General features: G+C 40.7%; 1 protein-coding gene and 1 long non-coding RNA gene across 3 annotated transcripts; one reads left to right on the plus strand and one right to left on the minus strand.

Moving 5' to 3' along the window:
- Positions 1-10793: 10793 nt before the first annotated feature.
- RSPO3 (R-spondin 3) lies at positions 10794-69899 on the minus strand. 2 transcript variants are annotated; one of them, XM_085217363.1, is made up of 6 exons: positions 69760-69899; positions 69476-69569; positions 35224-35415; positions 33707-33853; positions 31211-31408; positions 10794-11853 (listed from the first exon to the last, which is right to left on the minus strand). In XM_085217363.1, exons 2-6 carry the CDS (start codon positions 69492-69494, stop codon positions 11660-11662), a joined length of 750 nt encoding a protein of 249 aa, XP_085073489.1. In that variant the 5' UTR covers positions 69495-69569; positions 69760-69899; the 3' UTR covers positions 10794-11659. The 2 variants fall into 2 exon arrangements, with proteins under 2 accessions (XP_085073489.1, XP_085073488.1); XM_085217362.1 differs by lacking the exon at positions 69476-69569 and having other exon boundaries at positions 69760-69895.
- On the plus strand, positions 69566-78504 carry LOC146544993 (uncharacterized). The gene is made up of 2 exons (XR_014881406.1): positions 69566-69701; positions 72523-78504. It is a non-coding gene; the product is annotated as an uncharacterized LOC146544993 (long non-coding RNA).
- The last annotated feature ends 65675 nt before the right edge of the window (positions 78505-144179 follow it).

Raw genomic sequence — 144179 nt, forward strand, 5'->3', positions numbered from 1 at the left:
TATCCAGCATTCCTGACCAATGACTTACTTATTCTTGTAGTCAGAAGACAGAGCTTTCTATATTGAAAAATAGTTGATACCACTTTAATTACAGCTTAGGTACAGTGCAGGCTTTGTGCTTTTTAACCACCCACTGATAGTAACTGAACTGCAGGTGGACCTGCATTTCCTAATGTATGAAATTGCTCCTAGGATTCTGTAAGACACATGAGAAAATTGCAAGGAATTCTTACTTATCCCTGAGCAAGTGTTCCTCGCCTGAATAAAACTTCTAAGTCTTTCTAAAAGCTTCATTCTTAAGATCTTATATTAAGGTGGCCCCCTAATGGTGTATGAGAATCTCAGCTTAAGGTGCCCAGCTGACTTTCAAATACTTACTTTTAATTACCAGGCTTTTCTTTTCCCAGGAATTAATCTTGAAAATGCAAGTCTCACAGTTAACGTGCTTAAGAAATTATCTTATATTGACATTTCTATCTTGTATAACAAAGCAAAACAAATCAAAACAAGAAAATGATTTCTCAAGGAATTTCCACTAACTTAGGAATACTTGATTGTTCTTCTCCTTCCCTCTAAGGACCAAGCAAGCACAGTACGTCTAGACTTCAGTAACGCGTTAGACATTTCAAATGTAGGGTCATAGGAAACAGAATGTGAAAAAAACTACAGATGAGAGATGGTAATTACATCATTTGATGCACTACTGAAGCTCAGAAAATGCCAATAAGGCAAAGGAACCCCTGTAGAGTAGGATATGTGCTTGTACTTCAGATCATCTGCAGAGCTATCACCAAAAGCTGCTCCAAAAAAGTTTTGTCTGGATAGAGAATGGAGAGTGGCTCAATACTCACTATTCATTAACAATAATGCAAGCTATTTCATTAACATTGAAGAAGAATGCAAGTTACTACAGATCCCATTAGGAAATGAGTTGAGCATCAGTGTGGAGAAGATGATACAGAAATAATGTGGTATATTACAAACATATAGAAATGGACCATGCCTGCAGTCCAAGAGATCAGGCTGGGCTCTTGGGATTCATTTCAGGGATGACTAGGGGAGATTAATACATGTAAATGTTCCCTCTCAGGCTTTAAAGATGTCTAAAACTGTAACGGCATCTCATCTTTTTTTAGAGGAGTGTGATTGAAAACCCAATCCTTCCCAGTCCTTCTGTCTCTGATCCTAACGCGCATACATGTGCATATGGGTCTTCCAAGGCATGCAGTCAGCAGCATGAATTAACTATCCTACATATGGTCAATACATACATAGGGATAGTGGGCTGGTGGGTAGAAATGTGATTTAGAAAACTGTAACAAGAATCTTGAAAAATGAGATGTTTATTGCACGCTTGGAACTGCCAAAGTCACTCTCCAGTAGAAGGGAGAGGCCGGAAAAGCAGTAATATCTCAGGTACTGTTAATGAATAGCGTAGCAGCAGGACATCTGACATGGAGTCCGTCACAAAAAGTGGCAGAACCATACACATCTGCCACTGTTCAAGAAATCTGCTTTAAAAGCAGAGTGAGTGAATGCTCCTTGCCCAGGAGCATTGAAAAACCTGATGTTCTTCCACCAGCTTGTAGAATAGTAACAGTGGGGAGAAACAGATGGTAGGATGACCACTGTTTAGGACATTGCTTTTCCAATAAGTAGCAGTCATGCAGTGATATTCATCAGTGTCATGTAGAGGCAGTTTACCCATTTTTAATCCTCTCCAGCTCTATGATACTATAAACCCTGTTCCAAAGGATAGAATTATTAGTAGCTGCATGACAGATTTGCTGTTATTTACTCACTGGAGGCTTATTTTAATAACAAAATGTCACTGAGGTAAACTTCTCTTTATCATTTTAAATTACACTTTTGCTGTAAGATGTTTTTCAAAGTTTGCACCATTGTTCAACTTTGACATCAGATTAAAACAACATTAAAGTTATCATAAAAAAAGAAATACCCTTGAACAGGCTGTTAGCTGTGAAATTTCATTCATCTTTCCTTTTTCCTAGAAGCTTATTTTAGGGAAGTATGAAGTACATTGATAGTATTTATAAGGAACGAGTCATTCAAAAAAACATGTATTTTGTGCTGTAGTATGGGCTAGAAAGAATGGGGTTTTGTGTATGTCCTGTTCTTTAGACATACACACACACACAAAAAAAAAAACAAACCAAACCAAAACAAAAAAAACCATAAGCATTTCTTTCATCTCTTTCTCTGGAAGAATACCTGTCTCACTAGTGCAAGGTGGTGGTTGCTATACAGGTTGTCCCAAACATCTGTAGAACTTTATTAACCAGCTCAGCAATAGGTATGCTGGCTACGAATCAGTAGAGATTATTTCATGCATATATTAAAGAATGACAGTATATTTTACAGCCTCTTACTCATCCTCCTGTTCCCATATCTGCCTTAATTTGTCTTTTCTCTAGTACTCTCTTATAGATGCATCAAAACTTAAATAAATAGAAATCTGGTAGTTTCATTCTGGGAGCATTTTTCCTTGTCCTATATTCTCATTATACAATGGGGAAACAAGAAAAAAAATAGCTATGGCTCGATGAATGTTGTTCACATCGCTCTTTTGAAGTTGACAGACCAGCTCACAACTCTTCTCCCTTCCTTTTCTGTTTTATTGAGTCCTATTTTTGTGGTGCCTGCAAATGTTCTTCTGCTTCCACAGTACTTATTACTGAGAAAGTTGTGGTGGAAATTTCATCCAAGAGAGGATTTTTAGTCTACTTCCCTGTCCCCAGACTCAGACTCCTTCATTAAAAGGGAGTCTGGTATTGAAACTGTTTTAACTTTACTTCCCAGCCTTCATAAGATGAAGTAAAATAAGTATGTGAGAGATGTGAAGAGAGTGAAAAAGTCTGAAGAGTGTCGGAGGTCAAATACAAAGAGAGCACTGCCATTTGACCAGCAGATGTGCCTGTAACCAAGAGAGAAGAAGGAAGGGATTGGCGGTAGTGTAGAAGAAGAACAGGGAAGAAGAAGGGGGCACTTAGTAGGAAAGTGGAGAGGACACAAGGAAGAGATAAAACTAGAGGTGAATGTGATACCACTCTGTGTAACTACAATGACTTGAGCTTCCAAAATTCAGTTGGAGACAGGGAAATCTGAAGGTGTGTACAGGCAGCTGAAGGAAAGCCAGTCAGAAAGGAGAATGGTTAAAGACTCTGGGATTCAATGTGAGCCAGAAGTGTGTGCTTGCAGCCCAAAAGGCCAACCATATCCTGGGTTGCATCAAGAAAAGTGTGACCAGCAGGTTGAGGGAGATGATTCTGCCAGTCTATTCTGCTTTCATGAGACCCCACCTGGAATACTGTGTCCAGTTCTGGCGCTCCCAAAATAAGAAGGACATGAAGTTGCTGGAGGAGGTCCAGAGGAGGACCATGATGATCAGAGGGCTGGAGCACCTCCTCTATGAGGATAGGCTGAAAGAGCTGGGGCTCTTCAGCCTGGAGAAGAGAAGGTCCTGAGGAGACCTTATAGTGGCCTTCCAGTACCTGAAGGGGGCCTGCAGGAAAGATGGAGAGTGACTTTTTATAAGGGCAAGTAGTGACAGGATGAGGGGAGATGGTTTTAAACTGGAGGAGGGTAGATTTAGACTAGATATTAGGAAGAAATTATTTTCTATGAGGGCAGTGAGACATAGGAACAGGTTGCCCAAGGAAGTTGTAAACACCCCCTCCCTGGAAGCATTGAAGGCCAACCTGGATGGGACTCTGAGCAACCTGATCTAGTGGGTGGTGTCCCTGCCTATAGCGGGGGATTGGAACTACATGATCTTAAAAGTCTCTTCCAACCCAAACCATTCTATGAGTCAATGGTTCTATAGGGTGTATTGAATTAAACGTAATTTAGCTCACAGCTGTGTGCACAGTGCAATTGCAGGCTTGTGAGTGTATCAGGAAGACAAGGCGGAAAGTTCTGTACTTATTATTAACCTTCCCATGAACAGACCAGATTGGGCATGGTAATGCTGAGTTGGAAATTGGAGCCACAAGACATTGAAATACATTTTAGGCAACTCCTAGGAAATACTTAGTACATTCTAAAAAGGAGTACCAAATGGCCAATTTTGAAAATCCTTAAAGGTCTGTTTTCTTGCGCATCATCATTCTCAGACAGATTTATATCTAAAAAGATGGTTAGTAAATGTTACCCAATCAAGATGCTCTTCCAACTAGACTTCTAAAGAGACCTTTCTTTTAAGAAATTGAATGACCATTTTGATTGTGAGGGTTTGATATGGATATTAATATATTGAGATACTCTATAGAACAGTATGAACAAACATTTTAAACCAGAAATTTATATGCCAAACAAATCAGTGTGTACTCTTGCTTATTACTGGCAAATGTAATTAGCATTCTGGAGCAGAAAGAGCAAACCTTAACCCACCAGGAATATTGCAGCTAAGTAGGAAAGAAAGATGTAAGTGACAGATAGGTTATTGGAATGGCGAACAAACATACTTACTTAACGTCTATTTAGGTGATAACAATTTATCACAAAATTATAGGAAATATCTAATCCACCTTTAACAAAAGGTTGAGTGAGAGAGTAAATTGGGACTGTGTAATTGCTATGTACACTTGAATCATAGAATCATAGAGTCGTAGAATGGCTTAAATTGGAAGGTACATTAAAGACCATCTAGTTCCTACCCCCCTGCCATGGATCCACTAGATCAGGCTACTCAAGGACCCATCCAACCCAGCCTTGATTAACTCCAGAGATGGACATCCACAGCTTCTCTATTTAATTACCTCACCACCCTCCGAATAAAAAACTTTCATCCTAACATCATGGAATCGCAGAATGGCCAGGGTTGGAAGGGACCTCAAGGATCATGAATCTCCAACACCCCTGCCACATGCAGGGCCAACAACCTCCACATTTAATACTAGACCAGGCTGCCCAGGGCCCCATCCAATCTGGCCTTGAACACCTCCAGGGACAGGGCATCTATAACCTCTCTGGGCAGCCTGTTCCAGCACCTCACCATTCTCTCTGTAAAGAATTTACCCCTGACATCCAGCCTAAATCTCCCCTCCCTCAACTTAAAACCATTTCTCCTTGTCCTGCAGTTATCAACCCTTTCAAAGAGTTGATTCCCCTCCTGTTTGTAGGCTCCCTTTAGGTATTGAAAGGCTGCAATGAGGTCACCCCTCAGCCTTCTTTTCTCCAGGCTGAACCAGAACTGATCATAGCTGACGCCTAGGGAACAGAATGGATCATGCATACAATCATACTTATCAACTGGAGTACTTGAATAATGTTAACACATATGATCTTTGCATTTTAGAACTCTTAATCATAGAAGTAGTTTTTTTTATAGAGCCTTCCCTGGGAGCATGGTTTGTCCTGTTGAGAGCATCACAGTACTTCTGCACATTCCAACTTCAATTCTTCGCTATTGTAACAGGAATCAGTTCTGTAGGTCTTAAAGCTAATGAAAACCTTATTGTGAACATCTAAGCTAAATCTCCAATTTTTTAGTTTGAAGCCATTCCTTCTTGTTCTGTCACTATCAGATTATGTAAAAAGTTAGTCTCCCTTATTAGCTCCCCTCAAGTACTGGTAGGCCACGTAGATTCATAGATCCTAGATTTATTAAGGCTGGAAAGGACCTCCAAGATCATCTAGTCCAAATATCAGTTCATCTAGTTCAAACATCTGGTCCACAATGAGGACTCCCCAGAGCCTCCTCTTCTCCAAGCTGAACAAGACCAACTCTCTCAATCTTTTTTCATAGGAAATGTGCTCCAGCCCTTTGATCTCTGTGGCTCTCCTCTGGACCTGTGCCAACAGCTCCACATCTTTCTTGTGCTAGAGACTGCAGGCCTGGATGCAGTACTCCAGATGGGTCCTTATAAGGGCAGAGTAGATGGGGATGGTGATCTGCCCTCTGCTGGCCACTCTTCTTTTGATGCAGCCCAGGATACAGTTGGCACACTGCTGGCTTATTGCCTACCAGCTCCCTCCTTAGTGTTGCTCTCAATGAGTTCTTCTCCTAGTCTGTACACATATCTGGGACTTCCCAGAGCAACAGCTTGCACTTGGCCTTGTTGAGCTGCATTAGGTTCTCATAGGCCCACTTTTTGAGCATGTCTATGTGCCTCTGGATGGCATCCCTTCCTTCTGTTGTGTCAACTGTACCACTCAGCTTGGTATTATCAGCAGACTTGCTGAGGATACACTCAGTTCCACTGCCTATATCATTGATCAAGATGTTGAAGAGCACCAGTCCCGAGATGGGCCCCTGGGAAACACGACTTGTGACGAGCCTTCACCTGGACATAGAGTCCTTGACCACAACCCTATAGCTATGACTATTCAACCAATTCTTTATCCACCTATGTATGGGATCTGTTGAGTCATGGCCTGAATCACTGATTGATCATTTGAGGCAAGCACTGAGTCAGCCCTGGGAGCACAGGTGAAAGCAATTCATCTGTGTGATCAGAAGGGGTGGAGCCTGGCTGCACCTCTCTTAGACCCCATTTAAGGGCTGACTGGCACTGGGGAAGGCACTCTTTCTGGTCTCTCCTCTATGGAGTCTTTTTGTGAACCTAAATCTTCGGCTACAGGTGAACATTCCTTCCCTGTTTGTTTCTTTTCCTATTTTCACTCTGATAATCTTTTCAGCTGTAACACCAACTGTAACAACCTAATAGTTCAGCCTTCAAATCCATGTCTCTCCAGTTTAGAGATAACAATGTGTGGGACCATCTCAAAGTCCTGCACAAGTCCAGGTAAACTCCTTTGTCCACAGATGTCACCACTGTCATAGAAGGCTACCAGATTGGTCAGGATTGTTCTGCCTTTAGTGAAGCCATCCTGGTTATCTCGGATCACCTCTTCATCTCGCATGTGCCTCAACATCTCTTCCAAGAGGATCTACTTCATTATCTTTCCAGGTACAGAGGTGAGGCTCACCAGCCTGTAGTTCCCTGGGTCGGTCTTTCTTCCTTTCTTGAATGTGAGAGGGATATTTTCCTTTTTCCAGTCACCAGAGACTTCACCTAACAGCCACAATATTTCAAATATGATGGAGAGCAGCTTGGTAACCACATCAACCAGTTTCTTCTGAATGCTGGGATGTGTGTCATCTGGCCCCATAGACTCATATGCATTCAGAGGTGATGTTGGACTTGCTCCAAGTTTACAGGGGGAGAGATATTGGTCCCCTGACCAATAGGAGTCAGAAGTTCAAGGATGTGAGAGGCACAGGAAGCCTGACTGCTATTGAAGGCTGGAGCAAAGAATTCATTGAACTCAGCCTTTGCCTTGTTTGTTGAAGTCAATTCTCACTTCTCCCCCTTCAGAGGGGGTATACTTGCTGTGTAAGAGTGTGAGATCTTTAATGTATGAGCACTGTGCTAAGACAACAAAGTAGTAGATCTGAGCTGAAAATCTGACACTTCCACCCAAGACCTTGCTGTTGGATCTAAGCTAATCTGAAACTGCAGTTTTAACAGCTACTTGCAAAATTTTACTGTAAAAAGTAATTCCTGTAATAAGCTATTATGTCATGCTATGCAGATTTATTGCTAGAATTGATGTAAATTCACACAAACCATAAAAACCAGTGCTGACCCTGAAAATAACAATGCATAGCAATTGAATACAAAAGACATTGTGCGTTCATGCTGCATCATAAAGTTGAGCCTTCAATAAGTTTCAGAGCCTAAAACCACAGAAACAAAAAAAGGAAATGACAGTGACTCATGAGGTCAATAGAGGGATACTTCTGAATTAATAACAATATTCATATGCTGCTTTCCCATCAGTGTTACAACCACAAATATCCGGAGTCAGATGGTAGAGGATATGACACAAGACTTTCATTGTGAGGGCTGGTTGGTCCCATCCTGCTGATAGGTCCTTCTGCTACAGCAAAACCCAGCTAAGTGGAGGATCTCTCATTCAGCATTGATTAGCCTGATAGTTCTGCTGTGGAGGTGGCTCAGAATAAAGATGCTGCAAAAATTCCATTGAAGTGTTCAACAGTACAGAGCTCAAATTGTTTCTCATATCTTACCACTAGACTCCCTTATTCAGGACTATACTAACATGCAGCCAGGTGAGAGAACTAGGTATAGCTTGGTGAGATCTGGAGCATGGACTGTAACTGTTGTTTTTTTGATATTTTCTGTCCTTTTTTTTTTTTTTTTTTTTTTGCTACTGTTTATAATACCCTGAGTTGCTTTAATGACATAATAGCACCTCATTTATGTTTTTAGTTTTTAGGGTTTTTTTTTCCTATTGATTGTAACTAATATTAGGTATTTTATTCCAGAACAGTTCTTTAAAAGCTAGCATACAGTGAATTTGGCCAACAGTTTGGCCAACTGAGAGAGTGGTTTTCAATCTATTCACAATCCTTCTGTGGGAATTACTTATAGTTGGAGATGTTAATATATCAAAATCTTAAGATTTTGAGCACTTTTCAACCAGGAAATAATTGTATGTTTCACACAAATTTAGTCACAGCCATTTGTAGGACTTAGCCCTTCTCCAGCGGCTTCCAATGACTCCCCTCTCCCTTAGCTCTTACTCAGTTTGCATGTAAGCTCATTGACTGCTGATTTTACGTACTTATTGCTTGATGGACAAGAAGTATCATTATGATATATTTGGCCTACAATGTTTTGTATTATTCCTCAGTTTCTTGGGAGTAGTTCACGTACAATCAGTGTAGTCTTCATTAGGTGCCAGGACTGGAGAAACTTTTAGTTGCCCAGATGAGTTGGACATACTTTTTAGTGCTTCACTATGGCTACAGGAAATATTATCAAACATTATCCTGTGTGGGAGTGAACAACATGACAGCAGCTTTCTTGATCATTTCCAGGAAAAGTTGTATCATGTTTTTTCAGGTACTCCTGCTATAAATTATTACAAGCACAAGCCAGATTCCTTTTACACTTTTATCCTGGCTGAAATGTTATAGTATTCCAAGCCCTGTTCTTGGTAAGACAAACCATCTTTGTCAATAGCACTTGTGTAAGAAGGGAGAGACACACCAGAGTTTGTAATAAAGGTTTATATGGCAGTATATGACAAAGCTCACATTTGTCTTAACTTCTTTTCCTTTCACTCTCTTTTTTCCTTCAATCTGTTGCTCTTAATACTGCTTTTCCAGTCTTCCATCTGTCTTTGCCAGATAAATGGCATTTTTTCATTGACTCCAAATGATGTAACAGAGTAACTGAGATCAGTGACATTCTTGGTTTAGCTCCCTTATTTTGCTTTTTCCTCTACTTAACTCTCCTCAAATTATTTGTATAGGTTTTGTTCATACCTTTATTGAAAACCATTCGTCCATCTGAAGTCCCCATGTCATCTAACTACCATATTTAATTACAGCAGGAAAAAGACATCATCCTGCTGAACATTTTTAAGAGTTGCAGACAAAGCTTTCTTGGGTTCAAGTTATCCATGTTGTCCAGCAAGTGGTCTTGTTTGATGGATCCAGCTAGGAATAGTTTACCTGGCCATCAGCCTGTTCCTGGAAGAAGTAAATTGAGTAGTAAATTCTTCCTGAGAAACTTAATATTCTACCAGCACCCCAGGCAGATTGGTAATTGCAGCTGCCAAAGAGGGTTTGAAACACTGAATGCTTCTTCCTGCTGTTATGTCAACCCCTCTCAGAACAAATTTGCTGCCTGCAACTCAGCCTCCCGTGGCAATATCTGAGTCTGGCAGAAGCAGGATTTGCCTTTTCCTCTCTCTGCCTCCCTTCAGCGTTCTCTGGTTACTCAGTGCTGAGCACAGCTCCTGTGCCCTCCTGTGCTTCTCTGACACCAACTTCTCCTCAGCTGATGCTACTGAGAGAATGGGAAAATGCAAGTGCAGGAAGATTGCTGCTGCTAGGGTCAGCAGTATGAGATGGAGACTAGCTCACTGTGAAGGAAGATGTAGGTAAGTTACTTGATGGAGCCGGGAACTTGCAGGGAGCTACCTCCACTCAGGTTTCCCAATGTTAGGTGCCTCTCACAGGCATTCAGTGTGCCCCACTTTTCTCTCACCCTTACAGACATAATTGTACGTTATGCACTGTCAGCCTTTAGAACCAGCCAGCAAATATATAATATGAAAGCAGCCTGGGTCCAGTCACACAAAGTTTTGACTAGTTTTCATGAAAGATACAGCCAAGCTGTGAGAGCCTTCAACACCCTTGTTATCAAACTACTACGTCTATACGTGTATATTTAAGAGACAAAGTTCTTATAAAACGAAATGTATGAAACAGTACTGCATCACTGGCTGAATAATTAGTATTTTCTTCCAAAAGTCACTGAAGAGTCAAAATCATTGGAGAACTGGCAAGGAAGCCTTGCCTGCTGCATTTTCTAGACCACAGGGCACACTACGCAGGCTATTACTCCTGTGAAAAATACCCCACATATGCAACTAAGCAAATGTGATCAGTTGGCTCCTCAGTGTTTTTCTGTAAAGAATAAATCCATTTCTAAGCAGAGACAGCATGTAGCACAGCCTGTGCCTTGTTTGAGTGTCACCCTAGCAGGAATATTACCAAGGAGTTTTGCTTGCCCCGTGAGCAATGGACATTTTCACTTCTTCTGTGTCAGATAGAAGAACTGGGACAAGAATTTAAGTAAAATTAGATAAAAGTTGACAAATCCTATTCATCAATATGCTTGAAGTTGTGGTTATACTGTGCACGTTGTGGCTGAAGTTTTCTTTTTCTCTATGTGAAGCTACTAAATTTTTCCCTCCCCCAGCAGCAAAGGAGACAGCATCGCTGTGAGAAATACAGTTACATGGTCTATTTCTCTGTTTTTTATTAACTCAACATTGTCTCCTACAAATACGATTTGTCATTCACCAGAAGATTTGAAATGTAGACTTAAGTTACACATAGGTATAAAAAGCATAAAACAGCACACATTGTACCACTGTTTAGACCAGAAAACATTCTGTTGTCTCACAGATAAGAGTGCTACTCAAGCTCAGCACCATCACTTTCTGCCTCAGGGATTCAGTCTTCAAAGCTGCAGATGTTTCTGCTTCTCTTCCTTCAGCTTTTGAAGCCTTGCAGGCTTTCCCCTGTGGTCCCTCATCCACATTTGGAGCACGGACCAGGGAAGCACAGGCAATAGCACTCTGCTCCACCAGAGGTTATAAAAACCTTGGTTCCTCCTGGCTCTTCAGAAATGTTTTCCTCCTTCTCGTAATAGTTATGTACAATATATGAAGGGATACGATTTGCGTCTTTGATTTAGACATATCTCTTGCCTCATACTTAAACAATAACTTGAAAAATATTTTACAAAGAAAAAGAACGTTGTTCATCTGAATGTCGTTCATTATTATATTGCTATATTTTATACCCTATTATTAATATATACAAAATTTCTTAATTGCCTTTTACAGATGCACGGAAGCATATAATATAACAGTTCTAAAGTATCCCATTATTAGACTTTTTCTTGGCTCATCTCAATCTCTTTAATAAACTATGTTTGCTTGGAGAATATAGGAAGTATTTGGAATGTTGTTTAAAGTTTAATAGTAACTGGTAGCATTGTCCATTTGCGGCCTGAATGGTTGGAACACCTATCAGGGCGATCTGGTAGAGATAGCAGCATCATAAGACTTAAACAATCATGGAAGGCTGTTAATGTGCAGTGTCGACGGGTGCCAGGTTCTGCTCTTTACTGGGGGCTTTTCGTTTCTTCGGCTGCGTTTTGTTGTTGTTTTCCCTCTGCTCTCGGTTTTGTCTTCGGGCTGCTCGCCCTTTGCTTTCCTGTTTTGACTCCTTACTTTCGTCTTTGTTGGACTTTTTTCTTTTTTCCTCCCTATTTTTTTTCCCTGAAATAAAAATGATGACACATTAGAAGACTTGCTAGGCTGCAATTTCTGACTCCCCTGCTTTGCCACAGCCTATAAAACTTGCCCTGGATTAGCACCTCCCATTAGGAGCTGGGCACTAGTACCAGTGTCCGGGAGTGTCCAACTCTTCATCAACCTACTAAATTAGTACACTGGACTAGTACCTCCCATCAGCCTGGCTCTAAACAAAGAGCTGAAAGTTCCCTGGAGACAATCAGTGTTTTAGAACCAATATAAACATACTTCTCTCTCCCCCAGCCAAGGGCACAGCTCCATGTACTCCACCAAAACACAAATGGGAACTTCTGTGGGCTTTTTTACTGAGAGACTGGTGTGGAGCTGGAATGGGTTGCCCAGAAAGATTGTGGATGTCTCGTTCCTGGAGGTGTTTAAGGCCAGGTTGGATGGGGTCCCTGGGCAGTCTTACATGGTACCTGATGTAGCGGCTGACAACCCTGCCTGTGGCAGGGAAGCTGGAACTTGATCCTTGAGTCCCTTCCAACCCAAGCCATTCTATGATTCATTCTATGCTTCTAAGCCAGGTAACACTAACTATTGACTGATATAACTTTATAGATCTTATAATCTTATAGTACTGCAAATGATCTATCATTTTATTCTATGTCAAAAACACTTCTTGTTTTTAAATATCAGCAGATATAACCCAGACTTTCCTACACAGATACTGGGGGAGTTACAAAAACTTGACAGTAGCTCCTGTGGTTGAGAATGCTGAATACTCAGAACTTTGCCCATGCTGAATATTGAGAACCATTCCCATCCCAAAATCAGAGCTGGGATTTTTTGGCACTCCTGCGGTCTCTGCAGGAGTAAGACACAGTGGGGAAGTAGGTGCAGTACAGTGGCTTCACTGAAAACTGATAACCATCCAAGGTCAGGCAGAGTAGAGGCACTCAACCATCCAAGATAGGTTGGAAAAAGGGAAAGAGGTTCAGAGGTGATGAAGAAAAGGCAGAAAGCAAAGAGCAAGGCTAAGATGTGAAGATATGCTGTACCCTCTTCTTACTGTGTAGCTATGTAGTCTAATTTTGCAGCTTTGCTGTTCCTGACCAACACTGAGATAGGAGAGCAAGGGAAATTCTAGTTAACATTTATTGAGTCAACCCAATAAGAGACAAACATCTGAATTGTTCATCTATTGCTTTATATGCAACAGTTTTTTAGTAACTAATCAGAGATGACCCCACATATGTGCAGAATCCCTCTCTGAATTTGACAGTGCCACCTAAGATATGACAGAACGAGCATGGCAGGCCTGCAGAATGGGTGTGCCAGGCTCAGGGTGTGCTAGCCATCCCTGGAAGAGTTCCAGTCAGAATGAGCATGCATCATACCCAGCTGTAACACTGTCTCTTAATAATGGATAAATTACAGTATGGCATTTCATTCCAGTGGTTCGTAAATATTGTTGACCCAAGTTGAAATGTTTTTTTGAATGGAAACTGTCCGGGTAGTCAGCATTTGACATTGTTCACTAAGTGACTAGCCAAAGCAGCTTCAGCTGTGACTTCTTAGCCACAATTTAAGCATGTTGGAAAAATATTTAATAGCTTCCCTTTGTGTCATGGACCAAAATGTATGTATTTTTATATACATGTGTGAATATACTAAGAATACACATGGCTACACATCTGCAAGTTCCGAGGAAGACCTAACATGAAGCTAGAGACTCATCTAGGCATGATTTTACTGTTTCTGTTTTAATCATACTGATATTTTATTATATAATATGAGGAAAATTGATTTATGTAAAGTATTTAAAATTCAGTGCTACTTCTCTTCTACTCAGAGTCCGTTGTGCAATTTTTTAATTTTTTTTAAATATTTTATTTTATTTTTATGGTTTTATACCAACATCTCCATATTGCAGCTGTTTGTGAATGCAACTGTCTTCTAGATCTGATCTGTTCTGGTAATGCAATAAAGCACTGAAAGGTGACCTTTGCCCAAACTGGTTGTTTAGTTCCTTTCACTAGTATTTTTAGAAATGGGAGTTTTCATGTCAGTATAATATTACTTCATTTTATCCTGTCAGTTTGGGCCCAAAGGAAGATTCTACAAGCAGATTAATTTTGTTATGCCATCTGCTGGCACTGGGGTGTAGCAAGAGACAAATTCCTGTATGCACCTCTCTCCTTGCCCACATACATGTTATCTTCTTCCCAGAGATTTGTTCCTGATTCTTTTCTACAGCACGCTGAACTGGACTCCTGAAATGGTAGAGATTGTTAGGAAATCCGGGCATTTGGCTAAATGAAAAGTGCAAAAATGATACGGGCTACTCAATTTACACGTTTGTCCACATAATTCTTTGCATTTGGAGAAGACAAGGCAAAGGCAGGAATAAAGCTGAAACTCACCAATGAAACAGACACAATGCAAGAATATCAACTAGGCAAAAAATATTCTGGGGAAAAGTCACAGTCTCCCCGCGAGGGAGCTGCAGGGCCGGAGGCGGCCGCGAGGAGGCGCTGTGGTGCCGCGCACGGCCCCTCCGCCAACGGACTCGGAAGCCGGGCCCGGGCTGGTCCTTCTCACCCTCCGGGTGCCTGGGGAAGTCAGCAAGCCGAACTTTCCCTCCCGCCTCTTTTATTTGCTATTGCAACGCCTTTTTTTTTTTTTTTTTTTTTTTTTAATTTACACTGTGTATGCGATGCTTTTTTTTTTTTTTTTTTTTTTTTTTTTTCAGTATGCCAGGAAGAGGATGTAAAAAAAGGCACTGTGTTGGAATTATTGCCATTTCCCGTGGGTTACGGAATTCTTTCATAGTGATGCACTGACACTACATCATTTCTTTCTTTTTATGTATTCAAAAAGGCCTTCCAAAACATGATTTTAAAAAAAAAAAAAAAAAAAAAAGGAAAAGAAAAGAGTACAAGTCTATTGAAATAGGAGGTAGTCAAACATTTCCAAGCAAATGTTTTGCTCATGAAAAAGTGAATTCATGAGAGTCAAATGGCTCCGTGAAATAATTGGCATAAAAACAGCTCTTCTTTCAAACGGAAACTTTACATAACCAACTGTACTGGAGTAAATTGTCTGTTCTGTCAGTTTTCTTGTAGATAGGAGATGCTTTGCTACTTCTAATAGTGACAGCTTTGTATATTGAAACAAGCCTACAGACATGCTGTAATGCTGAGAAGTGCAGTAGTTCAAATTAAATGCAGATGGTGAAATTAATTCAGAGACCGATATAATTACATGTCAAATCAGTTTAAAGGTGCTGACTTCTTGTTAATCTAATTTATAGCCTACAGTCTCAGAAATCCTCCCATCTGCATTTATATACTCCATGCTGGAATACATCTATAAATGTGCAAATTAGGCTGTTTCAGAGAAGTCCTTGCATTGTCACACCAAATGTGGAGTTTCCACTAGATCTATAGCTGTATCTTATGGTGCAATAAGAGCAGGAGTTGATTATGGGTTAGGAAAACTCATGATTTAGAAGATACTAAATCATTGCTGATATGGAATAACCACTGCAGGTTCCAGATTTTGTCTTCTTTAGTCTTATGCTTAGTCTTACACTATTATGTTTTGTTGCAATTACCACAGGGAACTCAAAGCAGTGTATTTGTTCACTTCTCCTTTCCGTAGGCAGACAAACCCAAACCACCATAGGAATAAGTGCAAGCTGATTGTGCAAACTGCGTTGCTCCAGTGGGGGTTGTCACAGGAGAGGTATCATGGAAATCCCAGAGGGGTGGGGATGTTATCCACTGGGGATGATCATATTTCTTTGGGAGACATCACTCCTATGAAGAAATTCATCCTGGGAGAGCAGAATGGGCAAGACAAGAAACAGAACTGTGTCTGCTGGGATTGCAGGCACATACGTAATGAGCTCCTGTCTGGAAGGGTTCTGGTACTTCCACTGTGCATGTCACCACGGACCACAAACCCTCCCCACTACACTGTAATCAGCTGAAGAGCTATAATAAGAGACCACAAGCCACAGCTGCAACGTGCCACAATGTTCTTTCACACTCCTCACAGCCTCAGCTGACCCCTCGGTGCTCCCGTGTAGAGGCAAAATCTGAGGTCTAAGTGCCCCCACTCCATGACCACACTCCTTCCCTATTCTTATCTTTCTCAGAGACATTTGTTAGCCTTGTTAGGGGTGTTACCCCTTCCTCACTACTCTACCTGGACAACAACATGACAACCTGGAAGAAGCTGTGCCAAGTGAAGATACCAGTAAGGGAAGCATTCGCCAGGCTCTTACATCACTTTGTACAGTTCTGTAATCCAGTCATGTCATATTGTGCAAATGGATCACTCTCATTTCCATGAAAAGTGACACATTTTTTTCTGGAACACAAACCATGGCATGTACTCACACTATTTGCTGAGATAACAAGCCTCCAAAGCCACAACTGCCCAGTGAGGCAGAGGACATTGTCCTTTCATTCACAAGCCATTAGCGACTGATTCATCTGGTAAGACTCTATGAAGTTTAAACAGCATAACTTTCTTATCAGTGATTATTTATTTCCTAGTTATATTGGCCTAGTTTTATAGTCACCAGATCTGCAGGTGACCAGAATAGTGAGGGTCACCTATGTCAGAATTACCTACTTACTACCAGGCTCAGTGCGTTTCATCTCCTTAATTGTTCCTCTTGAAGATTAAACAATTGCTGAAGCAACGTTGGGTAAAAAATTAATAGGAGCGAAGGTCCAAAGGCACTTAAGAAGCAATTCATTTGGCCATATATACATTATACTGCTGCTGAGCTGTATAAGAACAGCCTACCGGGCCTTCACATACCACTCCAGACACGTACAGATCTTCAGTATCCACCTTTCTGTGTGGTAGTCTTAGATACATCAAGATACCTCAAATGATATTGACATCTGGCTGAACAGCTGCACAAGAGGACTTGTGGCTAACTTATTTCTCTGTCTCCTCTAGAGAATAGAAATACTTCTCTAGTTGCAGATGGAAGGTGATATTAGAGCCTGAGAGCTACAATAGTCTTTCAGGAGATTTAGGGTTCTTGATCTTCACTAAATCTGAAAATAGGATCTGGACTACTAAACTGAATTCACTTGAAAAATATTCTTACTAATCTCATGCGTACTTGCGTGTCCTTGCAAGGAAAGGACAACTCTGAGTCGGGCATGTAGGAATGAGAACATTGTGACTAAATACAGGAATAGGTCAGACCTGTTCGACACCAGTTTCAAAAAGTAGGCAGACAGGAAAGAAAGGATTCTGAGCATGTGAATGATGCCGAGGCAGAAGATATCAGAATTTGCTGCTGTAACAGTTGAAGAGTGAATTATATCCCATTTAGGTATATGGGAAATAGTTTCTTCCATGGGTTGCTTGAGAAATAACACAATTACACTCACAAGCTCACAAGCAAGGCTTATGGAAAGTCCCTCACATAACTGGCTCCTGACAACCTCTTAGCAATAGAAATGGGTTGGAGCTCTTTCTTGTGCCGTAGAAAAGACATGGCCACTGCCTGAAAATCAAGAATATCCTCCAGTTAAAGAAGCAACCAGAGGAGGAAGATTTCTGTAATGAGTTCTGTTTGCTGTTTATGGAAGCATTTATTGCTGTCTGTTCAAAACAGAGCCTGTAGGCATCTATTTCCTTTGCACTTCTCTGTTGGGACTCAGGGAATTTGTTAGCAGCCTTGTTTTAATCAACACTAATGTTGTACTAACAACGGCAATTTTTTAATTACATAACAGTTTTCATCTTATAAGATCCCACAGCTTATAAAAGTTCAACACTGTTTCCAAAGAATGGAAACACGTGGCTATTTAGTTGAGCAAAGAACACTCCAATTGTTTAGGATGAGAAGTGACCTACACCATGCTGGTATTTAGGAATGCAGTGTTCTCCCTCTGACCTTCATGCTGAGCTGGCATTGAGATTTTTGAGAGTTACTTCTGAGTGGAATTAAGTTTTTATAGCTCTTTAAAATTTACAAAATGGTAGATGAGTGTCCAAATCCCCTGTATAATTCTCTTTCAAGACTAATGCAATCAGATGACAATGGAAAGGCTGCAGATAGTTGTGATTGGTACCAGAAAACCCTACTCTGTTGTAGCTGTAGGATACTGAAAGAAATCTATAGTAGCTTGTATTCCTTAAAGACACCAATAAGCCATGCCCTCCCACTAGCCCACATTGAGATAATAAATATAGACTTTTTTAGAGACTTACTTCAGCTGGTGAAGGCTTTTGAGCAAACCAGAAATAAAAATGTGATGCTGCATTATGTCAGAGTTGCATGTTTAGTCTGCCTCTCTAGAAATAATCAAGAAAAGTTATACATGATAAGAGACAGATGCTTGTGCCTCAGCAGACATTTGAACTCTTTCTAGTACAATAGTAAAAAGGAGAAAATATCCAAATAATTTTTTTTCTTCAGTATTCAAATTTCTACTTGGAGTTTTTTGAAGAGAGGGATAAACAAGGGAGGCCTTTTTCTTTGGCTTTCCTTATATCATTATATTTTCTTATATCACTGCATTAATGTAACCTGTCAGTTCAGGAGACAGTCATATAATCCAATATTTGGATGCATCCATACACAGTCAATGCAGAATGCTTTTTTCCCTACATGAACACAGTTTGATATTGGGCTATGCTGGTGATCCCAACGTGGATTTGCTAATACTGTTTCTAACACCAGGACCTGCCTCACTCAGTACTGGACCTTCATTCAGTGTCATCATTGTGTGTATGCATGCAAACACAAACGTGTGAGCACAGTACATGTCTTTAGAGATATAAAAACATAACTCCATCACTTTGAAGCGTGGGTAAAGCACAGCAGTGCCAGGTAGGTAGGCTTCAAAGGGCAGTTCTCCTTCTCAAGGCTGGTGGCTTTCCATCACCTGTCCTGTGCCAGGTGTCGTTTTGGAGCAGTATCTGAATGCAGTTCTTTAATTATCCAATGTCCCAGGAAGGTGAAAGAAGATGGAGAGTCAACAGGATGTAACACTGGCCCTGCTTTGCATGGTTCACTTGTCCCATCTCCTCCCTATTCCATTTGTTTGCTTTCCCACCTGTGGTGATGCCTGTGCTGACAGGTGGATGGGAACCTGTGCACACTTTGCAGTAATCCTGGCCAGCATGACTGATTGATCAGCCAGTGAGCAGTAGCTCACATACACATGAGAGGCGGCTCCTGATGGATCCACTCAGCACAATCATCAGCCCAGAGCCAGGATGCCATTACTTGAATATGCCAGAGGCTTGGTTTTGCCTCTGTTGTACTTGCTTAAACACACTGAGGTCACCAAGGTTGTTTTCTGGTATAAATGAACAAATAATTTGCTTTCAAGGGTACTTTTCACAAGCAAGGTGTTGAAAAATGACCATTTCTTTCTGTTTCATGTCTCTAGTATTTCTGTTGGCCAAAACATTGATCTTCTCCTCTCTAGGAAGTGCTAGTATTTCCAAACACATTTTCATCCCAATTAAAATGGCAGGTCAGGTTTCTAAATTTCGCTCAGATCAGCGAATCCAAAAGACCCCTTTCAACAACAGTGACATGACATTTCACTTTGGCCATTTCCATTTGGTTCTATGAGGTTTTCTCACCTATTCGAAGAATGCCTGGCACATCAACAAGCAAAAAGCAGCTTGAGGAGAAGGGCCAGCCCAGCAGACAAGCTGAGAGAATACTGGGCAGAAACCTAACACAAAGGCAAAGTTGTTTCAAAACCTGCCTGCTTTCTCCTGGGTCCTCACTGAAATCATATGATGAGTTCCATAATTTGGCATTTTCCATTGCTTTGGAAAATTCAAATGCATTAAAAACAAAACCCGGAGATTTCTGAGGGGGTCATGGAGGACATGCATGAAAAAAAAAAAAAGTAAAAACTGAATGCAGTTATTTTAATATTTCCCGTAAACCCTCAGTTTGAAACGTGTCACAGATAGAAGAAATTGTCCATGTAAATTTTATCCAGGCTCTCTAGTCTTTCCTTGTTTTTTCCAAGAATGTGATAAGTTTATTCTTTTTAAATCCTTCTGAGAATGAACACTGGATCTAAAGCTGTTTGTAGTAACACAGGCTTTGCACACTGAAGTTAGCAGCCGGTTTTATGAGTAGCTTCAAGTGGAATGTGAAGAATGAGTATTGCATGTGATGATGCATCACTGGACTTCATTTTATTTAGTATACTTTATAAACTGACCACCATCCCATTTAGATGAGGAAAAAATGAGGTTAGATAGCTCAAAGGTTAGAGGAGATGAAGCCCCCAATGGGAAGAGAAAGCAGCCTCTCATGGCACAGAGCACCAGGCTGTGCTAAGGAATGTCTGCAACTCCTTAGCCACCTCCCCAGGAGATCTGCTCCAAGTTCCTGCCAGCAGGAGATAATGGCAGCCCAACAGAACTTGCTGCAAGCATGTGTTATTTTTTCTCTTTTGTGCTCAGGGGATGAATTAGGAGTGCTACAGCACTGCTGGTAAAATTGTAATAATCTTAGGCATTGCACTTGTGAGTGTGCCTGTGGGGTGTGTGCAGTCTGTAAATAGGGCCAGTTATAAGAGCCATATTGCAGGGCTGCAAAAAGGTTCTACGGAACCAGAAGTGAAAGCAGCACGAGTGACATTTCTTCTAGTATGATGTATGGCAAGAACTCAGGACCTTCTCTGGACTCTGAAAACAGAGAATCTGGGGACCAGCAAAGGTCTCTCCTTCTAACCACCTTTTGCTTCCTTCTGAGGAAGATCTTATACACAAATCAACTATTATGCTCATGCCTGTCTTTAAAACCAATTAATTAAACACTTTCCTGCCTCCTTTAAGAGTTTTCAGATTAGTGAAAAATGATATAATTCACTGTTTCTAAAATCTGACCGTCTCCTCCTTTTGCTAGAAACTCCTTAAGCACTCTTCTTATAATACCGAAGACCAACTCTGTAGCCACTAAAATCAAAAATATTTTGCAAGGCTCTGGTATGGCATACTCTGAAACATTTTATAGACTGTCATATGGATGTGTAGAATTCTCAGGGGCAAAGAAACAGTAAACATTTGGTGCCCACATACAGTACAGTAAGATAGTAATGAAGTAGAACACGCCACACAAAGAATCCAGAGCTCCCACTCCAACCTTAGCCATAAATTCTCAGCAATTACTTACTGCTTTTCATGTACTTTTGAAAATGTTACCCAGGATTCTTGTATGTCACAGGAAGTTATTTTTTGTACTCTGAAAGAGTGCATTGCTTTCAGCTAGAAAACAGAAGTTCCATCAACTTTAAACCCGAATAAGCCCTACAGCATTCGGAGGGATTCACAGAGATTCTTCAATCTCCATATTGCATCTTCCACAGTGTCAGATTTAAACTTCAGTAATTCACCCATTATAGCTTTAGTCTGCTTTAAAAGCACTGGGGAAAAAATATATATGTATAACAAATAAAATAGGCTGTGGCTGGGATTGCGATCCTTCATCTTCATGGTGGACTTTTATCTATATAGTGGAGTCTTTATGACATTCTCATGTTCCACAACTATAGAACGGAGATAATGGTTCCTTAATTATGGTTAATGCTTTGACAGCTACAGATGAAAGCCATTACTAGTGCGAGTTAAAGCCAATGAAATGGATGAAAAGACTCATCCTTACTTTTACAGTTAACGGTTTAAGGAACTGAACAACAGGCTTCAATCAGTCAGAGAGCTCAGGTCCTTTATGGAGTATTGTTTCCTTGCTCATGCTTAAAGGTAGCAGGGTTCAGATCACCTACTGGTATTCCCTCCCACCACCCACATCCACACAAGAAATAAAGTCAGTTCCTCTGCATTTAAACAAAATCCTTCTGGTTTAGCAATGCACATTTCTACTTAAGCAATAAACATCTGTCGTCTGCCATTCATTAATATTAATTATAAATGGTCACTAGCTCATGGGATCCAAGTCCACCAGCTGAGATTTTTCCAACTGTGACCTTGCAAGGGTTTGTATAAAAAGTGTTCAGAAGGGTCCTTCCAAGCCTGAAGCCAACAGTAAGTGCAGTTTGCAGAGTATAGCATTTATATCATGCACTTAGAACAAGAGCAGTCAGAAAGGGATATGGAGAGTGGGGGAGGGAGGAAAGGAGAGAATACAGGGGCTAAAACAGGGCTACTTTAAACACTTAAGTGTTTTAGACCTTTCTGTAGGCTAATGACAGAGAGAGGCATCGTTCATAATGAGACTGGGCCATCCACTAAACATTACTGTAAATGAAAGGTTGCGTGAATTAAAGGTTGTTCATCTCATGTTTCAGGAATGTAGTTGTGTTTCATGTCTGAAGTCTGTTTTCCTTTTAAACGGAGTTCTTCAGATGACAAATGAGAGAGGGAATTTCAGACAGCAAATGGGAAGAAGTAAATACATGCTTAAGAACAAAGCAGAGACATAACGGTAGTTGTAAATCTTTATGCTAGGGCTACTGTTTGCTATAGATATTGGGGAGGATTAGATTAGATTCAAAATTCAAAAAATTTCATCACTGGGTCATTTTGCTTGTAAATCCCAGAAAAATCCCCAGAGTTAATAATTACATACTAGCCTGCAGATGTTTAGCTTGTGGACCCCTGATTTATTCTTTTTACAGCCATTTCTTGTTTCAAGGAACTAAACATTGAATTTTTCGGAAATGGCTTCCTATTTTTTCATTAAAAACATGGCCACCAAAATTTTAAATGACAAATGTCTTTTTTTCTTCTCATTAATTTCTTGCCACTTAAAAATTACTTTAACAAACACAAGTGAAAATATTTGTTTGTATCTGTCCTTAGAATTAACTTTTTTTTTCTTTTTTTTTTTAAAGCTAAACATACAGCAATATTCCCCTGATGGACCACATCTTTGTCTACTATCAAATTTTACATAGTTTCATTGGCAGAGTGGTGGTAGCTTTCATTTCTAGTGAATTAGTGTGACGAGAGAGTGGTGAGGTGCTGGAACAGGCTGCCCAGAGAAGTTATGGATGCTATTTCCCTGCAGGTGTTCAAGGCCAGGCCCCTGGACAGCCTGCTGTAGTATTAGATATGGAAGTTAGCAGCCTTGCCTGTGGCAGGGGGGTTGGAGTTTGATGATCCTTGAGGTCCCTTCCAACTCAAGTCATTCTGTGATTCTATGATTCTAAGTCCACTGAACTATATAAACAGGAATATGCTGGTGAGTGCCAAGAGGAGCATGGCAGATATACCAGCAAGAGACTAAACAAAATGGAAGAAAAATCTGTTTCAATGCCCTCATTCAGGCCCAAATGAAAATCTAAGCTTGGTAAAGACAGAAGGATACTTTACATTGAATGTGTCAATAGAAAGTGACACTTGAAATAGTGCTGTGCAAATGTGCAGCATGTCTTCTGTCTGTCTTACAGAAGGCAATAGGCATGAAAAAAATTTATGGAAATGTTGTGGTAATTTTAGAAATGTAGGGAAGCTTATCAAAGCATTATCTAGTTCTTTTCTGGACTCTGTGGCTGGACTGCTATTCTTAGACTGTTTCTGATGGATGTTTGTCTAACCTCCTTAAAAATCTTCCATGATGGAGATTCCCACAACCTCTTTCCTGATCTTTACAGTCTCTGATAACAACACTGGATGTTATCTCATTGGGAACAATACAAAGCTCCTTTGGCTCTTTATAATGAAAAGCTATGGCAGCAAATGTTTTCTTCGTCAGAGTTAAGGGGCTGGAAGAGACCTGGGAAGTGGCAGCCTAAACAGACCAAAGGCTACAACAGGTGTCAGAGCTAGGAGGGAGCATATGCTGAGAGAGACGAAGAGGCTGGAGATGCAGAGACCTGGGTGGGAAAAAGCAAACAGAGCTGCTTGGGTGGGAAGAACAGGCAAATATTCAGTAAGATGAGGAGAAACAGCAGCCAAAAAGTGCTTGTTTTCACTTTGTTACAAAGGAAAGTTGAAAAATCGTTTCTTTACAGCTAGATCCAAAGTACCCTGAAGTCAATGGGATTTCAATGGGTCTTGGACAATGCCCTTTAAAAGAATTAGGCAGTTAATACAGTAGTGAATGAGTGCCATTGGTCTCCACAATTTGCTGTGCTATAACAGCATTGCTATACATGGAAGTGTTCCACAGCTCAGGATTTAGCTGATTTAACAGTGCTCTGTGTGTCACCATTAAAACTTGAAACACCCACTGCCAGATTTACTCTGTTGCTCACATACACCAAATATTTTGCATTCTTGGACTAAATTTGATGGATGTACTACCAAACTGCTTTCTTGCATTTGTTCTTCTTTCCAGGTCATACAGGCAAAAATTGAGTTTTAGATCTCCAGATGACAAGGACCAAGTGGGCCCTGCAGCCACTTCCCTTCATCTTTACTCTGTGGTAATGTTGCCCAAGGACAAGAAAACAGCTTGCTCTGGTCTGCTGGGGAGTAGAGAAAAGAAACGTATCAAGATATTTGGCCATGGCACACAGCCTGCAAGAGGCTGATTTCCTTTTCCAGCTGCGACAAATAAGTCCCACTGCTCCTTACAATGCTAGAAGTTAGGGCAAGGACTTTGGAAGTACCAGCTGTGAGAAGTGGAGAAAAAGGATAAATGAGGACATGCAGGCAGACTAAGGAAAGAGGGTAGGGTAAGAGAAAAAGATATTCTGTTCTTTTGCATGTGATCTCTGCCCTGCAGCTGGGAGAATACAGTAGCCACGGTTTCCTATTTTCCTCTCCATGGAAAACAGTAAAGTGATGCCACCAGATACGAAGGTGCTGTGGATTAGTACAGTACAGCAGTGCAATGAAGGAAGGCCCTTTTGTGTCTGCACTGCATAACTGCTAGTTTGGTTTCGGTCTCTGACCTTCACCAGCTCCCTTTCTCTCCCCACCAGCCAAATCAGGAGAATAGGCCCAGATAGTCTGGATGCAAACCAAAAGATGGTCCTTGGCCTTGTGGCCAAGGAGAGTGCATCTTTGCATGCTTTTCCTTAGCAGTATAGACATAGCTGTGGATTTCACCTTCCCAGACAATTCTGTTCAAGAGGGAAGATACTAGAAAGATGTTTGAAATTTGGTGCTGAATGGATGGGCACTTTGGAAGGGCGGAGGGAGAGGAACTGGTGATGTTGTGTTTTTCCTACAGAGCTCAGACATCTAAAGGATGTTTGCAGGCCACTTCTGGAGCAGAGAGAACCTCCAGAAGGGAAGACTGGAAAGGGAAAAAGAGATGATTTCTATTCCTTATTTGGTTCAGTGATCTAGGGAGAAGTGCTCCCATGTCATCCACATTTTATTATAAGAATGAAGTCAGCTTTTTTTTCGGAATTACTTACTGCACAGGAAGTGCTGACCACCCACTTCTTTCTCTGCTTTGCGATGACTGCCACACTGTATAGCACTGTATGTGCAAAGACTTGCAGCAAGTTCATGTTGCCTGCTTGCACAGTGTGTATGTCTGTCAGAACTGGGAGATACGGTGAGAATTTGCTATTCACCCTAACACAAAGTAAGCACACTTGTAGCAAAATGCTACATTACTAGTAATTAGTTTGGATTTTAAGGTCTTAGTTTGCAGGTAGTTACATAATACGACATTCAAAAATGACTAACTTCAATTATATTTTGAAAGTGCTTTGACTAAAGTTTAAAATAGGCTTTCCCTGCCTTTCCAGCCCTTGAATTCTTGAGCTGTACATACTTGCTTACTAGCTATTTTGGATTCACAAATCTCTCTGACTCATATTGATCCTCTTTTTCCCTTCTTAACCATTCTCCCCCAAGATCTCTTTTCTAAATGGTGACCATTTGTGCAGGCCAGCGGTGGTGGGCAGCCTTGTGCTTTCCGTGTCCTGCCTTGCTCAAGGTATTTCCAGAAAGGCATTTCCCTTGATGTTGCAACTAAGGAATTCCCAGTTGCAACAGTCCTTGTATTGGGGGCTGGAAATGTGTTAAAGTTAAAGAGTCAAAACCCCTGCGAGGAAAGGAAATGAGAGGTCCTCTTGGCAGAAACAAACAGAAAATAAACAATCGAACTCAATTCCTCAATTATAGTAAGTCAGGCTCGCAAAGGCCAGAGTTATGACCCACTGGCGTATGCAGAATGTAAACACGGGGATGCAGTAATTAGCTTTGTGTTCATCTTGAAGCTTCAGAAGTCCTGTGACCCACCACGGAGTAAGGTCATTAACCACAACCACACGAGTGACCTTCACACAGGACACCCCATCTCTCACAGTTAGTCTAGAGAACAGTGCACTTGTGATGGCTGTCTGGCTCACATGCGCCAATCCTTTTGATTTAAATACCACCAAGCTATACATAGGGGAGAGGATCTGACTTTCAGGATGAGCTGTGATAGAAATATCTTATTTTCCCATGTAGTTATGCTTAAGAACTTAGCAGGTAAGATCCACATCATTCACCCTGGACTGTCCTTAGCAGTCATTGAGAAAAGGGAGCTCCCTCTGGAGAAAAAAATCATTTTGCTCTTTTCAGAATCCATCTAATTGCACATGAATCCCTCTCCCCAAGAGCAGTATCCCAGTATCACACCTTTAATATGATACTTCAAGGACCTTCTTAGACATAGGCAACTAATTTTTAGCAGAGACTCAGTGATGACTCCCATCTTGTCATGCCCTTTATGAATTCTCAGAAGGCAAAACTCTTGTTGTAAACATCAAGTGCACATCAACTTCAAATTGTCCAGCATGAAAAAAAAATTCTACAAAATGAGTGAGCAACTACTTGAGAGTCCAGAATTTTCAGGAGGAAATTGATATTACTACAGGAACAAACACATTGCTGTGGCACATATTTGTGTAAGTGGGTACAAAGGAGTTTCCTTGTATTGTAGAGATTACAAAACCTTGATTTTATGGACCATGGTTCAAAACTCGTGCAAAGTATGAAACTCTACTAATGGCTTCCTTCCCTACTCTACTTCTATGTACACCTTAAAACTGTAATACAACTTACACACTTTCTCTTGTTTTAATAGAGGCTCTCTTTCTCTTTCTCTGTGCTGCCTGGGACACCTTATCTGGCCATTAATAAAACCAATGCACCTTGAAAAGACATTAAGTGAAGATTTTGTTGCTATTGTTAGAGATGCTAAAGGAGCCTTCTGTGCTCCTTTGTTACATGAATCCATGTGGCATCAGAGTGTATACATCAGGGTGGGTAACTCAATGAGTTTAAGTTAACTGAATACAAGTAGTTTATTGTGTAATACCAGGGTTGCTCCAAAAGTAATGCCTCCTATGTTACTATGTTGATCCATTACATCAGAAGCAGATGCTGGTGCTATGACAGTAAAAGCTGAACCTTCCCAACAATATTCTGTTACGTTTTGTTGCTATGTGACAGATAGCAGCAGAAGGGCAATCTGACAGAATGGTGTCTGTCCTGGAAATGTGTATGAAGCAAAGGTGTCGAATTGAATTCCTCTGTGCAGAAAAAATGGCACCCACTGACATTTACTGATGCTTGCTGAATGTTTCTGGAGACTAAACGGTAAATGTGAACACAGTGAGGCAGTGGGTGATGTGTTTCAGCAGTGGCAACAGTGACATTAAAGACAAGCCATGTTCTGGATGGTCATGCACAGCTGTCAGACCATGAAATGAAGGATGTCTTTATCCACAAATAGTTGGTTTACAACAGGAAACTGCATACAGAGCTGAAGATCAGCAACTTTGTGTTGGAAATGATGCTGGCAATGCTGGAATATCACAAAGTTTACACAAGGTGGATCCCTTGAATTCTCACACAGGAACAGAAAGAACAACATAAGCAAGTTTGTCAGGATCTATTGAATCAATATGAAGCTGATCCAGTTTCTTGAATCGCATCATTACCATTCATGAGATGTGGTATCACCACCATAAGCTGGAGTCAAAATGACAGTACATGAAGTGACGACATATGAATTTCCCATTAAAGAAAAATCTCAAGATGCAGCCCTAAAGGAGTAAAGTGATGAGCACTGTCTTTTAGGATATGAAAGTAATGATCCTTCCAGATTTCCTAAAACTGGACAAACCATCAACTCTGACCACTGCATCACAACACTGACTAAGTTGAAGACTCGAGCTTTGAGTCAGACCAGAGAAGAAGACAACCTTCCTCTTGCAACAGTATAATGCCAGGCCCCAAGCCAGTTTGCTTTGGAGCATATTGTCAATCTTGGTTGGACTGTCCTATCACACCCACAGTATAGTACAGATTTGACTCCTTCTGAATTCCATCTGCTTGGACCAATGAAAGATGGACTGTGTGGGTAGCATTTTCCTAGCAATGACACCATCACAGCATCTGTGAAACAGTGGGTCACCTCTGCTGATACAGATTTTTACAAGTGCAGCGTGCAGGCTCTTGTTCATCGCTGCAAAAATGCATAGCTAACGGTGGTAATAATGCTGAAAATTAGTTTTTTGTAGCTGTCATGGTTTTATGAGAGAATTTGATAACATTGATAATACTAAGAGAATTTGTTCTATGAAGTAGTGCTATTGTGCTCGTTGTATTGGTTGCAGTTATCATAGAAATAAATAGGAAGCATTACTTTCACTGTGACCTATGTATTTTAACCTTGTTAGTATGAAGTTACATTGTTTTCAGCTGAAGTAAAATCTTGGCAAATGCCCTGGGGTTTTTAGCTAACAGGTAGTTTTGCATATTTAAGGTAGTTTTGCATATTTAATAGATGCCTGATAGGACTCCTTCTGCATACCATAGTCATCTGAAGACATGCACTCAAAACTCTAGCATCTTCTCCCAGTAAAACTCAATTTACTAGACAGAGAGAGAGAAAAAAAAAAAGAGTTATACTGGATCACACCAGCTTTAATGGCATACTAGCAGATGGAAACAAAAAGCCATCTTCATTTGTCTTATCTTGTTCTGTGTAACTGTTCCAGAAACATGCACTTGCCTCTCTGAGATAGCAGCAACTGAAATGACTAACATCCTGTCTCTGATTTCAACTTCTTGAGCAAAGTCACTGAGGGATCTGTGACGAGCATACCCCGTCATGATGTGGTCTTTGCCCTTACTCCCTCGGCCACAGACATATAATCAACATGGAAATGGCAAAGACGGACTGAACTAACTTTGTCTGCTAACTTGTCTGATTGCAGATGACACATAGCAGCACTGTTGGTTCTTGCTAGGTCTGCTGCTAGACTTAGTTGATGCTGTGGAAGCTAGTCTCCAAAGCAATCCCCAAGTGGCAGTGTGGAGTTGTACAATGCAAAATAGCATTTTCAATATTTCTTAACAGTAAGTCCAAATGTATTTACTTTCCCTTTCCTGTCCAAAAGAGTTTTTGTTGTTAACTCCCTCTCATCTCATTGACTGGACTAGCTATCATAAGAACAGAGCTTGCTTTGGCTTTTGATACAAGCACTCTCTTGTTTGAAGGGGAACAGAAATTTCTCTTGGAGAAATAGACAGTGGCAGTAAGGAAGATAAGTTGCCTGGAGATTAACTTGGAAAGCCTCATTTCCCTATCCCAGTAGGAACATAAGGAAACTCTGAGCCTAATCCATCCCTTCAAGGTATTTTAACCTAATGTTTCATGTGTGAATTTCCTCAGTTTTATTAAGGATTACCTTTTATTTCATTTTAAATAAACTCATCTTTCTTTGAAGGTGTACAAAAATGAATTGGACAGATATTTGTGGGTAATATTACAGAGGATTGTACAGCGATGTCTTTCAGAACATTAAAAAAGTACTCTCAGCCATACACATGCAAATCCCAAAGGCGTAAGCAGTATTGGAACATAGTTGTTGGAACATAGGTTACATCTGACTGCATTTAGTTCAAAGTATGAAAGTGTCTACTGAGTGTGAAACAGACTAGAATATACTCTGTGACTTGCTCAAAAGAGAAGAATAATGGTTTTATGCACATTGCAGAAAAAATAAAGATTTTAAAGGAATTCTATGTGTGTGCAGTATTTTTCAAATATGGCTTGGCTCAGATCTTGTTAAATAAGGATTGACAGTAAAATAGGTGAGGAGTTTCTTTTAAAGTACTTACTACATATGAAATACAGGCAATTCTCAAAGGAAAAAAATCCAATCTGAGAATGCTGCCAAATTACCATAAACAAATACATGACATCATTATCACCTTAAAGAAAAGCAACAGTTTTTAGACTCAAAACTAAAGTTCAGAACTATATTTTCAGCTCTGACTATTGTATTGTAGTGTAACTATTGTAGAAAAAAATACTCTTTTCTTCCAGTTACAGTGAAGTAACAGGTTTGTGCTTCAAGCTGTGCCACCATGCAAAAGCGATAATTTTCATGGACATATTGAATATATAGTCTAAACAGGAAGAAATCTGTACATAGCTTGTCTTGGCTGCTCTCCTGAGGCAGACACACTGCTCTACCTTGCATCCAAATCTGGGATCCCCAACACAGGAAAGATGTGAAGTTTTTGGAGAGGGTTCAGAAGAGGGCCACAAGAATGATTTCAAGGGCTGGAGCACTTCTCTTATGAAGACAGGATGAAGAAACAGGGCTTGTTCAGCTTGGAGAAGAGAAGGCTGTGGGGAGACCTCATTGCAGCCTTCCAATATTTAGAGAGAGTTTATAAACATGAGGGAAATCAAATTTTTACAAGGGCGGATAATGATAAGACAAGGGGGAATGGTTTCAAATTAAAGGAGAGGACATTGTGATTAGATGTCAGGGTAAAGTTTTTTACTGAGAGAGTGGTGAGGTGCTGGAGCAGGCTGCCCAGAGAGGTTGTGGATGCTTTGTCCTTGGAGGTGTTAAGTGGAGTTTCCCTTGCTTGCCACAGAGTGTTGTGGTCTTTCTCCTACACTGGGACTCTGCAAGTAGAGGGCAAGATCATGCCACATTTTTCAACCAGAGCTAGTACAGAGAGGTCAGGGTGTGAGAGATGTCACAGTGCTGCAATAGTAGGAGTTACAGGCTTACCTGTATAGGAGCATGACATAGGAACCATTTCAGAGGAATCTTATGGTTGAATCATGAAAATTGACTGCCTGATATTCAACAAAAAACTTTCACCATGCTGTGTTTTATAATGGACCTTTTTGCTGCACGTGCAACATCTCATTTCAGCAGTTCGTTCAGCAGAACCTACAGAGAGTGCATCTTCCCATCCTACCCACCCTGTGTACTCTGGATCACACAAAGTGCATTTTTTTCAGCAGCATTAGGACTTTATTTACACCAGGGAAGTGCACAGTTCCCTCCAGCTCAATGAATGTCACGTCAGTGGGAGCTTTGGGGAAGCCAGCAATTGAGGCTTGAGAATTCAGATGCGAATATTTAAACAAGTACAATACAAAACTGAAATTATGATGATGATAACGTGGTACCTTTTCCTTCCTTCTGACATCTCTTTCTTTGTACCATACATTTTCTGCTTTCGCTTGTAGCTGGGCAAGGATTGCCCCTTGCTGACGGGTGTTGTATGATCTCTCTGACCCTTACTTCATTTCCTCTTTTGAAACCACATGTTTTTCCTTTCTTTGTGCAAGGGCTCCATGGACTCCACTCACTAGCTTCACAGTGCACTGCAACAAACATAAGACAAGCTGAGCCTGGCCAGTATATTTTTGTATACATTATGCATATGGTACATTCATCTTATTCTGCATCAGCTAAAAGCTAGCAAACACAAATGAAATGAATCAGGATTTAAAGCAATGAATTGAGTAAATTTATACTACTGAAGGTATATTGCATACAATAATGTCAAATAATTATGTCAGATGCTATTTTGTACCTGCCATTTTGCAATTCTGTCCCTGAAACAGGGCAGCAAAACCAAATTGGTCTCAATGAAATCAGTTATTGGGATCTTTTCTTTGGTTGGTTTGGTGTTGTGGAGATAGAGCTCCTATTGGTTTTAGTGGAATTAAACAGGAGAGAGGCGAAGGAAATCACTGTGTCAAGATGCTGCAGCTGGTCTTTGAGGTATTGAATTTGGAAATCAATAGAGTTATAATGAAGTAACGGTTACAGAAACATTACATTAGAAACCAAGCATCTTTGGTTATCTCTTGCTTGGCATTCAACTTAAATAGTGATAGATCTGGAACACATGTAAGGTGTAAGTTAGCAAAGCAGAGGAAATTTAGTGGTAAATGAACTTTTAGAAAAGTGTAAGTTGCAGTTTCCAAACTACAGTGATCTAAATGCATACCCCATACTATTGGGAACTCAAAGGTATGCCACTGGACACTTGCCCAAAGAGTATAGACAAAAATGTGGGCAACCTGGAGCTTCAAAACATGGTCTTAATAGCTGTGCCACCTCCTCAGTATCCTACTCTTAATAAAAGGTAGTAATTATTTGCTTTCTCATGTGTTACTTAAGAACCTAAACCTCCACTAAAGAAGAAAGAACTTCTTGCATCTTTATAGGGAGGATTTCATAAGTAAGTCAACATTTTTCCTGATTCAGAATTTACTTTAAAATTTTTCAAAACTTAAAAATGTTACTGATCTCAGGCAATCTTTGAGCCTCCCTCCAGTAAACTGTCATGTGGGTAATTTTGTTTTTAACATTACACTGGAGCTTTCCTGTTAAAATAATTGGCCTTCACGTGCACAGAAAGGTTCTGTTTTTCCTCCATAACTTTAAATGGCTTTTCTGAGTTAAGACTGACTCATTGTTAAAGCAGCTAAGTCTACAGCACTTGGAAACAGCCACCAAGAAACAAAAATTATCCCCTGAATTGCTTCCAAAGATGAAAGTCTTTGCTAGAAAATAAAACCGTAAATACCGTCACTACCACCTGAACTAATAGCTACTTGAGAAAGAAAACACTGAACCAGTGCACATTATTTTTACTCCTGACTTGCTTGCCCTGCCAAATGGGATATGCCAGAGAGAGTTATGTGCATGATGCTGTGGAGGAGGAGATTTTCAGTATGGCCAGGCTGTGCCTAAGTGCGTCCTGGTTGCAGGTGGCTGAAGAAGTTACTGCTCCCACTGTGGCTTGCAGCCCGCAGCCACCACAGTTCACAGCCAGTGCACCAAAATAAGCTGAGCCCTGCTGCAGCCTCAGCGTGTTCATGGCAGGGGACATGGATAGCAGCAGCCCACAGGCAAACACATCATTCTTCCTGCTTTCGGCTGCAGGGGTGGCAGAGGGATGAAGCAGACAGCTAGGTGTGTTGACCTCCAAAATTGCCCTGGCCTGAAGAATTGGAGCTTGTGACTCAGAGGCTGAAGAGATATAAAAGCAGCTCTCGTTTCTGCAGCCATGAGTCACCAGAGCAGTGCCGCCAATCTCACTCCTTCACAGAGAGCGCTATGCTGTTCGCCATCTGATTTTAATCCTCTCTTTCTACAGTCAGGTGATTATGCACAAATACTATTTTAATTTCTAGCTCTCCTCTCTGGGAATATAAGATTCAAAATGCTGGTGCACACATGCTGTGAAGGCACAGATAGCACAAAGGACTAAAACCAGAGCAGTTAGTATTTTGAACTTCAAGATAATGTAAGGCTTGCATTGACATTTTTATACCTTTGACGGTAGTGGTGCAGCCAACACTGTAACAGTTCAAGCTGAAGGTAGATGTCATTCTACCTCAGCACAGGCCAAGTCAGCAGGATGAAATGGGCCTTTTTTCCTGAGGCAGAACTGCCATTAGCATTGGGGCTGTATTTTGGGGCACAACCGAGCTTGATTTTTATGAAGTGATGTAAGTTTGTTGTACCTTGTGATGCAGAACATTTCCTGGGTGGATTTGAGCCTTTCCCAGAGCTCTAACTGATCTTGCAGCTTGTGCCCTTCACAGATCTCCCATCCCCACGAGGAAACCAGGTAGGGCTGGGCCTTTATATGGGGCTGGACTTACCAATACTAGTGCACTCCATTGTGTGGTTGTTGGCTTCCAGCCCATCAGGGCACTTTTCAAGGCACTTTCCACTGTATAAGTAAAACCCACTTTTACACTTTGTGCAGAAGTTTCTGGTGAAGCAGGTATCACAATCAGCTTTACATTCTGAAATGCAAAGAGGACACAACACTGATGCTCTTTTGTTGTGAAACACCACAGACTCAAATACAATAGAATTCAAGGTAAAATCACTTTAGAAGGCTCTAGCAATGTTAAAGTCTTCAAAGGAAACAAATTATTTTTATGTCTCCCTTATGACCTGTACATACATTGAGGACCACAGCAAGTGAATTTAGTATGAGTCAGAAATTAATAAGGATGGTCTGATGCTGGATCATCACATGCTTCCTTTGCAGACCGATGCAAACTGAAGACAAAGCACAGCTCATCAGAATAACAACACACTAGTTGTAGTGCATATAGCTACAGGTCCTGGGCCCAGTTCCACACTATCTATCTCCATCCATCCAGGAGAAATAAAATATTTAGAGTTTGCTTAAAATCAGCATAAACAATATATTTCCCAGTTCTCAGGTGCTTTTAAAATAAGCAAGCAAAAGTTTGTGTATGACACAGCTCATGTTTGATATGCAAGGCCACACACTGCTAAAAACTGAGCAAGTACTTTGCAGTGTCATGTTACTCTGCAAGATTTTGCTCTAGGGTTTATTCATTAAATAACTTTTAGTACCAGGTAAAATCTGAAGAGTGTCTTGGCTGTCACAATTATGTTTTTATATCACCTGTGGGGTTAAAAAGTGAACTCAACAACAAAAATCACAGGAGGAAGGAAAAGAAAGGGAATGGGAAGGATATTGCAAAACCAGTACATTTATGGTTCAAAATACATAATGGGTTCGAAATGTTGCCCAAAAGATAAATAAGAGAATTCTTTAGAATAGAATAGTTCTCTGCTTCCCAGTCTGCACGCAACACGAATCAGGTAACCTCTCCAAACCAGGTTGAGACCTTGTATTTTGGTACAGGCATTTACAGGACTACATTGCATGCAAGATGAGCTATAAGCAGACCAGAACAAAACACATCTCCACAGAGATCCACCAGCCACCATTTCACCATTGTCTCAAGAGGAAGGCCAATGAGCTAAACTGCCCCAGGCTCCAACGTTCAGTGGCCCTCAGTTTTCCCTAAGCCCCACTGCCACTCCAACTTGCTGAGCAGCCTCTGGAAGGCAGTGCCTGTGGCCTGCTGATGCTCCACTTCTGTGTGAGTGTAGAGGAGGCCATCTCTCAACACCCAGGCAGGTCATTCATGCTGAGCTGGAAGCCCTGAGATTTAGGGAGTTTTGTGGGTTTTCACCTAAACTCCCTGCTCAGGTTAATATCTATTGTGGTACTGTAAAAGAACTGAACAGAAAAAGATTCAGCCTGTCCATCTACTTCTGTGTTGTCTTGTCTCCTAAGGAGACGCAGCATTCAAACAAAGCTGTGTGCTTCCCCTTATCCAGCACTTACTTGCACACTTGTTAATGTCAGGATACCGTGTCCCATAGTATCCACTTGGACATGAGGAAAGACATACTCCGATCTGTTTCATGCCGATCCTCTCCAGAACAAAAAAGAGTCTGGGCTTACATGACAGGCATCCATTGTAGTCCGAACATGTAGCACACCCTCCTTGGCAACCCTGGCTCACGTTAGGATGCACTGAGGAGACAAGCATCAAAAAATAGGGAAGAGAGGGAAGAGAATAATAAGTTAGACAATTTCTTTCAAAATAACCATGGTATAATGGTTCCACTGTGCTCAGAAGGGTGGACCATCCTCCTCTCTGACAGCTCTTACAGACTGCTTCATTTTTAGCTGTCTTTTATGAACTAACATTTCATTCCAATGATTATTTCATCTCTATAAAACTGAGAATCTCAGCTGATGTGCCCACGTCTTGTAGAAATGACTAAGAGCAAATTATATTTGAAATAGATACTGTGGAACAGTAGCATCCTAGAGAACATTTATTTTTCAAGTTATTTTCAGTGGCTTTTCTGCTGCTTCTTCAATTAACCTTGTATACATACAGCTCAGCAGATGAATACATGTTTGTTTGTGTTTACTTTTATTAGCTGGATGATTGAAAAACTATTTAGTTTATCATTTCCTTCACTGACTAAGTGACATTTTATTGAGTTCTACTGTGCAGGAATATGCCTCTGTTAGATTTGATGCTAATTCGTGTTAATAAAAGGACACAGGGGGGCCATCCTTCTCACTCTCCTTCTTTCCCTGGAATGTTCTCTCCAGCATTTCTAACAATCACAACCTGATGATCAGACATAACTATGGCATTTACCCTGCTCTAATCCTAGCATGAAGCATAGGTAGGATTACATTTTTATTTCAATTGGATTGTTCTAAATCTTCAGACATCGAAAGGAAAACTTATTATTCTCACTGCTTAAGACTGTTCTGTTCTTATTTGAGGGCTTAGAAGTAGCAGAGAAGGGAGAAATATTGCAGACTGTCTTTTCAGTAGCAGAAGTTCATCAGTGAACTACTTCTCAGTGGTAGAGAATAATGTTTTGAATATTTCAGTACTGTACAAATTCTTACTTACTTCTAATTACTTCATGATTTCATTCTTAAATAAGAGTTTGATAATTAAATATCAAGTAGCTTCAAGTCTGTGGGGTTTTTTTTACCTCTTTTTGTGAGAAAAATCCAGACACTTTTCTGAGTGTAAGCTTTCATCTTTCAACTTGAGACATCTGGTTATACATATATTTCATGTGTAAGAGAAATCCAGACCTCATTTACATTTATAAATCTTACGTGTAAATACTGTTGTCTTCTTGTTCTGCCTTGTCCTCAGGCCTGTAATACTTCTGTAAATATATATGTGCCATACTTTCATCACCTATTTCAGTGTTTTGAATTTATTTTTATCAGCAGACACTGAAAAATAATTCATACAAATGATGAGCTTGCTTTTGTTGGCTCCCTTGTGTGGATCCCTTGGAGGCAGACCAGAAGCCCATATGAATCTACGGCTTACAGGCTGAAAAATGCCACTCTAACTGCTAGCCTAGATGAGTTTGCCTGGTGTCAGGGGAAGTTTGGAAATACCTCTATGCTTTGTTCAGTTTTGGCAAAAAGACATAGTCCAGGAATGGGAAAAGCACTTCTCTATGCTCTGAGATTTCATTGACCAGTCCTACAATCTGAGAAATCAGCATTCAAATTTACCGTTTTCATTGATAGAATACAGAATGAGGAATATTTCCCTGAGTAGAGCTGAACAGGTGGGAAAAGAACAAACTTTGGCTCTGCTGGGGCAAACAATTTTAATAAGAATACTAGAACCTAATTCTCTCTACCTCTGAGTCAGTTACTTTGTAGGACAACCTCAAGAGAAGTGTTTTTACCACTAGGACACACTAAATATGCTCACTAAGTGTAGAAAGTTTTTTTTCCAAGAAGACTCCAAAGGTATACAATATATTGATTTTGAAATTAAGACCTAAAAAACTTGACTTTTTAAAGTTAACTACATGAAAATGTCTTTCTCTCTTTCACTCTTATGTTGTGGCTCTTGCAGAAAGCTACTTTCAAAGGCAGACATGGTAATGTGATAGAAGAAGTTGACATTATTTAAAAACTATCCATGATTTTCCTTCGTTAAGCCTGACAGTGGGAAGAAAAAGCAGCAGAAGTACAAAATATTTGCCATCAAATCTCCTATATAAAATATGCATTATCACTTTTGACAGAAAAGATATAATGTGTGAGTACTGTGACAGACCATTATGCATCAATTTGCTTGATAAAGAAGACACTACATGCAACTGCTCAAAGGTCAAGATTTGTGTGTGAGCCCTTGAGACAGACAGTACCTTATTGCCAAAAGAAGATAATTTTCTATAGCTAAGATCCATTACATGAACAATTTCCATCTCCAATTTACTTCTAGCAGCATTAAATATGAAATAAAATGTACTCTATCATTTTCATACTTTCTCCCTTCTTCTATTCCTCACAGATACATCTCATACAAATAGGACAGCAAAAATGAAAGCATACAGTTCTAAATGGCGAATCATAGAATCATAGAATCTTTTGAGTTGGAAGGGATTCTTAAAGACCATCTAGTCCAACTCCCCTGCAATGAACAGGGACACCTACAGCTAGATCAAGGTGCTCAGAGCCTTGTCCAGCCTGACCCCAAATGCCAGAGACATCCACCACATCTCTGGGCAACCTGTTCCATTGCTTCACCACTCTTATTGTAAAAAAACAACTTCCTTATATCCAATCTAAATCTCCCCTCTTTTAGTTTGAAGCCATTTTCCCTTGCCCTATCACAAGAGACGCTGCTAAAGATTCTGTGCTCCTCTTTCTTATAGCCCCCCTTTAGATACTGGAAAGCGGTTATCAGGTCTCTCCGAAATCTTCACTTCTCCAGGCTGAATGGCCACAGCTCTCTCAGCCTGTCCTCAAAGGGGAGCTCTTCCATCCTCTGGACCGTTGAATCATATTGTTAGTGTTACGGAACATGGAATAGGTTAAAACATGTAAGTCAAGCTCCATTTAAAGGCTGATTTCATGCCATGTTATAACTCAGTGTGTGAAACAAAGAAAGCTTCTGTAGTTGGAAATGCAGAGGGAAAAATTCTCATGCCAGAACTGACATTTTAAATTAAGGGGTTTTTTGTTTTTTTTTTTTTTTTTTGTATTGTTTTGTTTTATCTTAAAAGCTATTTAAAAGAACTTTTTTTTATAGTCTCCCGTTGTGCCTGACATTTTTTTTGAGCCTGGTATCTATGCAATGAAACTGCTTCATTATGCTTCCTTGGAATGCAATCTAGACTCCTGGACTGGCTCAGGCAAGAAGAAAAGCAGGGGCAGTGAAGTGCCCAGAAAGTGGTACTGTATGAAAACCCAGCGCTGGGTTTTGCCATTGAATTTTGGAAAAATAAATGGTGGAGGGAAAGCATTCATGTCTAGAAAACAAGGGAGACCATTGGACAAAAGGCATCTCCAAGCTCTACCTGAGAACCTTGTTCTCTTCACCCCTTAGTCTCCTCCATTTCAGGCTCCAAGCCAAGCATGTGCCTGAGCTCTGCAACACAGATCAGTGATGGTCAGGGCTGCTCCCCGCACTCCTGAGAAGTCCAAGTCAAATGGATTTCAGATGGAAATGAAGAAAATCAAAACACCCTTTTGTCACAGGGAGAGAACTTATTGTTGCACAGTACAGAACTCTCCTGGAGCAGCAAGCGGTAGGTGCCTGCAGATCTCAGGCACTACAGCAGTCACGCACTGTAACCATGAGGAAGCAACTAGAAGTGGTAAATCTGACCATCTTACACCCCGTACAAGCATTATACTTACCATAGAATCATAGAATGGCTTAGGTGAGAGGGAACCAGCCCCAAGATGGACCCCTGGGAGACATCACTTGTGACCAGCCTCCACCTGGACATAGAGCCATTGGCAACAACCCTCCGGCTACAACCATCTGATCTCTTCTTTATCCACCTAATAGTCCAACATTCAAATTCTTATCTCTTCAATTTAGAGATAAGGATGTGGTGTGGGACCATGTGTGAAAGGCCTTGCACAAGTCCAGGTAGATGACATCAGTTGCCCTTCTTTTGTCCACTGCTGCCACAGCTCCATCACAGAAGGCCACCAGATTAGTCAGGAATGATTTGCCCTTGGCAAAGCCATGCTGGCTGTCTCGGATTACCTCCTCATCTTTCACGTGCTTTAACATCTCTTCCAGGAGGATCCACTCCACGACCTTCCCTTGCACACAGGTGAGACTCACCAGCCTGTAGTTCCCTGGTTCTTTCTTTCTTCCCTTCTTGAAAATGGGAGGGATGTTTTTCCAGTCACCAGAGATTTCACCTAACAGCTGCAATGTTTCAAATATGATGGAGAGCAGCTTGGCAACCATATCAGCCAGCTCCTTCAGAACCCCGGAATACAGGTAATCTAGCTCCATAGACTTGTACACATTCAGCCTCATGAGATGGTCTTGAGCTTGCTCCACTCTCACACCGGGAGAAATTTTGCTCCCTGAAACCCTGCTTGGAATTTCAGGAACACAAGAGGTGTGAGAAGCCTGAACGGAATGAAGACAGAGCCAATGAAATCATTGAGTACCTCAGCCTTTTCCATGTCTGAGGAGGCCACCTCTCTCTTTTCATTTATTAGAGATGGTACACTAACCTTTGCCTGTCTCTTCTGCCCAATGCAGCTAAAGATACCCTTCATGTTATTACATCTCTCATGACATTCAACTCCATCTGCATTCTGGCTTTCCCTGCAGATCCAGACAACATCCCTCTATTCTTCTCCAGCCACTCATCCATCCATCCATGCTTCAACTGCTTATACTTTTCCTTTTTTTTCCTTTTTTTTTTTTTTTTTCCTTTTTTAATGCACATCCACCCTAAGAAATGCTTTGAAGTCTATAGATGAAAAATTGCTTGGAGATCACAGACCACTCCTGTTAGCCACAACTTTTAGATGTGGTAGCCAGGCAGAGAGATATCTACTGCCTTGGCAAAGCAGGAGGCACTATGGCTGCATGGGCTAGGCGCTGGCTGCAGAACAGGATCAGGGTTCTGGCACTGCAAAAAGGTCCAAGGAACACTCTTACACTTGTAACCATTTGGTCTTTGATGCAAACTGCTTAATTATAAAGACAAAATAAAATAAAATGCAATATAAAAATTCCTGCACAACTGTCAGAACTAATTTTCGTAAGCTAGACTGAAGATACTCTGAGCGAGCTGCTAGGAGCAATGTTGGTGCGCAGAGGTGGCTTTACCAGCAGTCAAGCAATCAGGTTTCTTGTATTCAAACACCCCGTGAGCATCATGAAATCCTACACTCTCAAAGATGAAAAATACAGCACAGCAATGGTCACAGTACATGGTGGAAGCACAGAGTCCCACATGGAAGTTCTTACCCACCTCTTATACAAGCATCAGCCAGAGCTGCTGACTCTCAACAAATACAGAAGTTTGTAAGTAGTCTTGTGCCTGGTTTTCAGCCCATAGAAGGAAAGAATCCATCTTTCCTTCTATAAAGTCTAACTACTAGAGATGAGAGATTACTAAAGTAATCTTGAACTATTCCCCTGCCTGGGCCTTTTTGTTTCTTTGTTTTGTTTGTTTGTTTTTGTTCAAACTGTTTGTCCAGATTATTAGTTTTCAGCCTCATTAGGAAATGAAATCACTGGGGATTTTCCTTTCTCAAAATATTTTCCAAAGTTTTACTCTAGCCTACTCTGGAAACAATGATTTGCAATTTCCAAGTCAAAAATAGAAAGTTATGGACAAGAATCTGAATTTGAAACAGAAATTTAAATAGTGGAATGATAAGTGATTTTAACAGCATGCAGCAAATAAATTCTAAAACTCTTGCCAATGAAATTTTGCACTCAGTTTTACTTTACATATATATTAAAATTAATAGGATTAATAAAAAAAAATAGATACATGAGGAATTCAGGCAGGAGTATACTGACAGTCACAGGACAAGCTCGGTGTGAAGGAATATTATTCTTCCACTTGCTGCAGCTGAGATGCACTGTCTCACCATTAATCTTCAACTACCAGAATTCAATTTAGAGGCTCATTCTTGAAATGGATGTTCTAGACATATGAAATCCATCCTTGTTAAATAGCTGTTGTTACTCCTGGTTTCCCAGGCTTGTGAGTACGCACAGGAAATATTTTCACAGCAGTTACCCTGGAATTAAGCCTCTCCTGGGTGGACCTCACTGCAAGACCTGAGCCCTGCCCCAGGTTCACCTACCAAACAGGACGCCCATATTTACCAGCTCTGGTGATGGAGGGATTTGGAATAGGATATCCCTTGAGTTCTTGTGTCATTTTATCGCTCCATGAGTTCATTGGCATTTGTTTTTCTCTCTCTTGCTTAGTGTGAAGCAGCTGTCTGTGGCAGTGGCCTGAAAACACTATTTTGTGTAAAGCAGAATTACTCTTAATCACGTGGACCGTCCTTCAGGCAAAAGCAAACAGCTTTTGGCAGTGAGCTCTTCTAATGAGAAAGTCATTAAGGAATTCAGTTTGCAAACCACAGCGTATTTCCTCATACTCTTTCTTGGACAGCATTTATCTGTGTGGCAATGCATTAGAAATAGAACAGACAATTGTAGGGTAAAAACATTGAACTAACATGTAGGTACTGTACAGTGCAGAACATCGGAAAAGTCCAGGAGTGGCAGAACAGCACTGGGAGAGTAAGTATACGTGGGTTTGATCAGTTTGTATTATCACAACTAAAGAGATTGCCAGCCTGGCTGAGATGAAACCTGAGCTCAATCTTACAGGCTAAGCTCCGTTTGATGGCTTGGCCTTAAATCACCCACGAGAAGGCAAAGGACGTGTTGCAATGGGGCAGCAGCTGGGCTTGACAGGGTAGGTAGACACATGCACAGTAATTGCTATGCCTGATTGGCCATAAGTTTACTGAGATGCAACAGGATCTCATGAGGAACATGGACTCTCCATTTTGCTTTCCCTGGATAGTCTAAGGAAGCCTTGAAAGCAGAGACAGCCACGGAAAGAGCAAATGGGAAAACTAGTCTGAAAGTCAACTATTAAAGTCTTAACAACTTTTCTTCTTCTCTGTGATTTGTGTCAAAACCACCTTAAGATTACTTTCTAAGAAGATGGTATCTCTTCCAGAGATCTGGCTGACTTCAATTTTACTTCAGAGTATTACTGTCTTCTAGGATACAAAATAAGCAATAAAGAAGATCCTCAAGTGTCCATCTGTGTTTTGAAAGAAAAGGATCTCATAAGGACTGGAAAGAATCCTCAAACATCTGTCTGGCCTGACAGAATGTTGACTTCCTCAAGAGGCACTTCCTATCTGAGGGAAAGGAAATCAACCTCTTCTGTTCATGAAGGGTCAACAGTTCTAAAGGGCCACAGATACATGAATATGGGACTATTTCCTAGCCTAAGATTGTATCTGTAACCATTTTGTTTTGGTATCTACAAGCAAGGAGTACCTCATTAAATATGGGTGCAATCTCACTGGGGGATGCATCGTCATTATTAAACACACGTCTGGCAAAGTGATCTTGAAAATTAAGTGCACTAGCTGCCAGAACACACTTCCCTCAAATTTAGTTAGAAAGAGCATCAATAGGCTGAAAAATCTCACCAGGGGTACAGAGTTTTGTGCAGTCTCCTAGCATCTTCAGCTCAAGAGAAATCAGCCACAGCAACCACAAATGGCTCCTTCTCATTCCAGAGAGTTTTGTAAATAAACTGAAAGATTCTTTTCATGGTGAGAGAGGGAAATTGACTTTTTTTCCCACGTACTATGGATCACCACCAAAATTTAGGAATCCAGTGAGATTAACCAGCATAGGAACCCAACAGGCTTCCTGAGGCAAGTTGTTTTAAGTAATCTTGTGATTATGGAAAAAGTAGGACCAGGTCATGTATTACCTTCTGACATCAAGTTCTAAATCCTATAAGCAATTACAGATTTAACTAATAGAGTCAGCTGTAGTTGTTCCCAAATAACAAACTTTCAAGACTGTGTTATGAATCTACTCTAAGAACGTGAAACTGAATTACGTTACCACATCCTTACTGTCTAGATATAGCATCTATAAAGAGTATGTCCATGGAAACCACAGCAGATACAAAGAACACACTAAGACTACTTGATAGATTCTCAGCTACAGAACAATAATTTTCAACATAGACACCACCATTAGCTCCACATTTTCACCAGCAATGGAGAAGAGCCTACATGTCATGCTCATAACAATCTGCACCAGCAGAGGTGACCCACTGGCACTGTTGCCAGTCATGAAATGCATCACCCACTGCCTCACTGTGTTCACATTCACTGTTTGGTCTCCAGAAACATTCAGCAAGCATTGGTAAATGCCAATGGGTGCCATTTTTTCTGCATTGAGGAATTCAATTCCCCTCCTTTGCTCCATAGACACTTCCATGTCAGATGACATTTTGTCAGCCTGTCCTTCTGCTGCCACCTGTCACACAGCAACAAAATGTAACCGAATATTGGTGGGAAGGTTCAGCCTTTACTGCCATACCATGAACTTTTACTTCTGGTGTCATGGACCAACATAATAACATAGGAGGCATTACTTTCAGGGCATCCCTCATAATGAGACTCACCTAATAGTTGTATCAGCAATGTCTCATGATGTTTGCTAGACTCAGCTATATGCACAGAAGGCGTCTGTGTTAAGGTGAAAAAAAAAACATGAGTTCTGGAAAGAGATTTTACTTGGTGTCTAAATAGTTTAAACAGGATTTTAACAGTCTAATCCTTCAAGATGATATAATGAAAATTACCAGTTGATTTTACCTTGTTTGTAGGTGAATAGAACTCTAAAACCAAAGTTGCCAAATGTAATTGTGATTCTCATGACTCTCAGATCCCTTCCCTACAAGAGGCACAGTTTTTTATCAGGTAAAAAATCATACCTTTATATTGTACATGCACATTCCCTGAAATATGCAGGCACATTTTGTACTCAGTACCAGCCTTCTGCCTATCATTGGTGTGTTTCTAACAAAGCTCGCTGGTGGTCATGTTGTCCTGGCAGCAGCCTGTCCCTCCAGCTTATTTTGCTTGTTTTTCTACTTCAGCATCCTGGAGACTTTTATTGTTGCGTATTACACGGATACTTGTCTACTTCAAAGCTGTTTAAGGATCACTCGGCTCATACTGTCGATGTTACACAACTACAGTAGCATTTGCAAGTTTCCCGTTTCCCACAGGGTCTTTTGAGACCAGAGCTTTTCTCTCAAAATTTTGTTTCAGAAACCACAGAAAGAACAGCAGGATGTAACCGATTTTACTTTCCATGCTAGGGACTAGGGAGAAGGATTTAGACAGCAAAAGCCTGTAATCCCATGTCAAAGTTATGATCTTTCTACTACCATGTTTACAGTGCTAAAAAATTAATAAGCCAAACAGAAAGCCAGCCAACTACCTTGGCATTGCTCAGATGTGTCTTCGGTCAATTACTTAATATCCTCTCAATCTTGTATATTTTCCTAAGTGGTATTGATCAAAATTTTGTACTGAATGAATTTTTTTTTTTTTTCTGAATGACAATTAAATTCATACCATACTGAAACTAAGTGGAAGCCCCAAATTATGTTGTTTACAGTGGAACTATTCTGGATCGCTGCCTGCAACCACTGAATCAGAACCTGTCTCTTTAAATTCAAGCCTCACATCAAGAATTGGATCCAGAATACAGATACTTAGAAATACCACACTGATGGAAGGTCTCTGAACATTGGTTTCTATGATTTGTAACAAGGATGATCACCAATCTCTAATTTTCCTAGAGGAAAAAAAGGTTAAATTCTCCAGGCTGACACAACTACTCATCTTGTGTCAGTAATACAAGATACTGCCCAAAATTCAAGTTTAATTTAATGGTAAAAATACTTGGTCTAGTGACTGCTTCTTCGCTGTAGCCCTGAGAGGTGATGCATATGCTATCAACACCCATGAAATGATCCAACTATCTTCACCTTTCTCTTCTGTCACTGGGAACACCGACAGGTTAAAAAAATGCCAAAGGTTTCTGAATGCAAAGAATGGATGGTACAATACGAAAACAGACAAAAGACTTCATTATCAGCCAGCTCAGGCTTCCTGCCTGCAGTCCTGACCAATCAAAGTCAATGCCAAAACTCCTTAAGAGAAGGAGTGAGGATCTCACTCATTAGTCAACAACTTTAGAGTAGCCCACAGTTTGAAGCACCAATATCTGATTTTTAAAGGATCTGTGTGATTAGATGGCCTGCTTTGAATGGGATTAAGTTAGAGGTTGTGTGGAATTTATGTAGGTATCTGATTCCTGACAAACAGACCCAATTCAACAGCTCTGTGCGCCTGGCCCTCCCTGTGAAGTAAATATGAATAGCATGTAGTTAGGGCTTATTTCATCACTCTGTGTGCCTTCTGCCCTCTCTTTGAAGTTGGTGCCTTCCCCTCCCTACTGGCTTTGCTGCCTCACACACTGGCCCACGTGAAAGAAATTTTGCACTCACACCACGCATCCTTCTCTCCCTTAAAACTGTAATGCATCTACCATCACTGCACCAACATGCAGCAGGCAGCCCGCCACCAGCCTACAGCCATGCTGGGAAGTATTTCGGCTGAATTACTGGGGAGCTGGTGAGGAAAGCAGGGTTATCACCCATTTTATTTCTAAGCAGGGACACAATGCATGTCACACTGTGTGTCCCACCACTTCTCAATTATTTGCATAACAATCTGCTCAGCTGAGCACAAGAGAAAATGAATCTAAGCTGTTCTTTCTTATTATTTAAATGTAACATCTGCAGAAATATGTTCTTCATCCTAAAACCAACTAGCAGTAAAATGACGATACATCAAACTTTTCAGACAGTTAAATTAATCAAAAGCTTATGCAGAGGCCGCATTCAGAAAGAGAAAGGGCAAATGGCAGCACTCGCTGGTGGCAGCAGTCGCTGGTGGCAACAGCAGCCTGACCTGGGACAGGGCAGGCATAGGCCCATCATGACCTCAGGACAACAGGTCCATCAGTCATCGCCTTCCCTTGCAGTTAACTTGCATGTAGCGACCTTGATGGATGCTATGGTGGCAAGAGTCTCAGGCAGAGGCTAAGGCACCAAGCTGCCCATGCTAGAGACTACTGCTGGGTGAGAATGGCCTGGAGAGGATGGCCAGCACTGGGAGCTTGGCCCAGTTGGCCAAAGGATGTATGCACTTCTTGCTCGGATGTCTGCCCCTATGGACTGAAGGCTGGAAAAGCTGTTCCACAAGGATTTTTGAAAGTGGGATACATGCAAAATTGACATAAGAAGAAAAGATGATGAAATATTCCGTTTAAAAAAATATATACCTATTTTAATTTGTTGGAAATATTGGATTTCAATTTCACTTTTTAGGGCCTTCATATCCCATCAAATAAATCAAAACGAAACAGGATGAAAAATTCAGAATCTTTAAGAGCGATAATAACTTCAATGTGATGTGAAATGGTAAAACATATGGTAAATTTAAAAGGAAAAGGAAATTCTAAAGAAAAAATAATTAAATGGAGGACATCTACTGGCAAAGGTAAAGAAAAACAAAATTAACCAAAAAAAATATGTACAATATAAAACTTATAATTAAACATCTAGAAAACTTAGAGTCACTGTTACTAGTTTAATTATTTTAATGAATTATAAAGTCAATGTTTTTGAAACTGTTTCAATGTTGTTTTTTTTTTCCTTTGAAATAAATTTGACATAAATTGAACATAAAAACATTTGAAAAGATTAATAGTTAGTTAGTTAGTCTAGGAATTAGAACTTACATGGGTAGCTAGTTTTTATTTGTCTAGTATATTATTTAATACTGCTGATGAACAACAAAGGTACTCTCCAACACTTTTTATGTACAGTTGAACAAATGGTCTTAAAAATACAGTTTTGCTAAAATATTTCGCCAATAGAACTAGTATGTATCATATAATTCAGGCTGAATCACAGCAGTGTCCAGAGGGCACATGTTAACCTTACACTGCACAGGTAAGAACAAATTAGTGAAGCAGCTCTTCCTACCCAACTTGCTCCATAATAAAATGATCCGTTTGCTGAAATGGCTGCTTTTTCAGGTGTCAGATGCCTTAGCCAGCTTGCAAAATATTTTTGGCACTTTGCAGCAGTGCTCTGTTGAAAAACATTTTTCTAGTAACTACAGTAATGAACAAGAAAGGACTGTTCTGTTTTGTCGTACTGTAAAATAATTAAGATGATGCAGAATAAATGATAGAAATAGAAACTATTGCTGCAAATAGAACTGTCTAATATAAGTTATACCAACAATTAGTTAGGCTTCAGTGAAAACCAAACATCCTCCAGATATTAGAAAAACATGAAATCACAGCAGTTATTTTTAAAGCATCCAATGCGATGAATGTTTGGCAGCTCGACTGGTGGCTAGTGGCTTGCGGCATCATGTCGGGCTGCCATGAGACAGGCCTCGGATATGAAATGACCGCAACAACACCACTCCAAATGCTGGGCTGCTGCAGCGACATTGTGATAAAAAATGACACATGTGGATGCCAAAAAGAAAGAAGTAAAAGGAAAGGTTGAACTGTGCCCTAGTATGAAAACATCTGTCTTAACCAACTCTGCAACTTCATGGAGTGGCATGAAGCAAGTCAAGCAGTTTGCTGTCACAAAGAGATATCAGCTCCCCACAAGCACACACTGCTGGCGACCGAATTCAACTGACACTGTATATAGGAGTGATGTCCTGGGGCAGAGTGATGGACCAAGGCTTCAACCTGTATTCTGTAGACCAACAGAGATCTTCATCATTTTAGAAAGTGAGAAAAATTATTGCACATATATGAGGTCCCAGTGCCAAAGCAAACTTGCATACATTCCAGTACAGAAAAAAATAAAGCAAACATGGTGGAAGAAAATAAAAGCAGTAGGTAAACTTTCAACATCTAGTTATTTTGTATTTGTCTGTTTCCGAAGACCCTCTAACAGCACCACAGTTCTGTAGTTTCCGGAGAAAGCTAGCAGATTCAGGGCTGATGAAGTCACCAGCATACAGCTCCTTTCAGAAATACCTTCTATCTTCTAGAGTTATGAATTTGAAAGTAATAGCATCAACATTTTCAAATCTAGGGCCTCAAGCTTAATTAATCCCCCGCATCATTCCCAAATACACGACCTGAACTTCAGCATGCCAGTGGAAGATGCAAATGGTAGACTGTCTGAAAATGCAACTGTTTGTGTAGAAGATTAATCAAAGAGTAGTTGTTTCATTCCTTGAGCCAAACATAAAAGTTTTGGCCCTGTAACTATGGACTTCAGTTTCTTCAGCTGCAAAGGAGAAATGATACCTATCTCTTAGGAGTGTTGAGGTGTTCAATTCATGGATGTTTACAGTATGTTCTCAAGTTTGGCTGAAATTTCTGGCTTCTTACTTTGCACACACAAGCCTACACATGTAACTGTTCTTGGCACTGTGTTCAGCCTTGCTTTATATGGGATTCTCTCATATACATCAGATTGAAAGCAACTACTGAATCATGGGTGCAAGTGTGGCAACCATTTATTCTAGTCAATCATATGACATTTTCGAGCACAGATTCCAAAGATAGACTGAGGCGAGTTGGGAAGTCAGTTCTTTTAACATTCTGATTTCTGTTCTGTGGCTGAAGAGATTAGATTATTGGAAAACATGCTATTAGTGGTGGCTTGTGGCCAAACGGTCTGCTTTGCATTCTGCAAGGGGTGCTGTACTTGCTGTAAACGAAGGAAAAGAGCTGGTTAAGTTACTCTAGCAAGGAATTTTCCCTTTGGGAATTGTCCACAGCAAACTAGAACTGTGGTTGGTGAGGAAAGAGCAGCAGGGAGAAGAAAAATAACAAAAAAGGTCAGAAATTTCAGGGAAATAAAAGGCCCTTTTTCTTCTATATACTGAGCACCAAGTTAACGTTTAATGTTTGTTGATCCATTCTATGCTACTTTCTGCTTATCCAGACCCAAATGCATGAAAATCCAAACAATTACCATGTAAGCCCATGCTTAAATTCCATCCCATGCCAAAAGCACAATCAGCATATAGTTACCTTCACATATGTGACACAGACCCCTTGACTTCTATTAGACTTAAACGCTTGATTAAAATTAAGGACACATCCTTGAATAGACATTCTTATGCTTGTAGCTAGCACTTATCTTCCTGAAGCAGACAGAAGCATGACTCTTAACACACTAACCCAAACACTGAAAATAATGTCTTGAACTTCTCATCCCTTAAATAATTAGAAGACTAAAATATTTTTCATTTTTAATTTTTTTTCAGTATTTTTAGATTTCATAGTAAAGAACAAAAAGCTTCAAATGTTTGCAACAGGATTATATTTTCAGTGTGCTTCAGAGCAACAAAAGCATTGCTTTTTTCCTTTCGGTAAAAGACTTTTTTTTAAGAAAATTTCTTTCCTAATTTTACACAGAAAAGCTATCTGAACTCAAAATGCTTATGAGAAGAGTTTGCTATTATTTTAATTTATTAACTCTTAAAAATTAATGGTTTTGCTTTTTAAATCACTGTTATAATATGTGGGAGTAAGATTCCTCCATGCTTAGAGTTAGCAGCTCTGTTTCTTTGCTGCAGAAGGCTCAATAAAGATGATAATTTCAATGCTTTTTTTAACAGAAAGATTTTCAAATTTGAGATTACCTATTGATTTTATCAAGAAACTCCTAAACTATATTCTGGTATGAATAAAATCAGATTTCTTCGATTTCAATAAGAAAAAAAATTGTGTTTTGGAAAGAGAGACTCAAATCCAGTTCCTTAATTCCTTAATCTCTTAAGTATCCTTTTCAGCTCGAATCTACTGTTTACCCTGTAATATTTTCCATACCAACATCGTATGTAACACTCCATATGGAAACAAGAAAGTACAACAAAGGTATTCTCACAGAAAACTGGAAAAAGGTTTGAAGAGAAACCAAGGGAAAATAACGCCAAATGACCAGGGAAAATGATTACAGTGTTTTCACTGATGTGAAAATGAGAGAAAAATACGATTATCACAAAACATGTTGTGATTTCAACTATCCTTAAAAAACCCTGGGAACATGATATAATCTAATCTCAACAGTAGCTGTAGCAATAATGCTCCAAATATATGTGCAAGTCTGTAGGACTTCTTATCCTAAGGTCCTCAAGGCAATCGAGTAACATCCAGCTCCATGACATGAGAGCGTTTAGGGATGATATTTTCTTTCCCTTCCTTTACTGAAGCAACTTTTCAGCAGCATATGTTTGGAAAAGGAATACACTGCCTGTCTGAGAACTAACCAGTCATAGCTGATAAATTTGGGAAACCTGTAGAGCTGCTAGGCTCCTACCAAAACCCAACATGATTGCTGTTGGCCTCATTCTGCTTTATACTACGTGAGAGATGTGGCCATCCCAATGCCTAGGATGAAGCAAGAGTTCAGTACTGGGCATTCAGAAGAGCAGTGAATTATTTCACTGCTGTTTTCCTCCTCTGAAGATTTCTAAGCTTTAAAGTATCTGGATGGTACATAATGTCTGAGAGCTGCTGGAGGCAGGCTACAGCCATTAGGCGGTTTGCACTGGGATATCTGCTTTCAGCCCACAGTTTTGTGGTATTCACTTACATCAGGAACACAGTTGTTTGGTCACAACACAGGAAAAATGCTTTTGTAAACCCAATCCTTCTCCAATTCTTTCTTCTATTATGACTTTATAAGCAAGGAACAGTTCTCTGAAAGTTTAATACCAGAAGAATTACACTGGCATAAAACAGGCATGAGAACAGATACATTGAAGCTTCAGTCAGGCCTGCTTTAGAGATAAAAATGTACAATAAAATCTGTATCTAGATCAGTGGCGTGTTTTCTACAAAACCAGCCTCACCTGACGTGTGCTCTCAAAAAGCCCATCTTTCTCTAGGTGGAAAAAACAATCAGTCTGTAATTAGGAGCTGCCTCTAAAATATCTGATGCCATACAACCATTAAGATACAGAAGATCAGTGGCTGGAAATAGGAATCAGTGAGTCTCGATCACATAATCCAAGCCAAGTTCAGGACACCTTCATAGTTAATAACTGCAGTGGCCTCAGGGGAGGCCATATGATCTCGATCACACGTGTGCTTCAAATAAGAGGCCAGACATCTTTCTGAAAGTATGCTGCAGCTCAACCATAAATTATTTCGCCTGAGAAAGGAACCATTGATCAGGTCCTAGAGCTTTTGCTAGGCGGGCGGTCATGTTACCCTCTCCCAGCAGGCCCTCTAATCCTAAAACCCCCAGCATCTCTCAGATAACTCAGTCTGCAAGGCACTGCAGGCTGCGCAAGTGACAGAATCATGGTGGTGCTCTCAGGTGTGTAATTCTGCCCATCTGAAGAGCCCTTTTGAGCAGTCAGAGCCCTGGCTGAGGGCTGCACACCCTGAGGGCCCAGCAGTGTGTTAGCATTTTGTCTTCAGATAGTATCAGCAATATCATCGTTTTCTTACTCATAGTGAGTTATATTGTGCTCATCAATCTGATTTTGATGACATAGAAAAAAGAGAGTGAAATAATTGTGGATAAAAGCAAATAAAAATGCCATATTTTTAATATAGAGTGATGATCCAATATTTTCTTTGTGATTTGAGAACTACTTGCTTCACAGGAGTTTTCAGAAATAAAATAAACTTCAGTTTCCTTAAAACAAACTCCACATTGTTGCCTTATGAACAAAATTGGATTTTTATGTCTCATAAGGTTTCAATGTAGCATATCTGCTGGATGAAGCATCAGTGTAAGCAAACAGATGGTAGGAGACTTGTTGATTTTTCCACAATATATTTGTGCAGGACAGAGAAGGGAAGAAATCAAGAAAGTATCCTTTTAATTTCATATAATCTTAGCCACTTGTCTAATGTAGTTTAACATTCATATGAAATTACTGAGAAAACAAAAGAAAATTAACAGTACCTTTTCATTTTTCAAAACCTAAACATTTATTTAAAATTTTTCAACAGTATGGTCTCTTCCTCAGTTTGTTTATTCTCTGTATCTGAGAAATTTAAGAAAGCACTGATAAATTAGTATTTTAAAGGGGATATAAAAATGGAATGTTGTTTCATGTGTTAATGGAATGAAATGATGGAATACTCCTCCTTGCTCAAAAAGCAGAAGGAATAACAAGCCAAGTTATTCACTGCTCTTGTCTTGTCTGAACTACAGCATGCATTTCACTTGGCTTCTTCAAACTAACATCTCTGAAATGTGTTTAAGGTGCTGTTTTATATACAACTTGGATAAACTGTTGCCTTAAACAGCATGTCCACTCAGTGAGCATGGCTCTTAGAAAAAAAAAGAAAAATGAACTTTACTATTATAGTCTCTTTTTGCACTTCTTTTTCATCCCCAGCAAACTGGGCTCCTGTTCTGGAAATATAAAGCTGAACACCTCAGCTCTTACTGGTTGCAGAGTAGTCATTCACAATTGGGCTAAGTGTCTGTAATGCCCCCCTATCCTCAGTCATGTGTTTCACACTCATGTTGCATACGCTTATGATATGACCACCCATATGGTAATGTGGAGCAAATTTTGAGAATCACTTTCATCATGGTCATAACATCGTAAGGTAAGCAGGAATGGCCCTTCACATCGCAATCAAAAGGGAGATAATATACCAGCAATTCCCTTGAAGTGATGGAGAATTAAAATGTATGCTGCACTTAACATTCAAGGATGACATTGAAGCATTCTCCACAATAGAAACTAGGAGTCCTGGGGGTTCTGCTCTCTTTCAACTGTTTTTTACCACTTCTGCAAGGTTTATACCCAACTTTGAAAATCAAAGTGCCTACACTCAGGGATCCATATAGGGATTCACCTTCCCTTTTTGTAGGCAACCAGCATTCCTGTCTCCTCAAGAATCTTTCTGGGTCTTGTTTGGTTTAACACTTCTGTAGATGGAGCGTGGGAGGTCCCCTGAGCTTGGGCATCAGGCTTTGTAGTCACTGGAGGCAACAGGTATTTCTAGGCCTCACTCCATCTGAATTATCTTATTAAACCTCTACCTAGGGATGAAATTGTGCAAGAACTGCCATTTTATGTCCAATGATTAGCTTGGTTGTTGGTATTTATGCTTTCAGTCCCTGCACCCAAAGGAATTGATCAAATTCTTTATTTATTTGGGTCAGTCAAATACAAACATCAACAAAGACCTGCCAAATTATCCAATGGAAGATTTGTTCCTTGATAACCAAAACAAACAAAAGAGGAATGACCTTCTGGACTTCAGCAAGAATTTTAAGTGACCCGTGTGTCTTAAAATGAGATCATTACTGTTGACTAGACTTAGAAAATACTTTCTCTTCCTCTTTCATGCTTTTCATAAACCGATGGCAATAGTCTACTGAAAAAGATTTCAAGAGGATAGATATGAAAAATGAACTCATATTTGTATGGGTTTTGAAAGATACATTCTTACTTCTGTTTCTTAATGCTATTATTATAAGGAGAATGTTAACAGAACTGCTGGAACTAGTAAAGATGTTTGTGTTACTAAGCTCAACTCTTAAATTAATCTGACTGTGCTATTAAAAATCTTGCTGTCTGTAATTGTAAAAAAGATTCTGGACCATCTTGATTCTACAATATCAACATGTGTCAGAAAATAAGCTTTTTCTCCTGACAGAAATTCAAAAATTGGTGCCAATTTCAGATCCACTTAGATCTGAAATTGAATCCTCCAGCTTAGAGGAGCTCTGTGTAGAACAACTCCATTTGCTTTCAGCTATCCAAGCCCACTAGCTTAGAAACACTCCTTACTCATGTACCTCTTCCTTGAAGAAACCATCTAGTCTGCCCTTCCAGAGCTTTTCCAGAGCATAAGCTTTGATTCTGCGTAATATCCTGAAGCTCCATATGCACGCATGGAATTATAGAAGTTGTTTCCCCATATCTGCTACTTGACATTCATCATCCTTGCCACTGTCAAGAAACTCTAAACACTCTTGTTCTCTCTTCCTAATGGCTTAGGGAAGGAAATGTCAGCACCTGAAAGCCCAGACAGATCAAGGACCAAATACGGCTTTTTGTCTGCTGCTTTTGGACATGAATGATGTCCAGTGATAGCGAAAGACCAGAGCTCCATCCAAGACCTACTCGATAGCAGTCATTCTCTGAGAGATTGCTACTGATTTCAGCCAAATGTCAGAGATGGCCTTGCCTCAGCAACACTTGGAAAAATGCACTGCACTCACCGGAGTCAAACACATCTCCACCTGTACTTCAAGTGCACCTTATGCTTGTGCATATACACAAACAACACACTGCTTAATTTGTGCTGGATACTAGTCAACTGCACAGAGGAAAAGCTGGAGCAAACATCACCTTCGTCTGTCTAGACACCAGTCCAAAATCCTCTGCGAGGGGGATGTTAATTACTTATTTTGATGCATCCCCTTCTATTTAACTTGTGGAGGCTTACTTCAGATCAACACAAGCACTGTACCTTTTCACTTTCTAAGCAACCTGCAGGATACATCTTTCTTTAACAAGTTTCACCCTTCTCTTCTGTGATGTTGAAGCCTGTGACTCAATAAGTGACAGAAATAAGTGATGGAAGCATCCAATGAGCCAGCATGCTCTTGTTCAGCAGCTCTCACCTAACTCTCCCAGTTACCCAGATCACTTTTACTACCTCTTCAGTAAAGTTCTAAACTTGCATACTGAAAATGATGACTGAAAGTCTGAAAATTCAGATGTAACTATGAAACTTAAGATGAATTTATGAATAACACAAATAACTCCCAGAGAATATCTAGACATTTCCTTTAAGACAGTTAGAGGGAAAATGAAAGGAGGCTGCCAACTTCAAAAATTATATATAATGCCAAGAGGACTATCTTGCATGCCAGATATTTCTGAGTATCAGATATTACCACCCTAGGAAAACATCACAAGTAGCCTGGATGAGCTGCAGGCCTTTTTTTCTTGCAGGATTCAACAAGGAGGAAACTGGAGTCCAACTTTGTAATCCATTTTTGCCCCTTCTGTCTTGGAACCAGCATACACTTCTCACTGCAAAATGACAGTATTGTATGTACATATATAATATAATTAAAATGAGGAAAAAAATAACAGTAACAGCAGACTTTCTTGGAACACAAAATCTTGCAGTGCTATGCAAATCACAGAAATAAACCTGCTGTTAACTGTGTTCCAAGCATGCCATGTATTTTTTCAGAAAGAAAAAAAAACAACTGGCTAGACTCTAGGTGCACCTATGCATCTTCATTCATCTCAGAAAGCTGTAAATGTGTCCCTTTTAATTCTCAATTCTGAGACCACTGGAAAGTTATTTCTGTCAGCATTACTTCCTAAGAATTTTATTATCAGCCCACAAACACCTTTACCTGCTTCCAGTATCACACTGCACAGTAAACGCTTCAGACATTGCACAATCAGAAGAATTTTAGATAATGAAAGTTACATATTCCACCAGAGAAGTGCTCATCTTTTCCCTTTTATCATGTGATAATAGTACAAAGGCTATTTCTGATGAAAGTAGGCTTGGGAGAGGGTTTGGAGTTGTGTATTTTTGTTTGTTTTGAGAGGGCAGAAAACAGAAAGGCAAAAAAGTCCAAACTAGGACTTTGAGTACTTTTGCAGCCTGATACAGATCAGTTAAAATACATCAGTTAGGACACTTCCTTAGCATACTCTGCCCATTGCTGTCCTGAAGATTTGTGAGTAGGGTGCACACATTACAGAATTCTGTCTCTGCACTGATTATTTATAATGATAACACACTGATGCTCAAATTACACTGCGTTCTGCCTGCTGCCTTCTATCTTGTCCTTCCCTACAAGTAACCCAGAGGTAAGGATGTTCACATGAGTTTGTAAAGCGCCTATTGCTGCAAACAATAATAAGAGCTATCAATTAGGAGCAGTTACTTACACTTTGTTTAATCTCTAACGGATTCTTCTAAATATTTACAGTAGAAGAGTTGTCAGACCAAATGCTGGAAATTACTGGCATCTTCCCAGAAGCCAGAAAGGAAAAAGAAAAGAAACCCTACTCGTTGCGCTCTTCTGCGGGGTTTTAGCAGTCGGGATCTGCCTTCTGTAACATTGTGGTACCGAGCACCTCACAGTGTGGGAGGCACACACGGGCCTCAAGAACCACAGCTGTTCATGTGAAGGAGGTGTGAAGGAGGAGCAGGAGTACTGGGAAGCAAGGAGAGCGTGTGGCCCCAGGAAAGGACCCATGTGCCAGACAAATGCTCGATGCATGGGGCCCTGGCAGGAGGAGGAGGGGATGAAAGCTGTACTGCTTGCTCTGTCTCTGGTATAACCTGAGGCAAGAGGCACTTGTGCAGCTTGTTATCTCTCACTGTCACACAGCAGGTCACAGAAAAGCTCAGAGGGTTGTTGTCTTACTTTGGAAAAAAAAATCTATTGATTTTAAAATGAGAACTTAGCCTGAATAAGGATCTGTGAATTTGTCCAGATCTAATAGTTTTCTGTAATATTTGCCATTGTAAGGCCCTGCTCTGATTTTGAGACGTGTGTGTGTGTGTGTGTGTGTGTGTGAATGTGTGTGTATGTGAATGTGTGTGTATGAATGCAAGTGCGAGAGGGAGAGAAATCTCACTGCCTAAAACTGTTCTGCCAAAATAAACTTCGGAGCATTTTATAAATTAACTCTGCTCTCTGTGTTTATTTTTCTTGTGGAGATTCTAAAAAGAGACTGTTCAACTCATCTTATTAGGGGCAGCATACTTTTTTTAAAGAGAAAAATAAGTTCCTACTCTGCACTGGAAAGTATTTGCTATTTTCAGCTAAAAGTATTCTTTCCTTCTGACCTGGCATATTAGATAAGATTTATATTTCCGACCTGACATTAGGTAGTTAAGATTTATTCTTTTATATTAACTTTACTGAGCTTGCAAGCTATTCATTTACAGCACAGGGAATATATTTATGGCAGAAGCAAAGAAAGTTCACTACAAAGTAGTAAAATATGTTATTAGGAGTGTCCCGTAGACTGATGAAAATTGTGAGTACCCTTGCAGCTGGCTCCCTTCTGGCTCTTTTCTCCTTCTTTGTTATTTCAACTTCAAAATTTGAATTTGAAGTCAGTTTCAATGGTGAATAACTTAAAAGAGTCCAGATGATTCTAATATATCCACCTATATATGTATGCATATGCTGTGTTTGAGAGGTGCAGGGAAAGGGATAACAAGTGATTTGAATTCTCTCCATGTTCTACTGGCAATGACCCAGGCATAAGGAACATTGGACCTCACTCTCCCGCCAGTATAAATCAGGAGTAACTCTACTGAGGTATGAAACTGGCCTGTGAGTGAGAGCTGAATCAGATCTATAGCTCTCCTTTATCCAAAGGTGTGGGCCCAGGCAATCTGTTAATTTCCAATTTACTTAAAGAGGAGAACCGCAGACTGTGATGGAAATCTGGAAGCACTTCAAGCCTCTGTGGACAGAATACTGGAAAGTTAAAGGCCTCCTATTGAAATCAGTGATAAAACCTCCCATTAACTTCAATAAGAGCAGAATCAGGCCCTAAAAATGGCTGGAAGCCAAAGAACTGGATGGCTCATGCAGTAGGTAATAGGAGATTATGACTTTCACCAATAAATCACCAATGCAAACCTGGCTGCACTTGGTTTAGACTCAAAATTGCTTTCATCTGATGTTTGTTTCAAACTGTCCATGTTGTAAAACCTTCAAGAAGAACTGGCAGACTTGATAACTGTCTCAGCAAGAGGCCGACGGCTGGATGGGGTGTGGTATCTCTTCCATTCCCACGTCATCAGAGGGAGTCCATCTTAATGAGAAGCAAGAAGCACTGGCCCGCCCATATGGAGAGCAGTGCTTGGGTTCTGTCACTAACCAGAGGTTTTCTGTTTCAGAAACTGTCAGACTAACTCTGTAAATTCACTTAGACTGAGTGTACTGGGAGAGGGGGTTACTGTTCTATAGCAAGCCAAGAGGAGGAGATATTTCCATTTGTAGACATTATTAAACTGCTGTCACAAGAGAGAATAGAGATGTGCAGAGCTTTGAGGAATTCAGTGTGTCGAAGAAAGGGCTTGGCATACAGAAAGTTAAGATGATCAGGCATTATGAAAACTGGGAATTGCTCAAGGAGTGCAACATATTGCAGTTTGGCTGTCAAACTCCACTGCCAATTCATTCTGCATCTGAGAAGGAGAATTTCCTGCTAAACTGAGACCAGTTATTCTGGTATCTGAGCACTTAGTAGCACTCTCTGACAATGTTTTGGGGAAACTGTATTGAGAACATTAAGGGGAGGACCTTCCTTTCCCCTTCCCCAGATATTTTTGCAATTGGTAAACTTTTTCTGCTGGTCTCCGAAGGGTCCTGCCCTGCTTCTTGGAGATCAGTAGATAAACTGGAATGTTTTGGTACTCGTGCTTGATCAAACAGTCTCAGCTATGTTTGATGTCAACTAATACATTCACCACTTTCCAAACAGGACCTTTCATGCTCTTGCATTTGATGGCCCTCAGGGCTATGTATTTCATTAAAGCACACAAACTTTTCCAGCTCACTTATTATTTTTCTACCAGGCTATGTTTGACAATTGCTCCACGAATTTGCATCTTTGTGTACACACAGAGATTCATAGCTTATTTTTACAATGAGGCTTTGTAAATCAAAGCAGTCATTCACTACTTCTTTTTTTTTTCTCACCCAGAAATCCACTGCTAGCATCAATACCACCATACCATGGCTCAGTAGCATTTATTCCCTTTTCACCATTTTTCCTCAAGACCCTGTGCTCAGAACCACAAGGTGCAGTAAAATGTGGTTTTATATCAAAAGAGAATGGTGAGAGGGAGACTTGCTTATAGTTACTAATAGGGAGCGTGGTTATGGGAACACTAAGAGAATGCTCCCTCTCTTTTAGCTATCCACTGTCCATGCTGGCCTGGCGTGGTGGATGTTTTCATTCTGTGAATTACTTCAGTCACTACTTTGAGAAATTGTAACCAAATTAATAGATATAGTAAGAGAAGGAAGTGGGAAGCCTGCAATCGTAGCTGAGGAGATAACAGAGGAGGAGAAAGCTCATGAGTGCTGAACAAAGTGAAAAAGTACAGTATGGAGAAAACAGTGAAAGGATCCCTCCCACACTTCTAAATGGCAAATTGCAGCTGTACTTTGACAAAAGAGGGTAGAGTAGCCTCACGACCTTTACCAGCACCTCATGAAGAAAAGTACGGATTGCATTGCTGCTTCTTTCCTCGCTGAGTGAGAACAAAAATCCCCCACCATCATGGGGGGGCCTATATAAATATCTAAGCTGTAGTCTGACAATATGCAAATTTTATGTTGGTAGTGCTCTTCAATCTTCAATCTGTTTGCTTCTTGACAATAGTTGCAACTAGAAACAGAATCAATCCCTTAATCTTTATGAGATGTTTATTCTGCTTAAACCAACTCCCAATAAAAACAAGGCCAAGACTCTAACTGAAAACCCTATGTTAACCTGCCATGTGACTTATGATCATCACACTTCTCTCATAAAGGAAACAAAAAGTACTACTCCCCGCTGTTCCCTCAGCGCTTACACAGACACATATATTCATGGATATCCCAAAATAATGTTAGCAACAGTGCTGTTCAGTTGCTATGTAGAACACGAAGACCCTTCTCCAGCACTACTCATCTCCCCTGCTCATCTCAAGAAACATTGTTTTTTCTCCTTGCTGGCTAAAATTCCCAACCAGCTCATAGATGCCTTACAAAAAGCCAAATAGCTTTCACCTGTACACCACCAAAGAAGGAAGGCTCCGTTTAAATTCCTGTACACCAGGAATTTAATAAAATACTACACGTTTTAATAAAATACTACACGTTTTATGCACACCAGGCTAAAGAAAAAGAGAAGAGGCTCCCATACCAACTTCCAATTGCAATTATTTTTGTTTTAGTTGAGTGTTTGATTTAAAAGATTTTGTTTTCTGTGACCAAACAGACCATAAAAAGAGTAGAAGACAAGTTTTCAGACAGATCAAAAGGATTTTAAAACTACACCTTTTGTGCCTGGGGTGACGGACCCTTTTTATTATATTTTAAAATAATTTCTAAGTGAAAATACTTTAAGAATGTGTCAAGACCTTTAATTCTTGCTTGTGTCTATGTGAGTTTGTATGCATATATGTAGATTAAAATATGAATGTACAGCAGAGAAGGGAAGAAGAGTTGACTAAATGTATGAGCATGTATAAATACAGTTTCAATCAAAATCGTGAATTTTGCTAACATTTTGCAAACAGTTTTAAACACCATCCTGCTTTTTCTGGTAAGTATATAGTTGGTTTTTTCTTTTCTTTTTTTTTTTTTTTTTTGACATTTCTGTCGAGTGCTATGTGTGCTAATGGCCAAAAAGATCTTTTTAGCAGATCATAGGCAAACAGTGTGTTAAGGGTTTTTCCACCTCAAGGATGACAGCTGTAAGTCTGTGTAATTCTAGGGAATAAAATACATAAAACAGAGAACTGGGAGCCAGCAAGCATGAAATGGAAGATTCTTCTGAATAAGCTCTCTTATATGTGATACTGCAATTTTTGTGGCTGGTCTATTTTGGATGAGATGTGTCAGAGCTCTCTGCATTCCCCAGATAAAAAACTCAGGCCCTTTTTGATGCTCACAACAGTAGCCACAGGCAGTTGGAGAACAAGGAGGAAAGGCTCAACCAAGTAGTTCCATAAGTGAATAACTGATTTTCAACATGTTATGCAAGGTTTCAGAGAGGATTATGAATTGACTTTTGTAATGCTCAGTGGTCTTTTAGTGGTAGTAATGATTTGTATCCTACTTTTTTTACATAATCAATGAAGCTGGGCAATGCAAGAGAAGACAGTTCATTTGATTAATCTATTTTATCTGGACTCAGCTGTAATTTACAACGAGGAAGAAGTGGACTTTCCTGCTAGCTGGAAAGTGTTACTTCAGAAAGAGGAGAACAGCAGCCTGTTCTCATCTTGTACGGGTACAATTCTTTCCTTTTGTGTAGAGCCAGATCCCAGAAAATAGGAATAAGACCCACAACCCATGCTTCTAACCTCTATGAAGATTGGGAAGACTCGTGTTCATCAGCATCCAGACACAGCACATAGAAACACTGCAAAGGAAAGCCTGTGTGAAATCTCTTCCATAATTTTCATGTTAGTGAAGTGATCGGGCCCAGTTGGACCTTTAAGAGACCAAGTAACTTTAACATACTTTACCATTTGTTATGCTATTTCTCAAAATATATTTAATTCAGAGATATAAATGTAACAGCTTACTTGTCCCGAGACATTTGAAAGAAGCTGTTTTTTTAAAGCATTATTAACATCTAAGTGAGTTACTGAGAAGAAAGCTCGTGGTATCCATTTGTGGAAGAAAATCAGCATTCTCAAATCATATGAATTTTGTAGATTGCTGGCAGAAATAAATGATACCAAAAGAGAAAGGGAAATACTTTTGTCCACTATCTGTCCAGGGGAATTTGTTTTTATATTTAACTGTTACTCAGAATAACTTTGGTCTTTTCTTAGAAAATAATATGTGACCTCCACAGCTATATGGATGTCCTCTTGCTGATATTAACTTGAATCCTATTGATAAATTCTTACACCACTGAAGCTTTCCCTCAGTGGGTATGTTAAATAGCACATTTAAGATGTTTTAGCCGGGCCATGGGCTTAAAAATGCCTGCCCAGAATGCAGCACAAGTTACAAAATTCTATGCTCTCATACAAAATTCCAAGTTCAGTTTTAATACATACTCAACTCTGAAACTCATTAACTGTTCAATTCTTCATAAAGCAGAAACCTAAACCACAAATGTGTTATCTCATTTTGGACCACAAAATTGAACATCGTTGCAAATTACCAAGTTGTGTAATTTGTTTAGCTTTCCTGCTTTTACAATCCTTTCTATTATATTTTATGACATCTGTGGATGCTATGCCCACTGCAAGAAGGTCTTGTCTTAGTTGATTATTTTTAATTCTGTATTTTACTAAAACTTTCTGTAATCTTCGGATTTGCTAAATACATGCATTTAACATTCTCTGACTCCCGTGTTAAATAAATATCTATCTCTTGGTCTCACTTGGTTCTATTTTGAGGGAATAATTCTTCATTCATCAGCGTAACATACAGCAAAATAAAAAAAGTAACCTCTTATTCAGCAGCAAAGAAAAAGTGTAGTGAAATTAATTATGAATATTCTAGGAAACAAGATTATGAAACACTTGCCGACACTGATATTTGTTATCTTCATGAATAAGCAATCAAATAATGCAGGGCAAGTGTGTGTGGGAGGCAAGCTCTGAAGAAACTGGCTATTTTCCTCTCTGACCAGTTGAGCTGTTATGAATAAAAAATGTTGTTGCTAAAGGAACCTATAATAAATCCTGTCGGGAGTATTACATGTGCTGATAACACACATAAACTCTGTAAACATATTAAAGTGTCAGGTTTTAGTAGCTCTGGTTCATGTGGATGTTTGTAAATGTTAGCAAGAAACGCAATGGAAATCTCGTTCCACCAGCTCGTTGCTCCTGCATTTGAAGTTCACAGAAGAACCTTCTCCCCTTTCCTCCTTGCTCCTGATATTCCTTGCTTCACATGAAAGACAAGGGAAAGACATTAAAAGCCTACCTCTGCTGTAACTTCCCACCACAACACTGTCACTAGGGAAGCTGCTCTGGTGAGTTATTTGGAGAGAAGCAAGGCAGATGAGCTGGTGATCAGTAAGGGATTTATGCAGTTCTGTGTATCACTGCTTTGAGCAGCGGTGCCCTCAGTCAATGCTTTGGTGTCAATAGTGCTAGCAGCTCCGAGCGAGGCATCCAAGTCACCTTCCAGTGCATGGAAAGCATAGGGGGGCTCCAAAAGGGGGGAACAGAAATGACCACACTGAGCAAGGAATTCTTAGCTGGGGCCAGAAACTGTCTCACATCTTGGCTATCTTTGGTGTTTGGTGCCCTGGCACTGGTACCCAGATCTGCAAGCCTAGGTGTGTGCCTACGTTCTTTAACAGTGTGAAGGAGGCCTCACTCTTTTCTTTGAAACTAAGGAAGGAGCAGCCTTATTACCCTTAATGTATCTAAAATCTTAGCTGCAAAAATATTCACCTGGAGTTGGAAAACGAGGTTATGTCACATACCTTTAGCTCAAGCTGATCTGCCCAAATAAACTGACTCTTATTTGCAGGTCATCTCAGGTGGTTTGGCTGCAGCCAGCAGCACAGGAGAGGAAAGGGTCAGTGAGCTGCTTACAGGGACAACCATATTTCCGTGTACAGAAGCAGTCGCCAGCAGGATGATTGATACCCGTGTTATCTTTGGAAGAAATCTGTTTCATTATTTTTATTATTTGGCATTATTTATTTATTGCCTTTTTTACCTACGATTTCTTTAAGAGAAAATGTCAGAAGAGCGCTGAGCTCAGAAGTCTCCCATGCCAGGTGAATGCTCAATCTGGGCAAGCTGACATCTCACGTAGAAACAACAAACCACCTGAGAACTGTCCACTCTAGGGCTGAGGTGGCAATTCAGCTTTAAAAGTAAGGAACTCAGGTGTTCTGATCCTGCACCAGACACACCTTAGGCATCTGTGCCCCGCTCTTGGACTGAGCCTTGCTGTTTCTCCCCTAGCACTTTACAGAAAACCACAGAATTCATGCATCATTGCCAACACCCATCAGTGAGCTCCTGAGTTTTACAGCACCCCAAAATCTGCTTTATCTTGCAGAAAACATCCAACATCTGAAATCCCACATCTCAAACCTTTCGTGTTTCAATGGAAAATGTGTCAGGACATGAAGATGACACTCAACAAGAGGCCTGAAAGAGTGATGTCTGTATCAGCATGCTACTATAGCTCCATGTAGAACGTGTGGTTCAGGTTTTACTTTTGCTTAACAGTATCACCATAAGCATCCTGTTAAGTTCTTCCCCGTAATGCTTTTGCTGTGGGGAGCAAAATACTGCACAATGTGAGGAGCACAGTGCCACCCCAGCCAGAGGTGAGGGCCCCCCCTGGCTCCAATCCCTGCAGCTAGTCCTTGTGTGAATAAGTTTTGCAGCTCCTTTTCTTGACTGGGAGCTGTTTTTAATGATGCGAGTGAATAGTAACATTTTAAAGTGCATGATCTAGAGCTCATAAGCTAGAAATCAAAACACAAGGATGTTTATTCGACAACTATTCTATAGCCATAGCGCAGTTGTTCTTTTTGTTCTTTAAGTAGCATTGCTCATTTCACTGCTAACAACAAAAATATGGCCAAAGGAATTGTTAATAAATCCCATTGGATTTCATTATGATAAAGTGTCCAGTAAGTCATTGTTTTGCCATTGTCAGAAGCCCAGTTATTCAATTATTATAAAAAAAAAGTTGTAGATCTTTTTTTGAGGGCCAGAGCATGTTTTGCATGAACAAATACTGCTGCATTGTTTGTGGTAATAGCAGACAGATTTTTCTTTAAAAACATGTATGGTTTCAGCTGCTTTTTCTCATCTGATAAGATTGCTTTGTTCTGAATTATTTTGGTAAAAAAATTGGCAAAGCATTTCTGAATTGTTCAGAATCCAAAATTAGAAATGAGACAAAAATATTATTCCTTATTAGTTTTACATCTCTTTCACCAGACTTTCGCAACTTTTAAATTAATTTCAAGAGCAAATGGGACAATTTATTGTAGGGGAAAAAGGTTCTCAGGAACCCCCATGGTTTTAATGGAGAGTTTTCCCATTAGTCACTGCCTATAAATGATTGAATATGAAGCGATAGGCAGCTTATTAGTGTTAGTGGGTAAGAGCCGTAGTCCAGACAGCATGCTTGCTTTATTAACTGGAAGAGAAAATGAACGGGCTAAGCAACAGATAATGACTAAGGCCCATTTCTAAGTCCTAGCTCTATTTCTGTTATTAGAATTTCCATTGTCTCCAGAAAAAGAAAAGACTAAAAACAAAAAAACAAAACAAGAAGGAATGTACCAGGGATTTGCAAAGGCTTGATACACTGAAAACAAGCTTAAAAGAAAAAATTCATCTCAGCATTTGCTGCACTGGCTTCAATTGGCTCAATAAGTGAAAGTAGTAAAATAGCTGTCGTTTCCATATGCTTAAGAAAGAGGTTGCCTCCCAGGCAGATATGTCAGAGTTGTGAAAGGCACAGGGCATTGTTTTTTTCCTATCTAGGTAACTTATATATTTGGATAATGATATTTTGCAAGTATTCTGGCACAGGAATCCTTCAAAACTCAAAATCTTTCCTGAGGTCCTTCGGAAAAAGAGCCCTCTGCAGCTCGGGGAAGTCCATGGAACTTTCTCCACTGAAAACTATGGAGGCAGGTTCAAGCTCTAAAGTCATCACATTAATAATAGCAATGTTTTGTTCTGTCTGCAAAGAGAAGTATGACTTTTTATATATCTGCTGATACACTGTCAATGGCTTTAAGAAGTGGCGGCGTTAGGTGTATTTACAGGTCAGCAGAACTTTTAAATAGATTAAGAAATGCCTTCAGGAGCTGGATGGAAAAGAAATGAAAATTATCACCATTTCAGATGTCAGGTATGAAATGGGAACTGGTCTGTAGTGTTCTTTACTCTCACACGCCGACACTCTTGGGATACGCGCCGCTCCACCAGCAGCTGGTATGTTTCAAGCCCGAGTCTACACGCACACACACAGCTATAAAAAAAACAACCCAAGCAAGCTACCCTATAATTCTTCTAATGCTTTCAGCAAGGGGTAGGGCTTTTTCCCTATTTGATTATTTAAGATATCGCTGCTACGAAATCTGTTCGCAGTTTATGAAAGTACGATGAGACTGTTCTATGGCTGCTTTTGCTTCTTATGACTGTCATAGGAATTTCACAGTATTTCAAAACAAACGGGCTCATTCACAGACACGAAATATAGTTTCACTTCAAAAAAAAAAAAGGACGCACTTGTCACAGCAAAGTATTCACTCTGACTATTCAAAGATGCAACCATCACCAAAAATAAAATGCATCGGCGGCACATAAATACTCTGAAAGAGAGCTAACAGTGAACAGTTTAATCTCGCCCAAGGTCAGATTCAGCTCATTGACGACTACTGCTCAGCTAACTTCTGCCCTCAGTTACTGCACTCAGATATTAAATGATTTCTTAAAAAAAAATAAAATAAAATCAATAATAACACCTATATTATGTTTAGAATATACTGTATCACTATGTGTGCAGTGCCGACCCCAAGCATACATATAAGTGCTAGAAATATGCATATTGATGGTGAACTGCTAAAAAAAATTACTTCCCAAAACACAATGTTATTTTAACTACTAATGTAATTTTTCCTTTTTTCTCTCAGGACAAAGGCAGGAGGCAATGCCAACACTGGGCACCATGAGCCACCAGCAGTGTGCATCGTGGCAGCTCTGCACCCAAACTGCAGCTCCGTAAGTCACGCTGACAGCCGTACTCCCAGATGTAGGACTGATACAAGCACAGGACTTTCTATCTGTCTGCTGTCACTTTGCTTACTCTGGTGATACCCAAATTTAGCCCTTGGCTCGTTCACAGTCCATGGGGTCACAGCAAACGCTCTGGAGGTCACTGGCAGAGCCACATCAAACACTGCTCCATTTCCGGCAGTTAAAAGGTCAATGAGAAAGGTGCACAACTGTCGATGCTGAGCGTGGATGGCCGATGGTGGTCTGCAGAGCCAAAACACTTCAGAACTATGGACTTAATCCTACTTCTTTTCTAAGAAAACTACTCACTGGCAGATACACAGAATTTCCTACGAGGTGGTGTGCTAGTCTCTACTTGCTGCATATTAATCTCTCTTGTAGGACCCCAACAAGCAACTCAATTTGTTAATCTTAAGTGCTCTTATCAGAACGAACACACACATCTCTTGGCTAATGGCATGTTTGCTTTTGAACTTTTATTGATCGCGTCTGCCGCATCTATTTATGGACACAACCCCCATCTGCACCGCACTGTTGACTTCGGATGAGATCCACCTCTACTTCTACTCCATCAGCAGCACATTTACAATTTGTAGCGAGATAGAAATTTTGGATACTCCAACTTGTTACTTCAATGGGAGTTTGGTTCATAGGTAGAAAATAAGTAATGCCTCAGCACCAGGCCCTTCTGATGGGGGAAATTAAGAAAGAAATTTCAATTTGCACTAGCTGAGCTTGGTGCTGCATATTGCAGATTAGTCAGTTTGGGTTTTGTTATTCTTTTCTCTTAAAATGTGGTGGTATTAATACACAGGATAGGGCTTCGGATATTTAACAAAGTGAAGTAACAGAAGTTCACCGGTTCATGGCTCGATGAAAATAGTTTAAACTGCATTCGAAATACATAGGTGGGATGGAAAATTGGAAGCACTTCCCAAGCAATGGGTCTGGGACTTATGTTTAAAGGAGACTGACTGGGAAAAAGAGACAAGAGATCCAGAGAAAGTCTTCATATAATAGACGCATCGAACAGGTGTCTTTTCTACCTCACACTGTCACTTTTTAAAGTGGCAGCATCCACTAACAAAGATCCACAGATATTTACAGCTGAAATAATCCGTGCAAATAGTGTCCCTAGTCTCTTTTTTAAGAGCTTCCATAAACACTCACACTCTTAATTCTCGCTTCACATCCAATAAGCAGTAGTGATACCTCAGTGTGTTTTACAGCCATCCCGATCTAAGGACCTCAACCAGACCTCAACCACATCCCGGTGAGACATTCTGATGGATATGGCCCTTCACTTACAAAGCCAAGGGCCAGCTTTCCATCTCTAGGTGCAATTCTTTCCATCAATTGCTCACCAGTGAGTTTAGCTCAACTCTTCTCTTTTAAACAGAAAACTTTGAACAAGTTCTCGGTACCTTCTCCACGTTGCGCCATCCAGGTGTTTTTTTTTTTTTTGCAGCCAACACCTCCAGCTCTAACTCCCTAAAATCTCAAAGCTCAACGAGTAGGGCTAAGACCCTGGTAGGACCGCACGAGCAGTGCCGAGCCGAGCCGAGCACCTGCCGCCGACTGCCCGCCGCGGCTCAGGACAGCAGAGGTCGCCGCTGGCCCGGTTCTGGGCCCGGCACGGCGCGGCTAGCACAAGGTGCTCCCGGGGCTGCCCCCCGCTGCGTGGCCCCGACGGCGGAGAACGGTGCGTGGAACGACCACGGGGAGGGTGGAGAGGGGGCTGACTCCCGTCCCCCTGGGGCTGCTGTGTCCCTCGGCCGAGCTCCGTCGGGGAGCCCCTGGAGCGGAGGGGCCGCGGCTGGCAGGGCTTAAGGGAGCAAGCGGTTACCGCGTGAGACCGCGGAGCCGTCCCGTGCCAAAGGCAATATCCGAGCCCCGAGCGCTCGCTCCCTGCGCTGCCGCGGGGAAGGGGTGTTGCGGCCCCTCTCGGCTTCGGGGCACGCCGGGTGAATCGGACCCTGTGTGCAGAGAGGACAAAAGAGCCTTTCAAACGCTACTCATGCAGAGGAGGGGAGGGGAGCAAAAAATAATATCAGCCCCCGCGTCCTCTCCCTGAGGAAGTAATTCGATGTATTCCTCGCTGAATAAACGCAAGCTACCGCGCATTTCCCCGCTGTCCGCAGCTGTCAGGGGAAGGGGAAATAAGAGCGATAGGTGTCCAAAAAGTGCCTCCCCTGCGCGATCGGCGGCAGCCGCTGCCCTCGGGGGCCGGAGAGGAGCACGGCGAGGGCACAGCGCGGCGGCGGCGCTCGGAGCCCTGCCTCGGGCGATCCGTGCCGGAGCTTCGCTCCGTTCGCTTCAGCTCCGTCCCGGAGCAGTCTCCCACCTCCGAGAGTCCCCCACCTCCGGGAGTTGCAGCCGTACAGCTCGAGGGCTGCTCCCTCACGGCTGCCCGCGGCGTGCATCGGGGCGGCCGGGTCGAAAAGGAAGGATGCATTCAGCCCACTCGGAATCACGCGGAGAGTGAGGCAGCGCTGCTGCTCCGGGGGCTGCCAGGGCGGCCACACCGCGGGGGACTCCGCTCGCTGTGAGGCGGCGATCCGGCCCGGCGGGTCCCGGCTCTGCCCTCTGCGGCCTCCCCCGATCACCGCAGTGTGATCGAGGGGGGACGAAGGCTCTCGGGACATCGCGGCAAAAAGTTACCTGCACCGTATTCTCTCATTGGGAAGCGCTAAGAAAACAAGGTTCCCCTTTAGCAGACGGAGAGGATCACCCGCAGCTCATCCCGGAGCCGGCGCTGCTCATCCCAGTGAGGAGACATGGAAAAGAGGAAAGAACCGAACCTCGCTCCGTCCCATCAGAACTCCGCGGAACGCGCGCAGGTCCGCTCGGCGCGGGGCTCGGGAACACCGCGACAGCTCCCGGGCAGGTGGGCGGCACGGCGCGGGGAGCGGGGATGGCAAAGCAGAAAAGCCCTTCGCACTTACTTCTTCCCTGTCGCCGTACCCTGGAGGCGTGCTGGCTGCCAATGTATTCCATAAAGTTCAAAGCGATAAAAAACCAAGAAATCAGTCGCAATTGCATAGTAACCCTTTGAGAGTTCCGCTTCTCCTTTCCGTTCGTTTTTTTTTTTTCCTTTCCTTTCGAAAAAAAACCGAGGCGGCGCGGGATGAGCACAGCGGCACAGATACCTGCGCCGATGTCCAAAGCCAGGCTTGGCTGGGCTGGTGGCCTTTTTTTTTTTTTTCCTTTTTTATTTTTTTCTTTTGCTTTTTGCGCTTTTTTTTTTTTTCCCTTTTCTTTCCGTTTTCTTTTTTTTTTTTTCTTTTTTTTTTTTCCTCCTTTTTTATTTATTTATTAATTTTCCTCGCCCCTCTGCTCTTCCTATACCACTTCAGCGCCGCCCGCCCCGCTGCTACCTGCGGCGGACCTCAGAGGGCACTCAGCAGCCGAGAGGAGCCGTGCAGCCGCCGCCGGGGTCCATGCCGGCAGCATGGTGGGGGGGTGCCGGTGGGCGTGCGGCAGAGCGGCCGTGCGTGCGGCGGGCGGGCGAGGTGCCGACAAGGCCGGGCGGGCCGACGGCGGTGCGAGAGGAGTGTGCGAGGGCGGGAGCGCCGGGGGGGCAGGAGGAGGACCCAGCCCCGCCGCCGCCGCTCCGGAGCAACCGCCGGGCGCAGGTGGGCCGGGCCCCCCCGCCCGTCGACGGGCAGCCTCCGCCGGGCCGCGTGCGGCAGTCGCTCCGGAGCGGGGCCCCGGGGGAGCGGCCCCGGGGCGGGGCGGGACGAGGCGGGACGAAGCGAGCCCGCGGCGCCCGGCACCGCGTGGGGAGCTCCCTCGGGGCGTCCTCCTCCGGCAGCGGGGCCGGGCGGGGGGCGCGGAGCCCGCGGTCGTACTGCCTCCCGCGGCGGGGCCGGCCGGGACCGGGGTCCTCTCGCCTCTCCTCCACCGTCGGCCTTCCCGGGATCCCGTGCCCTCCGAGTTGCCCCCCTGGCTGGGGCCGGGTAGATGCGCCGTGCCTTTTTGTAGTGCGGAGGACACAGTGCGGCACCCCTTTGGCAATTGTCCTCCCGCATCCCTGCTCTAATTGGAGATGGATGGGGAGGCTGGAGCGGGGTCTGCAGCCTGACCGGAGTGAGGGCTTCTGCCTAGATGCTCCTCTGCCTTTCGCCCCTGAATGGGGCAGACCGGGACAGCCCCTCCGGCAAGACACAAGGCATGGCAGAGTAGCGGTCCCGCCGGGGCTGGTAGTGGGGGCGCGGGGCCGGGCCGAGTCGCTGTGCCCCGGGGCGTCCGCAGCCGCCGCCGGGATCCCGTCAGAGAGCGCAGCCGGGGCACAGCCGCTGTTGGACAGAGGAGTATCGCGTTTCCTCTCTGCGGCGGGGAACGCTGTTTTGGGGGAAGGGGGAGGTTGCAAAGAGGGGCGTGAGGCTGATGCAGGGGGAAAGTGTCGACTTCGCCGAATCCTTTCTCGCTCCGCTCCTTATCTCCGCGGCTATCGCCGGGAGTAGAAAGGACGGCGGATAAAGCGGCGCCGATGGCATCGGGAGCCCCGAGCGCTGCGAGCAGTGGCTGCTGCGTAACTCCGTTCCTCGGTCTCTCCCCTCGCTGCCCCGTTCGGAGCTGTGAAATATCTGTACCATAAAATGTAGGGGATTTAAAGGGCGGTGGGAAGGACCCTTTGAAAAGAGCTCTAGGGAAAGTCTTTCTAATTCAGGATAGTTGAGCCGGATGGGGTGGGATTGCCGGAGAGGCATAACATAAAAGTAACGCGGCGGGCTAGCTGAGGGGCTGCGCGGGCACGGGGGGAGCGCGTTGTCCTCGGTTCGGGTTCGGGTTTGTTGGAGATTGAGCCATCCCGCGTGTCGGTGCGCATGGGGACAGTTCTGATATTACTGAAATGTGTGGAAGGAGCTCGTTCCAGAGCAATGCTCTGGAGTGCAGTGCCGTGTTTATGTCGCTCATCCCGAGGAGATATCGGTGGCAAAGTTCAGGCCGACATCAGCCCGGCCGAGTGGGGCCGCGCAGCTGCGAGGCGGTGGGACCGGGACCGGGACCGGTGGGTCGGAACGGCTCCCGGGAGGCTCTGTGCGCCCCTCCGAGGGCCTGGGTCTGTGGAACGGATAAGAGAAGCTGATGATCCTTACCGGCTCTGGAAGTCAAGAGATTTCTTAGTCCTCCGTTTGACCAAACTGCCGAACTGCATTTAGTTCAGTAAATCTGTGACTGTAACATCAACCCGGAGCTGTTTTTGAACTGAAGCTGATAGATAAATAAATAAATAAATAAATAAATAAATAAATAAATAAATAAATAAAGCCTATTCATCAAAGAGGAATGGTGTATGGTGTTTCACTGCTGCAGCTCTTGCCCAGCAGTTTCTCTGTGCAACTCTCTGTAGCCAGAAAATTTTCACTCTCACAACAGTAAATAAGTTAGGGAAATGGGAGGTAAGCTCATGCTGCTCAGTCTATAGCCAAACTAAGACTTTAAGATAATAATATTCAATAAATAGCTGATATGATGCTCGCTTACAGTGGCACTCTGGTCACAATTAGCCATGTGAACAGGACAGCTGAATGCTACCCCCTTTGTTGTTCTTCTCTAGACTGGAAATAGTTTGTGTAAGTGAACAAAAGGGTCATTGCCTTCCAACTTGGGAAGCGTAGTAGAGAAATAAAGGCCATGGATTACTTCTGAGGCATAATTTGGAAATGAAATTCAGTATCAAACATGAGATCCTTATTTTTCAGGTGCTCCTCAGGGTGTGCGTCACACAGAAGAGACTTCTGCTGTTGAGGCATCTGTGGAAGCAACGCCTTTCCAAGTGGGGAAGGCTGGAGGGCTGCAGCACTCACCCTGAACAGAACTTGCACAATCCTACACATTACTGTTTGTTAATCACTAACAATATTCTTGGCACTGCTCAGGACCCCAAATCGTGACAGTCTTTGCCCCACATTTTTTTTTCTGTATGAACTAAGAGGGGAGCATGCGGTAGGCAAGACGTGCAGAGGCACACATGTCGAAGCAATAACCCAAATCACAAATATACACATATATATGTGTAAGTATGTGTGTGTATCCATGTTACTGCTCTTTTCCACACTTTCGAATCTGACAGTTGTTCCGTTTCTGTGTAATGTTTCCTAACATAACCCATTTGTTCTTCAGTCAAATTCAGTTTGGGAGGTTAATCTTCTGTAAAATCACTAGCATTCTCAAAAGCTGTTAATATCACAAACAGAGGATTATAATTGTGTAGTCTAAATAAACCAAAAGAAGGGAGTAATGAGAAATGCTTCACTCACAGTAGGTTAAAACTGTGAGAAAGTGTGTGCTTTTTAAAAGTAAACTAGCTCCTGAAGTTCCAATCCCAATATTTTTAATAATGTCTTTATGCTTTAAATATTTAAAAGACGTAATGGCATAACATTAATAAAATGCACAATAGGGAACAATCCTACATTGGCAGAGAACAGACTGGATGACCTAATTGATTTTTCCCATCTCTGACTTGTGCAATGACTTCTGTCATTGTAATGAAATCTCAGTGTAATCAAAGCCTGCAGGATCAGACCCTAAATTAGCATGTCGGTCTGGACGATCCCTCTGCCCAGGCCAGCTCCAAAGCCCGCTGCCGTCAGCTTGACCCCTCGTGAGTCCAAGAGAGGTTTGGATCTGGTCTTCAGGATAGCTCTGGAAGGGATCTGAATTGTTGTTTTATTATATGTAGGGGAAAAAAGAGTATTTGTGGGAAAAATGCATGGGTGGATTCCACGGTACAAACCTTCCAGATGCAGTTCGGTTAAGAAAGTCCAACAGGAAGGCGTCAAAATGAAATGGAGAACTTTTTGGCACAGAGAAAGCTGTCGCAGTTAATGCGAGGATGTTCAAAACCTTGCTAGCTCATTGTTTCTCTCAGTTCATCTGTCAGATGGCCATCTCTTGGACTTGCCATCAGATTGTAAAGCCTTTGGGATGGAGACCAACTTTTTGTTCTGTCTCTGCAGAATCTGTGCCTAGAGCAACAGTGATTTACTAGTAAAAAGCTCAGCATTGCCATGGAAGTCTCAGTGTAGTTTGGGTGTAAATAGCCTGGAATGGAGGTGATTAACACAAATACTTTCGTGATCTATGCTAAGTTTAAAAGAATGCTTTCAGTCTAGACGGGGGTAGCACCAGAATCACTACACTGGTCTGAATTCATGCATCACTTTACACAAGTGTACTTTTTGTGTGGTGACAGCCCATGAGGTAAAAGCTGTGACTGAGTAAAACTGGAGGATGTGAGTAACCAACAATGAAAGTTTCACGGAGCTTTCTGACACATTCGTCTGGCTGTTGAATTCTCTGTGATCCCAGTATTTGGGAGAACGAGTCACAGCACCCAAATCATAAACCTGGGTGTTTTCTCACTGTGGCTGTGCTCCCAGTGAATTTGTATGGTGGTTATGTTCCCCTAAACAAATCCCTCTGACTTGCTGGAATGACTTGCTCATTCCCACTTCCTGATGGTGCTGACCCAACGATTAGCAGTAGCACATTGGACTGGGGAAATAGCTGCCTGAAAAAAATGTGAAATCCTGAGGGGATAAAAAAAAGTAAAAAAAAAAGTAAAAAAAAAATTCACTTCAGCACATTTGGTTCCCTAATCTAGTACAGCATGAAGAGCAAGGAATAACGAGCCTGACATGTAAAGTAGACAGTAAAGGACAGGAAAAAGTGTCTCAAAAGTGTTGATTTAGCAAGGACACTATTGATGAAATTATTGATGTAGAATCCTTCAGGAATTCCGGGAATAGAGAAATCTGTTTCTTCATCTGAGTGCTCACACTGTAGTGTGGGTGATGTGCATATTGCCCTGCATGCATGCAAGCCAATAGGCAGGCATGAGGAAAGACAATGGTGCATGGCATGGTGTTTCTGTGCTGCTGTTAAAGCTGTCCTCAGCAGCCACCTCCACTTGCTAGGAAGTTTTGATGCAGTTCAGCTCCGGTGACCTGAAGGATCTTGCTCTCTGCTTCTAAGATCGCATATGCCCATGCACAGCCTTTCTGTCTGCCTCAGGCCCAGGCATGGACAGTTCCTCTTCCCAGTTCCATCACAGGGAAAGCTTAGAAACACACCAGTAAAACTACTCCATCTTCTAAACATCATCTCATTTTCCTTTAAAAAACAGAATATTCACCCAGAAGGAAGGGGATAGGTTCTATAGCTGTGGGTTTCTCAAATCTAAGATTTGTTGGACCAGAGAGAACACAAGAGTTGAGGCTCCACCCTCATACTTCAAACAGAATGAGCAGATCAAAACTCTTATCGTTAATTATCTGTTACCATGCCATTGACAGTGTTACAATCTTTTCTCTTTTGAAAAAAAGAGAATAAAGCCTGTTTATTTCTTGGAATGGAAGACCACCAGCGCTTCCTTTAGTCAATTCAGTGAAGTTATGTGTGGTGGATTTGTCACACATTGATGTCTTCTACAGTGTAGCAATAGCTAGGGGGTTGCCTGATGGTAGTAGGTGGCTTCTGCTCGCTTCAGGCTTAAAGGTGTAAGGCAGTTTTATAGTAAGCTTTTGGTCCCAACGTTGTCAGATGCTATTGGCACTGCCTTTGTACTAATACCAGCATTTTTGCACTTTGCATGGAGCTGGTTTGGGGAGCTAAATTACAAGAAAGCTATACTGCAAGAAAAGCACAGGATAGGGTGAAGAGGAACAGGAGCATCTACAACCTCTCAGGGCTGCCTGTTCCAGCACCTCACCATCCTCTCAGTGAAAATTTTCCCCCGACATCTAAGCTAAATCTCCCCTCTTTTAAACAGTTTCCCTTTACTAACTTACAAAGAACTTACTGCACAGTGCTTGTTCAGAGGTTGGACTGGTAGCCAGGTCTGGCTCCTCAGAGCATTTACGCTTTGCTCTGCTGTTTGGCCCTCAAACTGCTCTCCCAGAAACCCTACCCGGGTTGGTTCCAGGTCTCCACAGGGCTGAATCCCGAGAGCATTCACCCCAAAGAGGGAAGGATGTGGCGTGCTTCCAGGCTGAGCTGATGATGATGATGATGATTCTTAGATCACAGCTTTCCGCAGAGCCATCACAGTCCCTGTTTGGATCTGGCTCCTCCTTTAATGTGCTTGCAGTTACATATAGCAATAACATGTAGCACATAGCAGGGAAGTTTATCTACTCCTTACAAGATAGCACCCCATCAACCTCTCTTCTAAAAGTGAAATAAAATCTCCAACTGCTCGGTTTGTTAGTTATTCATCTTTAATAATTAACTATTTGAGAGTATTTAAGTACCCACAGATCCATTAAGTGGCATCTAGAGTTGAGTTTTATACCAGGATTTTTAAAATGTTGTTAAGAAATTGTGCCTTTCTGGCTAAAACGTTATATGTAATGCAGGGATCTGGATAGTTTTTTATTCTTGCTCTTTACCGACACTTGTAGCTTCTACAAGTGTGACCTCCCGGATGTTTAACCGTGGGGTACGGGTATAAAGAACACCTGTATAAGGATTTTAAGAACTAGAAAGCTAATTTTGTAAGAAGGAGTCAAGCAGGGCATATGGTAGATAACAGTCCCCTTTCACATTCTAACACAGGATTGAGATTTCTTAACAAAGGCAATAGAGTTGCAAAACAGCATGACTTAGTTGCAGTTAGTAATTAATGAGGTGCTAAAAGTGCCTAAACAGAGGATCCCAGACAGAGAATGCATGACTCAAGAGGATAAGAAACCCCCATCTTTTCAAACAACAGTGTCATTTAAATAAACAAGAGGCGAGTCCCCCGGTCCGATGTGGTGGGAAGGATGCGGCCATCACGGAGCCCTCCGCCGCAGCAGCACGCGGAATGCCTGCCCCCAGGAACCGGGTGTGCTCTCCTCCGGGTGAAGGCAGAGTCTTCAGGTGCGAAACATTTGTTTAATCCGCTATTGGAGGGGAGAGAGGAGAGGAAATAAAACACAGGCTCACCTCTGCTGTTGCTTTTCCAGTGGGATGTTAGTCAATTCGATTTATAATCAAACGACGGTGGTTGCCCTTAAGGCTGTTACCAGCTAACTACCAAGCAGGATGCAGTCTACCTGCCAGGCCTTCTTTTTTTTTTTTTTTTTTTTTTTTTTTTCCTCATAAAATAAATCATTTCTGTGTTTGTAGATGTGGTATAAACCCTTTGGTTTATGCTTTTTCATTTTTTCCTTCTTGCATTTTAATAAGCTTGGGAGATTTTGTGTCATTCTGTATAGCAGTTCAGGATTATTATTATTTTAAACAAAACCAATTCCAGTTTGAGTATTATATGAAAATAGCTAAGGTTTATAAAGTGTTTGTCCCAGAATGTTTACTTTCTTTCCAACAAAACATTTATAAATAGATTGAGAGAAATGTGGCAAAGCACCAAAGCCATCCACTAAAATATTTCATAAGAAACTATAATGTGAAAGGGGAACAAAGAAGCACTTTTGGAAGTGATGTTTGTTAGCGAATTCCTTTTTGTGTAGGGGGATATGATGCAATATGTCATGTTGACCCTTTGGAGTCTATGGCGTACTGATCCAAATTTATTCCTGAAGGGACTGCAGTGTAGTACACGAGCTGTAGTCATATTGAGTTTATCTATTTATTTCTACAGCTAAAAAGATGCTGGTTGCTTTGTTTTGTTGTTTTCCTTTGTTTTCTGCAAAACTAGCAACTGAGAATTCATCACGGGCTGAGAAGTTAGTGAAAAATATATTTAATGTGTTTTCAAATCAGGCAGCTGCAGTATATTTAAGCATTTATTTCCTCTAGGTATTTTTGCATCTTAGTGCCTGGCAAAGAAGAAAAATCATTCATGTCCTTTATTCTCTCTTCTTTGTTACATATGAAACTTACAGAATGTACTGCATGTTCTGTTTTCATTAGACATGTAAACACTTTGGAAAGACTATATGTGGTTTCTTGAAATTGAGTGTTTTATTTTATGTGCTACCTTTTCTTCTTTTGTATATCTGACAACTACTTAATCCTTTGCAGCTCCCTCAGAGTGAGCAGCAGTGGGGTTGGCAGAGGATACAAGTGCATGGCAATGCGATGTTGGATCTTGTGTTATGGACAACGGAGATGAGGGTGTTCAGCTGAAGCGGTTGTGTAGACCTCAGTAGCTACAATGATACTGTTAATTTTGAATTAGGTGATCTTCCTTCTAGGAAAAATAGACCCTTGGGATACGCAGATGTTGCAGTATTGCACTCGCTTTGTTTGAAAGTTCAGCTCAGGAGATTCTTGACCCCAAGGGTCAAAGTGAAGAAGGTCTTGTCCTACTACAGCTCCCTATAGACATGGGTCCAGTATGGTCAAACTCAGCAGGACAGACCAAAGGTTGACAAAGATGGACAGGACTTGATCTCCTGTCGTGAAAATGTCGACATGCACTACAACAGCTGTTTCAGTACTTATTAAAAATGAAGGTCTTCCTTGGGTTTCTGTCCTCAGTGACGTACGCTGCTCTGAGCTGTGCAGGGCCCAGCTTCAATGGCAACAGGAGAGTGCTCTGCCACAAAGCACAAAGGGATTGCACTTGGAAAGGAATACATTTCTTCAGGACTGCCGGGAGGGAGTTTCTGTAACCAAAAAAGAAACCTCCTCTATCAAGCTTTTCCTTAAAATTACTCTAGAGGGAGTCAAATCTAAAAGTTTATTTATCTTTGAAGTATTTCAAATACAGTTCCTTCTTTTAAGATGTTCGTTTTGCTTCCTGTTTATTTATTTTAGGCCTGACTTTTAATACAGCATTTTTGTTTGAATGTGTTTGTGTGTTTTCAGATCAGATACATGCTAATAGTACTTACGGGGCATTACTCAGAGCGATGTGTCACTGTCACATCAATAAATAGCCCTTTAAACCAGCAATTACCAGTTTAGCTTTGAAGGAAACTTAGCCCTAAGAAACAAAAGAAAAAAAAAAAAAAGTATAAGAGTTTCACATACCAAAGAAATGGAGATATTGCTTGTATTGAAGATCATTTTCTACAGTGCTTTGTATGACCTCAGTATCTGGTGACACACTATGTCTGTTGCATGACAACTCTGCATTTGAAATGTACCTTTGAATTGGATGTAGCATCCCATCAGCCACACACTACTAACTTATTTATTATCTGAATATCCTACCTACTTTCCTTGCATTGCAGGGATCACTGAACTCTTTTTAAGAATTAAACATATACTGAGATAGACAAGAGGGAATACTGTTCTACCTCAAAAATTATTCTGAGGGACAGGGCAGAACTACCTCTCTTTAACCTCACTTTGCATACATAACCAGTGCAGCAGCAGACTGGAAACTTTTCTGCTCTTATTAAGCTTTCACTGTTCACAGCTGCTAAACGTCTACTGGCTTTCTGACATCAGCAGAAAATAAGCGTTTGTCAGACAACCTATGAACTCAGAAGAGAGAGAGCAATACTCACGAGGTTCCCATCTAGGGATTCCTCCACAATCATTGAAGGAATTACACCCACTGTCTCACAGAAAGGACTATCTGGTATCTGGCAACCCAGAAACTCCACAAATTCCCTGAGATCTAAACACCAAGCAGAGATAATGAATGGGAGGCCAGAGCTAGCAGTTGAATCTCAACCTGGTTTTACTCATCAATGAACACAGCCCTGTTTGTGCTGAGCCTTGTGCTTTCAGAGAATCTGCATTTTTTGATGGGGAAGTGAGGAGGATATGGGGGCAGTAGTTAGCAGTGGACAGAACTGATTTGATCACATATCTGCATATGAACTTGTCACTTAAACTGCCTTTGTAGTCATCGGAAAGACAGAGATTTCTGTAACTGTCTTAGAATAGATGTCTAAAAGAGCTGAGCTGAGCCCTAAGACATGTAGGTGTCTGAAATTAGTGAAATAGTTTTTTTTCTGTGCTTCTGCGTATGAAGGAAAGCACAGAAGGAAGCTCAGGCCACTGATAGAGCACGGGATATTTCTGATTTCCAAAATGATTCTTTTTACCTTTGTTTCACATAGGCCTGAGGCATTTTGAGGAAGCCCCTGGAAGGCACTACTCACTCTCCGTAATCTGCCTCAGCTTGCTGGGTGATGTGAAGTCTGTGCTTGCGTCTCTCTTTGTCATCACAATTGCTACAGACCTTGCAGAGAGAAATTGAATAGGACATCTTACCTGATAAGCTCATCCATGTTGGTACAGGACTTTGTAGCTTGATCTTCTGCAGTTTACCATTGATACTCTCCTGGGTGCTGAGCTTCAGAACAGAGCTCTGTGCAGCCAGCTCAGGTTGCTTTTGCTGTGATCAGCCCCAGAGATGGATAACCAGCAAGCCTATTACTGCAGGCTGGGAGATCTTTCTTGCTCTGTGATTATCTCCTTTCTGGAAACATCCCTCTTGATTTGGGAAAGAGGAAGCCATTGATCAGAAATCACTGGCTATGGTAGGGGAGAGTCACGTTGGCATTCTTTTCTGAAACCAGTGGGACATGAGTTTGACTTCCAGCTCTCTATACCCTCAGAAATGCCATGATCAAGCTTAACGCAACTCAACGCAATGCAGTCCAATGATTTCTATCTAGGCCTGGCTGGAAATTTCCCAGTCTTTCCTGATAATCTAAACTAAACTAAACTAAATAACAAATAAATTAATAAATAAATGAGATTGCAATGAGAAACTTCATCTTCAGTGCATCCCCTTTTCTTACAAAGATACTAGATTGAAGAAAATATGTTCAAATTTCGGAGTGACATTTTTCCTCTTGCTCTTTCTAACCATAACAATGAGTTTCCCTGAGAAAAAGTGCTGGCCGTAGGACTGGTGGATCAGCTATAGCTGTGTTTTTCGAAGAAATCAGCTGAAAAGGAAACCGGGGTTAATATGAAACACTGCCCTACACCTTACTCTGGCTCAAAGAATGTATTTTCCTTTTCTGTCTCTCTCTTGCTTTTTCTTGCTTTTTATCTTTCTCCCATCCCTTTTTTTTTTTAATTACATGAGATGAATCAGATTTTCAAAAGTTCATGAAGAGAAAGTTCATCTCTCAGAGTCACATCTATGTACAGCAATTGACTGCTCTCTCTCACAGTCAAAGCCCAGCACCTATAGAACTTTCTAAAAGTACACTTCACTTAAATTAGAAGGAAGGCTACTATCTTTGCTGCATCTAACTGTTTATAACTGGATAGAATATTAAAAATTCTTCATCTTCAAATAACTTTATATGCATTTGTTTGTTAGTCTTCATGGTAACCTTGAGAAACTCTATTACTGTTATCATTGTGTTTGTGAAGAAAGCTGAGATAGAGTTGATCTGTTCACAATTTTCCTTATAAGCTGTCCATCAGAAAAAATTTGCATTGTACTACTGATGCTGGGAGATCTGGGTGGGCAAGCCAACAGCAACCACTAGCAAGGACTGCCAGCACAGCAGCCTGCCCTGGGCTACAATTAGACAATATTATCATTGAATTAACCGTGGTCACTTGCATCAGTGCTAGTTGTTCCTTCCTACCGGTAGAACTGCAGCAGTGGGAACGTTCTTTGGATCAAAGTCAGTAGAGATGTAGCAAAACAGATTTGTCCACAACCAAGCCTATTAGCTGTTGCAACATAATTATTGTGTAAATACTATCATTAAGTTTAGCTGGAATTATGAACTCTTAACTTGGGATATTCTGCAAGTCATAGCTAGGTTGTGGAGAGGTAAAAACATTAGTGCCAGTAATTCAGTTCAAATAGCTTTTCCTAGTTGTATTTATTTTATATTTTCTTCCCAAAGAGATTGTTGATCCCTCCTGGAGGAGGATGTTGCAAGCATTTTTACATGGCAATGAGGCCTGCCTCCCACACTGCCTTTGAGAGGGAAAAGAGCAGAGAGCATGTGTCAAAAATTGAGAATATTGGTCAGTTCCTGGAGGGCACTGAGTAGCATTAGCCACACGAGGTGGTACCTAACCATAGAAATGCACTGCTGTCCTCAGAAGTACGGTGGCCCAGATTTGTGCTCTCAGGTGATGCAGTCTGCAGAGTCTTTCCAGTTGTCTGCCTCAGGACAAAAATATCCACAGATATGTAAAACTATTTAGAGATAGCTAATTAACTTGAAATTTATAACTGTTCTTCATCCAGATTATTTTGCAATAATCATCAGTCCTCAACATTTTGGCTTCACCTAATTTAGTTAAATAGGTGAAGACAAACCCATCCAATTCCCTATACAAATATTTTGATTTCATTTCTTAAAACTAGCTCACTTTAGCTCACTTAGCAGCTCTTCTTGATAATTAAAAAGACTTTTGAAAAGTGATGGAACTACCTCATCATTCAGAATTTATGCCGTCTATTAAAATCATGGAGAATACTGCACTGGGGCAGATTGTGTTGTATTTGGTCTTCCAGGGATTCTTGTTCCTGCTTCTGCAATGCCTTTTCCAAATTATTGCCAAAGACAAACACTGAATATTTGCCAATTCAAGATGGTTATGCCTCTGCTACACCAGAAATCCCTGTTACAGCTAAACCACTTACCACTCTTTGTAGAAGAGGTATCTCTTTCATGCTCAAGATTTTTTTTTTTTTTTTTGTCCTTGTTTTTCTAACTGATCACTGAAAACACTGCTGAGCACTGCTTTTGTCCTTTGCAGCTTGTTCAGCTTGTTCACTGGCACAGAACAGAACTAGGCTCATTTTTTTTTTCAGAAGATAATTTGAAGGAGAAAAAAAAAAAGCATATACAGACAGATTTTTTGCAAACTCTCTCCTTACTTGTGACATTGACTTCTTACGGTGCATTTTGATGGAACTGAGTCCTGAATGATCGTAAGATGGGCAGTAGATGTGGCTCTGCAATCTCATGTGAAGTTTATATCTGCTCACTTATGTCACTGCTATGCAGTTTGTCTGTGTAGTAGAGTAACTGTACCGTGGATAAACATACACAAGAACAAGCACCACATGGAAGATTTACAACTCAGAGGTGATTACAAGAGAATAGGGCTTCACTGCTCTATTGCCTGCTGGAATCCAGAACCAAAGAAGTTGCTTTATTGAGTGTGAACCCTAAGCTAGGAGCCCTGCTGGGCCTGGGCTGGAGCTGTGTGGAGCCAAATGGGAGAGCCTTGCACTGTCCCAGAATGCAGGAGGATGTGGTGCAACAGGGATATGGTGACACAAACACAGATGTTTATCTGAAGTGTAAAAGTCCTTGTTTATTCTTGTCACTCGTACTCTATGACTCCATTTCATAGAGCTGGCCCCTGTGGCCCTGCAGCACTGGGGCTGGCTCCGTATTCCACATCTCTCCCCACTTCAACTTCCTTCATTTCCTCAGCTTCACTTGGGCCCCCATGTCCCTGTCCTCCGTGGCCCTGGCTCCCTGTGCCAGACCACATAGGGTTAACCAGGTCTGTTGGAGCAATAGAGCCTACATCTGGGTTTTCTCATGCCGAGAAACAGCTGTAAGAAAGGCTTTGGTGCCTATCAGTCCTGATATGAAAAGAGATGTCCACTGGAAAATAAAAAGTTCCTCCCTAAGATGAAAATACCAGAAAAGATGAGAAAATGAGCAAAAGCTCTGCTTTGCTGTGCTTAAGACAGTCTAGGTGGCAGCAAGCGCAGCAGGTTAATAGAGTCACCTCTCACCCCTGGAAACTAGTTTAAATCTTGCCTTAGGGTAATAAAGGAAAATTGCATCTGATGGTGTCAAATTAGTCCCTTAGCGGACTTTTCTCCACATCACAAATTCACTGCAAATTTTGCACAATTTGTCATGATTGGCAGGATCTGCTGGGAAGAAGCTGGAGATGGGAATAGCTGGGGTTTGTAGGCCAGAAGTCAGGGGCTGTTTGCAGATGGCTTCCGCACTATCAGTCCTTTGCTGTCAGAACAAAGCCTCAGGTTCATTCCCACTCATCAAGGCAGGGGAAACAAACAGAGAAGCATTATCTCATGGCAATCTTAAACTGCTATTCACTTCTACAGCCAAGGAGGTTGGCCGGAGCAAGATCCCACCTATTGGTATGCATCAACAGCCCACTGAGTAGAGTTATTTAGGGTTTATGAGAGTAAAAAATATAGTCATGTCTTACTGGAGTTTAAAATATTCAGGTATTTTAAAAAATGGTGATCTTGGCATAAGGAAAACTGAACATTACGGTGAAATTGGTCTATTTCATGTTGATCATGATGTGTGAAATACCAACTTGAGAGAGTGTTGCTGTCTGAGTCAGCAGATGTACCTCTGCTTCATTCCCTGGCACACATCTGCGTCTCACACTTGTGCTATCAACACAGAGTTAGAGTATAAATGTCTTAAAGAGCAATTTTTGTGCATTAGAGACAATGGGGTATCAGATTCTATCTCCTTTTGGTTTTGGTACCTTAGCAAAACCAGCATGGGTGCAGCTGGGAGCTTGCTAATAAACAGGCTAGAGAACTAACCCAAAGTTACTTTGTTCAATGGTGCCATTTTAGAAATAGCAGATACCATCAGCATAAGGCAGTGTACCGTAATTCTGATGCTGGTCCATTTGGATATTGGTCAGCTTGTTCAGGCTGGTGTTATCACACCCTGCCTGTGAAAGCACCACCGCCCCTTTCTGTGTTGTTGTTGTATGTCCCTGTTTCAGTTCAGAAGACTTTGTCAGATAGCTGCTTTCTAGATTTATTGACTTTGTTCATATCCTGTTGAAAATTCTTAATAATGGTGCTGAGTTGGATATAAACACGTGTTTAATGTGTTTGACAGTGAAACCTGAGTACTTTGCAAAGATTTGCTGAAATAAGTGGCAACAGCACATGCATTTTCTTTCAAACAACAGGCACCATCTCTGTGCCTATTTTTTATGCATAGGCTCTCTTGACAAAACACTCCTTAGAACAGAAACATAGAATCATAGAATCATCCACCACATCTCTGGGCAGCCTGTTCCAATGCCTCACCACTCTTACTGTAAAAATTTTCTTCCTTATATCTGATCTAATTTTCCCTTCTTATACTTTGAATCCATTTCCCTCTGTTCTATCCCAAACAATCTGTCCCAAAATTTCAGACTATTTCATCCTGCTGGTCATTGTTGCTGCTCCATGCTGATCTCTCTCTGTGCTGATCAAGGAGGCAGATGACAGCATGCCTGAAAACCAAGTGCTTCTCTATGCTTTTTGCAGGGCTCAATGGTGCCACTAGATCCAGGAGTGGAGGCAGGGGAGAACAAGCCTCATTGCATCCTTGGAAAAAGCTTAAAGCCTGTAAGTGGAAGAAGACTGAAAGCTGCAATTTGGAAGCTAGGACTGGATCAGGCCTGGCACTGTCTGTCCTGATTCTGTAGAGAACTCTTGCCTGCCACAGGGGCAGCCACTGCACAGTGGGGGGGTGTGGCAAGCAACTGAAATTAAAACAGTCTTTCCAATGTAAGTATGTTTGTTACATAGATAAAGTATTTAAAAAAAAACAAATTCAGATAAAGCTCAGAAGTTCTGACTGAGAAGTAAAGTTCTTACATTTATTTCCCACCTAGTAACATATTTAGCAGCTCCCTTTGAGTGATTCATAGCACACACTTGCATTTATTTAACAGTCTGCTGTATCGCAGATCCCTGTCTGGCTCTCTAGTATGAGCAAGTGCTAACATTTAAGGAAAAATAAATCTATTTTCTGGTGGAAGCAGACAATGACAAGAAGGAGCAATTAGGTGGATCATGCTTTAAAAGAAGTGAGCTTTTGTATCGCTAAAGGCCAACTACAGAGCTGAGCTAAATGCATCAAAGTGATGGAAACAGGCTCAAGCTCTTCCTCAGCACTGGAAAGGTGAGGAATGGAGAAAGGATTCAGAACTGAAATATATTCAACTTTTTCTGAACTTCTGTCTCATTTCCTGTTTTCCTAAATAATAATAATAACGACAACAGTAATAATTCCCAGCATGTACCACATTAACTCCTAGTCTATTTGTCCCTAGTTAGGAGTAAAAATGACTTGAAATTCAGCTTCATATTCCATATTCCATATAAGTGAAAGAGCAATCTCAATAACTCAGTGCATACATAGATGAATACAGATGTGTCCACCCTCCCTGCACATAGCCTCCTCTGTCCTAACCTGTGCAAATAATGCTTTCATTAACCAAAAAAAAAAAAAAAAAGAAAGAAAGAAAGAAACAAAAAAGGCCATGGAATATGATGCGCAATGGGTAGCTGAGGATAAACAGAGACCTTGTCATAGGCAAGGTCTGACAGTGGAGGATGGATACTGATCTATACTTACATTAGTCACGGTTTCTGTACAAATCTGTAGATTATTTTTCCTTCAAGAAAATACAGCCCTGAACTATTTTAATCTAAACCAGCACTCTGTTAGCTGGTAAAAACAGTGAGGTCTCATCTTTTTGCTGGCTGCTCACTAGCAGCATAAATTAGACTTAGAAAATTCCTTCTGTCGTGGATGTCTGATGCATAAATAACACCATATGTTCAGCAGCAGTTTAAATAAAATATCATTCTTACCTTGACAATGACAGTCTAATTTAGGAGCTTTGTCTGTAATCAAAATTCAAACACTGAGGTGTTTTGCTTAATCTTTGTAAAATACCACATTACTTCTCTGCTGCCCTTAAACTGTAGAAAGCATGACATTATATGTGAGGAGAAATAAATCCCTATCGTCTTTTAGCTTTGTGCTGCCAATATATACCAATCAGAAAATCTAAATGTCATCAGGAATGACCCACAGAGTGAAAAATTTGTTCCTAGGAGCATATGGACCTCCCTGGCCTCAGGAAATATTTGAAGAGTATATACACATTTCGTCAAGATTTTTGAAATCCCAAGGGGAAAGGAAGGAATAAAAACATGACAGAGTAATTTAAAATGGCAGGTATTGCACTTTCCTTGCTCAGCACTGGAAATCAGATACCTAATATTAACAGCAGCCATTATTTTTATTAATCCCATTAAAAAGGCTAGCACCTGCCATCTCCCAGATTTCTGAGATTGATTTAATCTTTCCTTTTCCTTTGAGGTAGTGATTATGTGTAGATTGCTCTGAAAGTAATGTCTCCTATTTATTTCCATAAGACAGCTACAAAGAGCACCATAATATTATTTGACAGAGCAAATTCTCTGCTACAAAACACTATTTTTCAACGTAGTCACCACCATTAGCCAATTTGAGCAGATGAGCTATTGAGATGCTCTTCATTTCGTAATGTGGCAGCTATACGTAGCCGCCTGGAACAGTCTGCTGAGCTCAGGGAGAAACAAACCCTTGCTGCAGGCAGCAGCAGCGGGTCCCAGGAGGACCAAGCAGCTGGTAGATGCTTCCGTGGGGAAGGATGCGGCCCTGTGCCCTGCCCCACGGACAAGCTGCCTGGCTGCTGCCCTGCTGCGGGATGGAGGTTGCAGAGACACATCTCAGCACTGTGCCGTGGAGACCTGCTTCCTTTCTGCTCTCCTGCTGCCCTGTAGTTCATTGAGGCCAGGCATTCATTCACCTCCTGTGTGTCTCTCCACTCTTCGTGGGGGTTATTCAGATGGCAGGAGATGAGGTCCTTTTCTTATTTGGGGTTGAACAGAGTATTTTAACAGTTTGGGATTATTTTAATCCACTCCAGTGAATAAAAATGGAAAACAACTTACAACTGATGACAGCTAGCTTAATTCCTCCTTTTCCTGAGAACATCATGCTGCCTGCCCCAGTCACTGCTCATCAGTCTTTCTCAGGGCCCGGAGCAGAAGAATTTGCTTTACTGATGCTGGTTTCAGATGAGTTCTTCAGTAACCTCAGAGCTTGCTTTGCTCTCCTCTTAGGAATTTGAACAGGACTTTTCCAAAGTCCTGGAATAACACTTTCAAACACTTCAGCCCTGCAATTACAGTATCCTTCTTTTCAAGACTAGTTAAAATCATCTCTCCCTCTCTCTTTTATAAATACAGACTTTATTAACACAGGTAAACTTTGTAGCCTTCTGACTGTACGCAAGGGTGATGTGGGAAGTCTGACACAAGCCCTGACACCACAGTGTTTGCTGTGGCAGCAGCCACAGCAGTCTCTCTGCACAGGCAGGTAGCCACAGAGAACATCGGTGAGAAATGTTCCACCAACCCTCAACCGCAAGATTTTCAAAGGCATTGCACATATTTTTCAGGCTACTGCACGAAGCATTCCCTGGAGAGCACAGTGGGTTAGATTTACTGCTGCTGGCACCGGGTGTGTGTTGCACTCATCTAGTGAGAGTTTTCCCCATAAATCACACACGAGTTACCTACTTTTGCCTCTGCAGCAAAGGAATGAGAGGCTTCCTCTGGTGATGGATGGCTTAATGGTAGATGCTTTCTAGGAGTGTGTAGCTGAAGTACTGTGATGTTGGAACATAACACAGAGATGAGTTTGTTCTGTGGCATTCAGTGCCACAACACACTGCCTCTGCTTCTGGATTTCTCAGGGTTTTCACAGCTCATTTGCCCCCAGGTTCAAGAACATGAGTCATACTACCATCAACAGCAGAAAGCAAGCTCTGGTGATAGGATCCACATGAGGACTGCTGCTTCATCTGTGTGGTTCTTGTGTGACCAAACTGTCATGGATGCAAATGTCATGGCTTAATGTATGTGACTATATGTCTGCATAACAAGACTATATATAACAAGACATTATATATAAGACTATATGTCTGCATAACGGCTATAAGTGGCTATGGCGTGGCTCCATTCATCATCCTTTGCACGGTGCCATGATGTGCCATGTAGTATGAGACAATGTAGAGACATAAGATCTCAATGGGTGCGTCCTTTCCTGTGCAGAAGTGCAGAGGAAACAACCTTTATTGCTGCTGGTGCAAAACCAGCAGGTGACTCCATACAAACTTTGCTATACTCCCTGTAATTATTCAAGCCCCAAATCTGTTTAGCAAGCTCTGATTTTCAATGCTGCTCTAACACAGAGGATGCCCAGTGAGAGGCAGGCAGGCAGAATCAGCCTACAGGTCTGATCTTGCCCCCTAGAAGAGAAAAGACCACGCCATCACAGCGTGTACCACAGTGGTCTCTTCCTTTTTCTCAGGGAAGATGCATGCCTGGAGAGGAAGCATGTGCTACCTGGTTATCTTTCATCTCTCAGCCTGTTCTCTCACATACCAAAAGCAACGCTCTGCACGCTGCAAATCTTTGTGTTGGCAGTGCAGGGACTGGAGAGAGGGTGGATGAAATGCCAGGAAGATGATGAGCTCTAGTATTATTGTGCTCCAATGGCTGGATGCAAAGAAAACTTGGAGAGGAATGGACAAGTTAAACGTCAGAGCAGGAGCCAGCAACATTTTCCGTGAGACTCTGGTCAGCATTTGCCCACCTCACTCAGGCAGAGCTTTTACATTAGTCAGGGAAATCCCAGCCTCACAATCATCCTGTGCCATCCCTCATGGAAAAAAAAAAAAAAAAAAAAGAATATGCTAAAGAATAATAAAAATAGCTGCTTCAGTTTTGATAGTTCTCCCACGATTGAAGTCCACTGCCCAGATGTTGGATTCCCAACAGAATAGTAACAGGCCTCATTAGCTGAGAATTAGTTATGAAGGTGGGAAGGAGACTCCAGACATATAAAGCTATTTATATCAAAGAAGGCTTCTTGCTTGCTCAGAAATCTGATCCAAAAACTTCTGAAGCTTTTGACTATTTCTTCTGCACATTCAAGATGACAAAGCATGTTGAATGAGGATGGTTTATGCTCTTTCCACAGCGGTAGCATGCATAAATTCTGCTTTATGATAGCATGGTAGAACTGGTCTGTATGAACATGATTTTAGGACGTGGGTGGCAAGAATGTCCAGCACACATGCACTGCTTCTATACAGGTGATAAAGTACTCTGGTGATGACAGCATTGGATTTTCTTTCTGCTGGCTTAAAATTTATTTCACATATGGTTTGCTTTCTTTTGTAACTAGACGACGATTTCATTGATCTGATTATTATCTTATGAACCTTATATTGTCTTATATCACCACGACTGTCTACAATGAAACATCTCTCCCATGTGATAAAAAGAACGCCAGGTCAATTTGTGTGCATGCTGGTGATAGTGATATGTACAGAAGAGAAGAAAGCAGCGTGAGCAGGATAACAAATCTTAAAGAGGCTTCCAAGAGCCAGACAACAATGTTCCAAAACAGTCATAGCTTATTCTGCTCAATAGACTTTATGAGCATGACTCTAAATAAAATCTTTGTTAAAGTTTCACAGTGGCAGATACCTGGACTAGATGTTGTGCTTAAGAAAAGCTAAAATCTGTTTAAATCAGACCTTTATATTACGTTTGTGCCAGAAAACTAACAGTGCTCTTTTCTATTTGGGAGTTTTGTATTTAATTTATTGTGTAGCTTTCTTCAGCTTTTTATTCTTGTGTGATTTTAAACCAGATCTTTTTAAGCTCTGTAAATGTATGTATTCCAGTTGAGCCTTCACTATACAGAACTGTCTGTCTAGTAAAATATCACTGACAATGGTACTGTTACATCTGTTTACACAAGAGCTGAGATTTACTTTTGTTCTTCAGGGGGGGAGATGTCAGTCTATAGATGTGGAATAGTGGGTTTGAAGCTCCCCTTGGTGATTTGCTCATCTCACTAAGCTATGTGTCAGGAGAACAGGTATGTCTTTTGCCTTCATGGCCAATTACTATTAGTGTCTGCAGAAAAACTCGGATGACTGGAGCTATTCCCCAGGGCACCATATCCCCGTTTCAGCTGGCTAAGGTAATGCAGAGGGTTCCTTCCTTATTAGCTTAGTCCTGCTGAAGCAGGCATACACCAGGGAAAGATCACAAAGACAAAGGGAATTGATATTTTGGCAGGTACCACACATGATAATAGCTCTGGAAATAGTACCTTCAAAAATTAGCATATGTAGGGCTAAATTTTGCCTCTTATTTAGCATAAACATCAGTATTAAATCTGATGGGAACTGACTGCGCTCCCAGAAGAGCGCAGAAGAGAAGAGAGAGAGAAGAGAAAGAGCAGAGAAGCTCCATTGTTTCTTTGGCCTGGATGAAGCAAGCAAGGCAGACACAAGCAAGGGAATTCACAGGAAACAGCTTTTGCTGAAAAATGCCAGTTCATACTACAAAACACTGAGCTGGCTTTCAGATAACAAAAGTCACACTCTTTTCAGTGGTGTCCAATGAGAGAACAAGAGGTAATGAGCACAAACTGGAATACAGGAAGTTCCATATGAATATGAGGAAAAAATTCTTTGAGGTTTACAGAGCACTGGCATTGCTTGCTCAGAGAGGCCATGAAGTCTCTTTCTCTGGAGATGTTCAAAATCTGCCTGCACACCTTCTTTTGTAACCTGCACTAGGGAACCTTTTTTAGCAGGAGGTTGGACGAGGTGATGCCCAGAGGTCCCTTCCAACATCTATTACTCTGTGATTCTGTGATCCTCTCCCTTGACTGCAGTTTCTGATCTACAATTTGCCCTTTCCTGTGACTGGCAGACAGCATGACTTTATGTTTCTGAAGCTACAAGAAAGAAGTTGACTTGGCCATGACTGTAGTCCACTGATTTTTTTCAGTAGCCGTGAGCAATGGGTAAATGCACAGCACAGATCTAGGATCATTCAAATAAATCTAATCTGTTGCTGAAAGTGGTGGTTCATCTTGTCCTGTGGGCTCACTCCTTCACTCTCAAAGCCTTCCCTAGTGCTATCACTAGCACATATGTGGCTCTGTGGTGAGCTGGATCAAAGAGAGCATCCCATTGCAAAACCATCTCTCACCCACTCCTTTGAGCATGAAAGATTTCATACTGACCAAGTGCTTCCTCCAAAGTGCTCTGTCTGCCTCTGCTAGGAGTTTGCCTCCTAAAAATGGCTCAGGAAAGGAAAGATGGAAATTAAATTAGCAGGGAACAATTTGTTGCTGTACAGCTTTCCTGGCTTTTGTGATAGACTTTTTGAAGACTCTCCCCAAATGCCAAAATGGAATAAAACAGATCAAACCCAACTTGGAATAACTCGAAACACTTGTGAATTCACAACACCTCTGAGCACAGTCCATGAATGTTGCACCTGCTTACTCCATGCTGCATTATTTTGTTTCATCTTGTACTTCAATGTTCCCTGCTATTTGAGAAAACTATACTTAAAGTGCCAGGAAACCTGATTGAAAATGTGTTCCACAAACTCCCTAGGGCAGTTTGTGAAAAAGACAGTGTAGTTCAAGTAGCATCACACATGTTTAAAATTGCAACAGACACTTTGAAACCATGTGTTGTGTAATGATCAGGGTGCTAAATTTTGTCAGAGCTGAGGGATCTGGTTTCTCTGAAAAGTGCTAATGTTTTCTGATGCTGAGTAGAAGCTGTGTTTAAAAGAAATGATCAGAAAGCACAAGCCAGTTTATAAGAGCATTAGTGCTTCAGATGTGGTTTATCTACTTAGCAGCAAACACAGCCTGCAGCAAACATTTTGGTTGTAGGAAACACATCATCCTATCTGCACACAAACCTCTCTGATAGTAGAAGTAACCAGTGATTAAAGTGCTGTAACAATAAGGTTGGTAAAAAGTGATGTGTCAGAAAGAATGCATTATTTAATGGTAGGCACTTTTCTGTTGAAATTGAAGGCTCAATTCTGCCTCTTGGCCAAATCTGAAACACATTATTAATTCAAATGATTAGAATCTCATCCAAGACATTCTCAGAGCTGTTCCTAATAATCTCTCTGCACTGTCTTGCACTTGGATTTGCCCCAGTAACAGTACTGCAAATCTGTTGCATCTGACATTCTTAGTGTACGTAAGCCCTGTCAGTGCCTTTGCCTGCTGACTCACCTGTCAGCAAAACCTGTCTGATGGACCAGAACAATTACTTACAATCTGTCTAAGAAGTAAGTCCATTTCCATTTTGAAGAAATGGGAACTCATCTAGGAGAAGATAGATGAGAAGAGTTGGAACAGTCACTGGCAGCTTGGGACCTGAGAAACAGTTTTCAGTCTTTTCAGCCCTAAACTATCATTCTTTGATCTCCATGTAGAGAAGAAGGAAGCTCTTTTTGAAAGCTCAATGTGTAACTTCAGTCTCCTGGTTGACTTGATTTTAAAATCTAAGAAACTGCAGAACTGCGCAGATCCCAAAGCAGGATGCAATAATCAGGGCTCCCGCAAGTTCACTTAGCACCTTGTTCCTGTAAACACTAATTTCAATGCATTGTAAAGTGCATTGTACAATGCCTGTACAGTGATGCAGGGTAATTTCCTTTGTAGAAGAAGTGTCAGAGCAGACTGTCAGAGAATGAACTTCTAGCATTCTTTCAGTATGCTTTGTGCTTTGTCACCAAATCTCAGGTAAGCTCCACAAACAAGGTAGATATGCTTCCGCCAGCTAAGTTCAGCAATTCCAGTTCTGCCTCATCCTCAAAATGTGCCAGCACTGTAGGCTAGTATGGGATTCCTTACCTCTTGCTTCACAAAGTCCAATGAACTAAATGAAAGCCCTGATATTTTATTTGTTTCAATATTTCAGAAATTTTAGAAGTCTTCATCAGTACCACTAACACAACAGTAGCTCACTTGAAAAATACCTTTTGTTACGATCACTATAAATTGTCAGCGGTTGTGAAACACAAACCTCTAGCCATTTATGTTATGTTTAATAACAACTCATTTCTAGCATGATAGAGTCTTTCTGACTTGTATGTCCTTATCTGAGTGGGAGCATGTCTGTTTTATAGTTTTCTGAATGTTTTCTACCAGAAAACACAGTGGTACAGTCTTGGTACTTTATTCCAGTATCGACCATCAGCACAAGGAAATGCTGTAGTTACTAAAGCCTGCTGTATCCACTTGCAATCTGTGTGATCTTCTTAACAAGGCTAAGATGCCTTCTTCAGATGCCAGGCTGCTTTACTGCACACACCCCTCATCATGAAATCTGCTCTGGGGCTACAGAATGAAAGCTGGATTAATGTCAGCAGCAAGAACAGGTCTGAACCCTCTGTAGAGTCTGTGTCTTGCCATCTGTTGGAGTAAGAATCCTAGGCAGGAATATGGAGCGTAAGAAATAGGAAGGAAATTTTGAGCTGGTGGGCTGTGAGTGCTTCAGTGTAGGCATCTGGAAATGAACAGGATCTCTCCTAACACATAATGGAAACAATTCAGAGTAGTGCCAATTCATGCAGTACTGTGAGTCACAGGATATGTCCTTATGAGTCCTAGCAGCTCATAGGAGAGGTGTGCACATCTGGAGGCAGTGATTAGAGGATGCTTTTTGCTGTAGCTGTTCACATCCAGATGCAGCTAAACCAGATGCTAGGGAGCTTCTGAATGACATTCACAGGAGTGGCATATTCTGAAGAACTCACAGAGACTGTTAAGATTTACTCTCTATGCTTGGTAAACATATCACATGACCTTTGCTTCAGCAGTAGGATAGACACAGTGCAAGTCAGCACTTAGGTTGAAGATTCAGGGACCAAACAAAGCCAGTAGCTACAAGATAAGCTGAAGGTCAGGGGAAGGGCGAGCAATAACAGCCTTCAGTTGTCAGCCAGCCCAGGAGCAACTGCAAGTTCTGCCTGCTCCCACCAGTCAGTCACACAGGGTTACTTCAGCATGACCCAAAACAATTGCTTATTCAGTCGTTTCTGCCAGGCCTCACTGGCAGGGAGGTCTGGTCCAAACCTAGGACCCAGAAACAAGCACTTGGTTTTTATATGAGAAAATAAACAGAGCTGGGGTTTCAAACTGTGGGTATTAAACACCCATGCACGGTACAGGTCATTCCCTCTCCTTGGCTTGAGAGATTCCACATGGAAATCTGGCAGACCATATCTAAGCAACACACACATTTGTCCCACTGTGGGATCTATTTTGAGACAATTCTTGACCAAAGAAGGGCTCAGGCTGAAGAAAACATTTTCCCCAGTCAGTAGTAACTTGCAGAAGCAATTTTCAAATGTGCTTAATGTTGGACAGTCTGTTATTAAAGTCTGAATTCATGAGCATCAACAGAAGCCAGTTAGTACCAGACAGAAAACCGTTTTGACAGTTTCCCCACATAATTCCTGGCGTTGTGAACACTGAAGGAAGATTAATATCCAATTAAGCTAATACGAAGAAATAAAGAAAGTGATCATCCTTTCAGCTTCTTGCATTTGTGTAACTCTACTCTTGCAAGTGGTAATTCTGTCAAATGTCACAGCTATTTTGTAATTTTGTTTCTTAACTGACAGGATCTTTGAATGGCCATTACTAATGTATCTCGGTATGCAAAGCATGGCTATGATACAATGCAGGAAAACTTTACTATTCATAAGGCAAAGTGATTGAATGTTTCAAAAATCTTCTAATGTACAGATTTTTACAGAGATTTTTTACTTTTTTGGAAGTGAGTGACAGATTGTGAACAATATTCTTATATTCCACAGGACTGAAAATTGAATGATGTCAACTGCATTACAGTGCAGCTTTTCTGGGGAAGCTAAAGTAATTTCATTGATCTTAACTGAAATAATTCCAGCTTTGTGTTAATGTATCTGAGAGCACAGCTCAGTATTTGTCTTTCCAGTAAAATAGCTTTCATCCTGATAGGAAGACTCACTGAAGCTGATGATGTATCTATTTGTCTTGTGTTAGACAAATAGTTTACTAGGGTTACACAAATTACAGCTGCCACTGAGCTGTCACGTGTTGCCCAAAAGAAAGTTTTAGTAAAGACTGAATAAGTGGAGGAATCTTGCACTTCTGATGGCATTTTGCCAAGCTGACAAAGTAAGTATCACATCATTTTAGAAAAGCTGCATTTGATATGAAATTAAAAATGTATTGGTTGCTATTCTAAATTAAAACAAGTAACAGAAGTTCTATGTTTCATATAAAGCAATAATTCCGAATCTATTTTGGATTTATGTACTAGAAGGAGAATTGGAATATTTGAGAATAGCAGATTTCAAGTTTTCTGAGCTTAGTGGATTTATTGTAGCTCTGGAAATCCCCAAAATACTGGAAATAAAAATCACAATGCAAACAACAGCCTCTTCAGATTTATGTGGATCTCTGAAATTAATAGTTAGAACTTGAGGTTTCCTTAGGACAGTTACAAGAAGAACAGCTTTGATGGCAAATCCAGTGTACCTACGTGGGGATTGAGAAAGAATCATACGATGAGAAAAATGTTTTACCATTTAAGTTTCCGGCTCCTTTGCTGCAGAAGATAACAATTTTGTATTGAACAAGGTGGGAAATTGCTGGGAAGGGATAATCTCACAGCAGAGAAAGATAAATGCCCTCCCAGGCAGCCTTGATATCATTACAGTACGATTTCTTGCACAGAGATTTACAAGTTCATCCAGGTCATAATTCATTGCATGCAAAGATGATGTGTTAGCTTGTAATCTATACAGTCTTTGAGGCTTCTTATGGGTATGGAGCTTGAACAATAATTTACAGAAGAGGGAAATTAGAGTCTTTCATATATATCTTTCTACATTTTTTCTTCTGAGGGATTGAGGGAGAGGGGAGTATAACAAGATCTTATTTCCTCAGAGCTTTTTTTCCATGTCTGTAGTTTAGAACTATTCAGAAAGCCACAATTGAGCTGACAAATACACAATATATTTCCAAGGTATTCTCTGCTGTTTAGCTACTAAACCTACCATAGTAGCTTTAACTCTGCTTAATAGTGTGAGCCAGTTCTCTTTAGCAAACACAATTCCAGAAAGCACAGACAGGCATTTTGACTTGTTCTAATGATTTCCTATTCAATCTGCAAAGGCACTGCAAATTGGTAGCAATGGAAAATCTCCCACTTATTAAGGCCCAGTGTTTTTTTTTTTAAACATACAAATATAAACACAGAATTTACATCCATTTTGTGAGAATACAACTTAATTTATTAAGCTCTGTTTATTTATTTATTTTTTACTTATTTACAATTACTATCATTCTTCAGTTATTTCTTATTGCTGGAAACTAGTTTATTAGATGGCAAAAAAGCTTCTTTGGTACTTCTGCTTTCTGTTACATGCAAGTATCATAGAATCATAGAATGGCTTGGATTGGAAGGGACCCCAAGGATCATCTAGTTCCAACTCCCCTGCCACAGGCAGGACCACCAACCTGCAGGACAAAACAATTGCCATCAGGATATTCTGGAGGCAGCTTTGTTCTTTTCATAATCCTTTTCTAGTTTTGTTGGTAGAGAAAGAAACCTCAACAAATTTGAAACACAATTTTGCAGTCTATCTGCTGTGGACCACTCCAGCGTGTAGAGTTGCATGCCTCATGCAGGAAGCACGGATTTGCTAAAAGCAATTATAAGCATGTGGGAAAATCTGAGGCAGTCAAGGAAGAGAAAGCACTATAAATGAAAGAAAGCGGAGAAGCATCTTGCAAAGAAGCAATGCCAAGCACCGTTAGTATTTAATATGAACAAAACTATGTAGATATTGTCCAAACTGTCACATAAGGAAAGTGTGGCAAAGTAACATTGACTACCATACAGCTGATGCACAATGAAGCCCAGCCAAATTAAAGCTTTTGGATAAAGCCAAAAATAACAACCATGTTAGACTGGACTGTGACAGCCTCTCATCTCAGTTATACCTATATTGTTAGTTTTCTTTGATTTCAAACTAGGATGACTTAGAACACCTAAGCTTTGGATTCACTTTGGGCTTTTGGTGCTTTCTGGAAGCTTGAGACCCACTGAAGTCTCAGGCTGCCCAGATGGCATGAGGAAAGCAGAAGCACGTAAGGGAACAAAGGCCTGCCCTCCTGTTTTGACTGGCACTGATACACTGAAGAGTCACACACGACTCATTGATCTATCCAGGATTCCAAGCTGAAGAACTTCCAGGATTGGAAGGTGGGCTGGAAATACTGCAGAACCTGATATCATCAAGAGAAGGGAAATACCACGAGAAGGACACTCCTTCCCATCATCTAGGGAGAGGCACTAAATCTCAGAGGTGTGCCTTCACACTGCATTCTTCTTTCTGTGCTTATGTATTTAAACAGCCATGGTTAAAGTGAAAGGGTTTGTTGCATTCTCCTCACTATCTCTGCTCCTCAAAAATGAAACAGCTGCACAAACCTGGTGTGACCCCTCCTCAAGCAAGGAAGGAGAGCATATCCAAAAGGACACTGGTTGGAGTGTTCATACTGAGGAGAGTCTAGCACAGAGAGAGAAAAATCATTTAAATGCTTCTGCGTTTTGTATTAGTTGCAGTGGATAGATCTAGTGAGAAACAAGCTGGGATCTCCAAGTTTCCTTCAGATCTCCATCATTCTCTCCTATCTATAGATCTGAGAAGCCTGAGAGCTTCACTTCAGGCTATCAGCTGTGACTAGTGGGAGGTGTCAGTATAAAAAGAAGCTGATAGGCAGCATATAGGCCATGGAGACTTGTAGGACCAAACTTGATCTTACCAAGATTTACATCCCATCTATAGGTTAATATCTTTACCTCTCAGAGTGATTAGTGGAAACATCTCTTGTTAAAGACAGCAAGAAAGAGGAAGGGAGCTTTACAATTACGATACTTGTATTTCTGCTGATCACTTTTCAACTGGAATTACTCTTGTGGCACTAGGAAGACAACAGTGGCTTTAATGACAGTGGGGAAATTCCTAGAATAGCACTTAGGACTATTAGAATTAGCAAAGGATCTCCTCAATCACTGCAGATAAAAGCCTGGCTCCTGGAATTCAGTGGGAGTTTCATCCTTAGTTTCAGTGGAGTGTGGATTTCAACATACCAGTATGAAGTCATAGAAATTAGAGATGGAAAAAGCTGCTTAATCATTCAAACCAGAGGCTATCAACCTAATTTTATTTTATTTTTTCCCCTAAGGACTTCTTCAGCATCTGAGAATATTTCAAAGGCATTTTTGTTCTGAGATGCTCTTTTCCTTTCTTCCTAAGAATCTCAGATCCCTTATTTAGCTGAGGAGTTGGGGAGTAGGGCAGCAGTTTGGAGCTCCTGGTGGTCCCAAGCCACGGGTCCATCTGCCTTCTCCCTCCCATTGTTCTCCAGTAATATTCTCTCATGCTTCCAGAAGGGAATGAAGGAACTTCTGTCCCCAAGATAGATGCCAAGAAGGAGGCTTCGTGGAATGAGGCAAGCACAGGAGGTGCCTGTGGCTCCTACAGGCCCCATGGCTCCATTAGAGAGTGGCTTGGATGCTGTTACCCTCTGGTGTGCTTCCTCTCAGTCAGAGATTGGGTCAGCCATCACTCCACAGGCAAACTCAGTCTTATTGACAGTCAGCTGATGTAGACAAGGCTGGGCAGTCCCAGCATATCAGGAAAGCTTCCTCTTCTTTCCTGGTATTTGTGTTGCTGAAGAACATGAAAGAGAATTTTTGTCCTAGCTTAACCAGGTTGAATTCATATGCCAGCATTTTCTGACTTTCCTAGATTATCCATTTTAAACATGGTTGTGTTTCATTTACCTAGTGGGTTAGTACTTAAGATGTTAGCACTTATGATGTCCACAACACAGATATCTACATGGGGGTCAGTTCCCTATCTTCTCTTTATTGTCAACATGACTTTTTGTTTTTAAGATGTGGCTAAAAGATTTACTCTAGAAATCTACTTCAGGAAGAGAAGAACCTTATATGGTGCCACATTCTCTAACTATCTAAAAGGAGAGCTTAGATGACCAGCTCAGATGAGACATTTACATTGCTGACACATACATGAAGTAAGCTAAAGCTGAAGTAGGTACCTATTAAGACATCTACATGTCTAAATGACATTTTAATATGGAGATGCTGAACTTAACTCTTACAAACCTAACATAAGTTAAAAGATATAAATCTGGGCCTTTGAAATTTGCAGTGAATAAATATATGCATCTTTTCACCACCTTTTATTTGTCTAAAATGAAGTCCTATTATTCCATCCCTATAAGGTTACATCCTATATCTAAAGAGCAAAGCTTAAGGATCTGGTGATCTACACAGCTGTGAATTCTCAGACAGGATCTAGAGTATGCAAACCATGTGTTTGTCATGTCCATCAAATCCTGGAACTAGATTAATCTGTAGATTATTTTATCCATTTGGGAGGAGTATGTTGTACAGATTATAGATGAACATAAAGGTCTGAATAGAGGTACCTAGGAAGAATAACTAATAAGATCAATTTGTATTGGAGAAGGAACATGTTAGTGAACATACTGCTTGCTCTTTATAGTACATTTTACATGAGCTTATCTAAAGGTTTGAGCTGCAGGCCTCAGTTTTCCTATCTTCTTATGAAGAGCTGAGTTCTGCAGAGAATTATAGTTTAATGTGTGATTGTTTGGGAGGCAGAAGATCACATTCTTTGAAGTTTTGTACATATGAAAAAATATGATAGCATTTAATTTTAAAAACTACTTGTCAAGAACTGCATAGCAAATCAAACATAAACTCTCACCTCTTCCAAGAAAAATTCCTCCTTTAAGAAATGTGGTAATAAGCAGAGTCACATGGGATGTTTGGCAGCCTGCCCAAAAATCCCTGCGCCCAATGAAAAATGATTACACTGCAGAGCATCTGCCATGCAGAAATAGACTGTGTTGTCTCTTGAACCCATGTGCCTTTGTACAGAATGTGGTGAAAGTAGAAGGATGTTTTTCTCCTGGATGCAGTGATGATCTTTTATTTATTTATTTAAATTAGAAGCATAATTAAACAAGGTTGAACAATACAAAATGTTAGTAAAATATTAAAATGCATCATACATTCTTCTTCAGATTTCTCTCTACAAAACCTAACCATTTAGTCATTTGTTATTTAAACTTTGATCAGTTGTAATAGAAAATTGTTTTCCATTAGTCTCCTACTAAAAGTTTCAACTGATTAGGATGACATCTCAAAGTAAGTGTTTCAGACAACACTCTAAATAGATGGCTGTCAGGTCAGGTCAAGCCATTGAAACCACTCCTTCTCCACTCATAATAGGGAATTAATTTTCATTCTCACCAGAGACTCAACTGATCAATCAAAAGTAATCCCACTTCCTTCTTTACAGATAGAGGCATCCAGGGAAAAAACATGGATGCCTCCGAAAGTTTGGGTAGAAAGAACAGGCCATAAACAGCTGGAACAGGTATGAACTGGAGAGAATGAAGAGAATGTTCTTTCCTGTTTGTTTTTTGTTTGTTTTGTTTTGTTTGTTTTTCTTTGAGGAACAATGCATTTCTTCTAGAAATTAATGGATGCTTTACTGCTACTGACAGTAGTATCACTATTCCAACAAATCAGACATACTTGCATCAGTGCACTTTTTTTACCCTCTGAGCACAATTCTGTTCTGGCTTGAATAGAATTCATAGGGATTTACTTTGACTGCAGAGCAGAGAAAATAGTAATTATTCTCAATTCTTAGGGCTTCGAAAAGAATAGGATGTTAACAACAATTTAGGAGGATTATGAACAGGCTCTTCCAACATTTGCTTATGTTAGGCAACCAAGAAAATTTAAAAAGCAAAAGAGTATATGTGAGGCACTTCTCAGTACTAGAGTAGTGTCAACAGAAATGCCAGCTCAACTCTCCCATATGCTTCTAAGGGATTTATTTAATACTTGTGGGTTTAGGATGTAAAACGCTGCATAGCACATAAATATATATATATATATTTTGAAAAGGTTTCAGATATTTGGGAATCAGTGGATTCAGTTTTCCCCAAGAATTCTCAAGGACACCAAATAATTACATATATATAAGCAAGACTTCATTTTGTTTGTTTCTGATGACTTAGAAAGTAACTTAATTTTAGTCAAATTATTCCAACTTGAAAAGATGCATGAAAGTGGAAAGAATTATCTCTGCCGTGCCATGATACTGACTGCGTGTTCTGAGATACAAGCTTAGGAAGTGAATCTGCAATTGCTTATGAATTAGCTGCAAAATCTTTGTCATTGGTTGCATAGAGTTCAACATATGTAAAATTATGCATAATTGTAGACACTGGCTGGATCAAAGTCACAGATGAAGTAATCAGACAGCTCGGGAATCATGGATCCAAAATCATACTTGGATAGTTTATATATACATTATCTTCTTCTTTTTCTTCTCTTTTGTAAAAGTCTATAAAGAAAGCTGTGCACTTCTTTATTTGTTATAAATGTCAAATAAGGTAAAATGATAATGTGATTTATCCCCTAACATGGAAATTACTGCTAAAGCGATACAGCATTTCAAATGTATAACTTATTGTTTCCTGATTCTTTACCATATAAGGGAAGTTACTTACTGCAATTGTTTCCCCTCAACATCATTCTCTTATTATATATCAACCTTGGTTCATGCATCTTGATACTATTGTCACATGTCAAACCAAACATTACTTGGCAACAGGGAAGGGCAAACAGATAGGCTTACAGTTTGCTCTTATAATTAGCTACTATGTCAGTGTGAAAGCTAGGAAAAAGTCTTAGGATATGTGGCCAAAGTACGTGACCACATACTGCTGTGCAAGTCTACCTACTAGGCTCATTTGTAGCATTGACTAATGTGAACAAATCAGTATGCAGCAATGTGAAATCTTTGGCAGGACAAGGTTAATTTGAATGATTGAAGTGTCATATTATTGAAGATGCATTTTGAAATTCAAGTGGAGAGGGACTATAGCAGGTCATCAAAATGACCTATAATCATTCCATCTAATTTCAGGACTTTTATAGGTGTACTTCAGATAGAGGCAGACTTGCTACATTTCTTTTCTTGTCATTGGAGAGAGAAACAGTGCCTGCGGTAGAAAAACTTCAGAATTTATGGTGTACAAGAAAACAAAATCCTTAAAGTACTTACAGAATCCATAGAAACATACCATAGAATCATTAAGACTGGAAAAGACCGCTAAGATCTCCAGTCCAACAATCAACCCCTCATCACCATTTGTAGACTGAAAATAATACTACAGTGTATTCTTTGTACGTTATAAAATGGTGAAAGGAAGTGTCAGGGCATAGAGAGAAGATGGATAGACATGACAGTGTTCAGTGCTGTGATGGTGGAAGCAAGTAACCTCATCAGTGGCATGGTGGCATGGTTGCATCCCTGGGGAAGTCCTGTCATGGTGCTGGTATAAGAGGGACATTAAGACCACCTTAAGTCCCGATCAGTCCTCACCACTAATTAATACATTTTCTTACATGGTGTGAAGCTGTACTGCAGTGTTTACTTATATTCTGTTTGACAGGGAGAAGTGCTATAGTGAGTTAGTTGACTGTGTTGTCTTCTTATGCCTTGCAGCAGTTTAGGAAATCAGGCAAACTCAATATGTGTAGATGAGTTTGGACATATACATACACATAAAATCTGTTTTCTAAACTTAATATATTTCTGTGGATGGAAATTACATGTTAAGTGCAACTGCTGTCATATGAAGGGGGTTTTGTACTTATTCTCTTGGTCTATGTAGTTGATACAGCAGGGCATGCAAGAAAACCAGGACTGTATTGTCCATCTTTATTTCTAGAATAATAAGTAAATTAGCTTAGTATTTTGGATATACTTCAAGAAAGTAATTACAGAGATGCCTGACTCTGGACACACACTTCAATATGTTTGAATACTTGTCTTTGTCAGTCTAATTTATCTTTATGCCCTTGTTCTTTGCTGTGAATACATCCTGCCAACATTTTCCTGATGGCAGAATGCTCTCTGTGTGATATGTGTATTTGTTTTCCTGAAAATATAATGAATTTGGGAAACTTTCGGCAAAGCAAAGGCATGTTCTGCAAATTCTCTTCATTCTTGACAGCTCTGCTTGAAGGGCGGGATCAGTGGGTCCCCAGCCTTGGGCAGTCAGTCTTGTTTGCGAACAGTAAAGCATCAGAAGCTCCTGTTACTGCTCAGCAAAAGTGTTGATTTCTCCAAAGAATTGCAAGATAGAGGAAAAAATTATTTGGGATTAATCATGTATTTTGATCCAGTATGGACTAAACACCAAAGGAATTCTTGTCTCCATCCCCTCATCACATGTAGTAAATCTGTTTCCTTGCTGACTCTATCTGCAGACATATTCTGGAACAACTGCAGACTAGCAGTTTAAAGTTTCAGAAGATTTGGTCGCATATTTTGATCCACAACTTCATGGAAGTGGGGGTTTAGGAGCGTAAATACCTTAGATAGACAGAAGGAGTTCATAGTATCCAGATCTATTTAACTGAGTGCAACAGAAAACAGAACATTTTTCTGGAACCTAGAGAAGATCTATAAACATTTTGCTAGTATGTGTTAAAATAGACACCACTGCATTGCCATTTGATTCAGGTTACTCAGATGTTTCTCAAACCAGACACTTGCTCTGTATAACTTTTCTTTTTCTGCTCCTATAGAATTATAACTTGCAAGTTTGGATATACTGCAGAGGGGAAAGGAGAGAGCTTTAGCTCCTTGCGTTGTTGGCCAGGCCAACATATGCTTCTGTATTACATGATGTTTGTGGCCATTAGATGTGCACCCCTCCATCTAGATCACAGCTTCAGTTGCCACTGTTCTCAGCCCTTGCTACATCACTGTTCTTTAACCAGCGTCCCCCCAAGAGCCTTATCCCAGCTGTCTCAGTTGGTAAGGTTCAGTTAATTGAATAAGGGCAATTGCCAGCTAGTTTTGTACACTCTCCTACACCACCAACCTAAAGAGTTTAATCATAAAGTATCTCATAAAAAACCTCCATTGTAAATATTCTTTTTTCTTCCAAGTGGCTAATGGGAAATAAGGACAAGCAGTTAATGGATTGATATCTATGATCAAATGACTTTGGAGTTTCATGACACTAAGAAACTTCTAATGACGGTACTAATAGTGTAATGTGAGTTGACTGAATATAGAACACTGAATATTTGACCTCAAAAATTTGAGGGCAAGTTGCTGTGAAGAAGCATACCTCTTCCAATATCTTCCTGTTGTACAAAAGCACTGACACAGGTATCAATAGATTTTTTCCTTAATATGTATCAGACTGGGAAATGGCGTAATTTCAATTTATGTTTGAAGAACCAAGGATATGGATGGATGAATTCGTACTTAACTAGCCAGACTAGTGTGTCATTTGTCTGCCCTGTTAGCCTGTTGCCACAAGCTCACCAGAGATTGCCACATCTCTTTCTGGGAGGACAGGAAGACCCATATGAGTTCTCTAGGTTTGCCTCAGCCTGCTCAGCGCCATCAGCTTAGACTCTCTTTGCAGTGTTCTAAACACTGACTGCATCTTTTAAATAGAGAAGCCAGAAGGGTTCTGCCCATATAATGTCAGGTGGAGGACAATGTGATGAAAGAGAGAAGAGCACCACTTTCTGTTATCTCCATCTCTGATGTTATCACCATCATCTGGTGAGCTCCAGGATACATAAGGGGGCACTGGGGGTAACTCCAGATCTTCTGAGATTTAGTTTGACAGCTTAAAACTTCAATAACTCAAACAAAAATAAAGGAAAAAAAAACAACATACTTGCAGAGAAATTCATTGGTAAAAGGTGCTTTGTTGGATGCTAAAAAGTACAATATTTCCTTTTAAAATATCAGCAAGGAAAGAGTATTAAACAGACTGCCTAGAAAAAGTTTTAGTCCAGGGTATACGTTGAATGTAATCTCTGCAATGCCTGGGATAAATTTATCATTCAGTGTTCATTTTCCTCTAACTAATTTCACTGTATTCATGGCATATGTGATAAGGTAACAGAAATGTGTCAAAATAAAGGGGGATTTTACAAGGTAACTTGCTGCCTTGTATGTTTATTTGAATGGAATTCATCTAAAAGGCCTTTTTCAGTGTGTGACAGTCATGGACTTTTCTAAACTGACTAGAATTATTTATGATATTTCATTTCCTGTCTTTTGCCAAAATTAATAAAAGCATCAATACTCAGTGTTGCATAAAATGGCAAACAGATACAGTGGAAGAGGAAAATTTAAAAAAAAAAAAAAGGAAAAAAAAGGAGATATAAATGCTAAACAAAATAATTGAAATTCTTAAGAACAGATGCTACTTAAAATTCACAAGCATAGATCAACATTTCAGAGAATAAGGAAGTTTATCCTTAAAAGACTGAGTTGGAATTCAGGAGTCAAGCAAGAGCAAGAAAAAGAAAAAAAGAAATGCTTTATTAGGATTTGGTGAGGCTATATGCCTGGATTCATAGATAGCAATTTCAATATACTCATTAAATGTTCTTTAAAAATACTCTATAGGACATCCAAACTCATATTCTGTGGTCATGGGCAAACAGCACAACTAGTTTGCTGGCATTTCAGATTTTCTGCATCTTGTTTTAAATTCTTTAGATTCACTGTACTACATAAAAATGTGACAGTTTGCATATAGGGAGTTGTGGTTTTGCTCAGATCTGCGGTTTATGCATCCTGGAAGTCTTGTTTTGAGAGCAAATCTGGTCATTCCAAATTGATTACACAAAAGCTGTACAGTAGGTTATAATTTCCATGGTGTGTGTAATGTGTGGTGTAGCTGATTGGGCCCTCAGAAATTGTGGTAGACCCTCCAGCTTGCTAACTTCCTAACTCAGCAGATCACAAGCCTTTAGATTTTTAGATATATGTCTTGTAACAAGGACGGTGATGTTATTACTGTAGGTCTAATTAGGTACCTTTTAATGTAGCCTTCACTCAAAAATCCTGTAGATGCACGTAATCTGGGTTTGGTTCTTTTACAGAGTCACTTAAAAGAAGAAAAAAAAAGAGAGATGGAGAGGAGAGGAGAGGAGAGGAGAAGGAGAAGAGAGGAGAGAGAAGAGAAGAGAAGAGAAGAGAAGAGAAGAGAAGAGAAGAGAAGAGAAGAGAAGAGAAGAGAAGAGAAGAGAAGAGAAGAGAAGAGAAGAGAAGAGAAGAGAAGAGAAGAGAAGAGAAGAGAAGAGAAGAGAAGAGAAGAAAAAAAGCTGTTTATTTTGTCATTGCCACAATTAAAAAATATCACTGAATACTTGTAGGATATTGCAAGCTGAAGGGAATTAAAATAAAACATCCCCAGAAAAAGGAAACTTACTCCAAGTTAGAAAAAAAATACTCTCTGCATGAGTAATTGGATCCCTAAATGTAATGAAATGTTGGCAGAACGTTGTGCTGCATACCGAATACTCCCTTTAACAAGCTGAAATCTGAAAACGATGGAAACATAGGTCAGAGTTTCTGCTCAGAAATGATAGTGCAAGAACAAGGAGCTGCATTAGAAATGGGTTTCCCATTCATAAATATATGATAAGCATTGTTTGGAAGTGGCTTCTTTTTCATGAACAGCTAGAGTCAGAAGGGAACAAAAGCTTCAAATAAAAACCTACCAGGGCTTAAGGAGACTGACACATCCCATTAGGAGAATGACATTTTTCTTCCTGAGATAGTATATTGTCACTTGACAGAAATTAAGAGGAGAAGAAATAAAAAATGTACTTTATATACTGAGGCAATACATTTGTACTGGTGAATTTTAGTGGAAATATCATCTCTCACAAAAATAGAATACAATAACAGGTGAAATTACTTGCAGGCATTGGAGCTATTAATAACATGGACTCAGGTTGTCACCACTCTGGAAAAAAGGTCAAAGATAAGATATGGCATGAACACATTTGCAAAAGCTCTCTCTATCTACTCCCTCTCTCTCCAGGTATGGACTTTTCTGTGCAGCACGGAACCAGGATGAACCAGGCAGAAACTGAAGCTGTATAAGTTTTCAGTGGTACAGGCATTGCAGGGTATAAGCAGAAAAGCCACAGGAAGCCTAACATAGCATGAATGTTACTTGACATGACAATGGGATGCTGAAGGACAAGGATTTTAAGTCTTACAGGACTTGGCTGTCCTGCCTACTAGGAAGAACTTTAGCTATCTTCTGTTGATGTCTGGAGATGGGAACAGATGCAAACATAGAGAGAAACAGATACTTTAGTGCCAGGTGTGCTGCATTAGTTCTAAGTTTCATTTAGGTCTTGTAAGGTCTTAAACTTAATTGTTTTGATAAGATGATATTTAGAACTGCAACTATATTTTCCAAACTGCTGAAAATACCAAATCAAAGGAATTTGAGTTTTTCCTCATCGTCTAACCCTATGAAAGGTCAAAGACAAAGTTGCAAAAACTCAGGCAAAGGAATCTTTCCAGGCTGCTTCTTTAAGAGCTGCAGATTATCATCCACTGAAGTGAACAGATCTCCAAATTTTCTTGGATAACTACATGGCATCCATGCTTCCTTTCCATAAAGAAGCATAAAGTGACTCCTTCCCCTCAATTAATTTAATTTAACTTAATTTTGTTTTGTTTTGTTTTATTTTATTTGCCAAGTTAGTAAACCTGCACACTGAATGTATACTTTCTTTATCAGGAATTGCCCTTAGTTTGACAATTTCAAACTCAAACTTGCCATGACCAACAGAGGTCAGATCTACAGGCATCATCTGACACCCAGAGCTAAGTTCCCCTAAATGTGGAGAATATGCTGCATTCTCACCTCTTCCCTCAACTTTTATCATAAAAATATTCATGCTATTTGTCCAGAAATCTAGGAACTTCCATGAGGTCCTATTGATATCTACCAGTCCTATATAGCAGATACCCTCTCTCAGATACTATAAGGTCAATCAAAGCAATTGAGATGTTTGTCATAGGATTTTCAAAAACATTTGTCACTGTTCTCTCACTGAAAATCACTGGAGCTGCATTTTAATAATGAGCAACTGATCCAAAACATTCTAACCCATCACCTTCTGTCTTCTGACTATCTTGTGTAGTAACTAGTACATAACTGCCAGATAATTTGCAAGACACCAGGAAAAGTGTGGAAGTGTATCTATGGAGAGGATAAACCATGAGACTTCAAAGTCAGCACATATCAGACAGTTTAGAAGATTTTATACTGATGTATAAAAGCATTTTAAATATTTAGTATAGCAACGTGTAATCACAGAATTTTGGTATTATATATAAGCGTACTTGTATTTCAAGTAAAAAAGTATTATGTACCTAAAAGTTTTAAGCAGTATTTGAACTATAAACCATATATTCTCTGCTTTTCATCAGTCTACATTGGGATTAAGCATATTTTTACATAACTGGGACAAAATTATCTTATTTTTTTCCAGTTACAGAATAGTAATGTAGGTATATAGTTCAAATTCACATCAATGTCATATATCTTCCCTTGCAGTGTCATAGTTCATAATCTTGTCTTTCAGAAGATGATACTGACACAAGGGAAGAAGTAAAGATCCTGTTTTGATCCATTGCAGTCCTGAAAATGGTCCGCTCAAGGAGAGCACCAAGTAGCAGGTCAGGCAGTACAGTTTTTCACATCCCAATCTCTACCTCCAAGCTAGCTTATTCCTTGGATTTCTTTGATAAAACAAGGAAAGAGGAAGAATAAATTTCCAATGTAACATCACTTTGTGGTGGTTAGCAATGAATAGAACCAGAAGATCATAATCTCTTCAGTCCCTGTGCTTTCTCCCTTCGAATTTCTCTCCATTCAGAAGCAGGAATGGGTTGTTCCCTTGATGCAGTAGGAAACCCTCCAGCAGGATCAAAGCAATGATGCATTCAGGCTTCTTAAGAAGCTGTGGCATCAGAATAGAGAACCAAGGGGTCCCTCCTGTTCCCCACGTTCCACAAACCTGTGAGCTTGTGCCCTGCACTCCTGAAGGCAAGAATGCATCCTGTGCTCAACACCCAACTCCTTACAGAAGAGTGAAACGGGAGGAGTGAAAACTTGCGTTCCTTGGTCCTGCCCTGATTTCTGCTACCTTACTCTGCCCTACCTTGCCCTGCTCAGCCAGGCTGCCAAGCTTTGGCTCCCCAGAGTTGCTCAAGAATGGTTGTAGATATAGAAGAATAAAGAGCATTTCACTGAAACACAGTAGCAAACCTTCACTTTTGTCCTAACCAGGTATTATTCCCTTGGAATAGTGGCAGTAGGGGAATATCACAGTACAGGAATGATGTGAAAAGCACAAAATTGACCACTCCAGTAGATCCCCATCTACTGGAAGAAAAGACGTCGCCTTGCTTCACCTTGGCCTCTGGCTAGGATTTCACCTCATGTTGTGGCTGTTGCACAGCATGCTGGAAAGCAAGCACCAACTTATGCAACAATATCTATACCGTCAGCAACTGTTAAATCAGATTCCTCTGAATGAGGATGCCAGAACAGGACAGAAAATCTGGGAGTTTTCTCCTCTTTCTCACTGAAGTATGACAAGGCTCCTGGCTGTCCTAAAGTCACTACCTTTGTTGGGAATCCACCAGTTTAACAAAGCTGAAAAGTCAGGCGAAAACAGAGTCATGCATTCACACGAACAAGCAGTGAAAAATGTTTGTACCTGGGAGGACAAAATGAGGGGAGAGAGGGTTGGCTGTGCTCAAAGCCTTGAATGTTTCTCCAAGCAAGAGCCACTATTATTCATCCATACCTCTGGGGCTGTGAACAAGGTCTCCTTCACCTCTGGATTTTATTCTCCTCCCTCTTCTCCTCTCCCCCACCCCAACATGTTTGGCATTTGGAAGTTTTGAAGTAATTTCCTCCCTTGGCCTCACCTGGGATCTCTGCTGTCCCAGAACCTCCTTCTGACCTCAGTGTTGTGTTTTCATTTAAAGTAGGGGATGTCTATAAATGTCAGCAGTACAGGGCAATTAGAAGTTTGAAAAGGGCTGTAACATAAACCAGCATTATAGTGAAATGGATACTGCCTTAAGCTGCCTGAAATTCACTTGCTGTTGGAAAGACAATATCCTGCCATTCTCCCATGGTGGCCTTCAATTGAACACATTTGGCTGAGGGTTGACCCGTTATTAGGATAAGTCTCTGCATGGCTTGAAACAATGAAGAAACACAGGGAGAGAGAAGCCAGCAAATTGGGCTGGTCGTTAGCCAGCACTGAGCAGAAATGTGACACTGGATTAGACCTTAATAGCTGTCTGTGGTGCTATCTGTGAAATCCAATGCTCTCCTTGTTTCCCTGCATTGCAGGGCATAAGCATGTGGTTAGAGAAATCCTCCACACACTTTTTTTTTCCCTTCACTAATAGCCTCTAAAATATACCTCCTGTAACTCTAAAAATAAACATTCATTGCAATAACAATTTGGTTCGTTAACCAGGTCCCTTTTTTTCATATGTCATCATGGTATGCTAATTTATGATGTTTCTGACTAGCTCTGTCCTTGCCCCTCCTGTGCACAGATGCTGCCCTTCCTCCATGTTCTAAGTTACTATATATAAACTAGTTCTGCCTTCAGACCAGCTCCATTAGAAGATATTAAAATATCCAACACGTTTCCTCAATGTGAAGGGGAAGAAGAACTTTTGTACATGGTGCATTCTAGTATTAACAACACCACCTTCCGTTTTTCTATGATGCAATCCCAGTGCGAAAGCAAAATGATAACACACATTGAGCATCTTGGAGTAGGTGCTAAAGCCAAGCTGGACAAAAAGGAAAAACCTCCAAAGTTATCTACTCTATGGTTTTCTAGGCAAATACATGTATTTCTGTAGAGAAGTTCCAAAGGAACTCTCTCTATGTTTCTAAGAAAAGATTTAATCTTATTACAATCAGCTATATACAAAAATCCATACGTGCAGAATTTGCCAACTTCCGAAGGGAATTTTGAAAAGATATACAATCATAGAATCCTTAGAGTTGGAAAGGACCTTAAAAAGTCATCTAGTCCAACTCTCCTGCAATGAACAGGGATATGCATAGCTAGATCAGGTTGCTCAGAGCCCCTCCAGCTTGGTCTTGAATGTCACCAGGGACGGGGCTTCCACTGCATCTCTGGGCAACCTGTTCCAGTGAATTTTTATTCCTATGAACCTATTTTATAGAAACAGAGAGCTTCATAGCTTGAAAATTGCATGTGAAAATAATCATGCTTTACTGTGCTTCCTCAAAGTCCAGTTAGTTCACTCATCTTGCCTACTGCCAAACTGATACAGACATTCTTTTGCAGTATCTTGGCTTTTCTCAAAGACCCCTCCCATACTGCACATCCACGTAAGCACATTTAATTCACAGCCAGACCAAGATGCCCTTATGTAAAACCCTGAAAAGATTCCCACTGCTTTAAGTAGACTTCAGGTTATGCTGTGAAGGTTTCTGAAAGGATGCTCTAGAAGGGGGGAAGATTTCAGCACAGCCTCAGCACCCCATCAGGGACTGTTCTGGGGCTGATTGCTGCAAGCAGTGCTGTGCTGTCCCATGAGTGCCCTTGGTAAGTGTGGCTATACATGCTGTGACATGCATGCTGAAAAATGGGTATGGACCTATGTTACAAATGTTGATTTCAGAGCTTGTGTCAAAACTTCCCAGTCAGTATGATGCCATTTTAACATCTGTAACAAAACTAGTCCTCAACATGAGATACACAAACAGGTCATGGCCTGTAAAAATATCAGGGGTGTCAAGGGAAAACCAAAGCTGACTGGGGAAAAAACCTGGAATTTACTGCACAGTGATCAGTGCATGACATTGTTTTAAGCAGCACTAACTGTCCTGAAGAAAAACTGTGGCTCTATAGGGTACAATATGGGTGATCCAATATTTCTAGATGCTCTGAGATGTTTTGAAGCAGTTTCATCTCTGATCTTAGCAGCTCTGTTATGAAACTAAAAGCATACATAGTCTCAAGTAACTACGCTGCTTGCACAAGCGTGTCTGCACAGCAATATAGTTCTGCGCTCCTCACCTACTCAAGGGACAAGTCCTCCTTTGTGAAGGAGTTGGGGATGCCAAAAGAGTATTAAATTTATGTTGCCTATGATTTATGATGCCTATGATTAAATTATGTTGCCTTATGTATATTGCCTACTGAAGAGAGAGGTATGAGGTCTGGAACCACATATTGCAGAATAATTGCAAAGAAGAAAAGAGTAGAGCCCGTTTTTTTTTCTGACTTTTTTCTTTTTTTTTCTTTTTCCTTTTTTTTTTTTTTTCTGTTAGCAGGTACAGGTAGGCACTTCATTTAACTTTACAGCCTCTTGGAAGTTGAATAACCCATCCAGCTTCAATCTCTGGTCTCCATAATACCTAAGTTACATTTTCCACTATCTCACATCCATGGTTCACAGATCTTCTTTATCAATGTCTTTCAGAGGTTGGGTACTGGAAGGAATAGTACTGGGAGGAATTTTGGTTTAGTGGTTGGCAACCCTGCCCATGGCAGGGGGTTTCAATCTAGATGATCTTTGAGGTCTTTTTCAACCCAGACCATTCTATGATTCTGTGATTCTATGATTCTATGACACTATGATTCTATGATTCTATGAATGGTCCTTCTCAGTGAGCCAGAGTCAGCAGGGAACAAAATATTACCAAAATCCTACTCTGATGCTAATTCTGGATGCAACCCCTTTCTGAATACACTTCACAGGATGCTTCAAGGGAAGAATTTCTTCTGCATACAACAAAAGTGAAAATGTGGAGAAAGGAATAACTCTTTTTAATATGAGTTTGGGAGAATATTGTCCCAGCTGTGTATCAAGGCAAGGGCCCATGGATATTCAAGTCTGGACATTCAGTTTAATACAACTGACAGCTTTCATACACCAGTGTAAGAGCTGACAAATATTCTTTGAAATACAGTTTTCCATATTACAGGGCCAAATACCATGCCCTATATGAAAACAAAACAAAGCAAAAAAAAAAAAAAAAAATCAAAAGGAGAGACATATAGTTCGCTATGTTTTCACAGCAACACCTTTTCCACCTGTCCAGAAAATGGGATCTTGGAAAAGGTCTGCAGAAAATATGGAAACTTTCTACGAGGCCTGAGCCATGCCATGCTGAATGTATCATGAGCCCGCCTAAATCACTCCCAGTTACAGATATGAGGCAAAAGTCAACCATGCCAATGCCCTGCCTACAGCCACTATGCTCTCCACTGACCCTGTCATGCTTGCAGGCTTGTCTGGTTCACACTAACATACAATCCCTTTGGCCCTTGAGGTTGCTTTGCAGGAGTGAAGGACAGTCAGAGAACCAACACATTCACCTAATTTCCATTGCATGGCAGCATGGTAGAAGCTCTTCAAAAGTCTTCATGACCAGCACTACATCTCAGAGATATCAGTGTGAAATTCAATATGCATTTAACTGCTTTGCTGCCTTCAGCTGATATAAAATAAGTGCATATCGAAATACTTTCAAGAATGATAACTGAGTAGGATCATTTTAGCTGATGTAAATGAGCACACCTCCAAGGAGGGCTCATTGGCTGCTTTGATTTCACTATGTTTAGTCCCTTCACTGAGACAGACATTTAAACACTGGGGCAAATTCTGCCCTTGGTTTCACTACTGTAAAACTGCATGATTCCTTTGCAAAAAGTAGTTATTTCAGCCTTACATGGGCATCGCTGAGAACAGGATTCAGCCACAACTTTCATCATTTCTCACAATACCAGCTATACTTCAGCCACAAAAACATTTGGAGATGTTCGGGTTTGGTTCAGTGGTAAATGAAAACAGGTAATCCCTTCTTTAGAGTTGGTTGTGTGGGAGATTTTTTTCCCCTTTTACAAGAAAACCTCCATAGGGCTCTAAACCATCTTACTCGAGAGTCTGCTTCTGATCCTTCCTACATGACTTTATACCACAGTGTGCACAAGCCAAGCCCAAATCTTTATATAGCAAGCCACAAAATTGTACAGCAGAATACCACCAGTTTACAGGCCAAACACAGAACAAAATGTGGGATGCCCATAGACCACCTGATTACCTTCTGTGATAACCAACATGACAGGCAGCAGAAGGGGCTGCAGCACATGGGGCTGTCAATTACAGGAAAATGCTGAGACTATTTAAAGACTATTTTAGCCTTCTCAAGGGAATATATATGAATGATCTTAAGGAAAAGTGGACTGTATTTTTGGGGAGTTCAAATTAATTTCAGCTCTGATGAAGGCAGTGAGGATCTTCCAGAATATATCAAAACAAAATACAGGTCACTGTACCCAGAAATGCATACAAACCTACCATTGTCATGTGGTAAAAAGTGGTAGGAGGGAATCATTTGGGTGAAAAGGGAAAAAATGAAGAATAAAGAGAGAGAAAAAAGAAAAAAATTGGCAAAACCTGTTGATTTGTGTTTTTAGGGAGTATCTATCTTTCAGGTAGGATGCAAACCAGGTGGAAGATGGACACATCTATCTTTTTAACAGCATGAGTGTTAGCTACATATTGCAATTGGACTTCTGAGCTGAAAGGCAGATAATAAAAATAAAAAAAGCAAAATACAAAAAAAGGAAAATAATATAAATTTCAGTTATGGTCTTGTTTCTCTAAATGCTCTTTGATCACGTGCTCTATTTGTAGCAGCTGACTGTGAATACAAGAGAAACATAAGCATTATCACTTGGTTTACAGCCATTGTTGTCACATAGATAAAGTATCTGTGAGACCTACATCTGTTTTACTAGACCAGATTGCCCAAGACATGGAGAATGAGTTCACAGGAAAGTGTATAAACAGTGAAACAAATCTCTAATACTTAAAAAAAACAACAACTGAGATGTTATGTTTGAATGCCATCTGGAAACTAAATAAAAAAATAATTACATTTACATGATTCAGTTCCATATTTTTTCTTGTCCACTGTATTCTTAAACTTCATTAACCAACTTGTACCTGTGGTCTCTGGTATAACTTAAAGAGTCAAATAATAAGGAGAGGTGATATGCACATATACACATATCTATTCTCTCAGGACTCTTGACTACTAGCTCTCAAGAATGCAAGTTAAATGAATGAAAGTCTTCCCTGAGAACCTTGAGTAAATTCCTTGCACACCACAATGGCACTTCATTGCATAATTAAATTTACTGCAAAGCTACTTTATCTTCATTACACATGACAATCTCACTTTTTGCCCTGCAGTCGTGTCTTTAAGTATTTAATTTGAGAAATCCTTGCTTTTCCAGACCCACATGCACACACAGTTTAATGAATTACACAAATAAATTAACTGGGAAGAGTCAGTGAATATTTTTGATTTACATCTCAATTAGAATTGTCAGAGTTGTACTGTAGCCCGGTTCATTACTTATCTATGTGAAATAGTATGTGTCATACTATTTCTCTCTGTGTGTTTACTTGACTACATTGATTACATCATAATAAAACAAGATAAAAATCAGTTGTAATAGACTAGTCTTTAGCTAGCACATAACAAGACAGATGGATGATTTTATAGCTAAGCTTCTCTTTAAAATCCTTGATATAGCATTCCAGTACTACTCAGAAGGCACCCAAGTTTGTACCTTGATTTATAAGACTTTGGAGAATTTACAGGTCAGCAACTCAGGGTGAGTGAGGAACTTAAACCAGGACCAGTGAATCATGGGGAAGTAGGTAAAGAAATGACTCTCTGGGATGTCATTTGAGTCTTTAGCTGGAAAGGAGAGGAGAGAAAGAGGAGAGGAGAGGAGAGGAGAGGAGAGGAGAGGAGAGGAGAGGAGAGGAGAGGAGAGGAGAGGAGGGAGAGGAGAGGAGAGGAGAGGAGAGGAGAGGAGAGGAGAGGAGCCCATGAAATGAGGTCTGCAATTGTACTAGGGAAAGAAAGAAAGAGATTTGATGGAGAATGGGCTGATGGGCTGATGATAGCTGCGATGAACATGGGGGAAGGGTGATGGCAGTAGCAGACTGAGGGGTGAGGATTTTACATGGCTGACAGTCAAGATGGAACGAGTAAAGGGTAAAGGTTTTTGAAAAAACAGAACGTGAAAATATGGTGATTTTTTACAGAAGGACCGTATCTTGCTGTGCCACTCTGTGAGAAAGGAGAGGGACGGTTGCCTAGATCTGGCACAGGAAAAACATAGAACAGCCTCTTTCTTGTGATCCCTTGCTGAGCTATTGAAGTATCTTTATTTCACTGTTTTTCAGCATGCAGAATATGTAGTTACATACTAGCCTGGCTTTCCCTAGTAAGCATTCTAATTTAAAGCTTCAGTAAATAGGTATGGCAAAGCCCAAAGCTGATGATTTTTTTTTTCCAGGATTTTTAATAATTTTGGCCTAAGGTCTTGCAGTCAAATAAAATACATGTTCTGTGGTCTGGAGGACTTATCACATAGGTGGGATTGAGTGGGATTTGCAGCTTAGGAGAGTCCTACCAGAAGTTGCACAGGCATTCCTCCCAACCATAACACCACATTTTTCATAGTCTGCATTTATGTACCAGGTTTTAATTTTTATCCTTGGTTGTGAATTTCTCGGTTTGAATCAGACATGGGACACTCTTAGATCAGCTTGACAGGCTGTTCTGTTGCTCCCTTTTGTCAAAACAAGCAGAGGGGACCATGATGAACAAACCTCCTACGTCTGTGCTGAAGCACAGCCCTGTGACTGTGTATTTCACACCATGCGGAAACACTAAAGGCAGTTACAGAAGTCTCAAGGAAAAAGGCTGTGATCCATTGCTGCTGATAGCGTTCTGGGAGTAACAGAATGTCCACAGACTGAAAAAAAAAACCTTCAGAAGTGTGCAAGCTGCTGAGACTGGATTCCTCTGCCCCTATTTGTCTCCCTTTCTGCCATATGATGGTGTTCAGGGGGATCGTGGCAGTGATGGGGATAGTGGCAAACAGCAAGAGCATCCTGTTCCTTCTTCCAATGCCTCCAAATAGTAGTAAAATGCATTAGTGACTTATGCAACAGATTCTGAAGAAAAGATTGTAAATTAATGTATGGTTAGAGTTGTTATACTTGAGATGCTAATAGCTTTTGTTACAAAGCATATTAAAACCCACAGCAATGATGTCCGTGGCAGCCTGGATATCAGTAAGCTCGTATTACATTTATAACAACAGCCTTTCTTTTGTTTCCTTTTTTGTATGGAATATTTTTGATGCTTTATTTTTGTATTGTGGTTCACAGAGTCTTTTAGTGAAGCCTCATGGCTAATTTTGGGGGACTGAAGATCAAACATTACAAGCCTGATCATGCCAGCCACCTGCTGCATCTACATGACAGAAACAGGAAGGTGGTATCAGTCTGCGTTTGCCACTTTCCTTTTGTGACTTGTGTGTGAGAGTCAGAAGAAACATCCATATGGCTCATATGTGCATGACATATCAGCATCCTCTCCTGGGATTAAATGTCAGCTCTGTTTATGAATGCAGGTTCAAATGTTGGTTATAAAAGCACGGTTGGTACTGCTACCTCAAGGATGAACTCTGATGAAACCTTTTGTGGTTTCTAATTGCAGCTGGTTTATGTTTCCTTCTCCTTTCAAACTCTTGTGAGAGGACAGGTGTGGGACTTTCTAAAATGCTCAACAGTTATAATAATATTTATGAGTGAGAGAGAGGACATTTACTGACATCACCTTTGTAAACAGCAATCCAGGATGCCAGTCACTACAGAAGTGCCTGACAGCAGTGCCGGTCCTTAGGGAGCTCACAGCTTGTGGTGGCAGAGCAGATCTCTGGGACAGCCAGGATTTCAAGAAGGCAACTCTGGTTTCCCAGTACTCAATCTATACCACACACACAGTATGCAGTGCAAGGAATATAGTAACTGTCCCGAACCAACCATCACCAAATAACTCAACGAAATAACTCTGTATAAGCCCAATATAAAACATCTGTCTTTCAAGCAATTGAACTCTTATCTCATTTACTTGAAATTGTAGCTGGGCTTCAAAATAAAACTGGTATCCTGAAAAGACAAATTGAACTTTTTGTCCTGAGACCAGTAAAAGAAAACATTTGGTCCTTACGAGTGACTCATTTTCTCTTCATCTCTTTGACTGAAGCAAGTCATTCAATTCATAGATATATACTGAGGAAGACAAATAATTTTGTATTTGCAAAAATGCCTTCACATCTACACATAGCTTTCCTGCTTCTGGAGTGAAATAAATGAAATAAATATTTATTAACAGTTACAGAGATATCTACAGCACTGTGTGAATTTCTTGAACCATGGCTCTGTGAACATGCAAGCCAAAACAACCAGTGCATCTCAGTTTCTATTCAGACATCCCAGAGAATCCTCCCTAACAAGCTTATAGCTTATATTCCATGCTCCCATCAACAAGGATATGATTCACAAGTTCACAAGTTTTCTTTCAGTAACACTGTAGCTCTGTATCAGAACAGAACAATGCAATAGGCAGTATTTTCTTTTGGGCAAGAAATATAACTCTCTCAATGTAACTCAATCACAGGATTGTAAGGAAATGAGAACAGGGCTTTCTTGGTGCTAGCATGAGCATGGGGAAGCTACAGTGAGGCAAATAAATAGCCCAAACCCTTCATGTTGTACATACATCATATCATACAGAGATGTTAATAAGGCTCACACTATTAAAAAGCAAAAAGGTAGAGAGGCATATGATGAGTAATAGCAACCAGATTGCTAGTAGACATCAACTATGTGTGGTCAAAGTAGGGTCTGAAGAGACCCAATGGCTTAGGCAAGGAGAGTCGTAAGGGCAGATTGAGGGGAACTCCCACAGGTAGACAGCATAACCATGTTTACCCTGGATTTGGTGAGTGTCCCGAGTCAGCACGGGAGGAGAGCTGCCAAGGGGTACAAGCCTGGCATCTTCACCATATCATCTTCCTCTATACCAGATGCTCTAGACTGGTGAAAATGAACCCAAATGCCCCTGCTCTTCCTTTCTTAAAGCATTCTCCTCATGATGCCAGCAGTGTAGTCAGACTGTCCCAAAAAGGAGCCTTGCATAAGGCAGATTGAAGCCTCTACACAAGCTGCCCAATGAGGATGCAGAGTGTGGGCAGCAGAGCAGCTCCTCCAGCATGTAGCCTGAGCTCCTCTGCGGGAGTGGAGGAGCTGGATCCCATTCACCTCCTCTGCAAATAAAGGAATCCAAGCAGTTTGCCTCTGATCCTTCTAGTGACACCAAGTCATGTAAACACGCTCGCTGCCGTTAACAGCTTGCCATTTTTACTGTTTGAAACATAATCAGTTTGTATAAGGAAACGGACCGACTTGGGTCGCCAGCCCAGCACACCCTGCCTGCTGGCTAAACATTTTATTGTTGCTAATTTATGGGGACTGTGCTGGCCCCTTTGAAAGACCTTTCAGAATTGCAGCTGTTTATAATGATACCGCAATGCAATTCAGCATTTCCAAGAATTACTTTTGCTTTCTTTAGAACAGAAACATTTTTTTTTCTGTTTCTGACCAAACAGAATTATTTCTATTTTTTTCTTTTTAAAAGCATTCCCAGTTTCTTCTCTCCTTCCTTCCTTCCTTCCTTCCTTCCTTCCTTCCTTCCTTCCTTCCTTCCTTCCTTCCTTCCTTCCTTCCTTCCTTCCTTCCTTTCCCTCTTTCTTTCTTTCCCCTCTTTCTTTTTGCCTAGCAGTTGGTCTGATCCTATGAGATCAGTGCAAGACGGGAGATGGAAAGGGGTGCCTTTATACCTTGTCATAAAGCTTGTCCACATCCTGGATGGAGCTGAGAATCCCCAGCCCTGCCTCTGGACCCTATGCATGCACTGGGGACAGATCATGGATACTTGGGACCACGTAGCTTGGCAAACTTGTGCATAGAGGAAACGATCAAACATTCACAGCAATTGTTGACAATTTCCAGCCACCACTAATTGTTTGGAGCTTTCTTGGACCTCAGCCACATCTATACGTTTGTGTCCTTAATCACTAGGCACCCTTTGGATAATATGTCACACCTGGGACAGAAGATAATTTATCGCTTGCAGATGGATTATCATCACAGCTCACTTAGATAAATTTTACCTTAGCCTCAGTCCCAGAGGCCCTTCTTTTATAGCACAGTTTTATCCATTAAAATTATGACTTCCAGAATTCTGTTGTATTTTATAGCTTCCATGAGATATTTATGACCCTTACTGCTTAAGTGGACATTTTAGAGATTTACTGCAGAAATAATTCAGGCAAATAGCTCAGAAGAGGTACTGCCAACAGCTTACAGTTTAGTTTTAGTGTTGTTAAAAGACACAGAAAATAGTGTGTATTTATAAGTACAGATTCGTAATATATAATAATGAAATCACACTGAACATGTATTCAAAACATCTAGCTTTATGGATTAGTTCTACAGAAAATCCAAACACTAAGTCTTAATCTTCCAAGTTCCCTCTTCTGCAAAACTGTTCATATACCTTGTTTTGTGCAAACTGTCTTTCACCAGTGAGGTGTATGAGAAGATTCCAAAAGGAAGTGACTTGAGATGTAACAGAATAGCTCTTAGCCCAAATATGAAATACACCAGGTAAAATCCTAGCTGCACTGCAGTTGGGCCCTGATGAGCACATTTGTGGTTGTTGTGCATTAGTCTCGACTGGCTCTTGAGACCCCAGCAGGACTCACAGTTGTCTAGAAGAAATGCACTTCCACAGGCACTGTGTCGGGGGCAGAAATGAGAGGTGTTTCTGTTTTCCTATCTGGTTAGTTTTGTCATAATTGCACTAATGGTATGGGTGGCCGGGGCCCCAGAAGGCAGAGCTCAGATTGCAGTTTGTCAGAGCCACTGAAGGCTTAACCCACCACAGGAGAAAAGTCATACTCTGCCTGTTTGGTCCTTTTAGGACTAGAACTGGTAATCTGCTTTATTCTATAGGGAGTGAGGGGATTAGTCAAGTAGACTCCATTGCTTATGGTGTGTCTCTGTGAGAAGTGATTGGTGCTAATGGACAATTCTGCAGTATATTCCTGAGGTTTTTTTTCTCCTTGGAGTAAATATGGAGTGTTTCATAGCACTGAAATGCAGAAACAGAAAGCACTCTTGTTAGCTTGCCAGTTTCCACTCTTCCAGGATCCACCTATTTTATGGCTTCAGCATCCCAATCCCTTACTGAAGTGGCTGTTCAGCTGACACCTTGAAAAGTCTCCAGGTGCCTCTGGGAATGGCACTAGGCTCTCAGGGTTCTGAGCTCAAAGGGCCAAGGAGTAGCAAGAGCAGCTATTGGAGCGAGAGTGCCTTAAGCACATGGGCTTTAAGAGAAATTTAAAAAGTAGTCTCATCCATATTTTATATTAAGAATCAGATTCCTAAGTTCTTCTGAAATCTAACACAGACAAACATGGAAACCACCACAATGTCAACAATTTTTGCACATTAAATTAATGTAATTCAAGATAGAAGATCAATCCCTCCTCACAATCCTCGCAACTGATTCTTCTATAGGTCTTCCATTATGACAATATTTCCTGACAAAACCAGCTTGAACCTGCTAAAGTTATGAATACGGCTCTCACAAAAGCTTCACTGATTTCAGTGAGGGTTTATCTGTTTGTGGGAACAAATCTGTGAGAGGTGTTGGGAAGAAGACAGCCAAGTTTAACTGCTAGGTAAAGGCAGCCTGTCTTCATCTGTCTGAGAGAGAGATAAATGCATCAGTGGGCAGATATCCTGAGCATCAGCTCTAGCTAATAAATGGCTCACTTTGGTCCCAGCATTTCTGGCTCTGTCAGGGAGCCATAGTCAACAGCAAAACTTCTGTAGAAAGAGAAGGGGTTTAAATTAAAATAAGGTGATTTATACTAACTTAGGTCTTGGATTGACCTTTACATATGGCAATTCTTATCCTTCAAGTTTCTTTTTTTTTTTCCCCTCAGAAATATGCTCCTTTCCCCTTCATGGCTCGCCCCTACTGAATTTAATCTATAGAGTTTTGTAACAGAACTGAAAAAACAAGAAACAGACACACTATTGTACCTTCAAGCTCATACAGGACTCTAAAACTAATCTTTGTTCTGGCAAATCTCATGCAGCATTGACTGCTTTGCTGGCTACTTCATTCATCATGTGGAAAATGTATCTTACTGACTACCAATTACGAGAGCCAAACAGTGGCTTTGTCAGTATTACATGGTTACCATTACCTTTGTAATTGCATAGTGACTGATGTACAGTATGATGTAATGACAGGTTAAATAAATGCATACTAATTTCTTCTGCTAAAAGAAAGGAATGCCATCACGTTAACACAATTGCAAGTTATTTTATATGATTATGCATGAAGCAAAGGTATACATTTAAAGTAAAACTCGTGAAAAGCTGCTATGTTTCAACTTTCAAAAATTTCACATTCAAAATGTTAAGAGATGTATAATCACTCTACTAGCTTGTTAATAGTGTTTACAAAAGAAATATTTCAGAATATGCTAGAGATATTGATGTTCCCTTGTTATAAGACATGAAATGAGTTCATTTTTAATTTTTTCATGAAATCGTAGAATAGAATCATAGAATCACCAAGGTTGGAAAAGACCTCCAAGATCATCCAGTCCAACCATCCACCTATCGCCAATATTTCCTACTAAACTATGTCCCTCAGTACAACATCTAAATGTGTTTTGGACATCTTCAGGGTCAGTGACTCCACCACACCCCTGATCAGCCCATTCCAGCACCTGACCACTCTCTCAGAGAAGTTTTTACTAACAACCAACTTGAATCTCCCCCAGCACAACTTGAGACTATTCTCTCTAGTCCTATTGCTAGTTATATGAGAGATATGGCTGACCCTCACCTCACCACAACCTCCCTGTTCCATTCTATTAGAAATTTTCGCTCACTTGCTGAAAACTCAGTGCAAAAATGCATTTTGGTAGCTACCTAAAACAATGCAGGCCTGGGCAGAATATGTTGCTATATGTTTAAAAACAAAAACAAAAACAAATGGAAAATTACTGAGATCAGATTTAAAAAAAAGTAAAAATCTACTACCTTGTAGTTAAAAAGACAAGATTTCAGACAGTAGATGCTGAAGTGAAAATTGTCAGTGAGGCATAAAGGCAGGGAATTAATCTAAATAACATTTCACTCATGGAGAAGTAGAAGGAAAATTAATGACAAAACAAACAAACAAACAAACAAACAAAAACCAACCAAAAATATTGTCATAATGGGAGCAAAACTCAGAGACTTTTGAGTTTCTGTGCCAAGAGCACTATTACCTCAGGAACACAAATTGAGAATGTGAAAAGATGCAGCCTAGGCCAGAAAGACCATGTGGTCACAAAATAGGTTTCCTCTATACCCACATTTCAGTTTGGATTCTCAGGTTAGGTTTCCTTCCAGGCCATCAAAAGCCCAGCTTTCCTAGTTCACAACCTGTAACTAGCACTGCCTCTAACAGAGTGCCAAAAAAGCAGTAAAGGACAGGGCTATGGCTGTCTTGCTTTGGATTTGGCAAGTCCAGAGGAAAAGAAAGAAACTGAGTAATTTGGAAAGTCAGGAAAATCCATATCTAAATTTTTTTTAGAACCTTTTCCCGATCCATTTTCTTATCTCTTCCTCACATCTGAATTAGCTTTCCAAAAATCTCTTTTCCTCTCCAAAATTGTTTTGCCCTTCCTACAGAGAACATGTTCTCCAGAGTATATATCTCCTCAATACTTTAACATTTTGTTATAACATTCTCTGCATTTACTATAGCATATTTTCTCTTTCCCTGAAATAATCCTCTCTGGCTCTGTAATTCACAGACCCTTCATGCTCCCAATAAACTCTGGAGCCAATAATAGTTTATGGAGGAAATGGATTAGCTTTTCCCTATACGTGACAATTCACAGGAACCTAAAGCTGTTATTTTTTTATATGTTCGCTATTTAAAGCTGCTCTTTCCTCTGTTAGTGCTGATAGTTCCAATAGCAACTTTCTGCAGCAAAACATTTGTGAAGCAGAGGGAAAGAGATTGGTAACATGAATCTAAAACCTGGATTCTAGTTTTAAGGTAAGGTTTTCACCACATACTATTTGTACATGAGACAGAGAAAGGCTCAAGTCTTGAGAATACTTTTCTTGTCTGTTTGGAAGTCAGAAATATCCCCTCTTTGGTGGAAATAGTGCCCATATTCAGAAATGATAGATAGCCTTTTCTTCTCATTAGTCACAAAAGTAGGCTTCTTCTTTTCAGACTGCCTATGTAAAAGTGAGGAGGCTAAACAGGATTTTATGCTAAATTAAGGACCAGGAGTCAGAGAAGAAATGCAGAAGCATTCTGGCTCTGTTTCTAGTCTGCACGGCAAGGTGCCAAACATGACGCAGCCAAATGCTTTGGAAGGTGCCAAAATGCTCCTGTTGAACAGAGAGGTTTGTGGTACAGGGGCATGTAAGTAGATTTGCAGGAACAGCTGGGTGAAGGGAGCATCCGTAAGGCTGATCTACAAAGGGAGCTCTGGTCAGGCTTTACATCCAGGGGTAAGAATAAGCCCTGACTGATGGAAAAGGACATGTTAAGAAGGGATGAGGGGGCAGAGTCCAGGAGCTAGACAACCAAGAAAGAGAAGTTGGTCAAAAAGTAGATGGGTAATATACCACTTGGTTTCTAATCCTAATTTCTTATTCTAAGTACTGAAAATCCTGACCCATCACCCACAGCACAGTTGCATTTTTTTTATCTTTATGGAGATATCTGAGCCTTGGGAATCTTGTTAGTTACAGTCATCCTTTCTGCTTTGTTACTAAAATGTAATTGAAGCAGTGAAATTTTGAAATGACATCTGGAGGAAACAGTCTTTTTTGATTCAGAATACAAAACAAGGTTATGTTCTTATGCAAAAGGAACCCATTCCTCCTTTCCAAGTATGCAACAGATGTTAGAACTGGTGAGAAACTTAAAGAATCTATGTTTAAGTTAAAGAACAGTGGTATGATGTGAGCAATCTTCAAATTATCATGTATGGTAAGTATTCAGAATTGATTGCACAGTACCTTCCATACAGTCGCTGGATGTGGTAATTATTACTGTATCATTGCAACATAAATACATGATCAGTCTGTCTTTTAAACTAGGAGTTCAGCATACTGAAATTATACGGTTACTGTGGAGAAGAAATTGCCTCGACTGACAGACAATTTTAGCAAATCCTAGTAACCAGGATCTGCATAATTACATCCAGTTATTCAGCAATATTTTTCTCTAATTTCTGCTTACTGCCATGCAATTATATTATAATTACACCTTATAAAAGAAAGTTATTTCACCTTATAAAAGATAGTAAGCCATAAATTTTCAAACCTTGCTTCACAGGTCCTGCTTAGCTTTAAGCAGAAGAATAATCCTAAACAAAGCTGATGTGGCTTTCCATGGACTCGATGCTAAGCAGGGCTAGGGTACCACAAAATGAAGCATGCCATATTCCTAAACTGTTTTTGCATTTGAGCAGAGAAAGTCAACCACAATTTGGTATTTTACCTTAATTAAATATATTGATCTACATACACAATTTAGTCCATTTCACTTTGAAACAACCAGGGGAGAAAAAGAGAGAAAAAAATGAACAACAGAAAACACACTGTTTTAACTATTCTTTCCACATGTAAATGTGTGTGTTCCTAGCTCCAGCTAGACTTTTACTTACACTGATTTATCTTTGAAATAAAATATGTTTAAATAACAGAGGGAAAGCGCTCACAAACGCAGCACCCCTCTGTTGAATGCTGCAAGCGCCACTGACCTGGTGGCTCCCAGTGCAACAAGGTGCTTGGAGTGCCAGCTTTCCTGGTGCTGCAGGGTGCCTGCAGCTTTTGTAAAGAGCATTTGTGTTGTGCTTTTGTAACATCCAGTACTACCTTTATTTTGTCAGCAAGGAATTGTAACCAGTGGAATTTGAAGCCCTTGTCCCTGGACTAGATAAGGCGCAGGCAGCTGCATGCCAGGCCTCCTCCTGTTGTCTGCCAGTGATGGGAGGGCTTCTTCTCCACCAGCGAGGGAGGTAATTCAATCTCCGCCCTAGATTAGGCCTGGGCCATGTCTGAGCTGAGGCAGCATGTTGTGTTAAATTACACTTGCTTTTTTTGTTATTCTTGTACTGTATGAACTACTGTTTGGGGAGACTGGAGTAAGACCACCCAGCAGTCTGTGCTCTGGCACACTGGGGCAGGCAGGGAATGTTTTGGTCAAAGGGCAAACCGTATTCTCCATGGTCTCTATGGCTCTTACCCGTTTTACCCCTTCCATACACAATAGTTGCCTGAAACACAGCTGAGTCCTGAACAACATTCTAACCTCTTCCCAGACCATTTTTGCTCTTGCTACTTTAACCTCCTGGGTTGGAAGAGCTAAGGCTATCAAAAGTTATTTTCCAAGTGCTGTAGATTTAGTTCTGAAAAACTCTGAGTACACTGAAATGCTTTAGAATTTACATGTGGATTTTGCAGCAGTTAAGAGCACCAACTTCTTGTGACATAAGTAAACGTGATCTGGCATAAATGAATAATGAATGTAGTACAAGAAGGCAAAGCAAGTCTGAGCTCTGATGATAAATAACAGTAGGAAAAAATGCTAAAAAAAAAAAAAGGAAATTAAAATTGTTTATGAAAAAAACCCCACCACATTGTCTCAAGATGACTGTGGTTTACAAAAAGAATTTAAATTCACCATCTTGACACTACTGTCTGGCTACAGGCTTCAGAGATTGGATGTGTAGGCAGATGCACCGATGTCAACGGATCAAAAAGGACTAACTCCTGACTGCTCTAGAGAAGCAGCTTATGAAAGGACAGTAACTGCTAATGGGACGTGAACCCATCCCACTGTATTTTTTTTATGCTTGTTCATAACGTTTTTTCATAGTTCCAACTGGAAGGTTTGAAACAAATAAGAGATGCTCCTTCCCAGGAAGTATGGGTGAGTGGTGGCATTCCTAGCTGCAAGATGTTATGGATGGTAACAGTTTATGTGGGACTAAGGACAAAACAATGGAGGAGGAGCTCACACAATGTCATTAAAAGCGAAGATATCACTTCTGTCTCAAGAGGTCCCTAAAGGAACTGCTGAAGGCCATAAGAATATCCTGAAAAAGAATTTCCAGAATCTTGAGCTATTATGTTTTAACATCACTCTTGATGATTCAGGAAAAATTCTGAAATATCAGTTTGATTGGAATGTATATGAGTCTGATTTCTGTTTTTAAACTGAAAGCAGCTACTGTGTTCCTCAAACAAATTTGTTTCACAAGAACCAAAAGAAAACAAAATAGACCAGAGAGATCAAAAGTGGCTTGTACTAGAATAGTGAAGTTAAGATTCTGTACTTTCTTTTGTATATCAGAAAAAGTATTTCCCATTATTCCACACTTTTTTTTTTTTCTTCATTTCATTACTATTTCCTCAGATATTGCTGAAAGTCACTGAAAAGAATAGCTCTGCCATCACCACACCTCTTCTCTCTGCCTCGGTCTACATTTAACCAAAGTGCACAAAACACTATAGCAATTTTCTCCCAGTACTGTAATCTTCAGTATTGCCTTGAAGTGCAGATGAGTTGAGCATGATGGCTGGAAGGAGAAAGTATGAGGTGGGATAAAGTCAAAAGCTGCATAGGAGCCCAGTAGGAGCTGTAAAAATGTGGTCACTTAAAAGTGCAAATCTGGTTTATTTTTCAAGTATTAAAAACAGACATTCCCTTTGGCAGCAGTTTGGAGAAATGTGTCTTAGCAGATTTCCTGACTGAACCAAAGAAGTATTCAACATTACTTAAAGAGTTGAAGCTATGGCCTAAACAGTAATTAGCATACTTGTTATTGGCATTGATTTTTCTCTCTGCAGGAAGCAGATGTAAAAGAAAATATGAAAGTGATAAAAAGTTTAATTTTTCACCAGTCCTGAAAGCCATTTTGGGATATTGCTTTATTTTCTTTTTTACCATTGTGTCATTCACTGTTTGCACAGTTCTACTAATATTATTCATCCAAATACAGAGGGATGAAACTAGCCAGAGATCTAGGAATATTTCAGGGCTGTTGGCATGGCAAATAGCCATTGAGATTTAATGGAGATCCATAAAGGATACTCTGTAATCCCAAAGAGATATGAGTCAATGGAAGTGATGAACTATCTTGACATTTCTCACTGATGGTGATGGCTAACTCTTAGAGTATTTACCATGTGGCACTGATGAACAGTCAGCCAAGGCATCAGTGAAATTTGGAGCTGCCCAAGATTCCCTCCAAGAAAACAATTTCTGTTTCTTTATTATGAAATTTACAACCTGGTATTCATAGGTTGCTTGGTGATCAGCTGCTTCAAGGAGGGAAATAAATCAGCCTCTTTCCATGAGACAATGTTTTCTTATATTACAGATGGTTTGTCCAGTGGTACTTATTTTAAGAGAAGGTATCTCGTGCCTTGGCCTGAGATCTTCTCCAACCCTTACGACAGCTGAGACAGGTATCTCAGGAGCCTCATCCTGAATTGCTGAAAGAAAAAAAAGAACAAAAATCTTGTTGTGTGGAAAGAATATTCTGATCCTTATTGTTCTCCTTTTTAGAAGGTCTAAGATAAAGAAATCATACATGGTTTCAATTTTTAAAGAAGTAAAAACGTGGGTTTTTAAAAATATTATATTAAGGACTAAAGAAAGGACTATTATGTTAAGGACTAATGAAATTCATTAAGGAAAAGGGTTAGAATAATTAAATAGTACTGAATTTTGGGAAAATCAATGATCATGAGGGTTGACCAGGATATATGATGGCCAGTCCTTTGGAGATTTCTGAAGTAATTTTTATTTTATACTAGAATGAAAACTAAATCTCCTGGAAAGTGAGCTATACATCTTTCAGAGCAAAAGTGGTTTACTTATCTATTCATCTTTGATATGCAAAACCATTTCCTAGAGTTTCCAGTGCGTAATTCAGAGTAGATCCCTTCAGGTCAAATACATCTCAGAACAGATAGGAATTCTCTCTTCCATCATGTTATCAAAGTCTGAAAAATGTAGCGAATTATAGATAGACCAAGTGGGATTTACTTAATCTACTTTGAAACCCTACAACACATGACCTAATGGCCCCCTTTAAAATCACAAGTATTTTTAGATAGAAATATAGATGCTTCTGGGATGCAGTTCACTTGCTCTAATTATGTTAATATTCTATGTTAACATGTTTTGTCTTAGGATCCATATCCACTCTTCATAAAATCACGTAAGCACCAGTGTTGGGAAAGACCTCCAAGATCATACAGTCCAACTGTCCATCCACCTACCAATAATATTTCCCCACTAAATCACGTCCCTTACTACAACATCTAAATGTTTCTTGAACACTTCCAGGGATGGTGGCTCCACCACCTTCTTGGGCAGCCTGTTCAAGTAGCTAACCTCTCTTTCAGAGAAGAAATTTTCCTAACATTTAACCTGAACCTTTCCTGGTGCAAGTTGAGGCCATTCCCTCTAGTCCTGTTGCTAGTTACATGGGAAAGGAGACTGACCCCCCACCTTGCCAGAGGCTCCTTTCAGATAGCTGTAGAGAGTAGTAAGGTCTCCCCTGAGCCTCCTCTTCTCCAGACTGAATAATCCCAGTTCCCTCAGCTGCTCCTCATAAGACCTGTGCTCCAGACCCCTCACCAGCTTCAATGCCCTCTCTGCACACGCTCCAGGGACTCAATGTCTTTCTTGCAGTATTTGAGTGGCAGCCTCACCAGAGCTGAGTACAGGGGGACAATCACCTCCCTGCTCCTGCTGGCAATGCTATACCTGATTCAAGTCAGGATGCCATAGGCCTTCTTGGCCACCTGGTCACATTGCTGGCTCATGTTCAGCTGAGCATTGACCAATACCTCCAGATCCATTTCTTTCACACAGTCTTCCGTCCATTCTGCCCCAAGCCTGTAGAGTTGCCTGTGGTTGTCATGGCCAAAGTACAGGACCTGGCACTTGGTCTTGTTGAACTTCATCCCACTGGGCTCAGTGCAGTGAACCAGTCTGTCCATATCCCTCCATTGGGCCTTCCTACACCCAGGCAGATGAACACCTCTTCCCAGCTTGGTGTCATCTGCAAACTTACCAAGGGTGCACTCAATCCCCTTGTCAGGGTCATTAGTAAAGATACTAAAAAGGACAGTCCCCAGAACCAACCCCTGGGGAACACCACTAATGACTGGTCACCTGCTGGATTTAACTACATTCACCACCACTCTCTGGACTTGGCCATCCAAGCAGCCCTTTACCCAGCAAAGAGTGTATCTGTCTAAGCCACAGGCTGCCAGTTTCTCCGGGAGAATACTGTGGGAGACAGTGTCAAAGGCTTTGTTGAAGTCTCAGTATACTATGTCCTTCTAAAGTGGACTGAGGCTAATTAACTAGTGTTCATTTTTAATATGTGGTTATGTATCTGAAACCTGGATTCATTCCTTAAACTAGTTCTTGCACAAAATGACTGAATCTAAGATATGCATCAGATCAGTCTTTCTGCCACCAGGCAGAAAGAAGTTCACTTCAGTTTCATTTTTTCCTCAGTGTGTGAGAGCACATGAATGATTAACTTGGATGGAAACATTCGCTAAATGAGCATCTAGATTTTAGTCAGGTTTTCAGTATCCACATATTTTCCTTCAAAAGTCAATAAGAAAAAAATTACTTCCAGTGAACATTTTATTGAAGCCAATACTACTCCAAACAAGGCACAAATGCAAGAGCAAGATTTCATCAAAGCTTCAGCTTGTGATCATTTTCCAACAGGATTACTCTGAAGAGATATAATTCTATGAGATGAAAAAATTCAGCTGTGTCCTTCCCTTCACGCAAAACTGGAAACTGCTATCAGTCAAAATATAAAGTAGTACATTCTGTCACTGGGAGGAAGTTTTACATGTAGTGGCTGTGGGAAGAAAGAAGCTGTGCTGCTTACTGCAGCATTTTACCCATCCTCAGGGACACACCTTTACAATGTCTGCTTGGCTCCAGCATGAGGAAAACAGATAAAGACAGTGCAAACAGTGGTCAGAAAAAAATGTACCACATAGTCTCACAGAAAATGTATGCCCTCAAACCCCAACTTTGCTACTGCTTACCTACTTCCTCCTCTTTGGTCATGAAGAACAAGAGACAATGTATTACACCCACTATTTTATTGCCTTTGTGAGTGGTATTTTTTATGTTTGGTAAAAATATGTGTTATTGTTTATTTTTTAATTCCTCTGCCAGACTGACATCATGCTGTGCACATTATGAGAAAAAAATACTTCAGGGAGTTTTCTGTTTCTTTCTTACTTTCCAGAGAATGTAGTGTTGCAACTACTGGCAAGTTGCATACATAAACAGCAAATGGATGCTACCACATTTAACTCCTCATTGTACTCTTTATTTCTACACAGTAGGATTTTTATTTTTCTTTATTTCCCTTTTTTCTTTTCTATTTCTTTCTTATAAGATATTGCTGGAGAAACGTGCCAAGTAGCCATCAGTGGGATCTCTGTTCTGAATCTCAGCTCCTAGAACACCATCTTTTCACGTGTTTATACTAAACCGCCAAGTTTCTCAGTGAATGACTAAAATTTGAAGTCTTTAGCTCTTAATTCATTATTCTACCTAGCTGCTCCCTTCAGCTGTTCTAGCACGTTCCCTGTAGTCCAAGCACTTCCTCCTGCTCTTGGTTCCTTATAGTCCTTTCTTGCATTTTCTCTTGCCCCTCAGAGTGCCTTATCATCTTTCTTTCCTTCCAAAACTGACACCAAACTTACTATACTGGGAGCTTCTTCTTCTAATGTGAATTTCAAAACAGTCTGACTTTTGCTCTGAATGGCTTGTATTCATATGTACTCAAGGAATGTGAAGGAATTAGGAATGAAAGATTGGATATATTTAGTTATTTCTGTAATATGTTGCAATACAGTTTCCGAGCACCATAAATTCTTCAAGTTGGTCCCCATCACTAATTTAGGAAAGGCTTGCCACTTTAGATACTGGTATTCCCTGTTTTGTTTACCTAGGTCAATCTGTAATCTCCTGGGACTATTCTGAGATTATAATAGAGTATTTGCTCCATCTGATACAGGCTCAGCTCAATAATGTTTTATTCGCATGCGGTACCCCTATATGTAAACAAAAGTGTCAAATCCCTGAGGCACCTGAAGGGAAAAAAACTCTGATAGAGAAAGGGGTAATAATAAAAACAGTGTCTTGTCCTTTATAGTTTTCATCCTTTACGGTTGTATGATTTCACTGCTGAGAAAATAAGCAGTAAAAATCTGAGGCTTCTATAGAAATTTGACTGTATAACGTCCTTCCTCCTCACTACAAGGTCAGTTGCCCTCTACCATCTTTCAGAGAAATTACTGTAAGACACGCAGACCAAAGGGGAAAAAAAAAAGATACTCCCAATTTCAAAGCCTGTATTTTTTCACTTTAAGAATGGCATTAAAAAGAAACCTAATAGGTTGGAACAAGCAACAAGTTATTGCAATCAGCTCCACAGTCAGTAAGACCCTGTGCAGGCCCAATAGGCTGGGGAGGAAACTCGAATAACCTGGATGCAGACCAAGATCAAAAGATATTTACCTTTTTATTACATGTGACATAAAGCTAATACAATGTTTTAGAGATGGTGTTGAACCAAAACATTGGCTCTAAGCCACATTTGAGCATACAAATCTTCAGAATCTAAACTCAGAAATAAGCTCTGAAATTTATGGCTGGTTTTTTATTGGTGTGCTGGAGAGAACAAAAATCCCAGCTATAAACCACTGAGAACTGGAGAACAGTTATCTACCAGATCAGGACCTTGACTCTGCATCTTTTGTGTACCTCCAAGTTTACTTGCTCACTTCCCGCACAAGAATCATCGTGGCTCTGTCTACATTGGTAAATTAAAGGTGCCTGGGATAGTTCTCTGGGACTGATCCCAGGACACATGTAAGAGTGTGTCCACATCATTAAATACTCTTTCTCTCTAAAACAGTATGGCTGTGTCCCAAACTGTCCATTTGAAACGATCCTTAGCCCTCTGCGGGGGTGCTTGGATAGCTCACCCTTGGAAAAGGGCCTGAATAGCCCCACCTGCTAAGATAAGCATGTGGCTGTAAACAGCATGACAGATCAAATATGCAAAACTGCCCTGAAACTCATAGTGTTAAAGAGGAAAATGACCGTAAACCAGAATAAACAGTAACCAAGCAACTACAAAGAGATTTTGAAACACAGTAGGAATTAGCCTGAAAGAGAGGAATATCACTTTTTAAGGGAAGGGCAGAGATTTTGAGGTGGAAACAACAGCACTCAAAACCTCGTATCCCACTTCAAAAGATGTCCCATGACAACCTGTGCTGACCTCTGAACTGTGTGTGGGTATTGTCCAGGGGAGTGATGGGCTGTAAAGCAGGAACTAATATAACACTTCCAGTATCATGGACAACCAAGCTGCAGTGCCCAGGAACAGTTTTGATCTTATTTAATTTACCAGGATAGACAAAACATATATTTCTCTCATAAGAGAGCTACAATCCTATGCATAATATATACTTCATTTGCTCCTTTGGAAATATTCTCCTACTGAGTTCTGGGAAACAATTAGTGTCTATAAGAGCAATGCAAAAACTCAAAGAGATAAGAAAACCAGGAACATCTTTTTGTTTTGGGGAAATATATATCAATGGGGAATGAGTGAGCTGGTGAGCAGTTTGAGAGATTTGTTTACGCTGATCTTTCAGTTTCCCACCCTCACGAGTTCTGTCATGTTTCTTTGTTTACTGGTTTTTACTTTAAAATTACAAAGTGCCAGTTTGGGCCCTGCACTGGTACAGTGGTGGAGAGAAGTTCAGGCCTTCAGAGAATTTTTCCTTCTACTCAGTGTTCACTGGTGCTGACTTTGGGAAGTGGGCCTGAATAGATGCCTGAAATCTCCATACAAATCAGTTGCAGACAGACTGAAGAGTCCTGTGGGCCTGGTCTAACACCTAGTAAAGAAATGGGAAATTATCCTGCTTGTTCTACTCAGTTTCACAGGCTCTTAAATAAAAATAAATAAATAAATAAATAAATAAATATATAAATAAATAAATAAATCTACTTTTCTTCTCTCTGGTGATTAATATAAAGTGAAATGCAAAGAAGAAAATTTTTAGTACAAGCATTCTCACACAGAGATCAGTAATCCTTTCCTTCTTTCCTTTCCTTTCCTTTCCTTTCCTTTCCTTTCCTTTCCTTTCCTTTCCTTTCCTTTCCTTTTCTTTCCTTTCCTTTCCTTTCCTTTCCTTTCCTTCCTTCCTTCCTTCCCTTCCTTCCCTTCCTTCCTTCCCTTCCTTCCCTTCCCTTCCCTTCCCTTCCCTTCCTTCCCTTCCCTTCCCTTCCCTTCCCTTCCCTTCCCTTCCCTTCCTTCCCTTCCCTTCCCTTCCCTTCCCTTCCCTTCCCTTCCTTCCTTCCCTTCCCTTCCCTTCCCTTCCCTTCCCTTCCCTTCCCTTCCCTTCCTCCTTTCTTCTTTCTTTCCTTTCCTTTCCTTTCCTCCTTTCCTTTCTTCCTTCCTTCCTTCCTTCCTTCCTTTCCTTTCCTTTCCTTCCCTTTCCACAGGGGAGAGGAAGACAGCAAGGTGCCTTTTCAAGTGGCTCCAGTAGCAATTGTTGCTCTTCAGCCCCATCAGTGGAGTACAAGGCTGTACAGAAACTCCCAGGCTGGCTGTGAAGGAAAGTGTTCTGCCTAGCCTAATATTTGTGGCCGCTTTAATTGCATGTGATGTGGTGCATTAGAGTAATAGTCCTAAAGCGTAGAACAACAGTCATAAAGTGCAGTGCAGTATTTTAAATCTGGATATTCTCAGCAGAGATTCAATGTAGTCTAAGAGAAGCAGGAAGAATAAAATCATTCCTTGCATACAAGTTATTGCCCTTCTATGGCGCATGAAACTACATCAAGATTCTCCTATTCACGAAAATTAAGAAATGAGGTCCTCAAAATTATGACATTTTAACTAATGTTAAAAATACAAGCGCTGAAGTGAAATCACTTCACCTGCTATCACTGATTGTATTGTCAAGTCTGCTTTGGCCTATAGTCTGACCTAAATTCTTTCCATTTACTCTCTTCATAGATTTAAGGCTAGCTCTACTAGAGAATTTGGGCATGACATCACGACACCCAACTAGCTGCCTGTATCCAGATCCTCCAACTAACTACTCACCTAATGGCCACTGAGGAGCACAGCTCTCATTTAAATTAATGGGAGAGTTAGGCTCGTAATAGCTTTCTAAAACACACATTTAAGTCCCATTTGTGAGCTTGTTGTAACTTACCACAGAAAGAATGCAAGTAAGGCGATACATCTTGACAGTAAAGTCACAGCTAATGACATCATCTAAAAACAGTAACAGTTAGCAAATGCTTGGGGCTGTGTCAGGAAAGTAATTGGACACTTCCTCATGTGGCAAATGAGGGAGAGCTGGAACCTCGTTTGGGATTCACAACAGGCCACTGAGTGGGGACATACCTATACCGTTCACTTGGACATACAGACATCTCTCCTAGTCAGCAGGCTAAGCACTTATCTTCAGCCTATGCAGCACTGAATTTAATAACTCAAATCTTCTTTTAAACTAAGGTCTCAAAAATCACCTCATTTAGCAAAAAGTGATCATCCGATCATCTTGTTTTAAATTACAGCAGTGGTTAGCATTCAAGTTATACATTAACCTGAATAACAATCCTCACTCTATGGACAATTTCTTTATTTTAGCAAATGATTGCCTACTGAAAAATGCATCAAAAGTCCAAAAGACCTCAATGATAACATCAAGTTTGTCTGTTTAGCTACGTGTTTTTACACTATGTGGATAGAGCCAGACTTTAGTAATGCATTACAAACAGGATAAAAACTATAATCTTGAACTCAGGAAACTTAAGGAAAGAAGCTGGAACAGAGGCTTCCCTTTTGTGGGTGAGTAGTGCACCAGTAGACTGATGAACAAAAGGTTTCACCTGTTTCTTTTTAAGAGGAAGGCTGATAGTAAGTAAAAATAGAGTTATCCTGATCTAGAGGGAGGTATTCCCCCTGCTTCCCTATAAAGGTTCCGTCCAACCCAATCCATTCTATGATTCTGTATTTAGCTTGTGGGTAGATAGTGAGGCTTTGGAAAACTGTAGGTATCTGGACTTGTTTTTAAACAACATTTAAAATTTCTGGATCTTTCTTTTTCAGGCTTTACATCCTTTTATGAACATGTTTAAAATCTTAGATGTATGAACTAATGTTATTAGGAACACATAGTCATCTTCAAGGCATTTATTTCAGTGTATATGTTTGGAATTTACTCATCTTGCCTTTTAAGTTTCACAGAAAGATCAATGCAAAAGCTGGGAGCTGAATATGGAGCTATACAGGTCCTGCAGAGTTACTGTCTTCTTTCTTAGCTGAAGTGGGGGAGAGCTTGCATGTTTATTACAATTTAAAATTCTGTAGTATTTTCTTTCTTGGATTCCTGGATTTGTGGGTTGGTGGCACAGTAACCATTTACTAATATCTATTAATTATATTTTCAGAAAAAGAAACAGTAGGTGTCTGGAAAATTTTATCTGATTTTATCCTATTTGAGTGCAGAGATGCTTCTGCTAGATGTTTGGCTTGGCAAAGCTAAGCAAGTACTGCCATCTCCAGCTTAGAACTGCAGTTTTCCTCCTCAAAATCTTGGAAAGTTGTATGGCACAGTCTCATCAAAACAGGACTTTTCTTCCCTCCTCCCCCCTCTCTTTCTAGGAGTTCAGCTGCCTGTGATCCCAGGCTTAAATTTGATATAGCCCAGCTGTGTAACCTTAGCTCAAACTTTAGAGAAAATGCTAAGTTATGAAAAAGAACTGTGACAAAGTACATAGAATACTATCAACGAAGTTAAATGTAAAACTGGAGACAGAGGTAAGATCATTGAGACAGGCATAGGTAACAGCTAAAGGATTCAAGAGTAGCAAGATGTGTGATGCTTTCCATCTGACACATGGCATCCTGGCCAGCAGCATCCTACTGGGTGTCTTACTGGGGATGGTGAGCATGCTAAGGCTTAGCCTTGTACCAAATGTGAATGATTAGCTCCTTACAGTCTAGCTATCTTTTTTTACACAGTAGCCAATTCATAATTGTTTTGCTTTTCTTTGGTCATTTATACTCTCTTTGCAGAGCCTGTCTCTTTGTACATGGTAAAAGTTGCCTGGAAAAAAGAGAGTCAAGAGCCAGAGAAACAACCTGTAAAAAACATCATTCTGTACTGCTGAGTAGTAACACAGAGTTATATAGTATTACACAGAGTACATTTAAATCATTAGGGGTATTTTTATATTTCACATTTCCTTCCCAGGAACTATTACACTTAAGATGTGCTGCTTATAATGGGTTAAAAATCTATGGTTGCCTAACTGGAGACACATGCCAGTCTAACTCCGTAATGCAAAGAGCAGGAGGTATTCCGGACGAGTTCAGTGCTTGAAAACAAAAATACTGAGACCAACATCATTCTCTCACAAGCAAAACCTACACAGACATAGGAGAGAAAGGAGGTTATTGAGACAAGTTCTTGCTTTAGTTTTGCTAGCATGAGTAGGGAAGTGTGTAAGAAACAACCCTGCTTGTGCACTGTGGGATTGCAAAACACTCCTAACATTGGCAACTGAAATATCTCTTACACTGTTTAAACATCATCTACATTACTACCTGTAGAAGAATGATGGTATTTAAGGTGTGCATGAGGTAGCTCTGCATTTCTCAAATCTGGGCAAACAACACAAGAGGCAGAAATCCTGAAATACTAAGAACTGTTGGCAGATGAAAGGCAAACTTTTCAAATCTGCAAATGCCTAACATTAAAAATAAAAACTTTTGTCATTATTGTGAAGTTTTATTTTGTTTCGCTCTATTGGCTAAGAAACAGCATAAAGCAGTATTATTAGTCTCAATGTATAAAAAGGTGTCTTGTGATTACTGGCTGGTATAAAATTATCAGACTGTTCCTTCTCTTGATGGTAGTGACAGTAGCTTTTCAATCGTTGTAAATATTATGCCTTCCTCAGCTGTTTATTATTGTATGGTTTTTTTTTTTTTATATTACCCCCTTTGAGTATAACCCCAATTATCTGAAGTAGAAGACGTTGAATACTTCAGAAGCTGTGTATTAATGTATCAGGCCTTTTATTTATAAGCTCCAGGCTTCTTCAGATTTTACTTTTACTCCTGTATAAATGTGAACTTTTCAACTTGGATGGTTTTGTAAAGCATTAAAAAAAAAAAAAAAAAAAAAAAAAAAAAGATAAAATTTGCCAGAAGAAACATATATCTTAAAGTCATTCATGTTCTGGCACACAAGTCACTGAGTATAATGGTTATTTTATATCGTTCCCTTCATTTTCTTCTTCTTTTTTGTTTCTATGTTCAACTGATTATGTCCATGGAAACTAGCCCTAATTGTAGCTTTACAGGCAGGTCATGTTTTCCATCATTGGCACATACTGATGTAACTCACTGGGGAGTAGCACAGGACCAAGCTGCTGTTTTCTGTTATGCTGCAAATCAGAACAAGATTGGTATTTCTGATGAATCATTTTTGCAAGTGGCCTACCAATTCCCTGCCAGATTATCATATAATAAATAAAAGCATCACCAAAAATAGTAGGCTCAGCAGTAACCAAAAGGAGGAAAAAAAAAAAAAGTTTTTCAAAGAAGGTGCTTCTAAGTTTGTATTTTAGTGGTCTTCATGACTGTGGTTCCTTTTAACAATGAAAAGTTTGAGTATTTTGCCTGTAGGTGCAGTTCATATATATACCATCCCTCCTTTCATTCGTGACCCAAGGGTGTGAGTTGGGCCTATAACACACGTGGGCAGACTGCTGCAGAGGTACATAGACCATCCTGGTGTTGCAAGAATGCCTCAAAATCATCCTTCACTGGATGACTGAGTGAGGTTTTTGAGATCTGGACAAAAGACCTGGCTTGGGGTGGGGTCAGAGAGGATTCTGAGTGAGCTCCTCACTTAGACCTCAGCCACACAGCTACCTACCATAGAGATATTTAGGAGCAGAAAAGGTGAGCCTGCTTGGGAACCAGAACATACTGCACAGCTACTGTGGTTGGGGAGGCTGTGGTCCCCCAGGCAGCCACCTGCTCTACCTGGTGGGAGGGCAAGGGATGTTTCATTTGCAGGAGCTGATGAACACCACACTGGTGATACGCTACAGCATGGACTTGCTGGTTGGGTTTCACCACCTTTTTTCTGCACCGCAGAGCTGGAAGATCTCATGTCTGTGCTGGTGCCAGTGTTGACCTCTAGTTATTGGCATTGCCCCTTTACACTTTAGCCTGTGATTTGACTGTGAAAACCTACCTGTAGCCATCTTTGACACCTCCCCTGTCACTCTGTTTTCTTGGTGAAACTGCAAAGGTGTCAAGCATAGCCTGGGTAGGATCTTATTTGGTGCCTGCATGCCCCAGCTGCAGGTCATCTGCAGTACCCTGCCACCACAGTAATATCCTGGGCATATTTTTTTTCACCTCCTTAGCCAGAAGCATTGAAAACTGTCAGCATTTTGCTAGGATCTGCCACTGCAAGCTGCCTGGTGCTTTCTCAGAAGTTTCTGTGATAGAACAGTCCCATTGCTAAGCCAAACAAATCAATTTTTCGTTACACAGAATGCCACTGATAACAAGCTTTACTACCTCCTGGCTGACAACCGTCTGGAGAAACGACTATCATAATCTTTTTAACTTCTTGTTGACTATTGCTTTGGTTAAGCACTGTTCATTTCTCTAAAGACAAGTGGCCAACAAAGACAATAAATGTTTCTTATGATGAACAGGAAATTCCAGCTCTTGCTGGATGGGGCAAGAGTAAAATTAGCTAGAGCATTAACATTTCAGATCCTTCACTGTTGAGTGCGCTGTGCATAGATAGATAGGATGAGCTTTCTATCAGTATGGTTTTGATTTCTGGCCTTTTCAAACCAGCTCTCTTCTGAAACATATTTTGGAGAAGTAAACTGAAGTTTAAAGATTCTGTTGTGAAACTCACTATTGTATTTTTCTGCACCGATTGTGCTGTAGAAAGAGATACTGTCTTGATTATTACTGTTATACAATCTCTTTTCTATTAATTTGACATCCATGTGTAATTAGCTGCAGTTTTTGCTGACTTTAAGAAAAACTGACTTTAAAATATCTGAGAGTGGAAAATAATTGATTTTTTTTTATTTTCTTGAATTTTTTATTGAATTTTTGAGGCTTCTCTATGTATTTTACAGCAATTAATCAATTACAAATATCAAAATATATATAAAAAAAAAACTACTAAAATGCGCTTACATTTCTATTTTCTTTATTCTGATACATTAGATGATGTTAACCTGAGAGCCTGGAAATATAATCATAATGTCCCAAAACTGAGCACTGGATATTAGCTATTGGAAGCCATCAGAGCTCGGGCACATGTGCTTTTCTAATGACACCACTCATTTAATCACATTTTAGCAGTCTCTCAACAGGAAACACTGATTTGTTTAACTCTATTAAACTTAGATAAGAAAGGTAAATAATATGTCTACCCAATATAAGACAACTGCTCCAAAATAAGTTTGACATGGGCCAATAATCACTCAAACATTTTTGTGGCTTTAGCAGCTTTGGAGCCTGTTGCATGGCACAATGGGAAAAAAAAAGAGAGGAAAGAACGCCCGCTTGTTGCTTTAGCCTATTCAAGATGAATTATTAGGAAGGACAGCCAACACTCTGGCTAAATGCTAACAGATGTGTAGCTGAGTATGCCATTTAGATGCTGGTGGTTTGCTGCAGAGCATAAGGAAGTGGCCACAGTGGGTGGCAATGGGAGCTTGTGCCAGTGGTGGTGGATGATGGAGGGAGGAGAGCTGTGCAGGCTTTCCCCAGAAGTCCTCTACTGCACCTAGCACTGCATTACTGCCAAGAACTCACTGTAGTCTTTTTACCTAACTTTTCTGTATTCTGCCATGAAATCTCTTGCTATCATGCATGTTTATGACAGCTCCTCCTGGCATGAGGAAGGTGAGTTAGATCCAGGCCTTCTGAGGAGCATGGGCAGCTCCAAAACTGCGCTGCTGGGTGGGAGCTGGTGCAGACCAGCCATCAAAGCCAAAGAGGCCACAGAGAGGGTCCTCACTCAGTTCACTGGACTCACCTGGGATGTGCTGAAGCGAGAACTTTGTCACTGAGATATTTAGGAAGGGTTTCCACAGAATCAGCGTCTCATTTTAGTGTAAGATGGGTCTGGCATCCATCCAATGCAAGCCTGGGATGTTCTGAGCAGTTGTGTAGTGTGACAAAACAGGCTGGTGGCTTCACCTTGCAGACATCTGCCAGTCATTTTCCAGGGACTGTTTTTCAACTGCTCAGCATGCAAATATAATGACTTAGCTGTTGAAACCTGACAAGTCCATAGCAAACTGGTTTAATGCCACGTGGTGTTCAAAGCTTCACTGACAAAAAGATTTTTGACACAAAAAAGAATATTGCACAGTGATGCAGGAGGTCGGGGATTGCAAAAAACAATAGCAAAGAGCCACAATGGGAAAAGATGTGATTAATTTTTGAGCAGACCACAAGAAAAATTTGCTCAGAAAAAAACATCACTGAACACATTTGGTGAACAAAATGAAAATATTCTTATCACAAACAGGTTTGTAACAAAGAACGGAAGATACGCTATCACCCAAGATCTTCTACTTCCTCCTGCACTTGTCTGCTTCTTAAAGGCCACTGCATGAATCCTGAGAGATGGAAAGTGAGGAAAAATGTCAACCAGTGGGTGAAATTTTTTACCAGAACTACATTCAGGGAACTTTTCTTCCTGTGTGTGCCAAATGCAAACAGTTTCTGCCACAGTTTATTGCTAGGTTGGCTTTTTTTTGATGGACAATTCTGTTTGATATGGAAAAAAATGTATCCTCCCAAAGATAGATTGTAATGGCTTCTTCACATTCTGAACCCTATTTTGACATTGATTATATTCTGCCCTGTATTCTTCCTGGGATGAAAAGTCTTTTCATCAGCTGGATTAACATTAAGTCATAGAATCATAAAATTGTTAAGGTTGGAATAAATGTTCAAGATCATGAAGTCTAACCATAAACCTAACCTACTGCATCCCATGGCTAAACCATGCCTGTTAGTGTCACATCCACACATCTCTCTTACATATCCCTCCATGCCATCTCAATAGGGGAGAGGTGTACACTGTTTTTCTTCCATTGTGTCATCTCACCTACATTTTTTGAGTCTCAAAATCCGGAGCATTGCATGTTTTCTTCTTGTAATCTGTTTTGACTGAGCAAATCCAATTTCATAGGAATAAACAATCACTGAAAGCTGGATTTCTCATCTATCACTCTGGTTCCTTGCCTGTCAAATGGGACAGGACAGCGCTGTGGCCAGAAGTTTTCTAGAGACCATTCAAGATTTAAAAATGATTGCTTGCAGTATGATGAATTTTATAGCTATTAAAAAAATTCCATAACTTTCCAGCAAAGTGGTGGGACTAGCCTTGGACTAGCTTGCCTGAGGAAGAGGTGAACAGTTCACCAGCAGTGGCCTACAGATGCAAGTTAGATAAATGTCTGTCAGGAACAACACAGGCTCAGTGTTACCAAGGGTTTGAGGGTGATCAGGAGACCTTCCACAGTTCCCATAGCTGTCTCTGTTTGTCTAGTGGAATATCAGGACCTCCCTCATCTCACAGGGAAGAGGTTACATACCACTATGGCCATAATCTCATTAGCCTGATGCTCTGCTTATTCACAGGTGAATTTACGAACTGTTCATTTTATGAATATCTTAACAGACCTGAATAGAAGTGTGTTGGTGTCTCCTTACAGTGTGATAACTTTTGCTAAAGAGACCACAATAATTGGATAGGTAGTCTCTATTCGAAATCCAAGTCTAAACTGCTGTGGAAATATCTGTTTTCACTTGACTCTTGCAGGTGGAAGTGTTGTTCCTAGTAGTTGCATGAAACTGCTAACACTGATTTTGAAATCATTTTAAGGTTAGAAATGCAAGTGAGCAAGTCATAGGAAATAATGCAATATAAGCCACTCTAGTGCCTCTCATCTAGGTTAGTTTGTCAAGGGCTGAAGATTCTGAGAGCCATTCCCAGACTGAATTTCATCATGGCAGAAAAGACAATTCCACCTTCAAAGGGACAAAGGCATCAGATTTGAAACCATGTCTTAGAGCTGTTACTTATGTAGCAATAATGACTGTAGGGCTCCCAAACTTCTACTTTCCAAACACCATTCCAGAGAATTCTGCCCTCAGCATTATTGTTTTCACCAAGTCAGTTGGATTTTCAGGATCCTTGTTCTTTCTTGTGGATATTGTCTCCCATGATTTAGTTTATGTTCATCTAGATCTGAATGTGGATCCCAGTATGCATGCTTCAACCCTTTTCTTTCTCTCTCCCAAAATTTCTTTAGCATTTTAGAATGCGTTCGTTATTATATTGTCTGCATCACTATTAACCTTTGTAAAGTGATAGTGAAGCACCACAATGGTGACTAGAAAGACCACAATGAAAAGTCATTTAGAATTACAAATGAGTTGGACAGAGAAGAACTTTCAATTTAACTGTTTTATCTAACTTTTCCCCCTCATGCTATGAAGTTAATGTGTAGAAACCCAAGTTCCAGAATTGGTTCCAAATGACATCTCCGAAACTCAGCTAGCTGGAAGCAAGGCTTTTGTCTCAGTTTTGAACTAA

The sequence above is a fragment of the Meleagris gallopavo genome, chromosome 2 (genome assembly GCF_905368555.1).
Source record: "Meleagris gallopavo chromosome 2, MGAL_WU_HG_1.1, whole genome shotgun sequence".
Classification (NCBI taxonomy): Eukaryota; Metazoa; Chordata; class Aves; order Galliformes; family Phasianidae; genus Meleagris; species Meleagris gallopavo.

Bases quoted from the DNA above. Each gene is read 5' to 3' on its own strand.
- RSPO3 (XM_085217362.1), bottom strand. From the start codon at position 69,856: ATGCAATTGCGACTGATTTCTTGGTTTTTTATCGCTTTGAACTTTATG. The intron at 33,854-35,223 runs GTAAGTGCTGGA...TTTGCATTTCAG, and splicing joins TGACATTAACAAGTGTGCAA to AATGTAAAGCTGATTGTGAT. The intron at 31,409-33,706 runs GTAAGTCCAGCC...TGTTTGTTGCAG, and splicing joins AATGGAGTGCACTAGTATTG to TGCACTGTGAAGCTAGTGAG.